Source organism: Ixodes scapularis, unplaced genomic scaffold, assembly GCF_016920785.2.
Source record: "Ixodes scapularis isolate PalLabHiFi unplaced genomic scaffold, ASM1692078v2 PGA_scaffold1__304_contigs__length_218370807, whole genome shotgun sequence".
NCBI classification, from domain to species: Eukaryota; Metazoa; Arthropoda; class Arachnida; order Ixodida; family Ixodidae; genus Ixodes; species Ixodes scapularis.
Genome location: NW_024609846.1, coordinates 11,260,066 through 11,393,440, shown reverse-complemented (window position 1 = coordinate 11,393,440; position 133,375 = coordinate 11,260,066). Strand labels below are relative to the sequence as shown.

At 43.8% G+C, this 133,375-nt stretch overlaps 2 protein-coding genes and 1 pseudogene across 2 annotated transcripts; 1 reads left to right on the top strand and 2 right to left on the bottom strand.

Annotated features, from left to right (window-relative positions):
* Positions 1-28,994: 28,994 nt before the first annotated feature.
* Positions 28,995-29,582, bottom strand: LOC120842801 (annotated as a pseudogene).
* A 1,108-nt stretch (positions 29,583-30,690) lies between these two features.
* Positions 30,691-63,945, bottom strand: LOC120842779 (enteropeptidase-like). Its single transcript, XM_040213955.1, has 6 exons — positions 63,897-63,945; positions 58,131-58,356; positions 45,400-45,610; positions 45,199-45,334; positions 34,674-34,933; positions 30,691-30,972 (listed from the first exon to the last, which is right to left on the bottom strand). Exons 1-6 carry the CDS (start codon positions 63,943-63,945, stop codon positions 30,691-30,693), a joined length of 1,164 nt encoding a protein of 387 aa, XP_040069889.1.
* A 10,327-nt stretch (positions 63,946-74,272) lies between these two features.
* On the top strand, positions 74,273-98,636 carry LOC120842778 (enteropeptidase-like). The gene is made up of 6 exons (XM_040213954.1): positions 74,273-74,321; positions 89,388-89,607; positions 90,091-90,319; positions 90,392-90,527; positions 90,792-91,039; positions 98,373-98,636. Exons 1-6 carry the CDS (start codon positions 74,273-74,275, stop codon positions 98,634-98,636), a joined length of 1,146 nt encoding a protein of 381 aa, XP_040069888.1.
* The last annotated feature ends 34,739 nt before the right edge of the window (positions 98,637-133,375 follow it).

Here is a 133,375-nt window from a genome sequence, read left to right as displayed (position 1 = left end):
AAAGGCAAACTTGTGCCCCTCCCCTCCCCCCCCCCCCCCCCCCCCCCAAAAAAAAAAAAGAGAAAGGTGGGAGCGCTGCGTCGTTCTTGGAGGTTCTTTAAGGCCGACCCACATAGGGCGCATTCTCGACGAATTTACACGCGTATCAGCGGGCGTGATCACGGGATTTGGCGGGCGCTTTCTTCACAGCAGGGAAGAGGGGAAGGTCGCCAAACCACACACGACGCTTTTCGTCGATGTCTTCTCGGCGTTTGTTCCAGTGTAGCCCGACTCGCGCCTTTCATGAAAGGAGGCAAAATGTAGATCGGCTGCTATATGATTGCGTTCCGCAAGGGGCAGAAATAACTGAATGTTCATAAGTAACCAAAGCCTAATTTTCTAACACCTGTTTCAAGAATGTTCGTTGCAACCGTCAATTTGCCAAAAACACCCGGCAGGAGGACGGCCGCGATCTCTGTTCAAAGTTCAAACCCCTTCATTTTGTAATTCTTTTCACATCCCCGGCAACCATCGACAATATTTTCTTCTGTCTCAGTCGTTCATCGCTCTGTCCAAAGAGATATAGCAATTTCGTACAGTTCGCCGATAAACCGGCGAACGCGACAAGTGAACTCCCATTTCGGCGGCCGAGTCAAGCAAGCCAGCCGGCCGCATAGCTACGCATCGCAAGGCAAGCCGATTCTCGAGCAACTTCCGGCTCTCAACTCGGGAGCTGATTGGCCGGCAACGCGCCGTACGCTTCCGGATACGCCACGCCGAAAGACGCCGATGCGCCGAGATCTGTTCCGGTAGGATCGCCGAATACGCACACGCCGACCTCGGAAGCGCTCGTCCCGACGCTCGGCGTACGTCGGGATTACGCACGCCAAAACGCCCGCAAATACGTCGCAAATACGCCCTATGTGGTTCGGGCTTTAGTTCGGTTGTCTTCGGCAACGCCACCTCCAGGCGTTACCGCACTTAGTTTTCCTTACCAGATAGGGAAGACAGGCTGTCCCGACGAGATTGGCGGAAGGGCGAGAACCCTCATCGCGGCGAAGGCGAACGGGAACCTCTAAAGTGACTGGGCACTGGGGTCGTCGGAGGTACTCTGATGTTTCTTGGTCACTCCCCAAGGCGGGGTCGCGGGCCGCTCTGCGAAAAACCTCACAAGCGCATTTGTCGGTACGGGCACCTCCGGTAGACGTTGTCCACCTCGCCGCAGTGATAACAAAGCGGTCGTCGATCGGCCGTGCGCCATTCTTCCGTCTTCCTAGGCGCCGGTTGTTCAGTACGGACGAGCTGAGGCTGCCCTTCCCGAAGTCAGAAGGTCTGCGGCTCTGGCTCACGTCGAGGCGGCGTGGAATACTACCGGGCAGCTGACGCCGGTCGCCGAGCCACTGCGGCGTAGGTCAGGGAGGGCTCTTCGGGTATTATCACGCTCTCAGGAACCTCCGGATGGAATGCCCGTTGAACATCCTCGCGGACAACTTCGGCAATTGACAGCGAAGCCGGTTTGCTGTGAGCAGGCAAGAGCTTCCTCAGCTCATTCCGGACGGCGTCGCGAATGATTTGGTGGATGTCCGGGATGTCGCAGCAGGAAGGCGAGAGGGCACCGATGCCTGGGAGTCGCTGGTAGTGCGAGGCCCGTGCTTGAATGTCACGTTCTATGTTTGTGGCCTGAGTGATGAATCCTTCAACGGTGGTACGAAGGGTTCGAACTAGTTCTCCGAAGATGCTTTCCTTCACTCCCCGCAGTATGACCCACAGCTTCTTCTCTTCGGAAATTTTTGGGCCACCGCGGTTCATCAGGCGGAGAACGTCTTCGACGAAGCTTGTAACGCTCTCGTTCGGCTTTTGGCTTCTTGTTTGCAGAAGTTCATCGGCCCGCTGTCGCCGCTGCTGGCTGACAAAGGTTCGTCGTTGCTTGGCCTGAAATTCTTCCCACGATGAAAACGACGCTTTGTGGTTTTCGTGCATGGTTCGGGTCGTGCCTTCCAAAGCAGAGTAGACGTTCCGCAGGCTCTGCTCAGCTCACATTCGTTGAACCGGGCGACGCGCTCGTTCTAGCTTAACCAGTCGTCCACTCCTTCGTAAATGTCGCCATTAAAAGTCGCCAACATCCGTGGCGGGGTCCGCACCTAAACGATGGACGTCGCTGGCGTTACGTCTTGCTGCGATGTGGTATTCAGCGTCGGCGTCTTCTTCTTCCTCGACTGCTCTGGTAGTTGACCCGACTCCGGAGTCTGGCCTTGGTTACGGCGGCCGGCTCGGGTCTCCGCTTCGTCGACGGGGATTAGTTTTCTGGGACTGGAAAGTGGATCGGGCCTACAGGTCTTGTAAATGGTACGTTTCACGGGCATGGAATGTGGTGCCCCGCATCTCCACCAAAATGTCACGAGTGACAAATGATGAGGCGGCGCATAACTCAAGAAACCGTTTAATGGGGCGAACGTGTGCCCAAAACAAAATAGAGAAAGGGTTGCGTCGCAAGCGTCGATGTCGGCGAAACAGCAGGACCGAGCGCTAAAGCGAGACTGACTCCGCTCGGCCATGCGGAGTTTCTTTTGTACACGCGTGGGTTTCGGGAACATTCGGCGTAGAACTTTTGACGCGTAGAACATTCGGAACTTGATCAGACGAGAATGTTCTCGAACTTACGAGAACGCCAACTTGAAAGAATAAATAAAAGGACATTCAACTGACAGGAATAAACCGATAAATTCCAACTGCTTTGATCGTTAAGCGATTTTTCTTTCGAAGCATAGACAGTATGCGGGTGCCGCGAAAAACAGTTCAAAGGTGGAAGACGTACGCCCGTCGTTCGCCGCCATCTTATAGTCAGCTTCGCTCAGCCGTCAAGCCCGTGACTCCAGCGATACGACGCCATGTTAAATGCACAGAGTGCTTCCGGTTCCTTGTGCAACTTTTTTAGAGCGCAGCTCTTAGGAGCCCATTTTTAGGTTGAGTGGCGTCGCCGTCGGCGTCACTGTATGCATTGCATTGTGGGAATAATGCAACCGAAAATAAGCATGCGTTGCACTATGGGAAAATCACCCCTCTAGGTTCAGCGGGGAAACTTCGAATGTGGACAAAATAATACATAATAAATAAACAATTAATATTCATATTAAATTAATTTCAACATTGTTTCAAGTACAGCCTCTTTTTCCTAGGGGTCTTAAAATTTAAACATAACACTACTGCGTTTCTCTCAAATATTTTCTAGCATGCTGTCTCTTTTGAGCAGCTTAAAAAAAATAAACTAATTATCAGTCCCAATTTTAAATGAAGGTCGGATTCACATAAAATGCTTTGTCTAATTTCCAAATAGTTCGCGCCTGGTGCAATTTAATATATGAATCGCATTCCACATTCCCCTTACGAGGCCGGTTTTCTACGTTTTTCTTTTACAGCCAGAGATTTGTATTCAAAATTGCTAGGGTGCGGATTCTTTCCTTACTGTTAAAACTTAAATCGTAACTTTTGTTTCGCCAACAAAATATCTGAGCACAACGCGAAGATGCGCCAAACTCCTCTTCGCGCTAACAGTGTCTCCCAGTGTACACGCCAATGAATAAGGGAGACACGGTTAAGACAATACTTCTGTTTAGACGTTTAAGAGGTAAAACTATAATATGTTCTCAAAGAAACAAATTTACATCTTCAGCTCGTATAATTTTCATATTACAATACAATATAATTACAAGCCTTGGTAAGGCAAAAGCTAGACGAAAAAAGTCATGCGAGACAACTGAAAAAAAAAAATAGAAACTAAATGTACAATCCAGTGTAAAATAATATTAAGAACTCACCTACTAGCCCTAGCTATCAGTGGCGTAATATTGAAATCATGTTCTGGCAACCTCATTTCACAAGCGAAGTACATAAAACATAAAATAGTGGGTCGACGGGCTAGTATGTTTTTAACATACATGATAAAACAGTAGCGCAATGAAGACGCGACACGGAAGAAGTGGAACACAGGAAATTCTCAAAATCAGAAATGGAGTGCAGAGCGCCAACTGAACCTGAAAGCTCGTTCCACAGATCTATGGCCTGTGCATAGCAGGTCTCTAGTAATATTTTATAGATAATTCGAGCGAATTTCTGATGCATGAAACAATATTTTACTCAATAATGGTGCACGCCTACTACCACGCGGCCCGTAGGAAAGCGCCGAAGTTGTTATTGCGCTGGTCATATTCAATGGTTTCAAATCACTTTTTATCAATTTTGTACCCCAAAAACATCGTACTAATTTTTCGGTTTCTCCTCTTGAAACAAGATGCGCAAAGGTTTGTGACCGACAGAGTGTCATGGAAAGTAGACCACAAGAACAGTTTCAGAAATGACTGGACTTTATTGAAGGGAAGTAACGTTCAGTGCCGTTTGAAATGAGTAAGGTCATGTAATATACCATTTGTTGTTCCATAATATATTATTCATTACATAAACACCGAGACTGCAGGCGCTTTTACCTGCAGCCTCGAGGTTTATGTTATGTTTAATCTAAACCAGCTCGTTTGCGCCCTTATATTCATATACTACACGCCGTTGTAAGTTAAGTATGATGTGAAAGAGCACAATGATCATTACATTTTGGCAGCTTTTACTTATCTACAATCATCTTCAATATAAGAGTAAACACGCCAGATTCAGCTGGTCGGCACTGCATGCCAGCGTCTTAAACCTGTAACTTGCAAATTTAGCAGACTAGCGTAGGCCCATGCTGAGACATAAGCCAACTATGGACTCCGTTCTTGAATGATGATGAACTAAAACGTAGGAAATGCCGAGTCACGCCTGTTGGCGTGTTCGCCCTTGTATGGATTGGGCTAGTGTAACAACTACGCGAGTGCGTAAAGGGCCCCACTAACGTATGTATCAAGCACCAGTGCTGTCTTTTGTCTGTTGCTATACCATGCCACGACAAACAGCGTATCTCAAGCTATTTTGCAGTCACCTTTAAGTTACAAGACTCCCTCGGCAAGGGTCTAGTGCTGGCTGATATAAAGACAGGAACCGAACCGAATAGCGAGCGTCGTCTGCTGGGACTCCTTCCGCGCAGAGCTGGAGCAAGCACCCGTCCCCACATCGGGTGGTGATCCGGAAACGCACGAACTGGCCCACCTCCTACGGACAATACACGAAGCCAAACCGTCATGTACCCAGCAATTTCATGGAGCGGAGGACAAGACGTCCATACGCTTTCTACCGACGGATGGTGGGATTTTTACTCCAGCTTCAACGGTAACATGAGCGGATCACTGATAAGGCACAAATTTCGCAATTGGCAGAGCAAAGCCAAGAGAAGCACCGCATCACAGCCCGCGGCTCTATGCATGCAAAACTCGGTGGAGCAGCTGGCCCTCCAAGCTGGAGGAGCAGTGTTCTTCCTGCAGCCTGCGGTTTCGCCGAATCCCACCATGTACTCTCGAGACTCCGCGACACCGACCCAAATAATCGGAGATTTTCAGGCATTGGATCTCCAACCACCGGAGCAGGTCGACATGGACCAACCATTTCAAATGGCCGAACTTCACGCAGCTTTAGCAAGGATGAACTCCCGCAGCGCACCTGGCACAGACCTGTTAACCAATTCAGAACTGCGCAACCTCCATGAACTCCACCTCCAGCTTCTCCTTGACGCGATCAACGAGATTTGAACGACGGGCAACTTCCCGAGCTCTTGGCGCGAATCCCTGGTGATACCGATCCCAAAACCGGGCTAGCCACCGAATGAGCGCAATAACCTCCGGCCGGTTTTCCTTACCAGCAACCTGTGTAAACTCACTGAACGTATGGTCCTCGAGCGACTCTTGTGACACCGTGGGAGGAACTCTCGCTCGACTCACATCAACTCGGATTCAGCCACGGGATTAGCACGCAAGACATTCTCCTTATGTTACGCCAACAAGTCCTTGACGCCTACTCGAAACTGCAGACGAGAACGGTGGTGGCGGTGGACGTTTGCAAGACCTTCAACACCGTCCCTCACGAGGCGGTCATCCAGAGCTCAGAGCTTGCAGGAGTGTGCGGCCACCTTCTCAATTTCGTTAAGAGTTTCCTGAACGACCCAGCGTACAAGATCAAAGCCGGTGACTTCATCGGACCCGCTCAACCGAACAGAACCGCGGTACTGCAGGACGCGGTACTCTCGCCCATCCTCTTCAACCTGGTTATGGCAAGACTCCCCCACTCCTTGAAGCGGCTCCGTCGCTGCGCTTCGCCGTATACGCCGATGATGTCACCATCTGGGTAACGACGGGATCGGCGGGCGAACAAGAGCACACGATTCAGCTTGGCCTTGAAGTCATACAGGGCTTTCTTCGGAATGTGGGCCTGACGGCGTCGGCCGAGAAGACCGAATACGTCGTGGTTCTCAACGGGCCCCACAGAAAGACCGAAGCGGTCCGCAACCAAATCGCCCTCAGCATGGCTGGCCAGGGGGTACGACGAAAACCCTCCATTCGGACTGACAAGGAAACAGCGCACCACTTACACAGTGCTGACTGCCAACTCTAGGTTATATTTACAGCTTTCGTTTTCGTCTTTCTTTGTGGACTAAGGTTTCTATGGCAAAAAAATTGCCCTTTTCTTCTCCCTTATTCTTCCTGTGTTTTTATAATAGGAAGCTAAACCACAAAATTATTGTAAGGCTAAGTACTCTAATTCTGTTTGTTTGGCAATGTTCTCTGCTTCCATCATTTATCTTGTTCGCTTGTCGTAGTTCCTGCCTAACACTGTGCATTTCTCCAGCTGCGCTGAGCAGCCACCCCCTCTAAGAAAAAAAGGAGGAGAAAGGTAGCAACAGCGACCGTTCCTCCTTGTTGCGTACAAGTTGCCCAGAGAAGGGAGGAAAGGCAGTTCAGATGAAAGGAGGAGGGCGAGTTCCTCCTTGTTCAGTTGGCGCAGGGGTAAAACATCGCACTACTGACCAAGTGGTGAAAGGCTCGATCCCTACAGGAGCGGTTTTCGTTTTTCTTCGTAAAGTTTTTTTTTTACCTTTCTTTACCCAAACACGCATAAACTAATCCAGACTCATGAGAGGAAAATTAAACTCCTTATTATCCACCGACGCCAAGGAAAACTATACAAATATCATTTCTACAAGCTTCATCAGCACGCTGTTTGATAAACAAGGTTTGGGCACCCAGGTTCGATCTAAGCCGTTTACGCAGGGGCCAAGACGACCAGGTCGGTCCTTCAACCGTTTCTTTTGCTGTGGCGTTGTTAACATTCATAAAGAAAGAAGTTTAAACATCCGTCATAAACCGCTAAGCTTCGAAACGATGCCGACACTGCTGCTACGTACACTGGGCGGCTGCGATCAGCTGCGATGGCGGCGGGCTTCGGCCACTTCGGCCACATATCGTAACTCGGCTGCCTCGACCGCCTCGACTGCCGGGCCCTGACCCTGGTTGCGACCACTGCAACCAACGGTGCAAAAACTACATTGCTGTGACGCTACGAGGACTGCAAGCGAGTTGTGGCCATTTGAGGTCCCGTGTTCTCGCGACCGCTGTGCAGCTACTGTGATGTGTGGTTTATCTGTGCGTCTTCTGTGCAACGTTTTGTGTTGCCAACCCTTACCGTTTGCCTACCGACCATCACCCTAAATCTGTGTTTCCGGAGCTGCAGATGGCCGTGCTGCTGTTGTGTACGAAGACGCGAACTGTCGCCGACATTCTGTGTGCATAGGCGCCCATTCGTTCTTGTTACCCGTTATCGTGTCAACCGACGATCACATTAATTTTGTGTTTCTGGAGCTGGAGATAGCAGTGCTGCTGTTGCGAACGAAGGCGCGATCGGTCGCCGACGTCGCAAGTGTGCAGGGGCGCCCGGAGGTGTTGGTGCAAGGAGGGGTGTGTGGAAGTTGCAGCTTTCTGCTTCTGGAAAAGACGCAAGAAAACGAGATGGTTTTCATTTCTACTCCGGCCTTTCTCCTCCCTCCGGGAATATTTCTGCGGGCGCTCATACCTGTGTGTCGTGGCATCCGGCCAACTTGCTGAAAGCCAGTTGGTAAAAAGCCAATTTGTCGATAGACAACTTGTAAAATAGGCCACTCCATCATAGGCCAATTTGCAGATGCTAACTCGTCGAAAACCAGTTTGTTTGGTAGGCTTCAGAGGATATAAGAGGAACCCTCCTATTGTCGTTTCTTGCTCTGCATTTTATGCCCTTAATTATTTTGGTCCCTTTGCATATCCAAGTACACGGTACTATAGGGAGAATGATGAAATGCGAACGGCGGAATATGTGGTTTTTGATAGACACTGCGTCACCTGGCGGCTCCCTGAGAACTCGTGGAAATGTGCGTTAGGAGTGAGGGTACGACTCCTACCAACCCTACTATCTATTGGGAAGTACTAGACCTAGGGTGCACAACTAAAAAATTAGGCAGGCCAAAATGATATTTATTGAAAACTGTGCAGGCCTCACCTAGTGCGACGTGTTCCACAATTTGGTAGCGGTCAGGCTTCCGATATTAGGTGTTATCGCACTCGTTTCCGTCTTTAGCACATCTCGCAATGTAATGTCCGTCAGGACAGATCCAAGGTAGTTCTTGTTCAGAGTCGTCAGTCATTAGTAGCGTGCGAGTGGTTTAAGGCAGTTGTAAGCCTGATGATACGAGTACATTCAAGACTCGAGAGCTGCTGACTGCCTGTGACAAATGAGACTGCGAAATCTGCATAGCTGTGACTCTCATGCCGATTATTTGTCTGTGCGCCTAATGTACTACATTCTTGCCGAGTGCGGCAACCTTTGATCGCCCTGTTTTTGTTTCCTGCGCATAACCAACATGCTCAGGCACTGCTGTCTGTTGTGAAACAACAGACAGCAGTGCCTGAACGGTCATGAACGACTATGCGATTGGTCGCCGGTGTTGCCATGTGTCCGAGTGTCAACCGACGATCATCTGATGATCATCTTGGTTTGTGTCTCTGTGCATCAACAGTATCGCTAAAACAGTGCTGTCTATCCTGGAATTGGTTGTGAACGAAGACGCGATTGGTCGCTCAAATCTCCCTGTGTTTCACGGCAAGATGACATATGCTCTCTGGTTGCCAATCTACTTAAGATTTCAGTGTTTTAGGGAACCGTTTGTGTGACTATGGTATAATTGATCAACCTGCAGATAGTCATGTTCTGACGCTGATCTAGACCGTGACTTCGATCATACTATGGCAAATATTGCTGTCGTCTGTATGCAATGTCATGCTAGCCGCACTTTGGGTAGTCTCGGAAAAAGAAGGCTGTACAGCATTGAAATATTGCAGAAAGGAGACGTGTTCTTTTCTTCAAACAATGGCGTTTCTTAGTGGTCGAGACTCCTACGGCATGGTGCGCCGGCCTTGTTAGGGCTCCCAAAGCAGCGGGAGGCTATCGACTGTGTGTCTGCTTAATCAAGCTCAACCAGGTCAATGTCCACGAGCAGCATATAATGCCGACTGTCGACCAGGTGTTCGGGTTGCCGGGAAGTGCTACCATTTTTTCGAAACTGGGCGCAATCTCTGGGTTTCACCAGGTGCGCCTCTTCGAAAGCTGCCAGGTGTACATGACGTTCATTACACCCTTCGGGCGATTCTATTATTGCTGCCTGCCCTTCCCAATTAAGTAAACCCCAGAGGTGTTCCTGAGCCCGATGTCACTGATTCTCAAGGGAATTAAAAGATGCGTCAACATAGTAGACACCATCCTGGTGTTTGGCAGAGACCGGTCTAAACCCGACAGCGGACTACAAGTGGCCCTCGAGAGACTGCAGCAAGCATAAGTTATACTGAATGCCTCCAAGTGCCGCCTCAGGGTGCCTCCCTCAAGTTCTTCAGTGTTGTGTTGAGCACCAACGGCATAGCACCAAACCCCGACAAGGCACCCCGCCATCACGGGTATGCGATTTCCGACGGACGTGCAGGGCATGCAGCGCCTGCTGGAAATGCTGAACCACATTGGATATTCCTTGCTGTGCCTGTCCACCGCCACTGTGCCAATCACGCTCGTCCTAAACAAGGGCACGGTCTAAACCCGGGGGGGGGACTGGCTAAGCTTCAGCCTTCGACACACTAAAGATGGTGGCATCCAGCACCAGCGTGGCTTAAAAGAGCCCAGGATATTCAGCAGCCGTTTCTGGAGGCCCCAGCTCGTACGGCCTGGGTACCGTCCTTCTGTGGGAGCAACATCTGGTGAGCGACAAGCGGCTGCCTTTGTGTCGCGCTCACTGACTACTGCCGAACAGCGGTACAACAAAATCGAGAAGGAAGCGCTGGGAGTCCTGTGGGCCATCCAGAGGTTCATAAAGCTGCACAATCTGAGCTCTTTGGTCTAAACCGACCACCACCCGCTTGTCCGGTTTCTGGGCTCCACCGACCTCGACCTCATGCCTCGTCATGTCCAGCGGTTCCGCACCCAGCTGCTGCGCTACCGGTTCATGGTGCAGTATGTTCTTGGCAAGTGCCTCGCCACTGCCAACATGTCATCTAGAGACGCCGAGGTCCTCGCTCCAGCTGCGTCTTCGTCGTACATCATTGAGCTCTTCGCGTCACAGGTTGTGACTGCACACTCTAAGACAAAAGGGAGGAGAAAGATAGCAACCGCGTGTCGAGATTCGAGAAGCAGGAAGGAGCAAGACGTCTTGCTTCTTTTTGAGGCTGACCGGAGGAAAGTTATTCCCCTTATCTTCGTGAGCTGCTCTAGGCTTTGTAGCTTCTTTATTATTTTCTTTTAGACACGCCGAATGCGCAGTTCGATAAGCAGTATTTGTGCACCCACGCATGCCCACGCAGCACGATAAGTTACCTGAGATTGTGAACCTTTGTATGTCAACCACAGGGCGTCCATAGTATATTCTGCCAAGAACGCAGAGCAGTATGCTGGTTTCTGCCATTCATTTCGTCAAATAAGTAAACGAAGCCGTCATGAACCGCCAAGTTCTAAAATGGTGCTACATACACCGGTCACGGTGGATTCGCAAGGGTTGCCCGAGTCTGCTTGAGCCTATTTAAGCGTCACGATGGTGAGCCCGTGACTATGGTGACCGCGAAATCCACCCTTGCAGCGACTCTGCCTGTTATTAGTCTGTGGGTCTACCATACCACATTCTTACCGAGTGTGTCAACCGCTGATCGCCTTGTGTTCTGTTTCTGCACGCATAACCAACATCGCTATGGCAGTACTGCCGGTTGTGAAAGTGGTCATGACCCAAGACGCAAACCGTCGCCGATGGCACCGTGTGTCCTATTGCCAACCGATGATAATCTGTCTTCTTGGTGGTTCGGCTCCGTGCGTCACCAGTATCGCTATGGCAGTGCTCTCTACTGTGAAAGTGTTTGTGCGCGAAGGGGCCAACAGTCGCCGAGCTCACCTTCTGTTATGCTGGAAGTTGACGTATGCTCTTTGCTTGCACTCTTCTATTTCAGGTTGTAATATAATACCTTCTGTAATATAAAAATACGGGCTGTCCTGTTCCTTCTACTGCATCGAACCACTGAGATGTAGGAGCCTTTGAGCGACCGGTCCAAGGTGCAGCAATTGGAGGGCAACAGGAGTCGCAGTGTAGCGGTGCTTTTCCGTCTGCCACTTCCAATGCTGCAACCACGTTTTGTATGATAGAAGCGTATTATGTCAGCGGTCGAGACAAGTGAACAGTGTCCAAATGGCATGGCGTTGCACATCCTCCAGCTGGTAAGTCAAGTGGATTCGGTATCAGTGCCACACATACGTGCAGTGCTCCAACTTTGGTAGAACAAGTGCCGTGTAAAGCAAGTTTTGAAAAACCGCAGAATTTCGACAACCATGTCACAAAGCCCAAAGTGCACAAAACTTTAGCCACTATGTTTGAAATGTGGAGAGATAAGTCCATTGCTGGTGTACAAACATCACAAGCGTTGCCCCAAGAATTGATGCGCTTTGTACCTTCCATAAGGGGGATTTTGAGATAGTGTATAGGGGAATACTGGTAGTCTTGGTGTTGTAAAAGCGCATCACTATGCTCTTACCCTCACTCATGGCCAGGCAGTTTGCATGCGCCCACTCTGAAAAGCAATTGATGTAGCCTTGAAGGCAGATGGACAAGTCGGGAGAAGAGATGCGGGGGACAATGGACCTGTCGTCTGCATACTGTTTAAGTAGGGTGTTATTGTTTTGCGGCATGTCGTTAACATAGAACAAGGAAAAAGTTGGGCCAAGTACGGAGCCTTGTGAAACTCCAGAAAGAGCTGGATAGCGTTGGGACATTGACCGATGGTAGCACGCGTTGGGTATGACCCACCATAAAGCGAGTCAACCAAAGTAGTAGTGAGCCTCGGACACCAACCCAAGCGGCTTTTCTGACCAGGACGGTGTGATCGAGCATGTCAAGCCCATTACTCAGCAGGAATGCGACTGTCGATACTGTAAAAGTTGAGAAAATATGTTCAGTAAAATATAAAATAATTAAAGAAAGGAGAATGCATAGTATATCATGGGACCCGTCCAACATCACGAGACAGACATGTTTGTTCGGTCTCGTGCTGGCATCAGATGCTCTTCTAAAAACACCATGATGATGATTGTTGGCACACACTATACGCCACACGACAACAATCGGCCAAATTTGAGTTGCTGGATGTCCTCAGTAAGTTAGAGTTTGTCACGTCTTGGAAACGCTTTGGCTGTTTTCTTGCTTTTCTTCTTGTTTTCTTTTTGACTATGATTTTTTCTTCTGCTTCGTTTTTAACTAGGATCACTGAACTGCTGTACTCCGACTTGCTGTCCCTTACGAGTTCATTGGTCTTAAGCTCGTGGGTGATTTGCCAAAGTAAGTTGCCACTCTGGTGATGATGCGCGGTAAGGATCGGTCAACCCACGGCTGAACTCCCTGGTTTCTCCTGTATAGTTATGGCCGCAACAGTGATGCATCCCAGTTTTTTGGTGCTCTTTGCAAAGCATTTACACTTTTTGTTCAACATCTCACAGATTTCTTTCTTGTGTCCCTTTGTCACAGACGGTCCAACCTTGTTCTTTTCCATGTTGATTGTAGACAGGCCCTCCTTTCCACACTAAAACGTAGTGGACTACACGTTGTGAAAGCATTAGCTCATCGGTATGCTGAAGTTCGACCAGGTCTCCACACTTAACTGTCTGGCCCTTCTTGAGGATGATGTCAGAGTTGGTGACGTTCACGATAGGAAGACTTGTATCCCCGTCCTTTAACTCGCACAGGTAGTCCATCTCGTCCTCCCCAGCTATAAGGCATTATGACTGTTTTGTTTGTCATAATCTGAAAGAAGTGTGACCCATTGTACAGTGTTTTTGTCATGCTTGACCCTATGGTGGACAACGCAACTCGCATATCATCATGGACAACCTTGATTTTTTTGAGAAATGGAGTCTCGTTCATCTAGCAGCATAATCGTTCCCTCTTTCTGAAGTAGCACAACGTTTGCTGTGTCAATGACGTCTGTTCCCACGATGATGTCAGGGCCCGTGAAAATGTTGTCTAAAACCACCTGCATTCTCACAGCCTTGAAAAATGTTCTGTCTACTTCAAGGTCGGCTTGGATCTCCCCTAATGTTTTGCATGTTCCGCTTACGCCACATACTTGTTCCTTTCGGCTAGGAACTGCTACTTTTTTTGCCTAGCTGGGTGGCAAGTTTCGTCTTGATCAGGTTGATGTGCGCACCGGTGTCCAGAAGAGCAGCTGTTGGTTCTCCATCAATGTTCACTGATTTGAACACTTGTGACGACCTACAAATTTTGTGCCGGTCTTTATCCTTGACCACTTGTAGTGCATTTTCTCTTTACTCATGACAGTTATTTGTACTGTGTCCTTGATCCCCACAGCGAGTGCACATTTTCTCCCGTTCTGAATCCGGGCAATATCGTGCAATGTGGCCAAATTTCTGACAATTGAAACATTTCGGCCCCTTATTCCGGGCATGGTTGGAATCGTCATCCTCAGCTGATGACGACAACTTGGCTTTCGAAGTTTGTTGTGGCCTCGTTCGTCTTGTTGTGTATGGTCCGTCAGGAATCTTGCGTCGCGATTCTTCTGGAAACGCTCGTAGCTGTTAATATCACGTAAAAGGTCGTTAATAGAAAGGTGACATCGATTTCGCATGGCATAGCTGAGTTCACTCAATGGTAGTCCCGTTATAATCTCCGCCTTCGTCTCCTCTAAATTTAGTCCCGGGCAAATGCAAAGCTTTTCTTTGTCGTGAACATAGGTTTCGTGGTGTTCTCCCTTCTGTTGCACTCGGCGTTCTATGATTGTGCACTGTTCAGTTTTCGATAGTAGGCAGACGTAAGCGTCTCGAAAAGCGGCTTCCCAGGACGGTCGTCTTGCAAGCTTCGCCCAAGGATTGCAGCCAGTGACACCGGTCCTGTTAGCTTCAATTTGGCCCCGGTTATCTTTTTTTCCTCGTCCCACCTTACTAACTCAGTGATGTGGATAAACTCGGTAATCCACTCGTTTTGTGGCGATGTCACCATCACTTGCGGTGAACTTGAGAATCGCATTTAACGCATCCGGAGTTACCCGCATGGAGATATCCGAGTTACCCGGAGTTACCCGCATGGAGATCTTGATTTCGTCGTAGCACTCGGGCCATATCATCTTTATCACGCCTGCATTGACCTCGCGAGTCACTTTTTGTTTTTGCTTCCCATTGCATGATCACAGATCACAGTCAGTAAGATCACGGGTATCAAAGTGAGGTCAACTCCCCTTGTCGCAATATCTGGATCTTGTTCCGATGTCAGGCCTCGCACCACTGATTTGACGAATTGCAAAGTCTCGCTCACTCACCGTAAGGTAGGAATGAGGAGCAGCTCATCCCACTTTTGAATTGTTAAAAGATGGGAAACTATGTTTAATAAAATAGGAAATTATTCAAGAAAGGAGAATACATACTATTACATCATGGGACCCGGCCAACACCACGAGACACACATGTTCGTTCGGCCTCAATCTGGCTTTACGTGTTCTTCTAAAAACACCGTGATGATGACTGGTGGCGCACAGTATACAACACAGGACAACAATACTGCCACTGATGTAATGCATAAACGTGGCAAGGGCAGTCTCGTATAGCTGCAATTTGGCAGTAAGCCGTGATGGGACTGCAAGAGTATGTCATTCTGCTCCATAAAATTTAAGGGCCCTTGCAATCATATTTAATCGTCTAACTTTATTCCGGTTTCCACGTCTCTTGGGGTTCGGGCAAGCCAGCAGGCACGAAGAGAGTAACTAAATATCAGTGCGTCACATTTTAACCGGACGATGCGGAAACCACCTCAACTGACGAGGGCGACCCGCGGTGCCGAAAGCGCGCGATATGTGAGGTCTTTGGTCCTGGCCTAACTACTGGTCAGAGCCACGCAAAGCTTTTTTTATAGTTGAAATACAAATTATAAGTGGCGCAAACCGTTCAATTGTTCATGAAAGTAGTTTTTGTTCAGTATTTTAGACCAGAAAATAAGCAAATGCGGTTTATAAAGTACGGAAACAAGAAATGATCCGTTGACATACCTGCCACCAAGCGGTAAAAAAGGCGGCGCATACTAGAAAGGGGTAGTGCATGGGATCAGGGCATCAGGCACCGACGAGCGGCGAGCGTAGAAAGGTCCCGGATATATGCGGCGGCACTGCGGTGGTATACCGGTGCGAGTATCCGACCGGTTCCGAGCGTTCCGAAGGCCTTCGGCGCAGGTTTGGTTTGCGATTTGGCTTTTGGCAGTATGGCAGCGCGAAGTGGCTCCCGTTCTGAACTGATCTTTACCCTGTGTTTGCTGTCATTTGTGGCCAATGAAGTGTCATGCTGAATTAGCGTTTAATCGCGCAGCAAATGCAATGCGAGCCGCCCTGGCTACCCGCTTCATACAGCCTATCCAGAACATGCTTTAGCGGCGCCCTCTCGAGCCGTCGGCTCGGAGTGCGGCAGCCGTGAGCGGTCGCTGAGCTCACTACCCCTCCTCTATTTCACGGCCACTCAGGCGACCAAGGACATCATGAAGGAGGTTATTTTTTAGTTGTTTTCGTAATTTTAATTTGCCTATAACTTTTAAAAGAAAGCGAATTTCGAGAAAAGAAAAGTTTCATTAAGTTACTACGTTCAGTGCGCTCAGGTTCGGTGCAGATTAAAAAGAAGTCAAAAAGTAGTTGCAGGGGTCTTTAATACAGCACGGTTAAGGAGTATTTTTAAGGTTCTACAGAGGATTGATGTGATTGAGACGGGGTGATAAGTTAAGATTGACTTAGCATAAGATGTTTGGGGAAGTACTCAGTTGTGTACTGAGTGTAAACATGAACACCCCGCTTGGTAAACAAGACAAAACTAAGACGCTAAACTGTAGCACTGCATGACTACATCTTGACTGTTCCTTCCTGCATTGCGACCAGGCTTTGGTACCTTTGAGAGGTTGCACAAGCAGAGTTTAAAAGGGAAGGTCAAAACTGCCTGACCCCCGCCAATAAATCGACACAGGAATATTTAGCGGGCATTTATAAATGTAGTGCCAGAGCCGTAGCTGGAGGACTGCTAATTGTATTGCGCCCATTAAGCTCAATTAATTTTCACTCCCAGTGATATATCTTTTATGCCAAAAGTGTTAATAATGTGTCGATGTTGAAAATATAAATATCGACTGTATCAGAACTCAATGCATCAAATGGAAATAAGAAACAGTAAATCTATTTCGGGTTATTGTTTCCGGTCAGCGCTTACTTTTATCAACATGGTCCTACACAAATTTTTAACATTATATTCTTTTTCGACCGTTGTGAGTTGTAGGCTTTTTGCCTTGTATGGCTGCCTTCACTAAAACAAAAATCCACAGCAACCTTTTCGCGTTGACACAGTGATTTCAAAATAATTGCAATATGTTACATTGAAACTTTTGGTGAGCAATTCTTCTTAGAATGTTTTGCCAATGGGAGATGCACAACGGAGCATTCGCGTCGGTTCTCCTGAAAGAACGACGGTTGCTTCCCACAGTGCTCGGATAAAAAATGGTGTACCATTGCGATTCACACGATTACCAGCGACATCCACGCTTCCCCATGCCCCGTTGTTCGGCAGCGCCATGAGTTGCAAAGTGAATTTTACTACAGTATGAAATGCGGGACATTTTGAAGATTTGAGACTTTCTCGCGGGACGCGGGACACGAGCGCTCAATGCGGGACAGTCCCGCGAGTCGCGGGACGGGTGGTCACCCTAACGCCAGGCTGCCAGGACTGTCACGCAGTGCAGCAGACCTTGAGCTGGGGGTTCGCTGTCTTGTTTGGGTTTTCGCTAGCTCCCAGAAGCATTATGAAAACGTAATGGCACATTTCGAATACTTCTGCCTCTAGTTTCCTTACCTCAATCTTCCTTCAGAAATGCCATAATCAGAAACCTTGAAAACAATTACGACGTGAGAACCTGCGGTACCCATTTTGCCTGGTGCTACACCTGAGCTTCACGCGAAAGTATTGCAGCGATCGTCGACGCGTCACCGTAACGCCCCACAGCTTTTTAAAGGTAAAGAAACTCGAGCTCTCACGCACGATGAGCACCGATGAAAGCTATTCGCGCGCTTGCACTTCATTTCTCAACCGCATGTAAGCGATTTTGCGAGTGACGGCACAAGCGACGAGAGTCGTCGACGAGCGACGGTGATGTCTCAAGTATAAACCGCATGAAAGCGATTCGGCGAGCAACAGGACAGGCGACGTACGGCGACCCGCTTCGCTGGCGCTCGGTCAGTAGCGCGGTGGGGCAAACCGCATGAAAGCGACGGGAGCGAGCGACCAAGGCGATGAGTGACGACTTTTAGAAATCCAAAACCGAGCGGTACGCGACGAGCGACCGCGTGGCGAGCGACCGTGGGAGATCTCCGTCGCTCGTCGCCGACTCTCGTCGCTGTCACCGTCATTCGCTTAATCGCTTACATACGGTTCAGCCTTTATTCTTGTTTTTCTCTCGACTAGCAACAGAAAACAAGACTGTCTCGCGTCGTTCTGAACTTTCTGGACGCATATCTGGGCGGTCGGAGCTGCTACGCGGGGAAGTGGACACACCAGCGCGCACCAGCGCTCACCCATATGCGTGTATTCTTCTTTTTTTTTTTTTGTGCCGGCGGTTGGGGTTGTTTTATCGACTACACCAAATAATTACTATGTTTAAGCTTACATTCCACTTGGAGATATATGCCTTCGAACGATTAAAACATTCTTATCGGCAGATATTCGTGCGAGAGCTGTAATGTTTTTGCAATATTATTCCTTCTTGGGCAGTCATTCCGGAAGTAGGTGCCTTAAATTTGCCCGGTATATATACCACTGGTGCAACCGTTGGTGTCAGTGATGAGGGGTTGTGTTGTGCGTTATATATGTATGTGCTGTTATAATGTTGCCATGTATGTGTCCATGTTGTTCAGTGCATTGTGTGCGTAATGTATATGTACTAAGAGACTTCCCGTGCGAAGCAATGGGGAGCGTGGAAGTGGATTTGGGCGTCACTAGAGTAAGACATTGTTTTTCTTATAAATATTGAATTGGGCGGTAACAGCGCCACCTGGAGTAGTTTGCTTTAAACGTTTATATATAATTTATATATCCAGTGCTTATGATGATGTTGATGATACTGCGGCTGCTCCCTTTATAACGGGCGGGCTCGAATAATCGTGCCCAAGCCTGGGGGTGAATTCAGCGCCCCCTGTGTTGTGTATGATGCCACCAATCCTCCAGTCGTCTTTTCGTCTGCTGGATGGTCTTCGAAAAGGCTTCAGTAGTATTGGCTGTCTCGCGTGTTGACGAGAAGCCCAACGCTGTCGCTAGAGGCGGAGTTTGCTTGGGCGCGCCATCTGGCCGTGGACGGTGCAACTGTCTTCGTATTTCCTTTCGCCTGAGGTACCCGAGGTTCGCATCAGCCGGTAGCATACTTTTGGCGAGTTGTAAAGAATCCTTCGGTGCACCGTATCGGTTACGTAGGATTACGATCGGTCCTAGAGCTCCTATCCGTTGTTTGGGAATTTTGACGGAGTAATTGCGATATGAGAACGAGCACGGGTAAGTGACGCGAAATTGACTGACCATTGTGGCGATGCGTTTCGGCAAATTTGTGTGCCTTTTTTTTTTTTGTTCACGACGCGAAATATGATTCGGGGCGCGGATTTCCTCACCTGCACGGGCAGTCGGATTTACCAATAAATATACCACGTGCAAAGCTCGTGTTTTGTGGTGATTCGGTGCTCATCACGCCCTGGAACTGTCGGCTCGACTTGGGTGGGTTTGGTCGCTGTTAGGCGGTGAACACGGTGCTTTTCTGTCTAGTGTTGCCGACCAAGCAGTGGCAGACCGCCAGTCGGCGGGAGGCATTTGCCTCTCCGGTGACTATCGGAACACTTTGCGTTGCGGTGGAACTGGTGGATCGTCGATAGCGTGCCGAAAGGACCTACAATAGGCGCTGGATTTGGAGCCGCCATTTTGAAATGAGCCTCCGATTCGACGGAGGAACAACTTTCCTCCCTTGTTGAAGGCGGCAAAGTTGCTCCATTTCTGAAGGAACATATGTATCAGACTCGTTCCTCCATTTAAGGAGGACTATGCTGACCTTTTTTTTTAAGAGTGCAGTCTCGACAGTGAATTCCCAGGTGTCCGGAGTTTTTGTTGGTGATAGTGCAGTTGTGCTCACGAAGACCATCGTTGACGCACCGTCCGGTCTGTTTTATGTATTACCGTCCACAGGATAGAGTTAGGAGTAGACCGCCTTTTCGGTACACTGTACGAAGCTGTTTTTATGTTTCTTCGTGCACCTGACCACGCTGGAAGAAATACATTTAGGTGATGACTCTGGCCGCTCTTCCCGCGGGGAGCGAGCGACCAGATCGTGTTCGGAGCTAGCCTCGAACCAGGAGTAGTTAGGTCCGCGCCGCCGCGGAGGGCGCTGAACTATGAGCACCGTGTTTATGAGGTCCCTTTTCGGCGGCCACGGTGTCGGCGGCGTAGCGTGCTCGCCTTTTTCGCGGTGTGTTGGTGTGGCGGTGGTGTGCAGCCGGTGGCTGGCCTCGTGTTTTGCTTTGGTGCTGTGTCGATCACAGGTGCCACCATCGCGCACAAAGGTGAGCTTTAACCCGAAGAAGAAAAGAGTTAGGCTATAAAGGGGTCATGAAACGATTTTCCTACTTCTTCCTCCTTAGCTTTAATCCTCAACTAAAACGCGAATTGTGAAATCCCGTCGTCGTGACATTCTTCGGCACCGGTGCGATGACTCCTAGCTTCCACCGTGATTTTTATGGACACCATAGAACTTGTCATTCGCCAGTGACGATAAGTTCCGTCAGGGCACTCACTGGTCACGAACGCGAATCCAAATATTCGTCGACAGATTGATTGTTGACGAGCGCACACGTCCGAGTGACGCAGTTTTCGTGTCCAATACCTGAGCTATGCTCGGCTGACGTCAGGCTGGCACCGCTGACGCGCTTTGGGAATTGCGGATATATCATAGTGAAAAGGCGGAGAGCTTTCGAAGGAAAGAAGGTACGAAATAGTCCGCTATGTTTTCAGATGTTCGTAGCGAAAAGCTGGCTTTTGACTTTTTACCCTTTTCTTTTGGCCAACTAAACGATATGCGATTAGTAAAGTCCCAATTTAAAATCATTTATCCCAGCCCGAAATTCGTTTCATGGCCCCTTGCTACAAGGATGGGAAATACCTGCTTTGTTACCAACTGCAATTCGGGGTACCGGAACTGTGCACAGCGAGTGGCCTTGTTTAAAGCTCCATGAAATGACGTTCGCCTGGACCAGTGGCGTCGTGCACTCCCGAGGGCCGATCGCAAGTTCCTGCCTAGTTATCATGCTTGTGCTAAGCATATCCCCGACGAACTGATATCGAAATGGTGCCATGCTGAGGTCAGTGGGAGAGTTCTCCTCCAAGCTGCAAAGAAGGCCCTGCTGTCTGTAGACGCTGTTCCGAGCATTTTCCTGCTCGAAGTACCTTACACGTTACATGCAATACATGTAAGACCTGTAAAACGGGGTGACCCCATATTGGGAGTGTCTAGATGAAAAATGATTTATATCATATAAACGCTACTGCTGTTTGACTTTCAGTCACTGTGTTATCATTTCAGTCAATATGTCATAATAAAAAAATGTTCTGCTCACATGGTTTGTAGCTACCTCAGTACCAGTTGACATCGTATGTATAAACCATTTGTAATGCTAATACCTTTCTGCGCATGTAAAGAATTGCTTTGGCCCCACTATGTAACAATATTAGAATTTATTTTTTTCAATAAGAAGGGAGGAGCAGGGTGGCGAAAAATCCCCGGACCTCCTATAAAACCACGCAATGTGTGTAAACAATTTACGGAACTGTTAAAAAAAACATGCTGTCGGAAAAAACATGCGTGCACGACCCAGCTGTATAACGGGATTATTTTAAATCACTCTAAATTATTGAAAGCCCAGTAGATTGAGTCTTGAAGTATTGTATTTATACGAAATTTTTTGTCACGTTGAGTCATCCTCCCAATGTTCTCGTTTAAAGTAAAACAGCAACCGCACAGGGGAAAAGGCAATCAGTGCCAGTGCGCAAACAAAGATTCATCATTTCACCACACCGCACACAGGGACAAAGTAAAGAATGCATAATTTCCTTCACAAGCCCTCTATACAAGCCTTCACAAGCCCCTCTATACTTGGGCGCCATCGATCCCCGTGCGAGTGAAGCGCGCTCAGTGCGCCGAACATAATGTGGTCGCCGAGTCGGACAGAGAGTCATCACCTAAATGTGTTTCTTGCACCGTCCAGCTGACTGTGGGACTTGTGGGTGTGTTTACTCTCTTGCACAGGCTATGAAGTTTGTTGGGGGCTGAGTTTGTTAGGGTACTGTATACGAGTACAAATGTTGCCTCCTGAGGTCAAGGCCCTATTTGGAGATTTCGTGCCATCCGTAGGCCATGGAAAAAGGATCTGCAAAATACTTCAAGCCGAAGGGCATCGGCAGACACGGCACTAGCGAAACTGCCTGTTCTTACAACTGCGTGAGAACAGGAACCATCCCTTCGGAAGAGGAATATTGATCGATTACGTCTCCTTAACAGAAAACATGACTGTACATCTGTGGAGACTCACTCTATGGCACCTCCGCATCAACACGCCGAAGAAAGAAACTGTTTCGAGTAACCCAGTGCGCACAATAGGCGACATTCATTTAGCGGACTCTGTGCAGCATGTTCTCAGTCTAGGCCCGAAGTTCGCGGTGGAACCTAAGAAGACGAAACCAGAGCTACTTTCCATCGTCAGGCAAGTGTCAAGACGAGCGCCAGAGGCCGAGACTGATCGGCGCACCTCTGAAGGAGTGGACATACTTCTCCGGAAAAAGCCATCAGTTACTCCGCTACCCATCAAGAAGGTATAAACATACCCCAAAAAAGCACTCACTATATCTGAGTCCCGCTGACAAGGAAGGAGGCTTTGCCCTCATGCGGGAGAACACATTTCGAGAAAAGGCATTAACAGCAATTGTATCTGTTTTCTGCAGCCGCAACGAGACTTCTCTGAAAAAAGTGAAAAGGGAAGCAAAACAATTTTGCCAATTGCAAGATTTAAAACAGCTCTGCTCCTATATTGATCGCAGTAAAAAGTTGGGCCTAGAATTATTCTTCAGCGCAAAAACTCATAAAACAGAGTGCCCCCTTAGAATTATCATTTCTGAAAGAGGAACGTAGCAAACGTCTGTGGCCTTATATTTACAAGAAAGATTGAATATGCTAACCGTTGACTATCCGTACCTGATCAGAAGCTCCTACGACGTCTTAACCTTCTTCCATTAGCATCAGTCCCGGAAAATCTACAAGTGTTCTCCATCGATGTTAAGGACCTCTACTATGCCATTCCCCAAGACCGTCTTCTACAGTGCATCGAGGAGCGCATAGACACCTATGGGACTATTGCATTCCAGAATGCATCAGGCATACCCCAAGGTGAATTTTTGAACTTGATTAACCTCTATCTCAAATCCACGTTCGCTACCTGGGATGGTCACACATACCTACAAAAGCAGGGAGTTTGCATAGGATCATGCATTGCCCCTGTCCTTAGCGACCTCTATCTTGTCCACCAAGACAGGCAGTTACAGCACCACCTTGGAAACTTCCAAAGTTATCAAAGTCTTCCGGTATATTGACCATTATTTAATCGTGCTAGAAACCGATGATCACGACTTTACAACCATAGTTGCCGAAGTTCTAGACAGCTTTAAAGGCTGCATGAACCCTTTAGACATTACGCACGAACTTCCAGTTGAACACTCGTTAAGATTCCTGGATCTGCGACTTTTTATTTTACCTTATCATATCTGCTGGTCCTATGAGCCCAGGGGGGAAAAGCCGCTCCTATTTTTGAACTCGGCGCACTCGAAACTTGTTAAGCGGAGCATTGCGCGGTTAAGTCTCAACAACGCACTTACAAAATCATGCTGCCATTCCATGCAAACAAGCTTCAACGGCCAAGTCTCTCGATTAAAATGTGCAGGATATCCAAACTCCTTACTAACAACAGTGGCCGAAAGACTCATCAAGGACATCAAGCAAGGGGACCACATTAAACAAAAAGAAAAAGACAGGAAAAAAAAAAGATCATTGTGCCATATATGCACAACATTTCCCACGGTCTAAAGAAAATAGCTGATAGAGTTAACCTGGAAATCGTCTTCTCAGCCCCTTACAAACGTCATAGCCTGTGCAAGAGAGTAAACACACCCACAAGTCCCACAATCAGGTGCACGAAGAAACATAAAAACAACTTCGTACAGTGTACCGAAAAGGTGGTCTACACCTTCCCTCTATCCTGTGGACGACAATACATAGGACAGACCGGACGGTGCGTCAACGATCACCTTCGTGAGCACAACTGCACTATCACCAACAAGAACTCCGGACTCCTGGGAATTCTCTGTCGAGACTTTGGCTCCTCAGCGCAGCTGGAGAAATGCACAGTGTTAGGCAGGAACTGCGACAAGCTAACAAGAGAAATCATGGAAGCAGAGAACATTGCCAGACAAGAGGAGAGATGTGTCAGCACTTCTTCCATGATGTTATCTAAAATAGAACTAGAGTACTTAGCCGCACAGTAATTTCATGGTTTATCTTCGTATTATAAAAACACAGAAAGAAGAAGGAAGAGGAAAAGGGCAATTTTTCGCCATAGAAACCTTAGTCCACAAAGAAAGACGAAAACGAAAATTGTAAATATAACCTAGAGTTGTCAGTCAGCGCTGTGTAAGTGGCTCTTTCTTTTGGGTGCATGAAATCTTTAGAGTGCTTGTTTTGAAGGTGCGCTGTTTCCTTGTCAGTCATGAACAACCAACTCGCCCGAACCTCCGTTCCTTCATTCGGATCCTGGAGCCTACATAGATCAAGATCAAGACACTTGGAAGCAGCGGCGGCATGAAATATCGACGCTATAGCCTGACCATCTTTGCAGTTTGCCTTTCTGCTGGCGCAACACGATCCCCGTCCCCGGTGCTGCATCTCGTCTCGCTGCTCTGCAGACACGTGGCTCAGCTGTCAGCGTGACCACGCACTTCATCAACCCAGCAGGCCATTGGACGGATCTACACACATCAGCGACTTGGCCCTGTAAAAGGAGGACGCAACCGGTCTTCCAGACACTTGGCTGCAGCGGCGGCACGAAATATCGACGCTATGGCCTGACCATCCTTGCAGTTTGCCTTTCTGCTTGCGCAACACGATCCCCGTCCCCGGTGCTGCATCTCGTCTCGCTGCTCTACAGACACGTGGCTCAGCTGTCAGCGTGACCACGCACTTCATCAACCCAGCAGGCCATTGGACGGATCTACACACATCAGCGACTCGGCCCTGTAAAAGGAGGACGCACCCGGTCTTCCAGACACTTGGCAGCAGCGGCGGCACAAAATATCGACGCTATAGCCTGACCATCTTTGCAGGTTTGCTCGACTTCTTGTTGCTTCCTCCTTAGAAAGTGTACCGTCGCTGCTGCCACAGCTGTTGTCTGTGTTTGTTTGTTTTCTGGCTGTTGTGAGCCAAGACGTAATGTCTAAAGATATTTCTAAAATTTTAAATGAGCTTAAAGACGAACTTCGCAATGAATGGAAAACTTTCAGGGTTACTCTGGAACGGGATATTCGCAGTGATATCCGTGACATGCGAACGGACTTTAAGGGAGTAAAAGATAGCATGGACTTTATGAACCTTAAGTTCGAGGACATAAAAAAGAAGCTTGAAACGGTCTTGAAAGAAAATTCCTAACTAAAAAGAGAAAATGGAGCTCTTTCAAGGAAATGTGAAGAAATGGAAAAACGCCTAAGTGACTGCCAGGATCGGCTTACAGAAGCCGAACAATACTCCAGGAATATAAATCTTGAAACTAAAGGCGTCATAAGGAGCGAGCACGAAGAGCTCACTGACGTAATTGCTAAGTTGGGGGAATCGATTGGAGAACCTATTGTACGGGCTGATGTTGCCATTTGCCATCGTGTACCAACCCGGGACTCTGGCAAATCGAACATAATTGTACAGTTCGTGAGCCGCAGCAAACGGGATGCTGTTCTCGTAAAAGCAAAGAAAATGCGTCTTACAAACACAACCTTAGGGCTTGGCTCGGAGGAACCCGTGTTCGTAAATGAGCATCTTTGCCAGGCCCTGAAGCGAACTCTTGGTAAAGCGATCGCAAAAAAACGCCAATGTAACTGGAAGTTCGTATGGGTGCGGAACGGCAAGATGTTTGCCCGTAAGAACGAAAGCGCTTCAGTAATCACATTTGATAATGAAGCTGCAGTTGATAAGATTTGTTAGTCCAGCTTCCTGCTTATGTCATTCTTTTCATCTTTTTGCATGTCGTCTCAAATGGAGTACTTTGAACTTGTCTTGCCTGAAGACCTTAGTCAGTGTCTGCTAGCTGGAAATTTTACCCGTATTTTTCACTTGAATGCGCGATCTGTAAAAAATAAACATGACGCTATAACATCCTTTTTGAACCGATGCCGCGTGTCATTTGAGATAATAATGTTCTCAGAAACCTGGTATCAGCAGGATGCTGACATGTTGGTTTTACCCGGTTACAAGCACTATTTCTTAAACCGTCAGGATAAGAGAGGGGGAGGCGTGTCAATTTACGTAAATACTTCCCTTGAATGCGAGCTGTTGAACACTTTTTCAGGACTAACAAGTGACTAAGAGGTTTTAAGCCTAAAAATAGGAAACTACATCATAACTGTTTTGTATCGCCCACCATCGGGAGACTTTCGAAAATTTATCGCTTTTCTCGATCGCTTTTTTGAACATGTTTCGATTAACAAGTTTAGCGTAGTTATGGGAGGAGACTTCAACGTTAACGTTCTAGATGATTCTTTTCAAACTATTGAGCTCAAAAATGTGCTCAGCTCAAGTGGGTTTGTTAATATAATCACGTCAGCTACTAGGATCACCCAGACCACATCTAATGCAATTGATCTTTTCATCACGAATTGCATTACAAAACTACACGCTTCTGGAACCATGTGTGCTGATATTAGCGATCATCTTCCAATTTTTTGTCTCTGTTTAATCATGACCTGAAAAGAAAGGTTGCAAAGGCTACGGTCACCTTCAGGAACATGTCAGATAGTTGCCTGCTGGCCTTCAGAAATGCAGTTTTGGACCATAATTGGAGCTCAGTTCATTCTAAGCTGTATGTGGATGATGCGTACATCGAGTTTTTAAATGGTCCTCAAAGACTTTACAATTTACATTTTCCATTTAAAACTATAACTGTGACCAACAAAATAAGAAAACCTTGGGTGACACCCATACATATTAAAACGATGCAAAAAAAAAAAGCCCGCCTATACAAATCGTTTCTCACATCGAGAGATAACAACAAGCTGTTAACTTTTAAAAAAGTTCGGAACGTCCTTACGTCTGAACTCCGGAAAGCGAAGACGTTGTACTATAAGCGCAAGTTCGAGGATGCTACTAAAAAACGCCCTGATATTATATGGAAAATGATTAACAAAGTCCTGAATCGTAGTAAGATTCCTCCTCGCATAGGCGAATTAAAACTTGATGGCCAAGTTATGTTTGGTGGGCCTTTGGCGGAATATTTCAACACGGGTTTTCTAAATCTGCAACCCAAACCTTATAATGACGATGCCCTTTTGAAGCTCACGCGTAGTAGCCATACCTTTTTTCTAGCCCCAACTGACGACAAATATTCGTGATGGATATCATTGTACCCTGCCTAACACACATATATAATCTGTCTTTATCGTCAGGTAAATTTCCCACTAATATGAAATTGGCTAAAGTTTCAGTAATATATAAAGGTGGTGACTCAAACGTTGTCACCAACTACAGGCCTATATCGGTGCTACCTGTGTTTTCTAAGGCACTTGAGAAAATTATCTTTATGCGCCTCAATGACTTTTTTCTTAAACAGTCTGTATTAACAGAATTTCAATTTGGATTTAGGAAAGGTAAATCCACCGAGACAGCTTTACTGCTGCAAAAAGAAATTATATTACAAGGTATAGAAAAAAGGTTGCTTACATTAGGCGTGTTCATCGACTTTTCTAAAGCTTTCGACGTGTTAAATCATAAAACATTGCTGGCAAAACTAGACTACTATGGTGTCCGTGGCGTACCCCATAAGCTACTTGAGTCATACTTAAAAGATCGTAAACAGTCTGTTGTCATTAATAATCATGCTTCCTCTTTTCAAGACGTTCCTTGTGGGGTACCTCAAGGAAGTGTACTTGGGCCCTTTCTGTTTAATGTTTACATCAACGACATTGTAAACGTTGATAACCAAGCACAGTTCATCATTTATGCCGATGATACAAGCCTTTTTTTTCTGCGGATAGTGCCGATGAATTAATATGTCGCGCTAATTCTGTTCTTCAGAACTTCTTTTTATGGTCAGAGGCTAACGCGCTCAGGATTAATGCGAAGAAATGCAAAGCAATTATTTTTAGATCTGTAAATGAGTCTATCTTAACTCATAGCCCAATTCTACTTGGCAATTCGGAAATAGAAATCGTTAACCAGCACAAAATATTAGGTGTATACTTTTCCGAACATGTGACCTGGGACGCTCATGTAAACTTTTTGATTTCGAAACTGTCTCGTATTGTCGGTGTATTTGCTCGTTGTCGCGGTATTTTGCCACTTCATGTTAAGTTAAAAATATTTCTCGATTTATTTCAGTCTCATTTGAATTACTGTCATCTCATCTGGGCTACTACAACTAAAACAAATATAAATAAATTATTTTTGCTCCAGAAAAAGGTCTTACGACACATTGCGTAAGTACATTATCTTGATCACACTGAACCTCTGTTTACTAAGTATAATATCCTTCCTATTAAGCATTTGTATGAATACCGCCTGATGTGTTCCATTCGTTTCGCACCGCCATCAGTTATTGAATTCTTATATTGTATTTCGCAATTAACTGAAAGCCTCAGCATCGTCAGCACACGTCGTACATAGTTTTGGGCTATCCCTCGGTCACGTACAAACTATAATCTGCAATCCCTGCGGCATATTCTTCCATCTTTGTTAAATACATATCTCACCAAGAACATAGATATATATTCGGCTAGCAAGAAAGACATCTTGTCGTATTTTATTTAGTTGTTTTTTATTGTATTTTCATTTTTTGAATGAATTGTAGCATTTATTTTCATGTATCTATATGTGTGCGTACTGTGTATTCATTCTTTGTTTTCTCTATTGAATGCTGCTGCCTGTAAACGGGGGAGCCTGAGCCCAGTCAAGCTGTTCTTGAACAGCTTTTTGCCTAGGCTCCCCTCCAGAATTTCTGGAGAATAAAAAGATTTGATTTGATTTGATTTGAAGATGGGAAAGGCACCACGTGGGTGACGAAAGTCGCCTTGCAGTGCAGATCCTTCCTCCGCCTCATCCGTACAATCAGACACCTCCAGTGGGGCACGCGGGAGAGAGAAACGCGCCAGCTCGTCACGGCGCTCCTTGAATCCAGTATCCTCTACTGCTATACCTGTCACGTCATCGCGCCCAGGCAGGCGGAGCAACTCGAGAAACTCAATCGCGATGCCATCCGCATTCTCACCGGACTGCCTAAGCTCAAGCCCCTCTGGGAGCTGCACGCACACTGCGGCATGAACCTCCTTTTGGAACTCGCCGAACAGGCGCTCCTCCCTTAGAGAGACCGCCTCAGCAGCTCGACAGCTGGGCTTTCCATATTCGAAGAGCTCCGCGTGTCTCCCAGTCTGGACGTCCGCCCGGCAGACACCCACTCACCTCCTCCGTTGGGCGCCTCGGTCACGCTTACCGACGGAAAACCCCTCCCCCGTAACATGGGACCTGGACCGACTAACTTGGAGCGACGCAAACTGTTTGCCAAAGCGCACACACGTAGCGTCCCGCAAAAATCACCGCCTACGCACGCCATCATCTACACTGGCATGGCGGAAACCTTGGTGTCGACTGCCGGCGACGACGGCGAAGGAGAGGACATAACCCCCAAGCACGTTCAGGCGGTCGCGTGGGTCGACACTATCCATAGCATTCCAAACGCGGCTGCAGTTTCGACCACTGAAGACGTCGACACTACGCAAGCGGAACTCATGGCACTCCTCCGAGCATCCCAGTGGGTTCTTTAAACTTTTGCACCAACAGACATCCCACACAGGCTCCTACTGTTCACCGACTCGACCCGCGCGTACGAAACTTGCACACGAGCGTGCGGGAGCCCCTCAACATACACGAAAATAGTCGGCGAGTTGCTCGCCGCGTTCCTAGATTTTCGAAACAAGCTCGACATCCAAGCTACTATTTTCTGGATGCCTGGACATGCGAGCATCGATGGCAACGAGTGGGCCCACAGCGAGGCGCGAGCAGCAGTTCGCCAGATGGCATCCGCGCCGAACGTATTCCACAACTCAGCCGGCGGGGCAGGCGGCCCGGCCGACCCGTTTGCCGTCAAGAAATGTGCTAAACAGCGAAGGCGGAGAACCCTGCGGCACCTACGTGAGGAACAGGAGGAGCGCCCAAACGAGCAGTTGCGTCCCGTTCCTCCGATGCCGAAGGACCCTACTGAGGAGCACTCAGACCCTCGTCCGTCGCATCGCGACCAACATTCTCCTATCCCCGGCGCTGCGCCGTAACTTCTTCAACGACGACCCCCACGAGGGGGCGTGCCGCCGGTGCCGCAGGACCGCGACAACTGCCCTTATTTTCTGGGGGCGCAAGCGCCACGCTCGCCTTCGGGAAACCAAACTGGAGGAACTCCCGGACGAGATCCGTCCGGCGACGTATGTCGATTGGATTCTGCCCACCAGTCGTGACAAGGCGATTGTCTCCCTGCTGTCGACAAAGCTGGCGGAGTCCGTCTACGAAGACGACGGCCCCGGGGGACGACTTAGCAGCAGCCAAATGCGCTGGGACAACAGCCACTCAGACCGTCGTGACAGCAATAGCGGATCGTTAGGCTCGCACCATGGAGACGACAACGGTGCATTATATGTGTGTATGGTATACATATACATATATTATATATAACAGGGGAATAAAGAACGTTCCAACAATATCAACACAAACCTTTGAGTAAACTCTGATGTTTAGTTTGTTAATTTTCACTGTTGTCAATTAGTTCCAAAAAGCTTGCTTGAAAGGTTCTTTATTAGAGGTGAATTAAAGATATATGACAAGAGTATATGATAACCTGTTAACGTTAGTTAGGTAGTTTCGTCGTCTACTGCTGAATCATCTATTGAGATGTTGTAAGAATTATAAAATGCAGTTACACATTCCTTTCGAGCCTCGTCCTCGATACAAAAGTTATGTTTCGTTGATTGCGAATCCTGCATGACGGGTAAAATAAACCTGTCAACAAGGTGTGACACCCTAACATGTAGTGATGGCAGAGAAGGGTGGTAGCAACTACCGCCTACAGAATGAATAGCAGCAAGAAACCATTGTCCTCCTTTTTCGTACATCAAAGGTCCTCCGCTGTCTCCCTGAAAACAATAAAAAAACGATTCATTGTTGGATTATTTTCGGAAAACTTAGATAAATAAAGCGGAGATATCATCGGAATAAATTCCTCCAGCTGATTCAGGGCAGCAAATTGGTGTCTCAAGCCATACTAACTGCCTTCACTTTTTCGTAACATTTTTTTTTGCAATATATGTATACGTTTTTGGCCACTACGTTCTGGTAAATAAGAAAAAAAAAAGAACAATTGCTGAAGTAAAAACGGTTGCCGCCCTGGGTCAACATTTTCGCTTGGGGACACCAATTTGCAATCTGCATGCGGAAAAGATTGTACGTCATTTGTATCTTTTTCTAGAAGAGTGGTCATACCGAGATAGCATGCTTTCTGGGGTATACGGCAATATTACTTAAAACTTTCCGAACGTACTCTCTATCGTTTTATCAAATTCAAAAAGAAGTATAATAAATTATTTCTAAGACGTGAATAAACGAAACCTGTTTATGTCGCGTCACGTAGACAGGCCAACGAGGAGACCGATGACGTTGAACTTAACGGGATGAGTACAGACAAACGTACAAGAGAGAAATCATTCAACTTCTCCGCAATTCTGGTTCATAGTGGACGCCATTGACAACAGGGTAGGTGCAATTTGGTGTCCGTTTAAGGTGAGCCTGATGACCAAGGGCTTTTTCTGGGAAAATTCAAAGTGCCTGACTTGAAAATCATGTGCTAAACACTACATTTTGGAGCCCGTTGGGCACGCTGCATAAAGCCATTTGGAGAATCATGCGCTAAACACTACATTTAGGAGCCCGTTGGGCACGCTGCATGGAGACATTGCGAATAAGAGACGCTCCACGGCTCTCTTATGGTATTTTTTTGTTACACAATAACGCTGGTCATTATGTTGCGACCATTGTACTGGATGCATTAGCCCAGGTATTGTGCGAGGTTTCCCCTATCCAGATTACATTCCGGACAAGTCACCATGTGACTTTCAGTTTCCCGAACCCCGTAGGTGAGGCTAGAAGTACCACAACTCTACTCCAAAGCACACGTCATTGCTGTTTTTACCAATGGTTTAAAAATACAACAGAATTCTTTTTCGCGAGTGCTGTCCGACAACCTCTCCAAGCAGGGGGAAGCACGTGAGAATGCGTGCAGTGGCTCCTCTGACTGAACTCTGGTGAATTCCTGTTTTCTTTCACAGGGTGTTTAAGTTTTACTTGAACAGATTTTTTTTAAAGGCGAGAGTTACACGGCTGTTGTCTTCAGCTTTAACTTGTCAAGCTGAGTGGACATAGGGTGAAATAAACGTCACAATAAGGCGGCGAATACTAGTATAGTTCAATATTTTAGGAATCGGTTTTACAAAGCATGTAACGATTGCAATCTTTACTAGAATACCTCTCAGAGTCATTACCAATTTAATGCATTTAAAAAGACAGGGTTTTTGAGAAATCTATTGATCGTTTTTCAGTTTCTTTTTTTGCCAGATTTTAATATTGCGCTTTTATAGAGCGCCGAAGCCCTGCTCGCAATGCTGCCTAGAAGGGTGACGCAGTCTTTTCAGTCATGTCACTCTTACGCCACAGTGTCGACGGCGCATTCATCGTGGATGTGCTGCTGAACTAGTAATCACGTGACTGAATTGAACACGTGCATTCTCCTAAGCGTCATTGCGGACGTTTGCGGCGTAATTTCTTCGCGCACGTTCAAATCTGCCCTTCCATTTCCCCTCCCCCCTTCCCCACAGAAAAAAAAAGAAAAACAGGAAGCGATAAGGAAGATTGATCGACGCCTAAAAAGCCATTATCTTTTTGCAATTTCTTTTAAATTTGTGTGGCCTCCTATATTGCTTGCCACCGATGCTGCGATTGCAACATTCATAAAACAATTACTTAAAGTGAAATATTAGATTTTAGTGAATTAGCTAACTTGCCGTGACGGTTTCTGCCTTATTTGATGCCCGCCAAGCCTTGTTATTAAATGGGGAAGACAGCACTCGTTCCACTCTCGTTCTATTTCTAAGACAAGTATATTTGTATCCAAATCAACCAACATGTATAATGCTCTATCTGCTTCTACCCCATCTGCTGATGCACAGTAAATTTTCGTTCGCCTTCAGAAAGGCACTCGGAAGGGTCTCAATGGATAACGCTTTATATTTGAAAAGTTTCAAAAGAAATATATTCGTTTCTTTTTTCGATGTTCACAATTATAAGCTTTGGCCAGCTCTAATGGTTGCAACACCGGATCGTGAATACTTCACTGAGACGTTGTCGAAAGCTGAATTCAGAGGCACAGCCTTGCTTACATTTATCATTTCCGTCCGCATCCATCATGTTGTAAGTTTCTGCTTTGTTTCTTCTTGCCAAAATGTTCAGGAAACAATCGACAGCTAAGGCCACTGATCCTCGCTCTATAGGGCTCGTGTCACTATTGTACCGCGTTCAATTTAGAAAATGCGGCACCTGGTTTTAAGGGTTGTGCAAATAAACTACGCATCGCCGAAAGTTGAAACTTCATGAGGATGCAACGCTAGTGCTAATGAGAGAACGCCGAAGTTTGAGATCGCATTACCTTCAACAAAAGGAACGAGAGAAAAATTACATTTGTTTGTGAGCCGACGCCCACCTAAGACAAATATTTGTAAATTCAAGGAAATGGCAGTGTGGGCATTTGTTGAATTTATTTAACAATTGTCAACAAGTAGTAAAACAATTTTAAGGTGGGAAATTCGGCCAGTTGGTTGACGTTATACATGATGGGGAAAAAGCTTAGAAAACACAGACCACCAACATACAGCATTGACCTTTCGTTTATGTTCCTCTTCGTGGTCTGTGTTTTCTGAACTGTTTTCTCTATCAAATAAGGCAATGTTTGCTGTGTTTTTTCTTTGCTGACAAGTTAATTCATTTAATACTAAAACTAATGCTACAGGCCTTTGAGATGTTAATTTTTGCTTTTATAAATATTAAGCTTACCTGGACGTCATCCCCTATTTGTTGTTCATTTCCTGCAACTATTTTATGCAAGTAACATCCTGCTTTTAACATTATGCATTAGCGCACTACTACCGTCATGTTCTCACTGAGTTCCGGCTTTCTACGATGCAGAGTCCATTTATCTGGGCCAATAGCCCGTGTTTTTTCTTATTTTTTTTCATGGGACGTTTTTTTTATCGTTTCATACTAGTCTTCAATAAGGACTGCAACTGTTTTGGTCAGCAGCTGTAACGCAAGATGAGCTCTGTGCAATTCTTTAGATTTCTTTACACTTCAAACATTCTCGAAGTCTGGTGCCAGGAATGTCGCAATGTTAACTTGCCAATTGGGAGAACATCTACTGGATAAAAGTACGAAAACAAACATAGCGTTTTCAGGTTGTTTTAGAAGGGATCAGTCCAATACATTTTTAAAGAGTTTTAGCTCAAATTCCTATGCCTCTTGTTTAATCCGAAGTTCCCATTAACAAACTTTCTTTCAGCGGGAAACTGAACCAATATGTCAGATTTTCCGAGTTGAGTCGGGTTCTTCAAATATTGTACATCCAAAAATGCAGTGAATTTTTTGTAGATTTTTTCAGGCGAAAAAGCCGTAGTTCAAATTAGTTTCAAATGCATGCGCGTGTCTCTCGGTACGAGGAGTCATTTAGTTTTTCCCGCAGTTGTCGACCAAATAAATTTTATTTTTCGGAAATGATATAATAATTCATACTTACAGAACATGTTCCCCCTTTGGAGCATAGGATGCAATTTGGAACAGTTGTGGCAAGTTGTCGTTCGCACTGTTCGTTAGTAATTAAGGATATATTTCTTTCCATCAAGGTTTCTGGGTGAAAAAATCCCAAAAAGCCAACCTGTTCCGATGATGACGTATCGTTCGTTTCTTCTGCTGAGCTCTCGGAATCCACGGAACCTTTGAGGTCTTCATTTGGTTCGTTTAATGATTCATCCGTCTCAACGGAAAAAAAATCATACTCTGAAAAAAATTGTAAAACTTAAGATTCTTATTAGGAATGTGCACCGATAAATAATTTTTCACCGTTCTTTGGGTGGCCTATATCCGATTTGTAATCGTTTAATATTTGTAACGTGGAGGTTAATATAACTGAACATGTGTACGCAAAGTAAAAATATAAAACTATACATTTGCAAAAACAATTGGGATTGATATATAGGTTTAGCCACACAAAAAAAATACATTGTTTACGAAAGAGTTACAAGTTCGTAAATAAAGTTTAATATATAAACGGGCTTTAAAAAAAATAGTAAAAAGAATACGTTTAGGCTTTTAGTTTTCCGAATAATACGTTTGCTCAAAAACAGAATTAAACTTGCTTTGATAATTCTGAGAAAACCCGGTGAACAGAGAATTTGTCTAACGAGAGTCATGCGTGCGTCATGAATTTTTCTGTTGGTTGTGGGGAGCTTTGGCTGGTTTCGGATGCACTGCACACTCAACATACACCTGTGATCTTCGGATTGTTCAGAATTATTAAGACAAGTTTAAACTTCTTTAAAAGTAGAGCTCTTTACATGCACGGTTTGATGACAAGTTTTTCTTTGCTTCTGATTTTTAATGAGCCGGTGTAGGGCCTTGAATCTTTAGTACTCTTAAATTATAAGTATCCGCTTGTGGCGACTCAAGTTAATCACGAGGGAGAAAGTTTATAGCGCCATTTACTCTATCAATTCCTATTTCCTGAAATTATGACACGATCGCAAGCTCTGCCATCTCTTGACACGTTACGTTTCATAACTGTTTAATTAACCGAGGCTGCGGTGAAGGCAGAAAACAGGGCAGGAAGAAGAAACGATACCTCAAACAAAGCTGAAATTTTATTGCCATAGACTTAATTTGTATATGGCCCCCCTGAAGAAGAAGCGGGCAAAGAGAAGCCACGGAAAGGAAACCAAACCCGCCAATGGCACACTCTCAAGGACAAAACACAGGGTACGAACGTGATATGTATCAGGCAGATTGAGCTCAAAAGATGGTGAAGCTGGATTGTCCAACCCATAGTTCACAGTCCGAACAAAAACATACACAAGACGTATCCTCACAACAATGCAGGCGACGGCAAAACCAATCCCTTCCTTCACACCAGCTGCCATTCAAGAACTACCAAGTCGGGTCTGGTTCGCAATCTGATAAGTAACGCAGTCCAAAAATCCTGTGCTCCCGCTATAGCGGAGTCTATGGAATATCTGTTCAGCCGTCTCCACGAAGTAAACTACCCTCAAAAGATTCTTTCCAAGCAGTTTTGCTACATAGGTTTCTCCAAAAAAGAAAAAAAAAGGCTAAAAAAATTTCTGGGCAGGAAAAACGTCCTGGTCTTCCCGTTTTTTTTTTTTTTTTTTTTTTTTTGAGTGCCCCATAACCTAAAATCTCGCTGAATTTTGGCCCCCTACGGCATTTAGCCTAGATTATAACTTAAAAGATTGACTCTGTTCACTTCTGACCATTATGGCTGCCTTAAAAAGAAGACAAAGAAAAATTTTTCGCGCGTGTTTCAGGAATTGTCCTCAAAATCGCATCCGAATGTCGTTTGTGCTATATTAGTCGGACCAAGCGCAGCGTAAATGACCGTTTGACCGAACGGTGTGTCCACAATAAGGATCCGTATTTACAGGTTTCGAAGCACGCCCAAGAAAATTAACAATTCTGTACCGTTGTGAAATTTGAATGACTACCGTCTCTGGGGGACACGCGGAAGACAAAAAACCGGTCCCCCTCCGCTGTTACACTCGCCGTCAGCCCCGTGGCGAACTTTCCTTTGTGTCGACTGTTCGCCGCGACCTTCGACGATGCTAATCCTTTAAAAGTCGATAATCGCGGAGGAAGCGGCTGGTCTCTGAAGAGAGGACCCAAGGGGAAACTACGTGAACCCCCAGAGTACGTTACTCGAAAGTCGACGTGGAGAGTAGAGACTGCAGGGTTGGACAGAAATACTCGAAAATGTATTTGGAAATACAAATATTGGGATACATTAAACCAGCAGCTAAACTACTGATACGGAAATATATCTGTAAAAGTGTATCGCGATACGTATCGGAAATACATTTCAAATACAGGCAAAAAGTATTTGGAAATACAAATACAGGAATACATTTTAGGGAGGGCAGAAATACAAATACAGAAATACTGATACTGCAATACATTTTTCAAATTTGTTTGAGACGCCAAATGAGATGAAGCTTGAAGTTCGAAGTGGAAGTTTTTGATTCTGAAATTACTTTCCCTTGGGCTTGGCACTTTGCCTTGAAGATATTGATTTCGGACGGCGAGTACTCTGGGCTCAAAAAAAAAACGTTCCATCAAAGATTGACCGCGGTCCCTTCCCCGACATTCTGTCTGTCTGACGAGGGATGCGAAAAGACTTCGACAACTGTAAAATTCTACGTCATCCTAAATTTCATCAAAATGTCACCATGCCCCTGTCCAATAAGGACGCCCCTGTCAACATTTATCACATGAAGTCACGGTAGAATGAACTGGTATTCTTTGTCTGTAGGTGTGGCCTTGAACATGAAACTTTACCGCGCTGTTGTATGAAAGGACAATACGTGCTTTCGTTGAAGGTTACCTCGTTGAAGATCATGCTGGCAGTGTCATTTAGAATTTTCGAGAATAGTGGACCACCTGAAGCATCCTCGAACACATGTCTTCTGTTACGGTTGATAAAACAATAAGGTGGCATCCCTGTTGTGAAGGTCCCTCCTACCGAACCTCCGCCACCGACGCATGGATTGCAGTCCTCAAGTTTCGTCTTGCATACTCCCGATAGAGACCTCGTGGATTGCGACCTGATATTTCCGGCACAGGTGTGGGCTCTCCGAGAAAGTGCTCGAGACGAGTCGCAGGTGTACGAAGTCTGGGTCGGCACAGCGAGGCCACGTCTGACCTCCGTCCCCATTTCGGATCACGAGAGCAGCGGGTCACTTTCACGTCGGCTGACCTTAAACCGTACAATATTACGGGCGCAGCCGCAGACGCATTCGAATATGTGTTCAACTTCACTGCCTGTGTCATCCTACTATTTCAAGTCAACCACCGCCAGGCTGGTGCTGCAATGGACTGTGAATCAGCTTTGCCGGCTGGGTAAACTGTGTACGCTAAGGCAAAAGAGACGGTTAGCAGCGGGCTTTAGATGCGAGCAAACAATGACTCAAGAAACCCCTACCTAAGGACCTGCGGCACAAGATACTCTGACTCCACTCCTGGCACGCCACCTGGTTCGAGTCCTCGACTACGCAACACTTCTCAGAAGAGAGAAGAGGACGCATAGAAAAACAGTTTGGAGAATCGGAAGGAACCATGGTCAGCATGGAAACAATGCTCCAGCATCTCCTTGACCCTAATGCCCTCAGAAGTAAAAAAAAAAAAAAAATTCTTTCGGATTTGTTTTTTCTTTTTTTTTTCCTTTTTTTTTTTTTGGGGGGGGGGGGGGGTATTTTTCAAGAAATGTAACGAAATACATTTCACCCTGATTGTATCGCGATACAAAGAAACATTCAAAATGTATTTCGATACAGGAATACAGATACTGGTGAAAAAAAAGGTATCGCGATACAGAAATATACTGATACAAAATGTATTTCTGAAATACTATCGCGATACATTTGTATCGCGATACTGCCCAACCATAGAGAGACACTTTGACCTTCGACTTGTTTCATTTTTATTTTTATTAGAACTAGCGCTCGCAAGCAAATACGGTTTTCTGCTTTTCGTTCCATAGATGACGCAGAATAATACCGCCGTCAATTGGCCAAAGTCTGAAACCTTTCGCACAGCCCCTTTAAATGAATTCTGTGGCAATAAAATGTGAGCTGTGTGCTAGACTTCTTTCCATATTCCTGTAGTTTTGTGTCATCACCGCGGTCTCAGGTACTTCTACAACTATAAACTTGCAGCAGCTATCTTGCGCCCTCACCTTTCATCTTTCATTCTTGGTGCCGTAATTACACATAAGGAGGCATAGGATTTATAGAGGAACCATCTACAGGCGCCGACTGTCACCCAGGGACTAAGCATGGCGGACTCAGTATCACTCGCCGCCAAAGGTGGCCTTTGGACTCCGTTTCACTTTAAGCCCCACCACAGCCACCGACAGAGCCAATCAAGCAGCACCAAAAGTGCATTGTCAAAGCGCCAATCGCCTTTACAGGTATGGTATCACAGACTGAACCAATCACGTACAAATAAGGGTGAGCCTGCGCTTCTTTTCTTGCGCATCGCCAAACTTATTGGCATCAACGACTTGCGAATGTCCGAAAATAAGTGAACAACAACAGACATTGAAATGTTTCCTGAGAATATTTCAGATGATAGTCATAAGATATCAAAGGGCAGTAATTAATATTTTGGACGCGTACAGTTTTTATTTCGCGGCTCTACAGGCTCTTTGCATCGAATTCTGAAGGCTAGATCCACAAAATTGTTAATTTCTGCTTTTGTTGACAAAATATCTCAATCTTCTCAGTTGCGGTAATTGCCTTGTATCGTATATCGAAACAAAAGGTGAATTGCATTACGGTTACGGTTATTTTCAAGTCTTAGCATAAAAACAACCAACTAAATTACAGGCCCCTTCCTGTGCTGAATGTGTTTTCAAAATTACTACAGAAAAATATACCCGCCAGATGATGCACTTTGTTAAAAAGAACTCTGTCCTAACAACCTGCCAATTAGTTTTAGGAAAGAGAATTCAAAAGAAATCTCGCTAATGAAACAAAAATATCGAGTTTTAGACTATGTCAAAAAGAAATTGATTACTTCGGGGTATTCATTATTTTCAAAGTCTTTCGAGTACCTAAACCATTCGAATCTGCTTCTAAAATAAAATGCATGCGGAATGCAAGGAGTAGCCTCAACGATGATCGAGAGTATTTTTTTAGAGTAGCGGCATTAGTGATGTGATAGATAGTCAGTAATCTAACTTAAGGAAACTCACGTCAGTGGTGCCGCGGGTGAGTTTCCTTGGACTCCTTCTGTTTAACTTGTACATAAATAACTCAGTTCATATTGACGACAGTCTAGGTTTTATAATTTACACAGACGACACCAGTTTATTCATTTCGGGTGAATTTGTCCACCAGGTTTTATGTGCGCCAAATAGCTTTCTGTAGAAATAAGTTACTGGAAAATCTCAAACTGTCTAGTAATTAATACAAATAAGACGAATAAAATACTTTTTCTACCCATAAATTATGTGTTCATATACTCAAGGGCTTTCTCTTTAAGGGAAAAATATTTACTTTGTAGAAATGTGAAGGTTGTCGGTGTAATATTTAACGAGTACGTGGGGAGGGACGCCAAAGTGCAAACTAAAGATCGCAGACTTTGAAAAGGCGTTTGCCATTATTTATAAATGGCGACATATATATTCCCCCTATCGGTCTTAGTCCTTCTTTTTAACTCCCTGTTTTAGTCTTGCTATAATTACTGCTTTATTGTTTAGTTTAGCACAACAACTACAAATATGCATCACAGCATGCGATCTAGAAGAGTATTATCCGAACTATGTGCAATGCGGAGTTCAACGCTCCCACATTACAACACTTCAAAAAGCTTCAAATAGTCCCAATTACAGAGCATTACAATTACAAACTTTTTCTAACATATCAAACGTCTGTAACGCAAATACTTTTTTGTTATCAATCACCAATATCAAGTGGAGGGTGCGTGCAAATGCAAGCCGTTGCGTTGACACACGCTCAACGCCTCAGTCAAGAGGAGACTACGGCCTCCAGATGCTGCAGTTCTCGTTGTCTAATGTCACGAATATGTACGCATAGATTTGGCACGGATTTCATGATATTGAGCAGAAGTGATATTCGTTTTTTGATTTTCTAATCTAGTGGCCCGCGCTAGCGTGACTCAAAATTTTCTTTTAAATTTAGGTTTACTTTTCGTTTTGAGCGCGAGTACCGCGCCGCGTGCTCACGCTCTGGTGAGCGCGTAATGCGGAGGGCAAGTTCGTCTGCTTCTTGCGCAGGGGGTAGCGGTGACGTCAGAACGCCGAGCCCTGATTGGCTGATCGCAACCCCCTATCTGAGCGTCGTCTGCTCCCTTGCAACGTCGTCTGCTCGCAGCATCGTCTGCGTCTGTCTTACCTTTCCGGCGACTTTCGGAAGTGCAGAGACCAGATTCACGAAACGACCTTACGCCAAAAATGTGCGTAAGACATAACTTAAGAACAAATTCGTATTCACGAAACGAAACTTTCGTACGTTTTGCGCAGGTTACGACGAAATCCTACGACAGCTCCGAAGCTGTCTTTTCTTACGATCAAATCAGCATGGCCGACAGCGTCGCGGTCGCGACGACCCGCGGACGTTTATTTTTCTACGTGCGCTTCTCACGCGTCCCGACTTCAAGCAGCAAGGAAAAAGTAAAAAGCACTTGAAACAGACCACGACGAGCAAGAACGCTGGATCCACAAACACCCCAGAAAAGCACCAACGGCCACGATTCCACCGAACGCGACAAAGCGAGCACGGCAGTTAGGCCTAGCAGGCACTCCGCGACTCGGCGACCGTCTGCCCACGACCGGCTGGCGTGCTAAATGGAATATGCCCGCGCGACCCTTGTGAACCCTTCCCGTATTATACTTTGATCGCTGACCTCCATTTTAGATTAAGAGGTCAATTTCTTCCTCTTGTTATCTCCTTCTTTCCCGAGGCAACGGTGGCTCTCGCCGGTGAAAAAGCGGTGAATCTCCGACAGACGCAGGAAAGGTAAAGCAGCCATCGCTTTGACTAGCAGACGTAAAGCAGACGACGTTAACTGCGCCAACCCGCCGACGCCGTTAAAGAATGAGGGGTCTCGCCGCACACGAAAGGAGGGAAAAAGTATTTGGGAGGGAACTTGCGGGCACTAACATGTTTACCTCTCGGTTCTTAGCAAACAAACCTCGGCGCCTCGGGACACATCGCCAGTGATTCCTTTGACTTCCCTCCTTGATGCGCGTCTGCTAGTTGTTAGACAAAAACAACGTACCGCTCGGGTTATTTCGTCTGCCCTCTCTGAAAGGCGAAGTCGAGCTCGCTCGTAAAGAGTTCCGAAAGTCGCAGGAAAGGTAAGACAGACGCAGACGACGTTGCGAGCAGACGACGTTGCAAAGGAGCAGACGACGCTGAGATAGGGGTCGCGATCAGCCAATCAGGGCCCGGCGTTCTGACGTCACCGCTTCTTCCTTTCTCATACGCAGAAGACGAAAATGAGCCCACTTGCGAGGCGTATTAAAGAGTTCGATTCCCGATGCCGTAGTGGTCTGAAGTTCCTAAACCTACCTTTATCTGTGCCTATTATGATTGGACCTTTGACCTTCAAGAAATGCTTGTAATGCATCTCAGGTATTTTTTGGATTAATGTTGCGTTTCGCTTCTATGTAAACTTTGCTGTACGGATCACGAGTCGGTAAAATAGTTCATCTTCTTGTTTGCTGGTGGGGCTGAGAAACTCTGTCGAGCGACAACAGACTGTTTCTCGCTCCTTCCCCCTCTCTTTTGGGGAGAAACAAGAAAGTCGTAAGTTGAAAGGTGAAATTAGATTTGTGGTATTTTTTTTTAACTTTTCATACCACGGAATGTCCCAGAATGTTGGCCTTGGTATTAGCTTAGCCAATGATAGCAAACTCACAAAGAAAATGATCGCCGTGATTTCGCACTGTTTATACTGCTTGACTGGCTTCAGCTGGATCGTAGTGTCGGCTACTATATAATTTAAGTATAATTAGGTTGGAATAAGTCTGACTGGCTGCAGACGACCATCTGCGGAGTAGGGTAAGCATAATGAACTAACCATGGCGTCACAAACTGTCACGATTTGAGTATGCTGGGCTAAGCATGACTCGCCTCCGACGGTTGCCTGCGAACTAATCTTGCTTTACTAAACATGCGTCACCGCCGACGATCGCCCGTATACTCAGTATGCTGGAGTACGTATAACGTACCGGCGACTTTAGGTTACGGACTAAGTATGATGGACAAGATATGAATCGCCACCAACGGTCGTCTGCGGCTACCATGCTGGACCAAGTTAACTCGCCTCCGACGGCTGCTCACATACTAACTTCGCTAAACTAAGTTTGAGTGGCAACAAAAGGTTGCCTAGAGACTAAGAATGCTGGACAAAGTATGAATTTCCGCCGACAGTCACCTGTGGAATAAGTATTATGGACTTAGTATATTTCGCTGTCGACTGTCGCCGTTGAACGAAGTACTCTGGACTAGGTATAACCTAACTCCGACTGTCGCCCGCGGACTAAGTACAACGGTCGCTTGCGGGCTAAGAATGCTGGGTTAAGTATAACCTGCAGCCGAAGGTCGTCTGTGAACGAAGTATTTTTTACTTAATGTGACTCGCCGGCGATGGCCTGGCAGCCAAGTATGCTAGATGAAGTATAACCCACAAGGGACTGCATACTGCGGAATAAGTATGCTGGACAAGGTGTGACTTTGCCGACGGTTGAATGCGGACTGTGTATGTTTGACTGGGTAAAACTCGCCTCGCATATCTCCTGAAGCCAAAGTATACATAACCAAGTATGCTTAACTAAGCATCCCTCGCCGCGGACCATCCCGCGCTACCGTTGACGAGGGTTAGCGGCAAGTCATACAGTTCACTTGCTTGTGCTTTTTTCATCTCCTACTTGCGGCGCCGAAAAAAAGACGTCGGATTAAAGGTCGCATGGCTTGAGGTTAGCTCTATGGTGACTATTCGTTTGAAAGGGTTGAAAGAGTTACACAATTTCATGAAATCTAGCCCATAAAAACATTCTGTGTTTAAAAAATGGATGCAGCTTTTTTCATTCTACCAAACGCGATGAAATGTGGCAGCTTTCCAGGAACATTATTAGTGAAAACAATTTAGAAAATACATTGTACGGGAATGAAATCGAGGTTTCAATATCCCGTACATGCACTGAGCACGACGTCAAGAGAGGACGTTTAGGACGACGTCCTAGTAAAGACGACGTTAAGAACGACATCTAAGACAACTTCTATGACTGCCTCAAGGGCGACCTCAAGGACAACCTCTAAGATAACGTCGAGGACATCAGGTCACGTCAGCTTAGGCGACCGGCACTTACGAAAACACGCGACCGAAGTTAGCGTGACCGGAGCTTAGCCGAGCAGAGCTGAAGCTTCAGCCACCATCGCCTCAGCCACGAGGACTTCAGCGTCACGCGTTACGAGGCGTCAAGATGTACTGGGCCTATAAGGCTGCCGCTTTAAAACAATTTATGTTTTGCGAATGTCCGGCTACCACCTACTTCGGATACAAAAAAAATCATTAAAAACTTCAGCTACGGAATGAGGTTTCAAACACAACATTGATACCAGTGTACATTTCTAAAAGTAATCTGCGCATGCGTACACTCCCTCCCCTGGCCTTGCTTCCAGCTGTCGTAATTTTTGCAGGGCAAAGTTCCGTTCGACCAAAACAGCCAGCAGCGATTTTCGAGCTTATCTTGTTTTGTTTTTAAATTTTTGCTTAAATATACGCTACTATGGGGCACAAACGCCAACGAAGATCAATCCAACGGCACGATGCCAAAGTAATTTGACGGGCAGAGGCAAGTTGGGCTCCCCTTCATTTGGAGTTTGAAGAGTACCCCTTACACGGCGCTCGTTACTGCGAAAAAAGGTCCATTGTCACAATTAATTGTGCATCACTAATTCTTTCTCAAGATTATACTAAATAACACGAACATTTGATATTAAGTTGTTTTGGTGATTTGCGTTGATTTGATTGCTCTAGCTGCAAAATAAATAATTTATTTACGTATCAAACATGGTAATAAAACTCGATTCTCGGGTTTTATTACCATGAATCATCACCAGCTCGCTTGTTTTTTAAGTATTATTTCAGTATCAAACACGCGGCGAACAGCTTTGAACCTTCGAGTTGTGCTGTGATAAACAGCCTGTACTCGGAGAACCAGACTCGCGACAATGTTAACTTTTTTGATGCTGATTTTCGCAGTGACTATGTGATCATGCACGTAAATTTCATACAAAAAGGTTAAATTCTGGTCAATTATCAGTTTAAAAACTTTGTCAGCGACATCTGTGTTAAGAGTTAGGTTAGTCGATGACAGGAATCTGTCGCGTACTGCAGGAAACTCTTATTGAGAGGCTTGACATTTATATTTTTATAAATATGTGTCTTTCTTTCTGATTTGCTTACGATAATTGACATGTAGAACAAAATGAGGCGAGAATACCATTTACCATAAACTGTGCCCCAGCCCACAACGTAGATGCTGGCATTTGCAGGCGGTTCTTCGCAGTATTCAGGAAGGCAGATTGGCCGAATATACCTTGTAAAATTGACCGGTTCTTTTAATTTCAGTAGTGCAAGGTCTTTCTGTAAAATAAATAGGTTAGTTTTAACAAATACAAATTCAGCTTTTTTTTAACAAGAATACATACCATAAAAAGGGTACAGTTGTCCTGAAAGGGTACACAGACGTAATCCACTTCCATGCAAATGACCTGATCTTCCAGATCATCATGGATGACTGTTGTGTCACTTCTTTCTAGATGGACATTTTTGCCTGAGTTTCGTTGACAATGTACGGTAGAATTGGATTTTTTCGTACTTCCCAGGCGAACTGAAAGATAGCCCGTAGTGTTCTTGTTCCTTGAAGCATTAAGGGAAATGGAAAAAGAATGGCAAAAATATGTATTTGATGATGCACTGCTGAAGTCAATTTCAAAACACAAAATGCCTCCACCATTTCAAATGACGTATAAAAAAAAGAAACGGTTAGTGAGTTCAAGACGACATATCTTTCAGTCCTGATAACTACAGAATAGAAGAAACATGTACTATACTAATGTACCGAGCGTTCCTTCTAAGACGGAGGAAAAAAAACTGCCGAAGTACGTTGATAACAACTAAACTCCTCACACGTAGAAGATGCATTTTTTGGGGTCAGTTACACTCGGAGGAATCATTAATCAATAGAGATTAATACAGCAACTTCCAACAAAACGGCAATGATCGCTAATACAAGTCACGGTCACATCATATATTTAAACTTTTATTGTTTTTAGTATTCAGAGTTTTGCTTAAAGCAAGCAGTGAAAACCACACTGAGGCAGTTTTTGCACGTGAGTCGCACGACCAGGGAGACACATATATCAGACTACTCGTCACGATATGTAAAAAATAATAATTTAAATACAATTTGTGAATGAACTTAATAAATAGCGAAAAGAAACATATGGTTTCATTTATAAAATTGCTGAGCGTCATCGGGAACCATTTCTTCATCGAATTTCAGAAGGATTTGGAGTCCGTGGAAAGCGCGGGTGTGAATTAGGTGCGCGACGTTGTCGTTATATATTCCCTTGTTTTCGCGCTACTATTCGCGACTTTAACTGAACAAATGGCGCCTAGCGCTCCATATTTGAGCCTGCCCAGTGACGGTCTCGCGCTAATTAAAGTTTATGCAACGGGATTGTTGGTCGCGTGGTGGTGAAAGCACGACGCTGTTCCGTGAGGGCCTGAAAGCACGTGCTTTGTGTCGCGGATAGGGTTGCGCCTGTTACACGGGCTGTAACTTTAGCGAACCACCGCGTTTCTCAAGTGCTCTAAATCTTCCTCACATTTAATGACTTGATGTTTTTGATTACGCTCAGCAAGCTTCTCATTCGAACTATATATATGTTTCTTTTTACTAATTACAAATTTATTTGATATATTTTAGTTAATTACTCAACTTTCCGTGTGGCTTAGCCCCGAACATTATGTTCCCCTGGTTGCGTAACTCACCTACATCGAACAAGTTACTCTAGTTTTAATTTTTTTAACAAATATGTAAAGACTTCTTCCACCCCACCCTCCCCCAAAAAAGCTTTTGCGTTTAGCCTTTGCGTCTGAAAAAATCGTCTGGCTTTGACGCTCATTTTTGCGTCTTACATTTTTACCTTATCACCGTCGCCACAAAAGTATTCTACAAAATGTGCAAAATCTAGTATGATGTGTTAACGTTCTCCACTGCGGTATTGATTTTCACGCATATGTCGAGGCCTCTATTATTCAAATGTAGCTTCCTCTGGGTCCGTGCCCAGAGCTCAAGCCTTTGATGTTATCCAGAACAAAATTCGAAGCACTTTATGAAACCGTGATTTATATATATATTAAAAAACAAAGCTTTCGCAAACAACATTGGAGGCAGATTAGCAATGCGTTCAACACGCCTCTGGCGGTCCTTCAAGTTGGCTTGTGCCGTGCTTTGGATCGAGTGGACCATGAATTTTGTACGAGATCCTAAAACGCATCAACGTAGGCAACGTTCTTTTCGATTGGGTATGCTTTTGCTACAATAACATATCTGCCAAAATATTTGTAAAAAATAAAGCGAAAAAAGAATGTGTGGCAATTGTCTGTCAGAAAGGGGTGCCCGTTGTACCCACTGCTATTTGCGATGAAGGAATCAGAGGGCTTCAACTGCTAACTAAACACCCGTAACTCCAAGCGTTACCGGATAATGTTTCCGTTATATTTTCTGAAGAGAAGGAGCTTTTGAGGGCAATGGACATAATTCAAGAGTTTTTTGCCGTATCGGAGCTCCTCTTAATCTAGAGAAATTTACAAGTACGTGGATGGGTAAGTGGGCCTGCACGCCTTCAAGCGTGTTAGGGATGAAGTTGCCACCCCCGCCGTAAAAGCACCTTGGCATACCGCTCCCGTTGACGCACCCGAGACGTACAACATGGTCGATCAAACTTCAGAAGATGAGAGCGTCGCTCCTACCATGGCGCACAAGACGAATTCTTCTTATCCAGCGAAGCTTTGTGTGTAACGCTGTTCCCTTTCCTGGTTTGATGTACGCGGCTAAGGGTATCCCAAACGACGCCAGCACAGCGTTGAAGGCACATCGGCTCTTCGCAACGTTTGTTTGGCAGTCACCAAGGGAAAAAAACGAGGAGCACAATTTTCTCTCTTAACCTCAAGGTTTTGGGATTCGATTGTGGCCTGTTGACCTTAAAGTGAAAATAAGTCTGTTCTTTTTGTTCAGAGACTCTGAACTAAAGAAATAATAAAATTACGCGGTGGCCATTCTAGAGCCAGTGAGTGGTTGGCATATCGGAGACCGAAAGCAGCTAAGTGCCTACGAATATATAAGGAAATTACCAGAGCGATCGAATGCTTCGAATCAAGATACTCGTGGGAGTACCTCCAGCAAGTGAAACAGGAAAAACTCTAGGGACACAGTCAGCAACAGATGTCCAGCTCTTTTTACAGGAACGGTTCCGAATCATCCAGAGAAAAAGATGTCCTTATGCGATTGTGCAGCCTCCCTGTCTCCTCAAAAACCAAAATCTTCTTTATCAGGTTTCACACAGAAACCCGGCCAGTAAACACTTGGTTGGAAAACAGCAAATGCGGTTTCTGTAGTGAGCAAGAGACCCTCCCGTGTGTATTTCTGGACTGGAACGGTGCCTTCTGTTTCTGGGCTGATTTTCGCTACATTTTTTGATGTAACGTTGGGCCAAGCTGGGAATCTCTCAAGTTTTAGTATTTTGCTGAGGAACTGAGAGCGGAGTTTGAGTCGTTGGTTGCGATGGCTCTCCACGCGCTGTGGCCGGACACTGCATGAGGCGGCAGCGCGTGTGCGGTAAACCGCGTGGCAGCTGTTTCGGGAGAGAGCAGAGTGAACACTGAGCGCAGTTATCACAGCACCATATGATGTCAGCAACGTCTGGATCAATATAAAGCAGCAATTAAACAAAATCGTCGTGGCCCGCAACGAAAAGCTTCTTGGCACAAGATATGTTAGAATACGGGTGGGTCAAGGTGTTTTGATGTTTTTTCTCCTTGTATGCTCGAAAGATTTCGTGGTTTCTTTTATTTGTGCGCATGCCTAAGTAGTGTGTGCGACCAATGACTTGGCCATGTAACTGGTATGTCCCAAAAACAAACTTCTTTCACAAAAAGATAAAAAAAGAATAACGCATAGTGTATATTGCGTCTGGCTCACAACCAACGGGTCGTGGTTTGATCTCTTCTTCGCCTGAAATTATTCAATCTTTTTTTTCTTTGAGGCGATAGAATTACTAATTGACCGTTCCCGATTTTCCGGTCCCAGCAAGTCCGGGTTTTCTGCGACACGAGCTTTTTAAACCTATCGCTCTAAAGCCGAAGCGGGTCGCGAATGGGCCACCGCTCATCTGTTAGCAGGTATTTTGAACAGGTAGAATAACAAAATCAATAACTTTTACTACAAGTCGCGACGCATTGGTTTTTCGCACATGTATGGCAGCCGTCAAAACGGTAGAATCGTAATTCACTCACGTGCGGCAGTAACCCTCTTATACTTTTTTTTATTCAAAAGAGTGATCGCCGTTCGACTTACGTGTGCGTTTATACTGCACCTTTTTTTTTTTTTTTTTTAATGTCACCCTGGTTCAGGATGATCAATTTGAACATTGTTGCGGGAGTCTAAAAATATTTTTTTTGCGTGGTTGTTTTTGTATTGGTTTATACGCAGTTACTTGGTATATCTACTGCGTGTAAACAATTTAAAGGACCTTTACACTGCCCGAAAAAGATTCTCAATATCTCACGCTGCAATTTAATACAAAGGTACAAGCAGGACGAGGATGTTAACAGTAAAACAAAAAATAAAAGAGGTATACAATCTTCTGTAACGCCGAATAAGAGCGCAGCTTTCGAGGCGGAAGAGGAGAAGGTACGGAGAGGCGGTTGTGCCCCTCCTCCTCATTCGTACCCTCCCCTCCTCCTCGCCTGCTCCCCTCCCATTTAGCGGGAAATATTCGCGCTGAATGCCCCGCTAATTTACCGGGGAAACAATTCCCCGCTAAACTTAGCGGGCAATTGTTGTTCGCTAAATTTAGCGGAAAACTATTTCCGCTAAATTTACCGGGGAGTTTTTTTCGTTAAATTTAGTGGGGAATTGTTTCCGCTAAATATAGCGGGTAAAGTTTTCCGCTAAAGCTAATGGGGGAATTTAGCCATAATACAACGCGCGGTGACGCCCCGACTTTGGTCACACGTGACCCTCCTAAAGTCGCACCTGACGTCACGTCTGATGTCATTACGGGAAGCGTCCCATAATGCAACGCGCGTTACGCCGACGTTGACGCGGACGCCGACGGTGACGCCGCTATACCCGGAAAAGGTTGCCTAAGAACTGCGCTCTAAAACTAAAGGAATGCACTCATCTCGTTCAAAAGAAGAAAAAAATATAGATGCCTGTTCTGGGCAATCTACGCCATACTTCGAAGACGATGCAGATCTAGGGATAAGTGCTGCCAAAATATGGCTTACGCCACGTCGAGAGAGCGTCGGCCGATTCCTGTTCTTTTGCGGGCTGGTCTACTATCCTAACACGAATCGTCCGGCCGTCCCTGAAGCAGCGTGCGCCATCTGTCGGCAGCACCTATTCCGACGCGCGCATCGCCTCCGAAGTAGCGGCGTAGATTGCACAAAAAAGGTACCTGTTTTGATTTCTTCTTTTCAACCAGATAAGTTTTTTTTTTTTCAACCGTAAACTGTTAGAACGTAGAACATAAAACGTAGTTTTATTTAAAAAAAAATACATTTTTGAAAATACAATAGCGAGCCGGTGATAGCTTCAAGGGCCATGTGGACCTGGCTCGCAAGGTGGCGATACAAAAGAGAGACATTGTAGTAAGGTACGTTCTAAAAAAAATAAGTGTCAAAAGTTATTTAAGAATTAAAAAATTTACAGGTTCTCGGAAACACAAGGTCAACTTGTAGGCCTAAAAAAAAACTATTTGATAACCATAAAACCTCACAGCTGTAAATTCCGTAATGCCTTCCTGAGCTTTTGCCTAGAAGTTATAAATAGAAAGGATTCCGGTAGGCTATTTTTTGCCCCTCTGTAATCAATTGGAGTGCGATATGTTTGAGGAACCGATTTTTTTCGGGCCGCCTAAACTCTCTCAAAATAGTTAGTTAACATACCATAGCACCCCTGCTTCAGAAAAATTACGTCAATTTTATTTCTTTGTTTCTTGGAAAAATGTAATTACTTTAAATTTAAGCCTTTATTTTGAGGTATTTTAATTTCTGACGTATCCGGACCTGGTATTCTTCTTGTTGCCTTTCTCTCATATATCTATCATTTCCAACACGCTCTAATTGCCCAACTTTACTCGTTTCTACCTCAAGAACCGTAGTAAAAAAAGTCCGACTCTTCGCAGAGCATTACTAATGTCCCCATTTATGTGGAGAAGTAACATATATGAAGGTGCACTTTAGATGATATATCTGTTATCTTGTTTCAAACGCCAAAAACGTCGTTTTTTTCTCAAACAGCAAAATATTGTAAGAACTAATTCGCGCGGCATATTATCAACACCCAAATATTACCTTTTGCTTTGGATAGAAACAAGTATAGGGCCTAATTGAGTTCCTCGGAAAGTAATTATCTCAGATGTAGGTCAACTACGTCATTTTAATAACATAAAAAAAGACTACGGCTAGCCATAAATGTCAATTTCTTTCCCAAAATATTCGATCAAATTAATGCGCAATACGGACTACGATTATGGGACTCATTCTACCTCCTGCGTCTTTTGTCGCTTACTCGCTTTCTCATATAAGCATCAGGCATTCCAATTAAATTCGGAAGTAAGCAAAGAGAGATTGGTTCTCAATGTTTAAGTTCTTTAAAAACGGTAATTGCACATTCGCATTTCTTTTGTCCACAGCCACGGCGAACAATCGTAGTGGCACTACTGAAGCAGGCGACAATGTAGGTAAACAATAATCAACCCTGCCGTCCGCTCAGCCCGCGATCCATGCTTCTGGCGATCTTCCTTGAATCGCTTCCCAGGAAACGAATCACAGTTTTCGGCGGATAGATATTTATGCTTAATACGATGCTGTGGCATAAGACTGCACGCAACAATACCCAGTACACCCCTGCCCTTTTGCCTTCGGTACACATTACGAAGCGCGAGGCCAGCACGAGAAGAGCACCAGATTCCCGTATCGTCTGCTCCGCGTGCCCTTAATTAACTTGTTTCGGCGCGCTTCGCCAGGGGGAGGAGTCGCGCTGCGAATGCGCGGCGAAACTACAGGGTATCACAAAAAAAAATGTGCGCATTCTTTTTTACCGCAAAAATGAACTAGGCATCGCCGAACGCTCAATCCCCGCCCAGAGGTAGCGCTAGAGCTCACAAACAGATGCCAACGTTGCAGCCCGATCCGATACCTTATTCAAAAGTTATAAGTGATTTTCTGAAAATTTCAATGGGAAAATGAAGCCCATTTTCTCCCGTTTTCGGTTTCTGGTGCCCATGGAGCCCCATGTATTCGAAAACTCCGTCGGCCGCCATTTTCCCATTAAAATGTTCAGAAAATCGCTTATAACATTTGATTAAGATATCGGATTGCGCTGAAATTTTTGCATCTGGTTGCGACCTCTTGCGTTTCTTTTGGGCGGAGAATGAGCGTTCGGCGATGCCTAGTTCATTTTTGCGGTAAAAAAATGTGTACTTTTATTTATTTTTTCTGAGACACCCTGTAGAGGCGAACAGTCCTATCGTAACTGGCGTAATGAAAACAGTTGGGTGTTTTCTTACAAACACCCGACCTCCGCCCTGCTTTGGCACACGTGGTCGAGGTGCACGCGACGCCTAAGCGCATCGAGGCTAGGAAGCTGGAGGTGGGACAACTGAAGCTCCTCCCTGCCGTTCTTAGCATGTCCATGACCATCGAGTCAGATGTAGAAAGGAGACGACGATATCAGGTAGCAATGCTGCCGTCTGCGTTTCTTATGTACCATTTCACACACTCTTCGTTATTTTGTGTTAATGGGGTTTTCAGGTAACTTTCCTCCCTCCTTGTAAAAGGGTACTGTCTTTCCCAGGAGTCTCAAGTAATGTTTTAGGCCATTTTGGTTATAACTTTGTACGTTTAATAAGCATAATAACAGAGCCAACCCTGAAGGGGATGGGGCTTCTCTAGACGCATTTTACCTTATCCTCCTGTACTTTTATCAAAATTAAATAGTTATTTTTATTTTAACATTTGATTCATTTGAAAGCGGACAAAGGAAAAGCTCTCGAACATTAGTGTTGCATTTTGCTTCCAGAAAGAACATATTTTTTGTTCCAGAAGACTATCTTGAGTTGTGCTCCCTATGACTAAAGGCCTTTGAGAGCCTAGGCGCAATGGGGTTGCATTGGGGCAATGTTAAAAAAATATATATATTTAAATATATTTTTATAGCTTTTAGAAGATATTTTATTCAAACTTTGCTCGTTTGTTCTCCGAGTTTCAAGCTACATTGGGCTCAAATAAACATTTAGACGAACCGTTTTTGTTTTTTGTTTTCGTTTTGAAAACTGACGATTTTCAATATTATCAATTCTGGCAATAGACCACATTAAAAAAAAATCGTGCTTCAATTTTTTTTTCTATATTTGTTCGTTTTTTGCGTGAATTCTTGGCTATTTATAGACGCTTTGCAACAGCTGTTCATAAGCACCGCCATTACCTATTTTCAATTGAAGAACGCAGCTCATAGGCGCCCGTTTCCGCGTTCCCTCTTCTATTTCTAATATTCATTAATGATCTTCCGCAGTCGCTAACATCCTGTGTACGTCTTTTTGCCGACGATTGTGTACCGTACAGAAAGATCAACAATCCTGACGACCACTTACATCTCCAAACTGATATTGATCCGGTAGTTACCTGGTGCCACAAATGGCAAATGACCCTTAACACAGCGAAATGTAAACTTGTTTCTTTCCCCCGTAAACGCACAAATTCAGACATCACATATTTACTCAAAAATTTCAGTGACGCGGTATCTCGTTAAGACAAGGAAAGGTCAGCAATGGCGGCTGTAATCTGGGGGGGTGTATAAAGCGTCTGTTACCCTTGAGGATAAATCTTCAGACCCACCTTATGATCTCTATTTTTTTTATATTTTTTTCTATATGTTCACTATTTGGCATTTATTTAGAAACAACAGTAAGAAGTAATGTATGAAAATACTTTTTAAATTATGCTTTGCTTCCCTTACTACTAACACACATCAGTTTTGTTTTGATATATTGGCGTGTTGTTTAATATAAGAGGTGAATATAAACCTTTTGGGCCATTTTTAACAAATTTGCTTCATTAAAAACACTTGCAAATGCGTGACAAAACACGTGAGAAAATTCAGTAGAATATATAGACCTACAAAAGCGGTATTTATTTTGCACTCTCGTTTCAAAGCTTTCTGTATACAAATAGGGCTTTTACTCCGTTTGGGCCTGTTTTTCATAAAATTCAAGATGTCATAAAATGAAACGTGGCAAAATATCTTGGAAAAGGTATGTTTACATCATTAATATTAACTAGAGTTCTGAGTTTTAGGATAAATTGGAAAAATTACGAAAGACTCCCGTCGGTAAATTTTAGGTCAATTCGGATTTTTTTCCCGTAAGCACCAAATTTCTGTATGCCAGTGCCCTCACCCAAAATAAAGACGTATTTTACTATTAAGCTTGATCAGCACACATGGTCAATGGTTCTGGGAAAAGGCCGCCACAGTCCACTTTCTAATCTCTGACCATTGTAAGAAGCAGTCGTAAGGATTACATTGTCAAGGTTCATTCCGGATAACATGTCATTGTACTTTTAGGTCGCCACAAAAGCCACTGTTTTGGTTTTTAGTTTGGGGCATTATATCGTTGTTTTAGATCAAGGAGAGGTGGGTGCTTTTGGAACATTGAAAGTGGTGCACCATAGAGATGGCCCACAAAAGGCAAAAAGGGCAGTTGGAACTTCTCGTTTACATACTTTACCACTTTACCTCGGTCGGCCACGGGGTAGGTTGATGGAATAAGGTGGGATAAACAAGAGGTTCTCAGCAACGACTTCCAGGAGTTTTTTGCCTTTAAAATATCGACGTTTATCAAAGCAACACTTCAGTGGAACTCTTGTCGTTGGAGGAATTAGTAAGAGCGATGGCACGAGCGCGAAATTCAGCTGAGAATATATTAGGTTGCAGATGACTTCCGGTATGTAGATGATTTTCTAGTTTTGTTAGATGCCGATGCCTTGTCCGTTCTTTCGGCAATGACTCAGGCTTTAGGCATTTCTAGTGATTGCCTTTCGCCCCTTGTTTTGATTCATGAGGTGCCTGAGGCAGGATGCTTTCGATTCTTGGATATGATTTTAAGTATTTATCCAGGCCATGTTTGTGAGGGCTATGAACCGCGTGCTGGAAAGCCGCTGTTTCGCTTCGAGTCCGCTCCCTCCAACATTGTTAAGCGGGCAATCGCGAGGACCTGCTGTACACATGCGCTGCGGGGGTCTTGTTATCACAAATCCAACATAGCTGTGACAGGAAAACTGAACACCTCGCAGATGCTGGATTCCCCTTCCACGTGTTAACTGCGGTCGCTGAGTCTCTGCTCAAAGTTATCAATGGGAGTGACAAATGAAGAAGAGGTCAACAATGAGAGGGAAAGAAGAAAGTTCTCTCTCAATCCCTATATTCACGGATTGGCCCACAACCTAAAACGCATTGCGGGCTGGTGTCACGCCGACGTTTTATTCTCTATTCCGGTCAAGTTTTCCAGGTTGTGCGGAACTGTTAACCCCCCTTCGAAAGAGGCTTGCAACATGAGTCATGGGAATCGCTTCGTCGCCTGTTCTGAGGGAGTGGTTTATTAGAGAGTTTTAGTAATACGTATAGGGGCAAACGCAAACCCCCTACGTTAGCGTTAACGTTGCGTCGACGGAACGTTACGGAGCGCGTCGAACACGCACTTTTCGTACAGCGGAAGAAGAACGCATACGTAAAGACTTGCAGCGCCATCTAGATATGCTCTTGTAAACTGCTTCAAACAATCCAAGGCGGGTATTCGGTCAAGCCAATCCAAAGCCCCGATTCTCCTCGCTTTGTTACGGAAGTGCGTGTTTCCGTGTGCCTGTTGTGTACGTGTTTTGTCTTTTGTTTTTTGCACCGACCGCACGGTAAACACCTTTTTGGGTTCGACGGCGTCGCCAACGTTCTTGGCTATCGACACCCATCTTGGTGGGTGCTCAAAGGGATCGTCGCGTTGACTTCTTTGAGGAGGTTGATGTCATCTTCAATGGTTTGCCTCACCACCGCCATTTTTCGCTGGTTTGCCTCACCGCCGCCATTTTTCAAACTGGACTAGTCTCGCGCTCTCCCGTGCGCGACGAGAGCAACGAGATGGCACGCAGAGTACCGCTACGTACGTTCGCAAAAATCGATAGCGAGCGTACATACGCAAGGCTCGCCGCAGTACGTACGTATGGCGCATGCGCAGTGTGGAGGACGCAACGTTAACCTTAACGTATGGGTCTGCGTTTGCTCCTATACGTATTACTAAAACTTTCTATTTTCTCCCTCTAACGTGGGGTAAGCGTTACGATTGCCAGACGAGCCTCTGTCTCAACGACCGGTTAAGAGAGCACGCTTACACTGTCTCCACAACCGTGTCTGGTCATGTGGGTATTCATTGCCGCGACTGTGGTTGCCTACCCGACTTCGAATGGTGTGAGGAAGCGTCACAGGGACCAGCTTACTCGTGAAAATCTCGAGGCTGTTGACTAAGCAAGGTTGGACGCTGCATGTGTAAGCAGTCCATCTGTGGCCCTATCTGGCAAAGAGATTAATTTTCTAGATCGCTGGCGGCTTGCTTTTTTTTTTTTTTAACACGTGCTCTGTACGGCTGTGAAAGAGCGCCTTTTTCTTTATTTATTTTTTGTTGGTGGCGTATCCGGCGGGCAGAATTCTTACTTTAGTTTCTTCTCTTTTGTTCGTGAAAACGCAAATATATATTGCAAATATATATTTTTACCACTTGAATTTAAAAAAAAAAGAGCGACCACTTATCCCGTTATATATTGGCTTAACAGTGCAGTTACGAAAGCGGGTTATTTTTAGTTTTTACAGACATTAAAATTGAGAAGTGTTCCGTAAAGGATTACGTAATCGCAGCCCCAAAACTTGTCTGTCTCGTCTGTGTACGGTCGTAATCGCAGTTTCCGGGAACAGGGGAACGCTTGGCATCAGACGCTATCAAAGCATTCGGCATGGCAAGGCTGCAGTATAGTGATTCGGACGGTCTGGAGTTGTGCGCTGGTAAGTTACTTTTAAAAAGTAAATCGTTACAGTTACAGTTACTTTTAGAAAAAAGTAGCGAAGTTACCGTTACGGTTACCGCAACAAAAGAGTAACTCGTTACAGTTACAGTTTTCTTTTAAAAAGTAACGACGTTACTTTTCAGTTACTTCTCTAGAACACAAAAACATTCAGGAAAAACTAGAAAACACCCGTTACCAGGTTTTGTTGCGTAACATTAAAAAGTATGCTTTTTACTTCATATTGTAGCCTAGCAGAGTTGCTTCTGTTTCCCTCATTTGATGGCGAACACGAAACATGCGCAGTGCGGAGTAATGGCGCTAATCAAAATAAGAAAAAATATGCGCAGTACCCTCTGCTTGTATTGTTGTCTCACAATTAATACACCCGATTAACAAGGGTTTGCACACACACAAAAAAAAAAAAAGAAAACCGCACCATGGATAGTGCTTGAAGTTACTATGATGCAGGTGTTCAGTCACAAAGTACAATCGCGTGCGTAAAGATAACTACCGTAGATTTTTTTTTCATCAAATCTACACGTGGCTATATTCGGGTTGTCACTCGCGAGAATGAACGTATTCACAAGTTTGTGAAAAAGCCAACTTTACATTCAAAATGTCGGAACAGACAATTTGGAAAGTGCAAGGAATACCTAGATTGTACGCGTTCAATTATATATTATAAAAAAAAACTATAAAGTAACGACAAAAGTAACGTCGTTACTTTCATTGTGACCTTAGAAAAAGTAATAGAACTACAGTCACAAGTTACATTTTGAAAAACTAACTATTTACAGTTACAAGTTAGCAAAAAAGTAATGAAATTACAGTAACGCGTTACTACTTATGACTGGTGTTCTGATAGTACCCGAGAACACGCGCACTTATAATCCGCTAGCGGTTATTGACATAGAATACTTCGTGAACAGCTAGACTTTTATAACAACACGTAAAATGATGTCAAATCCCGGAACTCAACGGGGGCTCTCGAAACATAATCCTTGTTTTGGAGAAAAATAAGATGTTGTAATTGTATACATACCTATAGCAATGAGCAGCAGTTAAAACAAACTGGTTGCTAATTAAAACGCCGCCACAAGTGAATTGGTCTTCTGCATTATACAGCCCCACCATCCACGACCAGTGGCCCGGAGTCGCCTCGGTACCATTAATAATTCGCTCAGAAACGGTATCCTGGACTCCTCGTCGTCCACATATCTTCATTAAATCATCTTTCTCTTCGTTTGTGTATCTTGAGCATACCCCTGCTGCAAATGGCAAGTAGGAGATAACCGTGTTTATATGACGAGATCTAGGCGGTTTTAATTATTATTAATAACTACTTAAAAATAGTTAGGGTAAAGTTTGTTGGGCTGAGGTGGATCAGTTCACTTACACTGCTTTCATAGAAATTCAGCTGTGCAGGAATAATCAAATGATTCCACGTCTGACTAAAGGAAATAATTCCGAACAATATCACGAGGCTCACCGAGAAGGTTGGCATCGCTTTCTTGACAACTATAGTCACATTTTCATTAAATTTGATTACGTATCTTAGTGCGGTTTGTAGAAATATAATAAATAAACAACGATAATGGCAATAAACCATAAAAGTTAATATTTTCTTCAGCCAAATCTTAAGCAAGTTCTATTTTTAATAAACGAAGAACACATCACAGTAGAGGAAAATTTCTGTCGCGGCGTCGCCTTTAATTAACTTCTCGTGGCGGATTATTTTAAAAAGCCCCTGAAAAAATCAACAGTTTGGATGGGACACGAGTGTTAAAAAAAAATATTTTACGCGAAAAAAAAAAAACGAAAAAAAACATTTAAGAGCAATTTTGACGGCGCTAGTTGCGGTCGGGTCGGCAGTCACCTCCTTTCCACTTGTTTTTTTCTCTCGGCATTTCGGGCATGTGGAGGAGAGGTGGATCGGCTTCGCCTTCACGACCGAGATGGTCATTCCGGAATTACCCGTGACGTCATGGACTTCGCGCGCAGAAGTCCAAATAAATCTCTCGCCGTCAATATTGCTCTGAAATATCTTTCTTGCATAAAATATTTCTGTCGACCCACGTGTCCCAACCAGACTATTAAACATTTTTTTTTATTTTCAAAGGCCCTTTAAGGAAGTGTAGATGTGAACAAAAGGAGGTTGGTCACACTGTGTTATCAAGTGCACATTCTATAACTGAGATCTTTCTAAGTACGCTATTTTCTTCGTGGAAACATTACTTTGTAATACACGCGCATCTAAGCACTCTCAATATTTTTTCTTTATTTTAAAATTTTGCTTTTAGGAGCCCATAACAAAGGCCGCAATAAATAAATGTGGTACAAATGAGCGCACTTTAAGAGCTGTGATTGTGTTCAAATGAACGTAAGAGCGTTGTATGAGTCTATTATGCCCGAGTCCCACTAGAGCGACAAACAGAAACAAAAGAGAGCGACAAGCCTCAAACACAGGTAGCGTGCTCACGATGGTACTTTTGGCAGGCGTTTAGTCGTGCGGTGCTCGCGAAGTAAGCTCGAGTGATTGCAAGCCTGCCAAAGACACCCTCACGTGCATGGTGCTCGTGTTTGAGCATAGCCACATTTATTCGACTAAGCCTGTCAAATCGCGAAAGACTCTGGATTGAGGCCTGTCGCTGTTTTTTTGTTTGTTGCTCTAGTGCAATCGCAACGCATTTTGAGCAGCACTCAAATTACTTTCAATATGCATGGTCTCGAATAGAACACAAACAAAGTTCGAGATGTAAACTAACTATTTTCGCAAATAGTTGACAAGCTGAGAAGCAAGTGATGAAGTTATATATATATTTTTTTAATATTAACGAAAATGTAGTCCCCTCGCTTAGATCTTTCTCAGTAAAAATCTAATTCTGCGGTGATCCCTCTAAGGGCCCTTCACCACCTACACAAATGACTTCCCCTGGGAACCTAGTTTCCATAAGTTTAATTAACTTCACACGGATCTCGATTATAAAACAGAATTGGAGAATGTAGGCGAAGTAGTCCTAGAATAATTAGGGCGTAGATGGGATTCAACTTAATTTAGGCCTGGTACCTGCTGTTCCATTGTCTGTCCGCAGGCCCGCTTCATAAACCGTTCGGATATGAGAGCACAGAGGTGTGGCTTCCATAACCAGAGAAACGCGCATATTATTCTCAGGGTCGCCCCTCCCTTTAATTGTTTACGTGATCAGTCGAGCTGCGTGCTATTGCCAGAAAAAAAAAATGCTTGATTTATCTTGATACTACGGGTAAAGCCATAAAAGCAGAATGTGTTTACGCGCAATTCTTCGGTGTTCGTGATGAACATTTCAGTTTCTCATTTCTTTGGTTAATTCATGCTATGTTATTCTAGCTGTCGTTTTCATGTGGTTGTGGGCACGTCTTTTATTTATCGTTTATTTGAAATTTCAATGAACTGTTTGAATGTGGACGAAATACTGCCGAAAGCCGGTGCTCGCGTTGAAACAGTTAGTACACACCATCGTAGTAGAGACAAAGTCACCTAGCTTTGCGTTTATAGGCTACATGCAAAATTCTTGCCAACTATCATCATCATGCTATTGGCATATGGCATATTGTTCCCTTTCACATCTTCCAGTTGGTGACAAGGCGCATCTCCATTTAACTAGGTTTTGCATGATATTAAGAGCATTTATTTGTGCACCCAATGAGTTCCTGTTTAGTTTCGATTTAAGAAGAAAAGAAAAACAGTAGCGATATTTGTAAAAGAAACAGGATACTTCCGAAATTTCCTGCATGCAACACAGCGTGTATGGCATTATAGGGCATCGTTTGACATGGTGGGGTGTAACACACTAGCCTTGAAAAGGAATTACGTGGTTTCGGTTTCGATAGCCGCGTCTTCTCAGCACTGTAGGAAAATCAATTCAACGCTTGCTTATTGCACCAATTCACCCTCGTGACCGCCTTCGTTTAAACACAAACCCACAGCGGGCGTATGGATATGCCGAGAGTTAGCGAGGAGTAGGAAGTACGGCGGGCCGCGTCCCATCCTTGTTGAAAAATTCAGCAAGAGCTTCCAGTGACATCCGGTGAAAGCTGGTCAAGTTTCACCCGCTTTCATCAAAAGCCAGCTCAGTTTACCAGTATTTAATGGAAGAATTGCCGGCAGCTACTATCGGTTACCAGATTTTGCTGGAATTTTACCGGCAGCCACTTTCGTTTACCAGACGACCCGGCTTTGCTGGAAGTTTCACCGGCTGTCATTCGTTTCCCCATGCACCCCCTCTCCCTTCCATTGGGTGCGTGGAAAAAAATGTGAGGGAGGCTTTTAGCTGTCTCTTTCGAAGAAAACCGGTTTCTTTGTCTGTCAACGAGCAACGGCAACAAACGGACGCTCAGTGTCGGGTTCCCGTACCATGCGCGCGACCTGCATTGTCCTTAGCAGATGGGCCTGCGGATAAACAAAATCTTTCAGTGACCTTTTTTGCGCCTCTTCGGCCGTCTGACTTCAGAAGCATCCAGCGAGGGAAAACGACGCCGGAGACGCCACTGTGTCAGCATAATTAAACGACACCTTGACTGTGCCCTTGATTTCCCAACGGCGGGGTATGCTGGTTGCGCGTTAGTTGTTTTCGCTAAACGTGCTTCTGACAGTGTGTGTGTGGGTGTGTGTCCGTGTGGTTCACCTGCTCGGTTTTATTAGTTGAACTAGCGTACATCTAGGAATTTACCCAGCTGCATTTTTTTTTGCGACAAGCAACATGGTTGTTCCTATTTGTTCTGATTTCTTTTGTCTACAGCTTTGCAAATTATTTCACTGGTATCGACCCTGTGAAATAAAGACATGTAACATTCAGGTCTATAAGAACTAACCGTTTTAATTATTACCGAATCGTCCAGCGTCTGGTAAACTTGTAAAACCCACAATTCACAGGATTCTTCCTAAGTGACTTCCGTTGACGTCCAAAAAAAAAAACAAAAAAAAAAAACACAGTACGCTCTGGTGAATTCCAGAAAATCCAGTGATTTGCGATAAATTCTGGTGAATTCAGAAAAATTCGATGACTTTCGGTAAGTTCCTGTTTTACCGGAAGTATAAAGAGACCCATAATTGAGTAAAATAGATTTTTTTTCCTGGAAATGAAATGCCGGCAAAAAATCCGGTGACCTTCGGCAAATTCTGGCGTCACCGGTAATGAAAAGAGGCCCATAATTCAGTAAAATAATTTGTTACTGGCAGTGAAATTCCGATAAAAAATCATTTTCAATAGAGATACTTTCCTGGCGGCCTGGCTACAACTCAAGAGTGCAGTATGACGGCCCCCGAGTGACGGATGTTTTTTTAGGAAGTCTAGGGCAGTGGTGAATATACACAAGCTCACCTGCCCTCTCATAGTAATTCCGTTGAAATTAGTTTTTATACTTTTAGATATACGCATGGACGTCAATGCAACAGCGTAACCATATAATTAGCGATAAAATGATGACGATTAATTGCGTTAAAATTTTAATTAATGCCTGGTCCCACTTAAAACATAAAGCAGGTTTTCCCAAAGTCTCTGAATTTAAGAATACTTAATGATTCAAATAATAACGCTGCACACCATTCCAGGATTTTAGCGCCTAACTGTACTGATGAGGGAAACAGTACAAGTATATTTTTTTTATATCTGACATTCCTGACTAATTTTCCATGTATGTATCAATTCAGTCGTTTTGTTCAACGCAGTATCTGTATACGACAAGGAACTTCGCATTAAAATAAACGCTAACGGTTATCCGAGAACTTGATGTCAGATTTTCAACACTCAATTTTTTACGCTTGGCAACTAATACTTAAACTGCATATTCACTTAATGAGGTACGTGCAGAATATACCAATTAAAGCGAAGAAGGGAAACTCATAACGAAGATACGTTTAGAATTATGTTTTTCTGCGTTTGTATATGAATGCTGAAAGCATTTTTTTTTTTACACTTCTGCGAATTTTCTTTTACTCTGCACTGCAAGTGCAGCATTGTGTGTCCTGTTGTTTCGCAGCTAAGCATTTCCTATGTAGCGAACTTCAGGTTTCAGCGTAAACAATTTATTGAACAACACGGAAGTTTGTTGCGAACTCAAATGTCGAAGGGCGAGCACAAATATGAAAGGATCAACCCTTAGACCTTTTCCCTTTAATCTTAGCTTTGCGCTAAAACTACGCGTAACGTTTGTTTGTTTGTTTTTCTTTTCTTTTCAATACGGCGCATTTGCCGCAAACCTTGTCTTCCAGAACATCCGTTCTGCTCGAAGCAGATTTCTCATTCCGTAACGCATCGCTTCCATCATCAGCGTCTAAATAAATCACGCACGGTGAATGGGGCGCGCCATGCGCTTACGTTTTTGCGTGATTTGGTTGGGCCGGTGATTTCAAACGCACTTAAACGACGAGAGCCATGACCATGCACATTTTGCGGTGTACGCCTGGCTCCATCGAATCGTATAGCGTTGGCTTGGTTGGGGCTAAATGTAAAATTTAGCAAAAGGCAATATTACCAGCCTTGCGACTTAGGGATTAGCGGATAGCGATTGCACTTTGCATTTTGTAGATATTAGCTGGTGACTTATCGAAAGAGACCCGTGAATTATTGGCAGAACATTCTGAATCTTACTGGCATTTGGGGGAGGTTTAAGCAGTCAAAAAATTATTCTAGTTACATTTTGCTCACATTTTACGCACTAAGGCCCCCGGGTAAGCTTTTTTTATTTTTTCTCAATCCCAGATTAAGTTTAGATTTTTAAGGATTTAGAGTGTTTTGGTCATTGATCGTGAAAGGGAATGTTTACTTACCGAAAAATGTGCTGACAATAAGCATGAAACTGAGTTGTTGTGAGCTCATATTTCCTACCTACAAGACGATAACACGCAGCTTTCGTTTTTGAGCGTTTAAACCAGGTTATTTCTTATATCTAAGCTATCGATGAATGAAAGAAACCTCTGGGTACGGTTACGTACAGTTATGCAGATACTAATAAGCCTCTCGCAAGTGGGCGTCTGTTTTTGTATAAGAAGCTCTCGACGTCTATCTTACGTCCGAACTAGCGCTGACGTCAGGACTCGCCCATCCTGAGCAGATGGCAGGCAGCCTATCAATGCAAACTACCACTATCATCTGGGAATGAGTCACCGCGACCCGGAGCCGTATATGTAGAGAGTTTGGCCATTCGTTGGGAAGTATAGGAGATAGATGAGGAAGCGTCATCGGCCGAAAGCGGGCAGGGCGTGTTCCAGGGCGTCTTGAGAAATTCGAATGTGACCAACCAGAAGCCGGAAATATTACCCTGGTGGTGGTCGCGAGAAGCAAACCTGATAACTGCGTCGGAGTAACTCTCGGTGACTGAAAGTATGGTGCACGTGATGTCTCAATCACGTTCATCCGAACTGATCGTGGAACAGTGGGACTAGTGGAACGATCGAAGCGCCGAAGGCCGGGAATCTGCCGTCCGAGCGGTAACACTCTGTCTGAGCAAGACAGACTTCAGGGGCGCATTCGTTTGTTACATTTTTCTGCATGATCATGATCGAAACATTCCGCGCACGCTATTTTCAACCACGAAGAGTTACTACACTTCACTCTTACGCCCTTATTAACACCATTTACGAACATATACCTTTGGATCAGAACTGTGTCTCGCTACCACCACTAGGGGATTGTTTTCGGCTTCGCGTTGGTCAAGAGAGCATGCCAAGCCCTCTTCCGAGTCTGGTGAAAGCCCTGGCTCTGCCCGCGCCTCTTATTGACCAAACTCTCTCTGTACACGGCTCTGCCGCGACACACTGATCTCTATGTCTAATTGCTAGATGGCGTTTAACCAGCTCCGCCTATGGACGAGAATGCCCCCACGCTCGGTCATCTTTTTGGTAGAGTTACATTCTATCTAGACATTATAGTAATTTCGCGCACAGCGTTGTGGCGGCAGGGTGCCATACAAATAGTCGTGAGTCTAGTACACTATACCGTGGTTGATATTCCGTGATTGATTGAAGTTGTTCGACGAAGCAGAATATTGAAACCCAGCTTCAACGGTAGCCTTATCTTTGAGGACCCGGCGAAAGTTTTACGAAAGCGCAGCACCGGGGGAAAACAGCGGAGCTAGCATCGAAAGCAGGCGCCTTGCGGGGAATTGGCCCCTCCGCGGTTCGACATTGTTGAGAGGTGGTGGTGTTATTTCGTTGGTGGTGAAGTCTTATGCTCCCGAACGCTTGAATACGAATGAAGAGACGCCGTGGATGTACTCGCGATCATTCGGGGAAGTCTCGCGAATGTATATATTCACTGGGGTCTCTCCACAAACTTGTGTGCCGATGTGCCCGTGAGTGATTTATATATTTTCATACCATACATTCGCCTGCGACGTTCTAAACAAAATTTATTTAAACGGAGTGAATTCTTCACAGCCTATTGATGATGGGGGCCTTTTTGCCGAAGGAGCACTATTGCCATAGCACATAAGAGGAGCCGAAGATACGCAAAACCGTGTGTGCGCCCCACCACCGCCCAAAGCAGCTTTCGTTCTGGGCTGTGCTACTTTTCCCCGGTGCAGTGACTTCGTGAAGCTTTCGCCAGGTCCTCAAAGATCAGGCTACCGTTCACGCCGGGTTTCAACGATATGTTTCGTTGAGCGATTTCAATCAAGCACGAAATATCACACTAGAGCACTGCACGGGCCGGAATTTCTAGGCCCGGCCCGACCCGGCCCGGTAGAGACACGACCCGGGCCCGGCCCGAGCCCGACAGAATTTTTAATTTCTAGGCCCGGCCCGACCCGGCCCGGAAGAGACACGGCCCGGGCCCGCCCCGAGCCCGACAGAATTTTTAATTTCTAGGCCCCGCCCGACCCGGCCCGATGGCTGTAGCCCGAAACAACCCATTCCCGTTTGAACCCGTCCCGTTTCGACCCGTTCCCGAAACGAGCTCCCCATTTGAACCTCGTCCTGTTTCGACCCATTCTTTAAACGCCCTTCCCATATGAACCCGTCCCGTTTCGACCAGTTCCCTAAACGCCCTTCTCGTTTGAATTTGTCCTGTTTCGACCCATTCCCTAAATGTCCTTCTTATTTGAACCAGTTTCCGAAACACCCTTTGCGTTTCAACGCGTCCCGTTTCAACCTACTTTTATAAGGCCCTGCACATCGCAACCTCTTCGCAAAAAGTCTCCATCGTTCTAAGCCTGGTCTGCGCACCTTTTCTGTTTACGAATATGTTCTGAAGTAGCTTTACATATCAACGCGTTCTTAAAATATACAACCCTTTCAGGCAAGCTTAAGTTTAATATATTCCTACTTAACCCCTTAAAACTTTTTTTTTTTTTTTCAATATGGTTCTCAAAACGTGCAAGCGCGGAACGGACTATGTACACTGCGCGACACTGATACCGCGAACACGACGTTGGCTCTTTTTTCGAATTTTACTTCGAAATGGTGCTAGTAGGCACCAAAGTATACCGCTTAGGTCTGTGGCCCAGATGAGCACTTCTAAAGACACTAATAGTTTTGAAAACAGCGTTTTGATTCTATGAGATAAACATAAAAACACGACGATCGCTTGTTCGCGCTAATATAGTGTCGCGCTCTGTGCAATAAGGGAGTCTTAGAATAACGTACTCAAGCACTTTGGGCAAGCTAAAATTAGCATCGCCATAGGTTTTCCATCGCAACGCTATTTTTACGGTACCCAAAGCGCTTGCGTACGTTTTCTAAACCTTCCTAATAGGGAACTAGATATTTTTGAGAGCGATGAATCAGACAGGTTGACAAGTATATGACTGGGACTTTATTTTGTTTACAATTTATAACACTGAACCCTCGCTCACACGGCTTGAAGGCTTTCTAGCTTCAAGACGTCTTTTAGTTATTATTTTTAACGACGCTGTAGTGAATTTGCACTTCGCTTTTTTTTGTATTCAATGAACCTAAAAGATTAATGAGCAAACTTCTTGCTATCAACAACAATTTATAATTTACGGCACAAGATCGCCCAGGCACGGCCAGGGCCGGCGCGGCCCGAGAACTTTTTTGTTCAAGCCCGAGCCCGGCCCGGGCCCGAGAAAATACGTGCTACCCGGCCCGAGCCCGGCCCACGGGCCGGGCCGGGCTCGGGCTTTCGGGCTGGCCCGGGCCCGTGCAGTGCTCTATATCACACACGGCTATTTTTATGTCAGCCTGCCACCACAACTGCCTCAACGCTGTCAGCCATAGATAGATGATAGTGGCTGTACCAGCTGTACCCTATCCAACGGGCGGTAGATTGCGCCATCGTATTGTTTGTTTCATCGCCTGTTCCATCGGGACTATATAAAACATACATTGTCATACATTCACTTTATGAAAACGAAAAGAAAACTTATAGTGTTTTCTACGGGCATCTCATGCGTGGCGTCGAACATGGTACCAAAGCGAAGACGATGTTCTTATCTTATCTGGCTACAATCATTTTTTCTTAAACCGGAGTGGCAAACGAGGGGGCGGGGTTTGCATTTATGTCAAAGAAGATATTCAGTGTGAAATACTTGACCCATTTAATGAAATCACAGATGACTATGAGATTCTAAGTCCGAAACATAGGCGCCAGCTACTATCTGTATTGTATCGCCCTCCAGCTGGCAATCTGAATAATTGCTTGCATTTTCTTGAAAAGTATTTGGATTTTGTTAGTGCTAATAACTATTTGCTTGTTCTTGGTGGTGATTTAAATGTGAATATTTTGGAGAACTCGCCTGTTTCGTCGCGACTTAAGGACACTCTCAGTAGTAGCGGGTTTTACAATGTCATTTCGTCTCCTACTAGAATTACCGATTCTACATCAACTGCTATTGATGTTTTTATTACAAATATAAACACTGTTGTTCCCAGCGCAGGTACGATAAGTAGTGATCTAAGCGATCATTTACCTATATTTTTTATGTTTTAAAACTCACCAATTATCCAGCGGCGCTAGTAAACATTTTACCTTTCAACCTGTTACAGACCGCCAACTGCGGTGTTTTCGAAGCACAGTCATGGAAACTAACTGGAGCCCTGTATTCTTGAGAACGTGCGTGAACAGCGCGTATGATGAGTTCATAAGTACATTCACGTCAATTTTCGTCGCATCATTTCCATACAAGACTGTCACGACTAAAAAGCGAATAAGAAAACCATGGGTTACCCCGTTTATTTTAGCAATGATACGGAAAAAAAATCGATTGTATCAGACGTACCTCTCGTCAAGAGATAACGATGATAATACTGCGTTCAAGAAATATCGCAATCAACTTACATCTACACTAAAAAAGGCAAAGTCAGATTCTCACAAACGTCTCTTTCACGCCGCGCACAAAAAGAGCCCCGCCATTGTATGGCAGTCCATAAACACACTACTTCAACGTAACAATAAAAAACAATCAATAGATACGCTTTCGATATCTGGTGAAAACGTATCGGGAATAGCGCTCTCTGATTATTTTAATCGCCATTTTACAAACTTACCTACCCACACTCACAATGCGTGTGCTTCCTCGTCTATCTCGAGTCGAGTAGACGAATCTGTTTTCCTGGCCCCTACTGACGAGTCAGAAGTGTTTAATCTATTTATGAAACTTAATAATAGCAGAAGTCACGACATTGATGACATACAAATAAAGCCCGTCAAATTTGTGATTGATTTAATTGCCCCAATGTTAGTATATATATTTAACTTGGCCTTGTCAACTGGCAAGTTCCCAGATAACATGAAACTCGCGAAAGTTTCCGTTTTACATAAGGGAGGCGATAAAAATGTAATTACAAATTATAGGCCAATATCTGTTTTACCCATATTTTCCAAAGGGCTAGAAAAAATTATTTTGCGTCGTTTAGATAACTTTTTTGATAAACATTCAGTGCTGACTGACTTCCAGTTTGGCTTCCGTAAGGGAAAGTCTACGGAATGCGCCTTGTTAACGCAGAAGGAACTAATATTAAAAAATATAGAGCAACGACAGATGACACTGGGACTTTTTATTGACTTTAGCAAAGCTTTCGACTCTCTTAACCATGCAACGCTTCTTGATAAACTTTCCTGTTATGGTGTACGGGGCACGTCTTTGGCACTCATTCAGTCATATCTACAACATCGCAAACAGTGTGTCTCAATAAATCGTAATACGTCATCTTTGCAACTATTGAAGTCTGGTGATCCGCAGGGCAGCATACTTGGCCCACTTCTGTTCAATGCGTACATAAATGACATCGTCAACATTTGTCAACACTCACGTTTTATAATGTATGCAGATGATTCTAGTATTTTTATTTCTGCGACGAATATCGATGAACTGATTATTAAAGGTAATGTTATCTTAGAAAAGTTTCTCTTATGGTCAGAAAAAAATGGCCTCGAAATAAATACAACCAAAACAAAAGCGATTGATTTTAGACCTGTAAATAAACATATTGATGCTAGTTATGCTCTTAAGATTGGAAGCAAGGAAATTGAAATAGTAAGTCATCATAAAACGCTAGGCATAATTTTTTCAGAGTTTATGCAATGGATCATCATATAGAATTTCTAACTCACAAACTGGCAAAGGTAGCTGGCATCATCGGTCACTGTCGCTCTCTTTTGCCTACAAAAGTTAAGATTCAAATTTATCATGCTCTGTTCGGCTCACAAATCAACTACTGCCATTTAGTTTGGGGCACAACGACCAAAAGTAACGTCAACAAACTAATAACTCTTCAGAAAAAAATTATTCGTTTCATTGCTAATGTTCCGTACGACACACATGCTGAACCATTATATTTGAGCTACAATATCATGAAAGTTTCTTGTATTTATGACTATCGCTTGCTCTTTTCTTACGCCTTTTCAACTTTGGAGTTTATTGCTTTTTTGTCACAGCTAGCAAACCTGACTGAGCGTGAATCAGTCTTCGACGTTTGTCGTAGAGAATTCTGGAAGGTTCCCCATTTCCGTACAAATTATGCACTGCAGTCGCTTGCTCATAATCTACCTACATTGCTTAACAACATTGTAATGAACCGCATCGATATTCATTGTATAACTAAGAAAACATTACGTACTTTTTTGTGTTGTTAAATTAAGAAACAAAATGTTCTCTAATGTCGGTGATTTAAAAATTTGTATTGGAACATTTTAAATTGTTTGATTTGAATATTGTAAGAAATATTTAGGATTGTTTAAATATGATTGTGTTCCCCGTACATGCAAGGGCACCGGACCCAGTCAAGCTAGCTTCTGTTAGCTTTTTGTCCGGTGTCCTCGGCATAATGTTGGTGAAATAAAGTTCAAAGTTCAAAGTTCACGTTCAGAGGCATTACTTATAAGTGTACTAGTTTTCGCAGTCTCTGCTTCAAAAGCGTTGGTATCGGAAGCAGTAACAACTACGAAATCATCTACGTATCTAAAACTTCCTTTACTTTGGACCCCTGAAACCGGCTGCTCAGAGTGCTATCAAGTTGTGCTAAAATATATCGCTGAAGACTGGCGCGATGCACTACCCGATACATATGCCCTGTGTTTGGAAGTAATGCTTGCCATCATAGTGAATAAAAGTTTCCAAAGATAACAAACTGAAGAATTCTAAAAAGCCACTTCTAGAAATCATCGATTTATTTTGAAAGGCTACAACTCAGTGCATTGACAAGTTTGGCGTGGTAGCCTTTCAAAATATGTGGGGTTTTTTTAGCAGTGGTTTTCCAGAAGTACTCAAATATATTGTATAATTGAGTTTTTACGACTCCTTGCTCCTTTAAGCAACCGAAAAATGGTGGCCCAGACGCACGGTGTAAGATACATTTAGGTGATGTCTCCCTGCCCGCCGCAGCGACCACATTATGCTCGACGCACAAAGCGTTTCACTCGCGCTGAGATAACTGGCGCCCAAGTATGAAAGCTCTCCCAAACCGACCGCTCCGGTTGTTGCTACTAGCGGCGGTCCCGCCCCGCCCCCGCCCCCGCCCCCGCCCCAGTCCCTCGCTTACCACTTCTTGTTGTACTTCACCGCCGCCACGCCGCCACCAAGTCGCAAGAGCCCGTAAATCTGTGTTCTCTTCCTTCTTTGTTTTCTTCGGGTTAAGGCTCACCTTTGTGCGCGATGGTGGCACCTGTTATCGACACAGCACCAAAGCAAAACGCAAGGCCAGCCACTGGCAGCACACCACCAGCACACAATGAAAAAGGTGAGCACTCTACGCCGCCGACACCGTAGTCCCCGAGGAGGGACCTCATACCCACGATGATTATACCCCAGCGCTCTCCGCGGCGGCGCGGAATTAACTACTCCTTGTTCGACGCTAGCACCAAATACGATCGGGTCACTCCCTCTTCGGGAGAAGACCGGCAAGAGTCATCGCTTAAATGTATTTCTTCCACCGTGCCCGGACGTGATATGAACACGCCAGCTTCTTTTTGATGAAACATTTTTATGTACGCTCTCGAGAACCTCTCGCAAGATTCAAGCGCAAGAACGAACTAACTTGGACAGAACCAGCCATTGCAGAATTTTCGGCCATCAAAAAGGCACTCTCAACAGCAACGCTGTTCACTCACTCTGACATTTATCATGGCTAGCGCATTCGAGACCGCAGCAGGTGAAGTTTTACTAGAGTTAGAAGACGAACAAGGGCGTCCAGTGTCGTTCTTCTAAAAACTATTTTTGCCAGCAGAAACAAGATATAGTACATTCGGTAGAGAGCTACTTGGACTGCTTCTTGCTCTAGAACACTTCTGCCAGTTCCAGGCAGGTTGACAATTTTGTATTTGGACGAATTACATGCTTTTTAAGATACGGGTTTCAATCTAACAACTTCAACCATACCTCATGAGAGTTACGTCATATTTCCTACGTGTCCGAAGTTACAACAAACATAAAATTCGTATCAGGCAAAGACAACCCCGTCACCGATGCGTTAGCTCGAATGCACATAAACGAGATCTCTTCAACTTGACAAGTAGTAGACTTTGCAGTTCTCGCTCGAGCCAAAGAGGCGAACTGTGCATATCTAAAACATCCCTCACCCTTTAAGACGGCAACGTTCCTGACAGCAACAGAACCATCGTTTGCGACGTTTCTGCGGGCACACGGCGACCGTACATTCTACGGAAATCTCACAGACTATGTTTCACGCACTGCATACGCGGACACATGCTTGTACACGCGCTACCCAGCGTTTAGTCACACTACGCTGTGTGTGACCGGGCATCAACGCAGGTGTGAGGCGTCGGTCACAATCGTGCCCTCAGTGTGAAAAATTGAAGGTTCATCAAAACAAGATCACACCTCCCAGCATTTTTCATCAACCTTACAATCGCTTGAGCTATGCACATCAGGACATCGTGGGACCATAACCATCATTGCAGGGTTTCCAGCAGTGGCGTAGCTAGGAATGTTTTACGGGGGGAGCGTCCAGTGAGCGAAAAAGACGCCGGAGACGTCGCCTCTGTGCCCCTGCTTTCTCAACGGCGGTGGAGGTTCATTCCGCACGTTCGTGGTTTTTTTCGCTAAGCGTGCTACTGACAATGTGTATGTGTCCGCGGGGTGCACCCGCGGCGACTGCATCAGAGACGATATCGCGACTGCGCCCATGATTTATTCTCAACGGCGGCGGATGTTGGTGCGCGTTCGTCGTTTTCGCTAAACGTGCTACTGACAGTGTGTGTGTGTGTCCTTCTGGTGCACCTGCTCGGTTTTATTTGTTGAACTACCGTACATCTAGGAATATAAGCAGCGACATCGTGAGTACTTAGAGAGAATTTTTTTGCGGCAAAGAACTCAGTTGTTCCAATTTGGTCTGATGGTTTTTGTCTGCAGCTGTGCAAATTGTTTCACTGGTATCGACCCTGTGAAATAAAGACATGGATCTTTTAAGCCTATATGAACTAGCCGCAGTTTATTTTGTTACCGAATCGTCCAGCATCTGGTGAACGTACACCACCCACAGTTCACAGGCTTCTTCCTGTATGCCTTCCATTGGCGTACGCAAAAAAAAAAAAAAAAAAAAACACGGTAAGTTACGGGTAATCACAGCAAATCCAGTGATTTTCTGGTAAATTCTGGCTTTACTAGAAGGGAAGAGAGCCCCATTATAATTTTTTACTTGAAATAAAATTCCTTTAAAAATCTCTTTCATTAGGGAGTTCTGACATTATACCATATTTCTTAGCCTGAAAAATTCACCACGCGTAGATCAAGACGAATATGAACTCGGGCCTATTCGCACAAAGCAGAAAACTAATGAGGATGATAAGACTGGTATTGGTAATACAGAATACATGTCATACAAAGAGTCAAGCGCAATACATATGAGAAAGCAAAATACTTTTAACGCCTTGCTGAATCAACGTGACACTGGGGTAGAGAAGACACATCAAACGTAGATGACACAGAAAATTTGAGACGTCGTCCTGTCTATTTTCTGTCTCGTCTCCGTTTTTCTCTTTGTCCTCAACCCTACACCTGCACCCCCTGCATCCTTACCATATTTTCTCTTTTAACGCAGTTCCGCAGATATGAAAGAGTGAACTAAGAAGTGTGATGCCGGTGGTGACAATGTGCAATACATATTGGTCTCAACTTTCAGCGAAAATTGACACGGATTGAAAATGTTTGGTAAGCGTCGTGACGCCATTACTTTGCATGCTCTTATTTTTGTGCCAGTCACCCCGGGTCGGCTGAAAACGGGCAGCAGTCCCGGTGTTTCTGAAAGGACCACGGCCAGCCGTGGGCAGGTGAGAAAGCCTCCGCAAGCCGGATGTGGCCAGCGGACCGTGTTTTCAAAACCCCTGAATTAAACCGTTATACCAAAGAAGGCGTGAGTATACGTCAACTTTGGGTTCAAAGCAATGGTAACATAATTCCTAAACCCCTCTGACATTTCAAGACGGAAAAGTTTGATGCCGGGATTAAAATAACACAATACATTTACAAAGGTGACTTTCAGTTGTTTACAAGTGGGCGGTAATACCAGAATCTGAAAACGGATTTGCGCTGCATCAAAACAACTTCATAGTTCAAATGTCATCACACGAGCGCTTTGTATCTGAGGATGAACGGAAGAAACTCTTGCCTCAGCATAAGGGCATTTAGCTCACATTTAAGCGCATTTAACACGTACACGCAGCACTTGTGTTTTTTCCCAGTTTGGAAGAAAACAAACAGCCTAGGAGATCCTTGCAGATATTGGGAGCAATGAATTCACTCTTTCTCGTCTTCGTATATACCGTTGCCTTGCTATACGGTAAGTGAGCAAAACGCCATTAATTAGCGAAGTAATATATGTTTACCATTCAAGCAGAAACCATTGGCGACAAGACATGTATTTATGACCTTTGCGCTGTCTCTCTCAGCATGTGCGTAGAGATCGCGCACATGTCTTTTATTCCTTGATTACATAGTCTAATGCGCAGTCACTCAGTTACAACTAAGCTTAGTATTTCTCATGTTGGTGCCTTCGTTGCTTGTCGCGGGGCGTCTATTCACTTTAACTTGTTCAAAAAGTAAGTCGCGATTAAAGCTTGATCAAATATATCTTTGTTTCTGTTCATTGTCCCCTTCAAAAAGTTGTCTTGCAACTGAGCCGAGTGATATTGATTTCTACAACAATATATGTGAGAAATGGTCGTATAAAAGTAAAGAAATACAAGTTTATAAGCGTGTGTGAGAAAACTCTTGCAAGACAACTGCATTTCGAAAAGGACAGTCAGCCATTAAAAAGGATCATGAACATCCCTGTCTTTTTACCAATAAAACAATCCTCCTCAGAGGCTCCGATACAAATTGACGTGCCTAGGAATATCTAGTTGCCTTTGGCCACCCTTTAGAATTACTTATAGCCCCTTCCACTGGCAAATAGCGAGCGCTCGGCGCGCGCTCGCCGAGCGGATTCTTGTTTCCCACGCGAGATGAGAGCAATCTCTCCGTGTGTCGCTTGTAGATCTGAAGCCAGTGGGGCGCTCGCCGAGCGGCTCCAACCGCTCCGTGGAAAAGTGTAGGAGCGCGTCGAGCGGTCCGGAGTAGTTCTCCGCGCAGCCTTTTTCGGAGGAGCACGATCTGCAGTCGTCTGTTGCAACCTTTCAGTTTCGTTATCGACATTCTCGCGGGGGAGTGAAGGAGTTTCGCGACTTTTTTGTTTCGACTGCTAGGTGGGCTCTCTTGGTGTGTTTGCTTTCGTTCCCCTCCTCATGACCGACTGGCCCGAGCATACTGCGACGATGACATCATTGCAGTTAATTTCAGGAGGTCTAATAAAACGCAGTAGCAGCGACGAAGATACCAGCTTAGCTCCAGCTCGAGTGACGACGAGGCAGCCGTTCTCGGCGAAGTGTTTGCAAAGTCATTTGGATGGTCAGGGAAGAGGCCCAAGATAACGCGTTACGTCGAAGGCGTTGTGCGCGCCTATTCGGATGAAGAGCTACGTATGTCGTTTGCTTGTTTTGTGGGCTCTGTAATGTATTTGGAATAATTAGAAGACAATACCCCAAATACTCCGCAGATGGAAGTCGCCTTCGGAGATGACGATCGCTTTACGGCATACGTGTTTGGTATCGCTTAATAGCATCCTACGGCTCGTACAAGTACTTCTAGTTGTCTTCATCGGGCTTATATAACTGTAAGGAAACATAAATTGTGTCTTAACGTCGAGGTCACCATTAATCAAGTAGTAAACAAACAATTTTTTGTTAAAGCATAGAGTTCCGGTCAGAACTTCATGCTTTCAGCAAGATAGCAATGGGAACCGCAACTGTTCAAAAGCGAGAGCAGACGCTCTGGAAGCGGTGGCGCTGGGATCGTTACGCTCGATTTCCTCCGCAGCCCGTGCCACTGGGACGGATCACGTGACCGATCGCTCACGGAGGCCGACCGCTCGACGACCGCTAGCGCGGAGCGCTCGGCATTTGCCAGGGGAAGGGGATATTAGACTTGAAATAAACAAATATTTATATTTTTGATAGAACGTTGAACGGCGCTGTAAATATCCCTGTGTTTTAAATTAAGCCTCATCAGCATATATTTTCACTGAAGAGCGCCGGGACTTTTTATACCACTTTAAAAACGTAATTTCTACGTTTAGCCTGGAATAGTGTTTTGCACAAAACAGCAGATTATTAGTTTGTGCATAAAAATTTAGGCTTGATATTTTTGGTACACGTGAAAACTAGCAGAGTACATTCCTTTAATACAAAAGAGTTTTGGTTGTTTCAGTCGTTCATGTCCAGGTCTAGTAGTCACTTTCGTGGTGTTAGAACTAAAAGTTCCCTCACTCCCGTGGAGATTATGGTTTGCTAGTAAGTAAGGCTCATGGCTTTCCGTTGCCTTATCTCCGTCCGTACAGATCTTCAGTGAGCATAGTGAATGTATATTGAAGATGACGCTATAATCATTCGGTTCGACAGTTGGTTAGACTACATTGGTTGGAGGTGAATGCTAACATTTGAACTGTTAGATTCGCTCCTAACTATCTGCCGTTAACCCTTAATAATAGTCCTTCTTACCCACATCAGTATATTAAAATCTCGCCCCTTGCACTGGTCGAGCCAATAAAACGCGACACGGCAGAAATTTCTTCATCTTTATTTCTCGTACAGCTGTATTGCACTCATCAGAAATATGTGTTTGGGGAATCTTTTCCTTCCCGGTACCGCCTTGACGAGTGTTACGTACTACCCAACGTCCGCAAAATTCTCTGATGCATTTTATTATAGATTTGGCCAGGTTAATTAGAGGGTACTCTTAGAAAAAAGGTCGTACTATTTACTAACTTGGTTAGTTACTCTTGTCGCATATTTTGCTAACTTCTTACCAACTACAGCGTGTAACAGGTGTGTTCTTAACAGTTAACACTTAAAACTTTCATAAAGGTGTCGTATTATTTACTAACTTTTGGTTAGTTACTCTTGTCGCATATGTTACTAACTTCTTACCAACTAGAGCATGTAACAGGTGTGTTCTTAACAGTTAATACTTAGACATTTAACAAAGGTAACTAGTCTCATCAGCAAGATCGTGCAGAAACCACTACATTGGTTTAGAGGTGAATGCTAACTGCTGTAAGAGATCTAGTTCCCATTTAGCAGAAGAAGCTAGGGGGAGCTAGCTATAGCTACATTCAGAGGCTACAAGAATTATTTGCATTGCTCGCGCGGATATAATTGCACCGTCTACAGTTTATTTGCACAAACATTACGCACGCCATAAATCGGCTGAACGCACCACATACAGGGATCACGTAAACAAACGCAGCACGCGACAACACGTATCTAAACCCACGCTACACCGATCACTTGCTGCGTCGTTTGCTATTCTTCTTTTATACCCGTCTTTCTCAAAGCACGCCTTTTCTCCGGTGACAACCTTGCCAATAAATAATTTACATACAACCTGCCTTTTTGTCGCTAATATCGTATCTCGACATTGAATATTAATGGTATAAGGGATTAATCTCTTAGTAAACATACCGTTCACGCTGTAAATATTTGCTCCACTCGATATTACTACCTGCTCCTCTGAGGCTGACAGCCCATGTTTCCGCCTCTATGTATATTTGTTTCTACAGCGACCTATAGGAGATTCAAATATCGGACAAATATAGCGGTTTAGAACAGATCATGCAGTACCATGTGCCAGCTCAACGCGCAACGCTGCGGTATCATCAAGCACCCATTTGACTCAAAATGGCTAGCCGCGATTGTTATCTTCAAAGTTACGAATCTGCTGCGATGTGCTGGCGTAACCGAGTTTTCAGAGGCTTGACTTTCTTCGAAAAAGCAAAGGAAAGATAAGAGATGGCCAAATTACTTTAGTAAATTCGTTTGTGAAACTGCGAAAAGTAAATGAATTACATCGTAAATTACCGCAGACTAAAAGTAATTACATTACAATTACTTCAAAAAAGTAATAAAATTACTTTCACATTTATTTTCAATGCATCGAGTCAGTCATTTGTGCTCTTTTTATTTATAGTATATGTACCAAAAGTCAGGTCTTCCTGTTTTCACCGCAAAAAGCCCCATGCACCACGAACCGAACGATACTGAACGGTCGTTCTGCTGGCCGACACGACATAGGCCTTTAAAATTATAAATAGCTTCTTCTTCAGATGTGACTAAAAAGAGTCGGCTGACCGGTTTTCAGATTCATTCAACAGGGAACGTTGTCAGTTAAAAGGTGGTGTTTCCCTCTAACTCATCGAGAGTGACCAAAAACCTGTGTAAGTACCTTAAGTAGGGCAATGGGAGATCGATCTTACAGTAAATCGTTACATGAAATATTTACCTTACGTAATCTAATCCTATTTTCACAAAAGCACTAGTTAACGTATTCCCGGTCATACCTCTCAAGGAGTATTGTTCCCAAAAACCCGAAAAGGCTAAATTGTTGCGCGTTATCACACAAAGGGGTTGAATATTCACTGGGCGGAAGCGTCGCTACCTAAAGAAATTAATGCCGCGAGCTTACTAAAAACGTGTACTTTCCAATCAAACGGGTAGCGATATCTGCTCGCAGGCTTATTTGCGTATAAAGGTCTCAAAGGAAGGCAGTGAGGCATACTGCGAGCGGTAGCTGTTTTGCTCGATTCCAGTTTTTTCCGGCAGCGAAAATCGCCTTTACTTAACAAGGCCAAGGATACGCATGAAACGTCCGGGGCCTTGACAAGGCGTTTGTTGTTAACTATTTATTCCGGTCGTTACTTCTTCACAATGATCGAAGCTTAGGGTTTGACCTTGCTTGACGCTCTCGAAAGAAGGCTGGAGATCTATTTGTCCTGTCCTCTCAAGTTTTAAAATGTGCTGACCTCACTTGTGATGTACCCTTCGCATTTTGGACCCTAAGCCGTTCATCCCTGAGCGGACAGTGGGGTGGAAGCTACGTGCTCGTTGGAACAGTCATGCGCCTATCTTTCGCAACATAACCGGGCTCTCGTTCATACCTGCGAGCAGAGAAAGGGACGGGTCAGGCGATCAAAGGAAGATGGTTGATTGTTTCTTGTGAGCTGGTATAGGTCCCACCCCAATGTCAGATTACGTATGAAAGAAGTATAGTGTCGTCGTGGTGACGTGACGGCAGCGAATCTGCTTGCGTGGGATTCTTGAGCCGTGGTCTTCCAGTCATGTCATTGCACGTAAGCTTTTCTCTTTCGCCTTTCCAGCCGCCTTTGTGCGTCTGTCGAGCTCTTCGTACGAGGATTTGCGTTCAGATGGCTGTCGTTTATTTGCTCTATTGTATGTTTCACGAAATTTCTGTATAAAAAGTATCTGTTATCTTTTCTTTTATAAAGTTGGCAACTGGGCTTTCACTTTTGGGATAAAAGTAACTTCAAAATTAACGAATATTGTTTTCTAATTTACTGAATGAATGTAATTCATTGCACTGCTGAATCGCCAGCCTATAAAAGTAATCTATTACATTACTCATTCGCAAAAAAGTAATTTCATTACCATAATTTTGTTACTGCAATTTCATTAAAATAATGTTATTACTGCCATCACTCGAAAGGACTGCCTACTGTCCTTCCACGGCGCTGATGAGCGATCAAAAACGCGGAATGGCTAGTTCACGTTGTGGCGTAGGTTGCGTTAAGAGCAACACAGGTAAAAAGCTGATACTACAGTTGCTACAGAGTCACCGGGACAACTGTTTCATCGTGCAAACCATCGACAACAGGGAATCACGGAAGCCATAAGAGACAAGCAGAAACCGCGAAAAAACCTGTTCCGTCTTGTTCAGCAATTTCCGACTAAGTGACATCCGTTTCGTTGGAGTCGCGAATACTCCAGCACAACCTAATGTAGCAATGAAACCAAAGCTACAGAGCCGCAGCACGCCGTGACTGAAAATGATAATCAACTTTCCTTTCTTTTTATAAATAAACAATTCCCCTTAGAATTATAATGCAATTAAATGCAAAGGTGCAAGCGAGCCGGACAAGAATGACGAAATGAATCCCTGGAGAAGGGGAACAAGAGGGACAAAGGACCAACATAAATCTCCAAACACAGCTAGGTGACCGGTGAGCGTCTGAAAAAATCCGCCTGGTCGGGGTAAATCCGCCTGGTCCGGCTACTGACGACTAACCCCTGGTTAGCTCAGTTGGTAGAGCGCTCCACCTGTAACGGAGAGGTCCCGGGTCCGATACCCGGTCCAGCCGGATTTTTTCAGACGCTCACCAGTCACCTAGCTGTGTTTGGAGATTTATGTTTGTCCTTTGTCCCTCTTGTTCCCCTTCTCCAGGGATTATTTTCGTCCCCTTAGAAGTTCTAATACAGATTGACGTTCCTATTGATATGCAGTTGTGTTTTGCCACCCTCCGAAATGACTCAGCCTTGAAAGAAAAATTTGTTTTATAGAACATCGAGAACGTTGTATCTGTTTTACTTCAATTTAAGAGTGCCTTCACTTCGGCGTAATATACTTTTTTTTTTCGCTCTTTTCATTGTATGTAGACCATAAGAATTTTTATTACAAATTTAAAAGCAATTTTTGTGTTAAACCTGGAATCAGGTTTCATTCGGAATAGCTGGCTCATCCTTGTGAATAAACCTGGAGACAAGAAACGAAAAATGAGGACAACCACAACACTCTCTCTAATTTAGGGACGGTGTTGTGGTTGTTCCATTCTTTTGTTTCTTGTCTCGAGGTTTTTTTCTCTATTATCGTGCAACAGCTCGCCTGGGCAGTAAATCTCATCTTAGCAGACTCTTAGTTAACGCGTCAAAATGCTGGCTTTATAAGTTTGGTACATGTGATAACTAATGCCAAACATTTCTTTAATTTTTAAGATTTTTTTTTGTTCACGTTCATGTTTAAAAATCCCTTCTGTAGTTTTTTTGGGAATACCGCTTTTCGCGCTCCCATTGAGAATATGATTTGCTAATCAGCGAAGTGCATGCTTTCCCTTGCCTCATCTCTGACTTCACACATCTGCACCGATCGTGGTTTACGTTCGTTGAAGGAGACGCTACAATTATTCGATTCAACCGTCGGCGTAGTTTGTGCCGTTAAGCCGGTGTCATACTGCTTATACATGACACAAAACGCAGTCTGCATTCCTATTCTAACGCGAGTCACAGCGAGATTCGTGCTTTAAATGCCACATGGCAATGCGTTCGAGAAAACATTTGGCACGCAGCATTCGAAACAAGGGTGTTGCGGTAACTCGTGTTTGCCAACTGTTTTTTTTATAATGCATGAGCAGTGTCACTCTGGCTTTAGAGTTGTTCTTAAGTTTCCGCCGTTGTCACTTATTAAAGCCCTTTATGCTGATTTCAGTATATGAAGGCCTCATCATTTGCATGCGTCAAGCTTATAAAACGAAACACTGCGCGAGTTATTTCCTCTTTGTTGGTCGTAAAACTGCGATGTTCTCAAAATAAACATTTACTTGGTCAAAGGTTTCATCCGGGGTTCGAACTTGTCGATTAAACATGCGTGCTGCTTAATGCCCTGCGTCAGCGAAAAACGCTGATTCTGTTTTCGTTTTCCTTTTTGCCAGCGTAATTAAAAGGTACTCATAGAAATAAGGTCGTAGTACCTTCTAACTTTCGGTTCGTAACTGCTTGTCAGGTACGTTACTAACCTTTAACTACAGCTAGTAACAGGTGTTTTCTTAGCAGTCACTAACCGAGGAACTTAGTAAAGGCAAATAGTCTCATCCGGAAGACGAAGTAGAAATTACTGCATTCTTTTAGAATCAAAATGGAACTCCTGTAAAATATATAGCTGCCACTTAGCTCAAGATTCTAGAGTGTGCAAGGTATTGCCCAATTTAAAGGACGCAAAAATATTTGCATTGCTCGCGAAGTTAGCTTTATATCTCCTTCACTTTATATTGCACAAATACTACACACGTCATCAGTCGTCTGAACGCATCACACGCATGCAGACTTGTACACGCCATTAAAAATATGTCAGCAATGACATATACATTTACCCAAAGCAAAATTGTAACTAACTGCTCTTGTAACTATACTCTTACATAGAAGTAAGTGACCGTTACTTCAAGGAGTAATCTGTTAGTCTCGCAGAGTTACTTTAACTTTACGTCGTAGGGTGAACAAAAAATAGAATATCAATACGAAGCCCAAAATGAGTGTAGCACGGGTCGGCCGTCCCACAGCGCAGGGTTCTTTAGCTAGATGTCTGGTGAGGAAACGGCAGCGCAGCGTCCCTCCATTGCGTGAATCAACGACTCCCAATTCGTGAATCTACTCTTTAACATTCTTACTAAAGGATTAAGAAGACTGACGGCAGCTATTGTTTTTTTTTTTATCAGTTGGATTAAGGAGACTAAAAATAACTCGAAAGATTCCTGTAAAAATACGCATTCTACCGACGATGTGCCCGAAATTGTAAAGAAAGCAGCAACAAAAAAGAGATTACCATTTTATTTAGGACACAAACAGCGGATGCACGGCAAGGGCGACAGGAATGTGGGCAACTTGAAGCTTCTAGAAGAATAGGTAAAAATATAGAACAAAATGAAATAAACATTTGCATTTCCAAAATATGAAAGCTGCTCTTTCATCATTTTCAGCAACCTGCCAGTTACGGCCGTTTTCAGTCAATTTCGGTGTTGAACTGTGTTTCAGCGAAATACGGCACTTCCACTCTTGTTGTGACATTATGCTAACTCTCGTAGTTACTATACCCGAAGAGGTCATTGTTAATTGTCTCGAGCTTTTGGAAGGCGCGCAATCGTTAGATATCCGCCTCTCTCTATGCTCGAAAGCAAAGAAAGAGTGAAGTGACTAATATAACAGACGCGCAGAGACCTTCTATACAAACTCGCCTAAACTTAGACAGTTTTTTTTTTGTTTTTTGTTTTTTTTTTTCTTAGAAGGAAATTTTTCGATATTGGGAGATTTTGGAGTATTGTTGGAACCGAGAGCCAAGGTTTTATATAACTGCGCTTTCCTCTTTTCTTGTGGGCGAGCAAGCTGCAGCTTGCAAACAAAATAGCAAAACAAAAAATGAATCTAGGTGTTAGGCGACCTGACGAAAGGCTTTGAGCCTCTGAAGACTGCCAGGCCCTGCGCTTTATAAGTGCAAGTGATAACGTGATTTAGGTAATGCTCATCTTACAAAATAAAATGAACAAATTTGTTTGGTGTTTATATTCCCACTTTTTTCTTACGTGAATAAAAACGAAAATGTGACGGATTAAACCATCCGCTTACCTAAATATCTAATGGGATTACTTTACAATTGCTCTGTAAAATATGTAAATATTGCATTACAAAATTACTAATAAATATAATGAAATAGATTTAATTTCGTTACTTGTAACGGATTACGTAAAAGTTCACATACAGGGATGGCATGCACAAACCGAGCTCACAAAAACAAGTACATGAATGCTCGCTACACAAGTCACTGCCTCTCTCGATAGATATTTTTTTTTTTTAATTTTACACCCTTCTTTTTGAAAGCAGATTTACCTCAGTGATAATCGCAGCAATCAATAATTTTACAAAAAAAAACTATTTTTAATTTAATGCTTCCTTTTCTCGACATTGATTTTAAATGGTAGAAGGGATACATATCTTAGTAAATATAACATTCCCGCTGTAATAATTCGCGACGGCCAATGTGACTACCTGATCATCTGAACTTCACAGCCCTGTTTTCGCCTTTCTGAATGAAAAGCTCTATGTAGCAATGAATCAAAAGCTACAGAGCAGCAGCACGCCGTTTTACTCATAGAGTTATTATAATGTACGCCAGAGGTTCAACTGGCGCTAGTGTCTATGCGACTTCCGGGAGGCAAATTGAAGCAGACAGCAACCAGTCTACTTTTGCAGTGCTCCTGTGCATTCCTATGCGAAAACACGCGCACATTTGGTCACTTCACCGGAAAATAACATAAATAACTTGTGTTATTTCGGTTGTACTGTATAGTGTGTACCTTTATTAACATTATGAAAGTGTAATTGCTTTAGCAACGGCATCTTTCTTTACCACTGAACGGTGTCAAAATTCGGTGTATTTCAGGCCCAAACCTCCGTACCATCCATTTCGTCGTTTACCCTGAGACTGGGGTTTTTTTTGAAGAGCAGAAGTAACAGAAAAAACAGACAGGTCTCAGAAGAGCAGCAGTAACAGACAGGTCTCTGTTACTTCTGCTCTTCAAAAAAAAAAAACCCAGTCTCAGGGTAAACGACGAAATGGTTGACTTCCACCAGCTAGCCTGTACTTTGACTCTTTTCTCCGTACCATGACAGCTATGTAAAAACGAGCGGCGATTCCAAGCAAAATAGCGATCGAAAGGAATGAAAAATGTGTTCAAGGTTAGCTAGCGTACCGGTGCCGCTCATATATTGCTACTATGCCCGTCGTGTCATTATATGAAAATGACTCCGTCGTGCGCATCTTTACGATCGGTTAAAAAAAACTTTCGAACGTAAAAAAATAAATTACGTGGGCTTCAAAAGGTGTGTATTTTCATTATTTTCTATGTCGGGCAGTTTTTATCGGGCACCTGTTTTCTGGCTTCTCCCTTCTGCAAAGATTTGGAGCGTGCGGGTGATGATTGGAACCCAGAACAAGCATCTTCGCACATATTCATGAGCAGAAAGAATAAAACTAGCAGTACTTATTTATTGGAAATCAAACTATATTACGTGGCTTTCAATTTATTTTGATCGTCTGCATGCACAAGCAGTCACTTATTCAGTGTTACTGCGTAGTTCTTACCGTCTCTCATAGTTTCCCAGATGTCTTTCGTTCGTTTGACACATGTATCCCCCAAGCTAGAAATCGCCGACGCCGTGTTCCACCTAACAGTGTCCGACAGTGCACAAAATTACATGTACGAAGCAGTTTTAGCACCGTTTTTCATGCCGCAAATTTAAAAAAAAAATGCCGTAACTGACCAAATATTCCGTCTGCGTGACTCACAAATGTTCTAATGCGCCCAGTGCGTACGAATTATTCGTGATTTTTGCTCTTATAATCGAGCGCAGAGAGAAAATGCACTCACTTTTTCCCATAGAAATGCATTACCGAAAGTCAATTTCGGACTGGTTGCTGTCTGCTTCAATTTGCAGCAGCACACTAGCGCCAGTTGAACCTCTAGCGTAATTTATATTAACTCTATGGTTTTAATACACGACTGAATATAGTTATAAGGAAATATTTTTGTTGGGCGTAACTTAACAAAATAATATATACATATATATTTCTATATATATATATATATATATATAGAGAGAGAGAGAGAGAGAAAGAGAGGGAGAGAGAGAGAAAGAGAATTGTCATTTTTGCACTAATTCTCATATGTAACAATAACATTGTTCAGGAAGAGCCAAGGGTATAATATTTATTTTTTAGCTTTTTCGGGTTTTCTTAGTTTTAAGTTCACCGGAGGTCTCCTAGTTCCATGCAAAGCAAACACGGTGTCTTTTTCGTGTTCTTCGATCGTTGGGTGCCATCGGTATGGTGTCTCGTCGGTGCCTTCTGAGAGCTCGCCCTTTGTTCTTCACAATGTTTGGCCACCAGACGTCGTCACAGCAAACAAGGAAATGTATGTGCAATGTGTACGCATAAGTGAGCCAGAGGGAAACGGGACCCTTCATTACATCCGTATACCGGCAGCGAGATCACCGGCCTAAATGAGCAGGAGTGCGTATTGCGCCCGCGATCCCTGGGATCTGCTGGTAGAGCATGAAGCTCTGGAGCACTCAGATGCTTTGTCCGTGACCCTTTCTCCGTGACAATGGCCCTAAGAGGCGTGCAAGGTTTATGGGTCTTTGCCGAAAAGAACACCTCCAAGTAACCTGTCTTACGCCTCTTCGGGCCATTGTCACGTAGACAGGATCTTGGCAAAAAATGGTCAGCTGCTACCTGCATAGGCATCTGAGTGCTCAAAAGCTCATGATCCCTTCCTTGTCAAAACTTCGCAGTCCCTCATTGAGTCCTTTAGTAAGGATGTTCCCGACCACTCGATGGCGTTTTCAGTCGATGTGGAAGAACTCTTTTACTCTGTGCCCCACAAAGACTTGTTCCTGGCGGTGCGCGAGTGCATTGAAGAAAAGGGTGTTGTTGCCTTCCAGAATTCCAGTGGAGTGGGCATTGACGGTTTTTTGGAACTCCTAATGTTTTACTTGCAGTCCACCTTAGTTCCCTTCGACGGAAGCTACTATGTACAGAGAGATGGCATTTTCATTGGCTCGAGCGTTGCTCCGGTGCTATGCGACATTTACCTAGCGAAGTTTGATAGGTCTACTCTATGGAAACGGCATTGTGTCAACAGGTGTCCAAGGTATACAGATATCTTGACGATTATCTGGTGTTCTTAAGGGCTGTCGGCAAATTGTCATTGCAAAAGGTTGTAGATGATGTAATGACCGTTTTTAAGCGCTGCTCTGCAGGCCTAAAGTTCACCTACGAACTGCAAGACGGTCAGAATTTGCGGTTTTTGGATTTACGGTGGCAATTCACTGGGCAACGTGCGTGTTGGCGTTACAACCCGCGAATCAATAAGGAAATCGTGCCATACGATTCAGCCGATTCTAAACTTGTGAAATGAAACATCGCCACGTCATGCCTCCAAGCTTCACTGTACAGGTCTTGTCACCATGCCATGCTTGACAACTATGAAGCTCAGGTCAAGCGGCTTTTAGGAGCAGGATTTCCTCTGTCTGTTTTGCTTGGTGTCTCTCAGAAACTCTTGAAAAAAGTCAAGAATGGTTCTCAGAAACCAAAAGTAAAGCCTAAACAAAGGCCTCAGGTTATCCCATTTGTACGTAAGGTTCCACATAATTTAGAAAAAGTGGATAACCGGTTCAATGCGAATGATTTTTTCGGCGCCTCGCAAATTAGCACAACTTTCCCCACGCGTAAACCAGGCAAACAATAACAAGAGGTCATGTACGGTCAAACATGTCAACATGTACGTGGGTTGCGTGGTGGGTGTCATCTACAAAATCCCATTGTCATGCGGCCGAGTTTATATACGACAATCGGGACGCTGGGTGAATGAGAGAATGCGTGACAATGCCCTTTTCCTGCGCTCAATGACAGGAGGACACGTATACGTACACTGCAGAGACTGCTTCTGTCACCCCGTCTTCAAAGATACCATAATCATTGGCAGGGGGTGAACAAAAGTGCAAAGAGAGGTGCTGGAGGCGCATGCAATAGAAAAAGCTGACTCGGGGCACTGCGTCAGCCAGCCTTTGGTTTACCCTCACAAAAAAGAGATCGATTTTAGAGATGCATGGTGAGCGACACGGCTTTGGTTATTTAGGCGTTGGTTGGTTTTGTGGTGTTTTTTTTGTTTGAGCCTTTTTGAATAAAATTTCAGTTGATAATCAGCGCTTGTCCTGTGTTCTACTCTCGTTGTCCTTGTCTTTTTTGCGCGCTGCTCCCAATTTCTCAAGTCATGAACCAACTCGCCTGCATCGCCACCTTAACCCAAAATGAAACCAAAACCAAGGAAGTCGGGTCCTACTTGGCGCGGTTATACAAACGTTAGTTCTGCCCCCGCCCCTCTGATAGCTTTCTCTCATTGCCACGGAGAGACGTCCCCGAGTATAGCCCATCATTTTCGTGGTGTTTTAGAACTGAAGAGTTTTCGTGCGCCGCTTCGATCGGCGTTCAAGTAGCTTGCGGAACCACGCTCTTGCAAAGAGTCTGCGTCCTCCCCATTTTGCGACCCGGACGAAACCTGTCAGCCAGAAATTTCTCTGAACCTGCTAAGCTGCTGAAACCCGGTCAGCGCGACTACCCACCGGTATTGTTTTTTAGGAGTTTGCCGGACGTTTTTGAAAGCTTTGATTTATTTGTCTGTTCAGGATGCTTACCCTTTTTGTATTATATTCCTCTGTGAGAACCAGAAAATACCAGTTCTCGTCGACGGCTCGGACTTCGCAGCATGCCGACGAAGAAAGCGAGCATCAAGCAGTTCGCGACGCTGGCCATTCGATGTTCTTGGATGATTGATTCAGTAGAGATAATCTTCGGAAAGTCTTCCTACCTATGTTCCCTTTCTTCGCAAAAAATAGCTGTTGGGTATAGGGTAAATGGCGGAACAAACAAATTCGTTTTTTTTAATGTCGTAAAAAATAAGCAGCACTTTTCCTAACATTCCCTAGAATAAACGGATTTCCTTCGCACGTCGTGAAGGGACTCTTCGTCGACACTATATATTGCATATGCTGTGTTAGCTGACATATTTCTCGAATAAACCTTTTTTGCGGATCACGCAGCACCGTACGGTACGTGCAATATGTTAATTGATCGATGAGACTTGATCGATTTCATGTTGTGAGCGAGGAATGCCCATGCCTTTCAGCTTTCTTGAGTGTACCAATATTTTCGACAGTTAATAGCCTTGAAGTTTGACACGGCTGAGTGCAGGTTTTCGGAAAAATCTGCATAAAATGCAACAAACATTCCACCTGTCTTTGATTTTGTTCTGTCGACTACGGGGCCACCAAAAATAGCTTTCATTTGTTTTGTTTTTTTTCAAGAACTTGTACATTGCTTTTTTTTTAAGCATGGAGAAATTGTATTCGCTACAAGAATCAAAAGATTAAATAGCATTGATCAATTTAGCCACGACCAGTGTTCGGAATTGCGTTTACGCAGGCCGCTACTGCTTTTTGAAGAACTCAAAGCCTAGCGCAGTCGGCCCACAAACGCGTACTTTCTCCAACCCAAAAACACGCGGTGTAAACCACTTCATTCGAGAATGTCGCTGGAAAGGTCTATAGAATTGACTGCGTAGGCACATAAAGTTGTAATAGAGAGCTTTCGATGATCGATCCCATACCTCCAATACCCCTGATATCGATAAGATGCTTGGGGAAAAACGGCGACGGTTTATCGGGCATAGCTGTCGAAGTCATTGGAATGATCTACTAAAACTATCTAATGTTCACTTTCTCGATCTGCTTAACTTGTATGGCAACCGCATTTACTGCCCGTGGAATATCTGAGGTGAAACAGCTAGTGGAAAGGCAGTAATGGCAATAGATGCAGCTACAACTAGCTTTTTGTTAGACTGTAGAAATAGAATTCTCTCGGTCCCCAAAGAACAACAGTCCCTGTTTCGCGATGAGTTTGAGTCCATTACAGGAAATGACTCCCTGCTTCTTCATCCTGACACTTTGCGACCGTAAACCCAAAACAATATCAGCTACATCTCAGGTAGGATAGACTCTGCAACGATGTTGCTTATTTGTAGAAAACAAAATTGTGGATTCCAAAATCGAATATAGAAGTCGTGCATATATTCACTTTTTGCAATAACAAATTCCAACGCAACTTGTGTTTGAATATCCACTCGCTAACTGAATGATTACAGAATCTGCAAGTCTAGCACGCGAAGACGAAAAGGATACGCAGTATGAGTGCGGAAAACGCCAGAAATCGGAACATATTTCTGCAAGAATCATTAATGGTACCGAGGCTCCCCCGCATCACTGGCCCTGGATGGTCGCAATCTATAATTCAAACGATACCTTACTCTGCGGAGGGGTCTTAATTGCCGAGGAATATGTGGTAACGGCAGCACATTGTTTTCGGTAAGTGATTTTTGTTTTCCGATTTAATGTAAATATGTATTTTGATTTGTTTTCATATAACACTTAGTTGCTATCTCGGATATTCCCAGTCCGTTCTTTGTTAGTTGGAAGGGTTATTCAGCCAGTCCCGGTGCAGTGCGGTTTGAGGCACGAAGCAGCACACGCGTTTTTTCTTTTTGCACCGTAAAATTCGCATTCGATGGCGGCACATAATTAGACAAGACACCCAATAATCCAATTTTCTTTAAAGTTTAAACAATTAGCGTGTGTTAGGCATTCAGATTACACGCGGTGAGAAAAGTAGCCTTTAAACTCCAATATGAATTTCTAACTTGAGGCCAATAAACGATATTATGCCTGTTAAAGGGGTAGGACGCAAGTTGTATCTCAAGTATATTAATGATATTTGAATATTATTTCTAAATATAAAATTTACTGAATTCGGTAACTGTAACTGTCTCTGCTTTTCCTTCCTAATTGAAGAAATCAAGACGCTGATGAGTTTTCACTTCGTCTTGGAACCACACTCAGAACCAATGTTTCACAATGTAACACTCCACAAGATTCTAATATACGAGAAACGAAAACCAGAAATCCGGAAGTATCTCCAAAATTAGATGAAGAATACCATGAGAATCCTGAAAGCCAGGTGATCTGTGTTGAAGTTGAAAGCATCTGCACCCCTATTCAAGACAACTGTTGCCTTTTCATGGTACGTAAAGAGCAACGGTCCCAACATCTTCAAATGTTGTGCATCATGGTTTTTTCTATATTACCTTTACAGAAAGACATTGCTGTTGTAAAATTAAAAACGAAAGTCAAATATACGGACTATATTCAGCCAATCTGCCTTCCGAAAACCTGTGTCGATCCCCCTCCAAGAAGTACACCCTATGCTGCTGGCTGGGGAGGAATATATGGTAAATGGCCTGATTTTAATATTTTCTACAGACGCGAATCATTATAAAACACAACTCCGCAACTTTGAATGATTTCATAATTTATATATTAAACTGGTAATTAAAAAAAACTTTCATGATGCGGTTTGTGACATAGAGCTTGTACGTCGATCAGACGGCGGTTGGTGTTTCACACATGCTGGCATGACCAATAATGTCCTGGAATGTACAAAACTTCGTCTGGTCTTTATTAATATTTCAAATAAATATTTGTTTTACTCCCAGAGTATTATGAATATTATGAAGACGAAGAAGAAATAGACGACCTTGACATTCGGAAACCAATAAACAAAACATCAAGTGAAGTAACTAGCGTCGAACCACAAACGGAAGAAACAAACTTGCTCATATCTCGAGACGCAAACACACTGATGGAACGAAAATTGGATTTCATGGATCAGGAGCAATGCTCTGTCCAAATGAAAAGCCAAGTTCCTGGCTACATCATTTGCACGACTGGAGGAGTATGTAATGTAAGTAAAGAAAACCCTGAATTGTGCTTCCTATAACACTCAAACATCATATAATAGATCTTATTTCTTCTTGCATCTAAGTTCATAAAGCATGCAATTCATTTTAGTGTAACCCTTTAATCCTAAATGTTTGTCCAGCCGATTATCCGTCCGTCCGTGTCATTATTTCACCGCTGTTTAACGAGGAAATTGACGTTGCCTGCCCTCTCACGTTAGAAAATCGGTTCCCGGACTAAATTGAGCAGGACAATCAGAATCACGTTACCTGAGCACCAATTTAGTTTTTTCGTTAAATATGGCGACAAAATTGATGTCCCTTGATTTAAAAACCGATTTAAAGTAATTCCAAATTTAAAGAAACTTACATCACGTGACCTGTCAGGTGGTCTTTACGGTGATTTAGCTTTCCCGCTAAATCTAGAAGGAAAAAATTTGTTTCCCCGATAAATTTAGCACTGAAATATTTGTCACAAGACTTATACACCAATTCCTTTTTTCTCTAACTTTAGGGAGGAAATGATTCAACCTTGATTCTCTTTTTCTCACGAAAGGCTTTAAAGTTTCCTTATCAAATTGCGACGAGTGTATCTTAAATATTGTATCCCATGCATTGCATGACTTTGGAGATAAATGCCGCTCTGTTCATCTGGTAAAAAACTAAGTTTGTCTCAAGCATCTCGATTTGTCTAGAAGTTTTGAATGATACGTATACTAATCTGAGGTGTCTCCAATTTGCTTGTGTTACTAAACTACGTTCTCAACATGATATAGCACCTTGGTTGCACATTAATGCTTTCTACTCAACGAAAGGACACGTTCGGGGCAATATTCGGCGCCGCGTTTCTTAACGAGATCTAAAGATCGAAAAGACATATCTCCTCCTTGCGCACGTGAAACCCGCCACGATCACCTATATTCCTGCACGTATATTCAATCCGCCGGCGAGGGACAAATACTTTTTACTATAGATATAATTAATCACCGGCAGTGAGGAATATCGTCCAGTCGTGATATTCAGACCGCAGAACAAACAAACGCCGTGTAGACGGATATTCCGGCTCAGGAAAACACGGCGGAGTATTGTTCGCGACACGCGATTGAGCCCGAGCTTTGAGAACTGCTGCGGGTCGACTGACATGAGAATACACGCAGAGCAACGCTGGACGCGGGTACGCCAGAGCGAAATCGAAAACGATAACCATGGGAGGGTGCAGACGGGGCCTCGCCTGGGGAGCATTAAATGAGGCCTGGGTGGGTAGCGGTTCACTATACGATGCAACGCGGACGCTGTCGTTAGTGGCGCTGTCAATCAGCTTCAAAAGCAAAGATGCACTCTACATTTAGGTAATAATAATAATATCACCTTATACACAGATCCAAATCAAGGAACAAAAAAAAAAGTCTCACAGATGCACTTCTCCGTTTGTGCGTGAAAACGGGTAGTCCATTCAAACTATGTTTTACGCGGGTACTCCGTTATCACAATCCTGCAAACAGTTTCTTCAAACATATATTCAGTGTTGAGCCACAAAAGAAACGAAAAATATCGACAAAATATATTCGTTACAATTTAGATATCACGTACACACAACTAGGGAAGTTGCAGTGTGACCAATCTGCCAAATACTCACAAACAACAGAAGAACAGTCATGATTCCAACAGACGACAAAAGCGAGGATGATGTGTACAGGGGAAGACACACATTGGCAACTAATAAACCAACGCGCTTTGTCAAGGTATCTGGTGGAATTCTACAAGTAATTGTAATACTGTACTCAGGGAATTGGAGAACACATGAAGCTTCCTCCTCATTGTTAATCTTGTACTCGGCCAAGGTACGCAGGAGAAAATTTAAAAAAAAAAAGCTCGGCAGGACGACTAGTTAACCTTCAGTTTTCTGTATACACGATTTCCTCGTTTCCTTTTTTTACAGATTTTAAGAAGTGGAGGGTGTGAAATTTTTAAGGAAGCTGGTTGACATATGCAGGCACATAAACTTTGTGGAGCCTAGTTCCATAGTTAGTCTATATTGTTTGTATCTGAAACTTTTCCGTGTTTCTTAGTTGCCTTTTTTGATGGTGTTCATTTTGAACTCGGATGTGAAGCAATGATTCGTTAGAATGACAAATTTGCGCAGTTCATTTACTGTCAATAGGTCAAGTTCTTACAGGTGATCTTAAAACACTATATTTTCAGGTTTGGCTCCATACGCGATGTTCCGCACCATCCTTTTCCTAACTTATTTATCTTCGTTTTTCGAAGTCAGGATGCATAGATCGGAATTTCATATCTTAGTTTTGACTCTGCTAACATTTGCTAAATTAGTCGTCTCAGCCAGATGTCCGCGGGCTTCCGCAGTCTGCATAATTAGAATGATATTGTTCGTAAGCGATTTATTAGATGATCTTCATGGGAATTCAACGACAGATGCTTGTCGAAATACATCCTATATATTTTGTGTTTGTGGTATATGAAATTGGCGTACAACTGCACTGAGTGCATTGAGTTGTATGTAAAAAGATGAGATTTGTAAGGATAATACACCTTTGGGGCGTTCGAAAGCACATTAGTGGTGTTTTGTCATTGTTGTCAAATATAGAGTTTTCAGAAAGCTAGTTCATTATATATTAAAGTCACTTTGCATGCTTTTGACTGCATCATCATAATTTTTATTAGCTAGGACTAATGCTGTATCGTCAGCGTATTCATAGAGGTTAGATTTTAGAGGGAGTTAAGTAAAACCGTTCATGTAGATGTTAAAAGCATAGGGTCAAAAACAGATCCCTGAGCCACACCGGAATTTGTGTGCACAGTGTCACTGAAGCATTTTTCTTTTCTAACTCGTTGCGTCCGGTTGAAAAAGTAATATTTAAACAAATCTAGGAAGTTCCACTGAAAGCCAAGGTTTTCTATGTTATGTAGTAATATGGAATGGTCAATTGTCAAATGCCGTTGTCGGGTCAAGTACTACATTATTTGATGGAAGTACTACATTATTAGAATCTATTTGTTTAGTTCACGTAATATGTCATGGCTTCAGTTAAAAGCGTAGTACAAAATTGTTGCCGAAAGCCTTACGTGGTGGGGTGTTGCTAATAAGTGAATATGGCTCACAAAAGTGGGTCATAATTTTTAAAACAACCCTTTCCTTTATCTGCGAGGTGAAGGACATTAGTGCGGTGGGCCTGTAGCTGCCTAATTCATTTTCCCCTCCTTTTTTATAAACAGGTCGGACTATCGCAACCTTAAGGTTATCGGGTATAATTCTGTCTTCTATGTTCCATCTATTACCGCCAGCAAAACATATTTTAAGTAGTTATAGTTCACTTTGATGTCTCCTGATCTTAGTTGATCATATCCCGCCATGTTTTAAGATTGTCATACTGTTAATTATCTTTTCTCTGTCGGTATTTGTCGTTTGTGGTATAGCTATGCCGTAATGTACATTCGACAGTGGCTTTCCAGTGTCTGTGTATTGTTTGCTGGCTCGCACAAATCTTGTAAAGCTTTAGTGAAGTTGTTATTGAAATTGTCACTGAGAGTATAGTGATCGGTGACTCCAACGTTTTTTTTTATACATTCCTCACTCCTGTCTTAAAGTGGTTTTCCCATTATTTGATTCACAATTTTCCGCGTTTTCCTTGGGCTTTTCCTACAATTCTGGAGTTGTGTCACATTGGATACCTCTTTTGGTAGTCGAATCTTCTCCATCACTCTATACCGTACCTGCCTGGACTCTTCGTTTAGTGTTGCATCTTTGGAGTTTTGCTTACTTCTATTCCAAGATCAATTTTTTTTTTATAACTTACTTCTAGTATTTCGTCGTTAATCCAGACAGCTCCCGGCTTCCGCTGTTCAAGTCTGATTGTTTTAATAGAGCTCTCATATATTCCTTTGAATATGGCTGTCACTCTTTTGAAAAGGTTTAGGTGGTCTAGGTGCAGCAAAGCGCTCCAGTTATATATTTTATTATTGCTGTCTATTTTCTATGATCTAGAATTTCCTTGAATCGTTTTCCCGGCGAGCTTTTAGTTTCGGCCTGACGCATAATTTTAGAGCGACAAAGTAGTGATCTGCTATTTTTTGTTTCATTATTGCCACTATAAATTTTTCGGTACAAATACGCAATATTACATGCTCGATACAAATTTTGGTCACTTTGACACCTAGGTATTCTTTACGTGTGTAACCGTCAATCATATTTTCCAATTCGAAGTTTTACAATATATCAAGATTTTCTTTTACTCCGGGTTTGCTGCGGCACATAACATCGATGTTGAAATCGCCTGCTAGTACGACATGGTCATCGTTATTAAAAGTGTTCAAGAGTTTTATGAACTCATCGTAGAATAAGTTTCATTTACGACTGGGTGCTCCATAGAATGCAGCTATCGTAAATGACGCTTCAGGCCTACGAACAGTGAAGACAAGAACTTCTGCATGATTTATAAACACCTCCGCACGATCCGAAAACCAATCATTTTTATGTGAGCTACTATTCTTCCTTCTTCCTGTCATCTAGACGTAGTGAAATTGAATAGAATCTATCTATCTATATGAAACGGCAACGGTTCTTTTGCCCCAATGTTTACTTCAGTCAGTATTATTACATCGATATCTTCGAGCTAACTACGCTAGATTCATCCCAATGTTTTAAATGCATCTGATGTTAATTTGAACAACATGCAGGAGCTGTTCTTCCTCCTTTCCTCTTCTGCTACAGTACTTTTTACATATGTATTCCAGTCGTTAAGTGTGCTACACGTGGCCATTTTATCGAATTTTGTTCTGGTCATCTTCCTTGTCGATACGTATCACTGCCGATCCTTCGCTTTGCCTCACCAGTATCTTTCCATTTCTCATGCAGACAAAGCTGTATCCCCTTTTCCTTGCACATTCCTTTGCGTTCCAGAACAACCATTTCTTTCGCTTTGTCAACTTCTCATTGATGAAGATATGATTCGCCTTTAGCGCTTTGCGCTTGCTGAGTTACCGGTCTTTTTCCGATCTATTGTTGAATCGGACAATGATCGAAGCATTCTTACCGTGTCTCGCTCTTAGCCTGTGCATTGCCTCGACCTCATCTGGCTCTGGAAAGGTAGGTCTAGCCTCGTTGCTAGATTTTCAGAATTGTTGGCAGGTCTTCGTGTACGTTTGGGACAATCTCATGGATGGCAATGTTTCTCCTTCCTTCATATTGGTTCATATTTTTAACTGCCCACTCTAGGTCTTTTTTTCGCGCATCATTGTCAAATGTAAGCAGTTAAATCTCCTTTGTTATTTTGCTTAGATCGCTCGTGACAGTTGTTAGTGAGTCGATCTTTTTTAGCAGATGGTCGTACTATTTAGATAGAAAGTTCGCTGATTTTTAATATATTCAATGGTTTTCTCCTGATAATTAAGTTTTTGGATCTAAGTGTCGTGTTGCACATACTGCAGATTCAGCTTCTTTTCGATGTTTTCAATCGTAGTTAAAACCGCGGTCATCTTTTTGTTTTCTTCCCTTTCTGCGCCAATATAGCCGCTTGTACGTGATCTGAAGTTCCGGCAATGTCCTTGGCAATCTGGTCATCTCCCTGCTGTTTTGACGTTGGGTGTTCAGTTTACAGGTTGCACAGAGCGAAGTCAGCGGATTTACCGCTTTATCGGCTTTTTATGTGACACCCGAGCACTTCCCAATATGGTACAGGCTCTTGCATTTTGTGCATTTTATCACTTGACTATCATCCGTCATTTCTTTCATACATGCTAAGCAAACATTTTCCTAGATAAGAGAAGTGACTCAGTACGGGAGAGCGCAGTCCAGCGAAGTTTGCAGGGCGAGAAGAAAGAAAAAAGAAGAAGCATCCACCTGAGGAGCAGAAAGAAAATGTTACGTTCTGCTCAGTCACTCCGCCTGACTGCGCTGGTTCCCAGTTTGCTGTTTGCTTATATGGGATATATCCCGCGTTGTCTGGTACGTCTTGCGGGTTATCTTCCTCTTGTCTACCTGGTCGTGCGGTGTGTCGTACGGCTGTGGTGATGTTGCAGCCGTAGCCAATCGCCTGGCCCGCTTTGTTTGTTTTCCTGAGCAGAAGAAAGAGAAACACGGCTCCTATAATTATCATACGCCCTCTCCGATACTGCTGTGAGATTACAGACCCACAAGGCACATGCACCCCAAAACTAAATTTTTTATCTAGTCGTGTCACATCAGCGGTTGGACATAAACCTCAACCCAAACCTCTGCTAAGGTTTCGATGGTAACCGGTCCCATGTTCAAGTGATCATGCTGTGCTCCTGTCTATTCGATGAACTCTATTTAACAAACGTCGGCCATGGGTGGTCTTCGCGCGTTCCTTTTGACAACGTCAACCAGCTCTGTGAAGGAAAGTTTAAAAGAAATAGTTCCTCAGATTACACCGGGATAAACATACTTCTGCCTCTGTAGAATTCTTCGTGAGTTCGGCTGCGCTTCATTTGGGAAACATGTTTGTGTTAAATTCTCGATATTTTAACTCAATATAGTTTTGTGACCACAATATTCAGCCCGCACTCTCATTGTGTCACTAAGAGAAACTTGTAGTTATGTACTGAAACCACGCGCTAAGGATTAGTTGTAGCCTTTTTTTCACTCGCACTTGTCATAAAACGAAGTACGATAACGTCTTGTATGTCCAGAAGTGCGCGTTGCTTGCCTTCTAAATGGTAATGTTCTTGTACGTTCAGTTAGATTCTACACTGTTCTACACGAATAAAATTACGAGCTCCTTTTCTAGAACTCTGTAGAACAGCTCTCAATTGGAAATAACAGAAACATGCCTACCTGAAAAAAAAAATCTTTCTTCCTCTTGTTTACGTTTAATTGCTATCAAGGGAAATATCTGGAGAGCCAACATTTGTGCAGCTTAGTATGCATTAACTTCGTAAAGGTTGAGTTGCAGTGCTCGGGCTACAAATATGAAGGCTGGACAATATTTTTAAAGTTTACGTGAATAACGGCGGATTTATGTACTGCTCTTACAATAGAAGCATTGGGAGATATAACCTTGTTGGAACTTTGTGGTCAACAAGAATATTTCTCAAATATATGCTTTCAATTTACAAGCAACACCTTGATGTCTGTTCTTTTGTTCGTTCTGGGCGTTTTTGTCTCTTGCAGCAGAACGTTGGAGTCATTAACGCTTATGCGCTACACCCTGAAAACCTGCAAAACGCAGTAACATTAGCAGTAGTAGTTCTAGTAAATCAAGCTGAGAAATTTGTTTTGTTTCATAAACACATATTTCAAAACGTTCTGTTTAGTACAAAAAATCGCATTGAGTCTAATAATTTCTTATGCTTTATCTTCAGGGAGACAGCGGAGGACCCTTGATGTACGAAGATAACGGTCGGTGGACTCTTATTGGTGTGGTTTCTGACGGGCCAGATGACTGCTTTTTCCCGGAGAGACCTTTGCTCTTTGTGAAGGTCTCGCACTTTGTGGACTCGCTTATTTCGAAATTTATGCAAGCTGAAAGTAACAATGACAAAAATGCCACGTGTGCTACCGAGGATGCCCGTAAAGAGTGTGTAACGAAGTTCTATCAGTTCTACAACCGGTCTGTAGAACTATAAGACATTTTGAAGGACAACCTTCGAGGTAATAAAAATTTAAGAAACAATTTTATGCCTGTGTACAGTTTTGTTTGTCTACATTTGTGATCTTACTTGCTTCGTGCAAATATGCGGGATTCCTCTCGTTGGAAACTGCTAATGTAAATACGGTGAGTGAGCAGGGCAGCTGGTGGAAGTGGCCTCTTCTGTCACCTTTTCTGCCACTGTAAACTGGCTGTAAACTGGATTCCCTTCATCTGGCGCAGGCACCGGTTTAATTCATAATGTAAACTGTCTTTCCTCCTGCAATGCTCGTGCGCAAAATGCAATAAAATAAAATTCTTTTTTTTTTTTAGCAAGAACCTTTTATTCGTAGTTTCGAGATGATATCTCTGGTCACTGAAGTGATATTCCCTTTCCGAGCAGGGTTATTCCGAACGATGCTTGGAAATACCATTCGAAAATTGATAAAAGTAAAATGTTCAAAAATGCTTATCTTGAAAATTCTAATTTGCGGGATGCAGCCGTTAACGGAGCTATCGAATAAATTTGTTTAGAAGGCAGTAAACGTCACATTACATTATGTTGTCAGGTCGGTCTGCCTAGTGATACCATAAAGTCAAATGTCTTTGCGTCACGCGACGTGGTCACGAGACGCCGTGACGTCACGTGACCTTACGTCATGCGACGTGAACATGTGACCTGACATCACTCAACGCCGTCACGTTTCGCGAAGTTCAGACATCAAGTCGTGGTCTTACGTAACGCCTTAACATCACGTGGCCTGGTATAAGTAACTAAGAACGTGCAGGCCAGCTGGTGAACTTTTAAAGGCGATAGGAGGGCTCAACAGCGGCAAAGCGCGGGCGTGACCAGTTGGGCTACCCATGTAAAACCGCAGTGGCTCACACCTGGACTCTGCAGGACCAAATTTACGAAAATTCCGCTGCAGCAAAGCGTTGGCATGCACAACTTAGGCTCTCCTTGTAAAACCCCCGAAGACCCCACCTCGCCCCCGTGGGAGCGAAGTTCCGATGATGCTGCCTCGACGGCGGCAAAACGTGGGCGTTCCTGAGTTGGGCTACGCATGTGAAATCCCCGTGGGTCAATCCTCGGCTTTGCGATCCTAAGTTAGCAATGCAGTGTGCTTCACGGCGGCCAGTCCTGGGCCTGCCGAAATTAGAGTGTCCATATAAAAACCCCGTGGGACACAACTCGGCTAAACGTGGTCATGATGCAATGATGTGTGCTCATGGCTGCTGAGCTTGGGCGTCCCCGAGTTGGGCTAGCGTGTAAAACCCCTTTGGGTCCCACCTCGGCATTGCGGCAGCCAAATTAGCGACGGTGTGGGCTCCAGGGCGGCAAAGCGTTGGCGTGCCCGACTTAGGCTGCCCATGTAAAACCGCCGCGGGTCCCGCCTAGACTGTCCGTGGACCATGTTAGAAATGGTGCGGGCTCCACGGTGGCAAAGCATATGGGTATTATCGACCTGAGCTGCATAACTAAATGCCCCGTGCGTCCCACCTAGGCTCTGCGCGAGCCATGTTTGCAATGGTGGGGGCTCCGTAGTGGCAAAGTTTGGGCATATCTGACTTATGCTACCAGTGTAAAAACTCCGTGGGTCGCACGCGGACCGTGCATAGCCCACGTTAGCAATGGTGCGGGCTCTACTGGAGAAAAGTGCAGCAAGCCGAACTTGGACGGTCTTAGTAAATCCCCCGTGGGTCCCACCACGGCTCCTCAGTGGCCAAGTTAGCAATGATGTGGGCGCCACTGTGGCAAGGCGTGGACATATGCCCAACTTAAACCGCCCGTGCAATACCACCGTGGGTCCCACCTCGGTTATCCGGAGGCAGAGTTAGCAGAAACGTGGCCTTCTAAATGCACATCATGGACATACCCAACTTGGGCTACCCATAAAATACCCCCATGGGTCCCGCATCGGAATCGCAGGTGCAGATTTAGCTTAGAGGCGGGCTTCAGGGAGGCACCGCTTGGGCATGCCCAATCTAGACTGCCAATGCAGTGCACCCGTGGGATCCACTTCGGATATGAAAAGGGGGAGGGGGATGGAGGGCAGAAATATATCAAAAGTGGGCTCCACGGGAGCATGCGCAAATTGAGCTGCCCATGCAATTCCCCCTGGGTCCTACCTGGAGTATAAGGGGGCAAGGTTAGCATAGATGTGAGCTTCAAGGAAGCAAAGCGTGGGCATGCTCAACTTGGAGTACTTGTGCAACTCCCGAAACGGCACTTATTGCTAATATTCAGAATATTTGCTGAGCATTGTATATATTCATCATAGCAGATCGGCTTACTATTATACCAAATCATTCAGGATTGTAATTTCAAGCCTGAGTGAGTAATTTTATGCTTGCTAAACGTTAGTACTAACTTACTACTCAGCCTGTATAGACCAGTGTCCGAAATCCTAGCCCCCGACTGCAAATCTGTGGATATAATAATCTTAAACGCAGGCCCTTGTAAAAAAAGGGCCACGCATTAAACAACTTTTCTGATCGTTACAGCACCATCTGCATCGATGTGGTTCTTGGAGCTTCATGACTATGCTTGCTCTGACGTTCTTGAACTACGATATGTGTGAAGGTTTCTGGAAAAACGGAGTCTTCCAAAACCGCAGCCCCCTACTTTTTCATTGCATGGGCATAAACAAACGTGCCGGCGCCCACGAAACAGAGCAGACACTAGTTTGTTTTGAGAAGGCCATTATACGTGGGTGGAGTTTTTTACGCAGAGTATTGTATTTGAGAGTGAATTCAAAACACGCCCGTCAGAATGTAGTATCTGTTCTGAATTTCGGTGCCTGTAGATGGATCAAGCTGACTATCTATCTGGAGTGCCTTTCTGAAAGCATTTTAAATGAAAACATACACGGAAGGTTTTTTTTTCTATTTTGTGCACTTGAATTGCCCAATTTTTATGAGCTTGCTCCAAGGCGTTCATGGATCTGCAAAAAAAATGTATACTTTCGGTAAGCACACGTACCCGCAGGGGGCACACGTGAAAGTACGTGCTTGGCGACTAGCGTCACCGCGGACCTCAGCCACGTAGGCCACTATACCCACACGTAGGGAGCACCTGCTTTAGTAGGTGCTTGGTGAGGGGCGTCACTACGAACCCCGAGCCATGGTGGTTTCGCCCACCCACGCCTGGCTGAGCGTGACTTAACCCGTGTCCGGGAAAAAAGGGGACCTTGGTGGTAGAGATGAGCTCGGGGTACCTTTGGACCCTTTGGGGATCACCGGGTACGGGTTAAGTCACGCTCAGCCAGGCGTGGGTGGGTGAAACCACCATGGCGCGGGGTTCGTAGCGACGCCACTTCTCGTAGACGGGCTTCCTGGCTTGGCACGACAAGGATTATCCAGTCAATCGCTTCTTCTAGTCCCTTCTTCGTTCTTTCACTTTTCATTCAACGTCTTTCTATTTTATTCTACACTCTTTTCCTTCCTTTTTCACATTCTTAGGCAGCAAGGACCAACCTTGGGTGGAAACAGGTCTTGTACCTGCAGCTACACTTGGGTATAGTACCCGAACAGCACTGGTAGAGTTATTGTCCCAGCGAAGCATTTCATGCTATGACACATTTTCTACCCCCTTGTTGGGCTCCATGGTAGGCGGTGCACCCGGGCACTGACTTTTACTCATATGTATGGGTTCCAAATCTAAAACACAGGATCGGGCCTTTAAAAGCACCCACACTCTAAAAAATGACCGTTCGTCCGCTTTCCCGCACAACACTCGGAAAACCAATCACCGCAACTTACGGAGGCGTCTCAGCGAATGACGATGCCGAAACATATGTTTAGACCAAAAAACGCAGTCTGATATATGACATTAAGCAATGCAAGCCTGACGTTTTGCATTGCTTAGTGTCACAACTCAGACTGCGTTTTTGGTCTAAACATATGTTTCGGCATCGCCATTCGATGAGCTGCCTCCGTAAGTTGCGGTGATTGGCTCTCCGAGTGTTGTGCGGGAAAGCAGACGCACGGACATTTTTTTAGACTACGCACCGAAGTACTACCCCATTTCTCTCCGCGAACAATGTATACGACCATTTTACAAGATCTTGTGTTCTCCGCTCTTACGATCTATCAAAACTACTCTCAAAACTTTCTTCATTTCTAGTTGCCAAAGTGCTTCAAGGCAAACTAGAAGCGAAATATGAAGCAAAAAAGCCCAAAAAGCTCTTCTGAGGCGGCCTTCATGTGGAGCTTTATGAGAAGTACCAAGCTACGGCTTTGATGAATCTAGCGCCAAACGATCTATGACCTCAAGTTGGCAATGTGTGCTCATCGAACACGGAACATCATCGGCGGCGTGATCTCGGAAGTTGATTTGATAGGCAGTACCGAGAAAAAAATCCCAAGAGGTGGTACCTTCAAATCGCATCACAATCAGACGAGATGGTGAGGAACGAACCACCAAACAGGTTGTTTTGACCTACGAGAGGCACACTTTGCCCCCCTCTATTAAGGCAGGCTTCATTAATTGCAAGGAGCGATCTTGCGTCCCGAATCCGCCGACACATTCGTACACTTTCACTCCTCGTGACACAGGGTTCGCTGCTCGTTGAACTGTCACGGGCCGTCCTATCTGCACAACGAGCGCGAAAGGTCGTGGTCATCTGCTGGTTCAGAAAGGGTGGGCATTCACATAGGCCAATGAGGGCCCCGAATCAATACGACGTTTGCCGATTTCTACACATTAAAAATTTACGACGCCTGTGGTCTGTTAAGAAGTGTTGCTTTCTCTTTTGAACTCCTCCAATGTAACTTGCCGCCTATTATAAAATTTAAATGAGCAGTAAATATAACAGGATGGGACTACTTAATTTTTATGTAGGAATGTTGAAAAAACGCAAGCATATTTCAAGTTGTGAAGACGCGAAATTCGCAAGTCCATTTTGAGCCGTAAAAACAGGTTTTTCTACGATATTGATGCTTAAATATCGAACATACAAACAAAATACACACTTTTTTGATTTGCTTTTCAGGTAGACAACTTTCATATCTACAGTGTAACAAAAAAAATATAAAAATGGGTTTTTCGAGAAATCGATTTCAAAATCGGTACTTTTTGGTTTTCGCATGACATTAACGTAAACGTACCGCAAAAAAAAATTATGCAACTAAGTTTTTTTTACAATATCTAAAAGAGCGTGTTTTGGACTCTCTACAGACATAAGAAATATCGACGTAACCCAAGTAGACCACCAGTATTTAATTGAAAAAAGTGTCATGAACAATCAACCGAGGGTGCGTTTTTGACAGTTTCACAGAAAAAAGCAAAGTGCCTAAAATTATTTCATGGCATTAGAGCCTTTTTAAATTTACTCAAAGATTGCTTGAAAAAATTAGGTATAATGTTTACTGAAAAGCCACTGCGGTAGATCGAGCGAAACATCTGACCCACGACGGATGTGAAAACCACTGCTTTCCGCCGCGGCCACTTATAAAATTCGTAAGTCGAGAACGAAAAAGCCTACGAACTCGCGGTTTGTGGCTACTACGTTTTTAGAGACGGCGCTATAACTAATATTTTTTGAACGAAATTAAAGATTCGACCTTTTTTGCCTGCACGATTTGAGATTAAATGACCCATATATGTATATATATATATATATATATATATATATATATATATATAGGCCATCCGGTGGCTCAGACGTCACGCCGCTGGGTGGCGCTGCTGTCCACAGAGCGCATGCGCGGACAATTTCACCCCGCAAGGCGGACGAGTGCCATGGCAGTACTCTTTTTTATCTGATTCATCTCATCGTAGTGTTGACGGCAGTCGGTATTCATGTGAAACTCGTATATTGTTTTCAAGAACCAAAGTCCGAATACCCTTATACCCTACCAGCATCACGGGGTGTAGGCCCTGTACTCAACCCCCCACCCCCCTGCACCTTCCTAAAACCCGTATTACACTCCTTCATGTTGGTGGAAAAAGGGTGCTTTAGCCCTGTCGGGCACCGTTCGAACATCTCTCATAATGAACAGGAGGGTGTCAGAAGGGTGTCTTGAATACCATTGCACCCTTAAGGCTTTAAAATGTTTTCTGTGCACCCACTTTTAAGGGGGTTGCCGGAATGGCACCGGCTTTATCGTGGTTGTTTTAGCTACAATCTCTAATAATTCTCGCCTCTACCAGTGCCTTTTACTTTGAGATACATTCCTTGAACTTAGACAAACAATGCATTGCGCGAAATATTTACGAGAAGAAAGCGACATGCGTGCAATCTTTGCAACTGCACTGCACGTGCGGCTGTGGATGAGCATCTTTGAATTGTTGAGTTTGTTCATCTTTGAATTGTTGAATTGTTGAGTCACCAGGTCCAGGATTCCTCTCCCGTGCGTAATTCACTCCCTTTCTATTTTCTGTTTCTGTGCATGTTTGTACTGTATCTGGCTCTTATTTTCTTATAGTCTTGATGCTCGTAAACATATATCCCTAGAATTCTGCCAAAATTGTCAGCATCCTATACCTAGGCAATCACCAGCATCAGAGGGGTGTTGGTCTTACACCCGGACAAGCTGACTTACGCCCTAACGGGGCACTGACACCGCAAATATCGTATTTGTTTTTGTTGTCAAAAACGATGCAAGTTTTTGAGATAGACACTAAAAAAATACCAAAAAGCAAAAAAAAAACAAAAAAAAAACATTCGCACGCGTGTGCGCGTTTTTTCATTCTTTTTTTTTTTTACTTGCTCTCATCACCTCCTCGCTTCCTTTTATTTGTGACGTAATCGATTATAAACTTTAGAAGCTTTGTCAGCGATATTTTTATAATATTTATAACGGAATTCCTAAAACATGTTTTTTAAAGCAATTGAGAACGCATTACGGCCCGTCTTTCTGAAATACCGGAAATCGGAGTCCGGAGTGATTTCGACTCCTGGCTTTCTATCCTCCCATGAAATACATGGCGGCGCTAGACGCATGTAGCACTGAGGATGATCGGGGAATCGGACGAAGTCCTCTTTTTTGTGTGCCCGACAATCTTTCAGACTTCAAAGAGGAAATTTTAAAGGGTAAAAAAACAATTGGGTTTGGTGTCTGTGTCCCGTAGTTTCGATTCTGCCTCGGCTCGGACAGCCTTTCACGCAGAACCGGCGCAACGTGGCCCCTCACGTCACTCACAAAAGTCCACCGCGCATTCTCTTTGACCTCACGCGGTTTCAAAGAACTCGAGATCGCTGAAAAAGCCCTAAAAGAACTTCAAACTCGTGTAAGTAAAGCGTCGTCGGCTCACATTGATTGGCGGCATGCGCACGGAGTTGTTGATCGGGGGACGCGGGCGAACAGGACACGGAGGTGTGATAGAAACTAGAATCGCAGGACGACTTAACCTGTGACGTCACTGCACAGGCGCGGATTGCGCGGGAACTTCAAATTCGGCATTTGGAAAATGTTTTACTTCACAAATATTGAGTTTCCAAGTTTCGAATTTCGAGATAGTTGTCCTGGCATCCTTTTCAATCGTTTCGTTTAACCTGTCACTGCTTCTGTACGCGTGGTATACGTTTTCCGTGCGCGATAGGAAAAGATTATCACCGCCTCTCTTTCAGTCCATAGATCCTTGTGTCCGCAAGAACATGTGGGATTACTGGGTAAGTTCTTCGACACGTTCCTTGGCCAGATTGCAAAATGACACAAAGGTTTCAGTTAGTTGGACTATGTTGCTAGCCCTAGCTTAACAAATGGTTCATAATTTTTATATATTAAGAATTGATCATGCCTTGCGGTATTCAGAGTACGCGTATGCATTCCATAATGTGTAGATCAAGTTTCAACTGTGAACAAAGGTAGCAGGAAGATACAAGATATGTTATCTTGTGTAGCCCGGCTTAACTGTTTCACACTGCCGGACACAGCGCCAACGTGAAACCGACGTTTTTCTTTTTCTTTTTTTTTTTTTTTAATGTGTCTCAAAACAGTAAGAAAAGTCAGTCATTTTATTTTTGCTTACTTGCCATTTGTCCAAACCCGTAGTTTGTCAGCATTAAGTTGTCCGTTAGAGCTTCCACCAAAAATATGCAAAATACAAAAGAAAAAAAAAAAACAAAAAAACGCGATCGGCTGCGAAACAGACAATGCAGAAAATAAAATATGTCGTTAACGAGGGTATCTAATTTGTGCAGGAATATTTACCGTCCTCGCTTATATCTTTCTGTGAAAGATATAGCACCTGCTCCACTAAACGCTCGCTCAAACCCTGGTCGACACTGGTGGCGCTACCTCTAAATAATGTTAAGAAACATGGCGGTAGATCGATCTCTTCCGGACACCCGTCGCGCTGACCTTGAAAATATAATTTATTTTTAGAGCGGAGCTCTTAGGCGCCCGTTCCAGGGTTGAGCGGCGGCGCGCCGTCAGCGGCGGCGCGCCGTCAGCGTCGGCGTCGGCGTCGGCGTAACCGCGCTGACGAGCCGAGGGATCAAAAGTTCTGCGCGGTCTGTCCCAGTCTGCCCTTCCCGTGTCGTCACAGATGGTGATGATGACAGCTAGGAACGTCACTAGATTACTTTAGTTGCGTACCTCAAGCAAAGGGGAGGGGGGGTACCCCCCCTCCTCCCCTTCCAGTCACTTCAGTCCGACTCCCGTCGTTTAAAGCGCCATCTAGATTTTCGCTTTATACGCCTCGCAAGTGGGTTCATTTTCGTCTTCTGCGCATGAGAAAGGAAGTAGCGGTGACGTCAGAACGCCGAGCCCTGATTGGCTGATCGCGACCCCCTATCTCAGCGTCGTCTGCTCCCAACGAGGTAGAGGGGCTTAGAGCGATAAACCGGGGTTCCGGTCTGCACTCGAAAGTGACCCCCATAAGGCGGCTGCTATTGTACGCAAATTTGACCACTCGTCACATGACCGACCCAAATGCGTGACGTCACAAGAAAGATGGCAGCGCCCATGCAGCGGCTGGCCCCAGCTGAGCCGGAGCTTGTCGTATGCTTTGTTGGTTGTCGTTCGTCTCGGCGAGTTGATTTCAGACGCAGAAGCCGTCATATGAGGCCGGTCGACACCGACTTCAGAGTTCAGCGTGGTGTCTGACGTAGGTACAAGGTGAAAATACGGAGGAACGGTGTGCATTTCGCTGGTGACCGACGGCGATATTGCCACGGAAGAGACAATCTGCCCTACGTTGCTCGCACCTCAGATTGATTCGGATACCGCTAGGATAAAATTTAAGGCGACGTTTTTGTGCTCTCGTTGACCGTCGGAACCTTCGAGATCTGCAGTAAAGCGTGTGCAGTATATTTGGATACACAGTTTAGCGACGGAAATTGCGTGAGTCGTGCTTGGCAGTGTGCAATCGTGGTGCCGCTTCGTTCAAATGCCCGACGGCTCACTTTGGTTGTGCGGTGCACCGGAGAGCTGCCTTGCCGCTTGTAGTTCCCGTGCCGTGCTAAATGATACTGTGCTGCTTCCCAAATTGTTCCGGCGTAGACGTGCACTTTCACGGAGCACAGGTGTGCGGCGCGCCGAAGAGCTGCCTCCAAGCTGGTAGTTCCTGTGCCGTGCTTTAGGTGATGCTGTGCTGCCTACTGAATTGTTGTGGCGTAGACGTGCACCTTCACGGAGCACAGGTGTTGCAGTTGGTATTGATTCCGCTGGTGTGTCGCACGTTTCGTCGACACCAAAGTTTCAACACTTGTTACGCGAATTGCTAGCTGTATGGACATTTCATCGCGCGTGTTACCTACCCAGTCCACCCATTCACGCCGCTTTGCGACGGCAGTCTGTAGCGGCTCATTACCAGAATGGTGGTCACACATCGATTTCAGTTCAGCTCGTCCACGGCAGTCGCCAGACCCAGAAGGAGAGGATTTATTAGGACAGAATGTCACTAAAGCAGTGCAACTTCTTTAGTGGTCAGGATAGACTCTTTTCTGTCTGTTTTGTTATATTGTCTCGGATGCTTGCTCCAGTCCTGTTTGCTATCAATATTTACTATTCTGGAAAGTTCAAGGCCATGCTCAGCTGTCATTTTATGTTCTGGTGGAGGTGCTGCGCACTTTACCCATAGCCCTTCACTCTGTGTCTGCCCTGGCGGCTCCTCAGCCGAGTTGCCCGATAACAAGACACGGGTGGCACATTATCCCGAGTCTTAAACCCCCGGTGAGCCGTGAACCAAGTCCTATCCCGAGCCCGACAGCAAAATTGCAGGACGAGCGAGTACCACAAGGGCGAAACTCGGAAACACACCACGAAGAACTTGAAATCCAAACCAGTCGCTGCTACCAGCAAGAACCACCGGAATTAGGTCTTTTGCTAGAAAAACCGAAGCTGACTAAGCCGACAATGACAACCCTGTAGCAGCAAACCACGTCCGCTCCCACCATCGTTTGGATGCCCGTCGCACCTCGAACTTTGATGCCCTTTAACGCAAGGTGCACAAGACGTCGAGGGCTGGATTGAACAATATGACCGTGTCGCCCGCCGCAGTGGGTATATGGACAACCAGCTCCTGCAGAACCTATACTTCTCATGGAAGAAACTGTGAGGCACTGGTTTGAGAACCAAGAATCCTCCTTAACGTCGTGGGAAGTTTGCAAGATCAAGCTGAAGTGCATGTTCATCAGCCAACATTGACGAGAGAGAGCCGAATTCCTGATTCTGTCCAGGACACGGCCCCAACGAGAGCATCACCACCTTCGTGGAGGATGTTTTGCTTCTGATCGAGCACCCACGCCAACCCTGATGCTACAGAAGACAAGAAGCTAAGATTCCCATGTTCCTCATGTGAGGGACAACACCTTCAGCAGCCTTGTCCGCAGCCCCACGACAACAGTCAAAGGGTTCATATCAATGAAGCTTCCAACAATGAATGTACACTGCAGGCCCGAGCACGTCACTATTAAAAACTCCCCAGCGTTGCGACACTCAAGCCGTCCAGCTGCAACGTCGACGCCAGCCCCCAGGCATCCGTGACATCTGTGACAACGGTGTCCGGGAGGAGATTAGGAAGCTAGTCCCTGCCATCAGTTGCCCGGCTTTAATTTTGATCGCCGAGATTTTTTCAGAAGAAGTTCGACAGGCATTTCAACTGGAGACTTCTTCAAGCGAAGCGGCATCTGACGAAACGAGGGCGACTTAAGCCACAGAGTCACAACGACCACCAATTCAGCAAAACACCCCAACGCCGAAGCATTCCTGACATCGAGAAGAACCAGTGTAGGTCCGCGCTGAACAAAGTACACCAAGAAAAACGGAGGTACTGCGAATGGCCGATCGAAAACCACTCTGCTACCACTGCATGAGGCCGACCATGTCTACTGGAGGTGCCCGTACCAATGAATTGGCCTGCAAGGGTTCGTGCCGAACGACCCTCGACCACGTCTTGACGAGCGTCCGGGGAAGATTGAGGATTATCTTCGGTTGTCTTTGTTTCTGGTGCCGACATTACCCCGAAGCTCGTGATCTACTTCATCTGGACGGGAGGTAAGCACGACAAGGCAGGTGAGCGGCAATGCAAGGAGAGTTGATCTGGTGTCGGTTGTCGTCCAAGGACAATACCTAATAATTTGCTGACACTAATTATCTGTGTCCACGCCACAAAGCACACAATTTCCAACTTTGAGGGGGAATGCCGCTGAGTGACCTCAACAAATAGAATGATTGGTTGCTCTCAAAAGTGGACCGCAAGCATCACGAGACTTCACTTTGCCACACAAGACTTGCACAAGTTGCAGTGGTCGTGGGATGCACAATACATCTCCACTACGAAATGGAAGTGAAATGGCTTGGATAGCAAACAAACATTGTTGCCAACTATCAAGTCAACGGTACAGCAAAAGGCACAGCCACATATCCAATACATGCCCGAGCTTGCTGCATTGATGCAGAAAACTACCAGGAAAATTTTGCGGAGTAGAAGCCAGCCCTGCAGCTTCAGTGCATCAGATGTCAGTGGGCGCACATGACGTATGATTACAAGATGGCATCAGTTGGTTAAAGTTGCTACTCGACCAAACTGAACACCGACGTGCCAGGAGCGTCATCTCACAACAAGGTCCACAGGTATTACGACCGAACGCCTGACAGGAGACTGTCGCAGAAGGAACTCGATCCGGAACAATTAGCTAAGAATCAATAATTATGTAATACAGTGGAAATAAACATATTTAAGACACTAACCAGATAAACCTATTTCTGCTTGCTTTTACGCCTTGAGAGTTTATACACCAAGAATTGTGATCACCGCACGCGCAGGTCCTTTTGAGGACACTCGCATCTCTGACCCTTCAATATTAATTAATGGGACATGCCAGACTGGCAGACTTGTTGCATTGGGCTGCACTCATTCCACTTTTCCTGAACACACCTCTGAGCATATACTTTAATCATATGTGTCGATGCATTGTTATATAGCAGGACACTTCCTATACGTAGACCCTTTGCAGAACCCCATCAAGCAACACAACTGTTACCATTTTTTTTTCGGCATAAAGCAAAAAAATGGGCCCCAGTTCACGTCAAATGCTAATGCAGCATTCGAGTCCAATAGGCGCTGAGCCGAGTTCACAGTGATGGCGGACGTAACATTCTTGTCGAACAAATGACCAAAGTATGAAAGCCTGGGGTAATTAGAGTAGTAGCTACTGTAAATTGTTTCATCATAATTTGCAAACAGCAAAGGCTACAGTCTCGGTGAGCCAATATGCAAGTTGGAGAGAGGCACATGACAACATGTCATTCAGAGTGCTCGTCTGCACAGATTTGTCACACACCTTCGCTCTGTCTCTCTGATTGGCTCGAGGGGGCTGTGGCGGTTGTCCTTTTCCGGGTTACAATGATACAAAGTATAGGCAACCCACACTTTTCAAAAAAGGCTATTGAAAACACCGAAAGGGATGGTCAACATTTTTCAACAAGACTGCTCTTCAGGCCATCTTACCTGCGACGTCACGGCTCTTGTAAGGTCACGTGACGAGTGGTCACATTTGCGTAAAACATGGCGGCGACCGGGGGGGTGCCACTTCGGAACTTCCGGTTTATCACTCTAAGCCCCTCTACCTCGTTGTCTGCTCCTTTGCAACGTCGTCTGCTCGCAACGTCGTCTGCTCCTTTGCAACGTCGTCTGCGTCTGTCTTACCTTTCTTGCGACTTTCGGAAGTGCAGCTCTTTACGAGCGAGCTCGACTTCGCCTTTCAGAGAGGGCAGACGTAATAACTCGAGCGGTACGTTGTTTTTCGCATCAAGGAGGGAAGTCAAAGGACTCACTGGCAAGGTGTCCCGAGGCGCCGAGGTTTGTTTGCTAAGAACCGAGAGTGAGCGTGTTAGTGTCCGCAAGTTCCCTCCCAAATACTTTTTCCCTCCTTTCGTGTGCGGCGAGACCCCTCATTCTTCAACGGCTTCGGCGGGTTGGCGCAGTTAACGTCGTCTGCTTTACGTCTGCTAGTCAAAGCGATGGCTGCTTTACCTTTTCTGCGTCTGTCGGAGATTCACCGCTTTTTCACCGGCGAGAGTCACCGTTGCGTCGGGAAATAAGGAGATAACAAGAGGAAAAAATTGACCTCTTAATCTAAAACTGAGGTCAGCGATCAAAGTATAATACGGGAAGGGTTCACAAGGGTCGCGCGGGCATATTCTATTCAGCACACCAGCCGGTCGTGTGCAGACGGTCGCCGAGGCGCGGAGTGCCTGCTAGGCCTAACTGCCGTGGTCGGTTGGTCGCGTTCGGTGGAATCGTGGCCGTCGGAGCTTTTCCCGAGTATTTGTGGATCCAGCATTCTTGTTCGTCGTCGTCTGTTTCAAGTATTTTTTACTTTTTTCTTGCTGCTTGAAGTCGGGAAGCGTGAGACGCTGTCGGCCATGCAGACTTGATCGTAAGTGGTAAGACAGCTTCGGAGCTGTCGTAGGATTTCGTCGTAACCTGCGCAAAACTTACGAAAATTTCGTTTCGTGAATACGAATTTGTTCTAAAAATTGAATATATATTGTAGTTTCCTTCAGTTATTCAAATTGGGCATAGCTGACGCGCAGTTGCTATAGAGTAGCATAAAAAAATGTTGGGTGTTTTTCGGGGTATACACAAGAATTGTTTTCGGGGAAAGAGCTTGAGGGGTGGGTAAGCTTGATTTTTGCGATCTTTGCGTTTAGAAAATGCAGCACATTGCAAGCGTCACTCTTTTTTTTTAAGGGAGGAGGGGGGGGGAGGGATCAAGTGGGCATTGAACCTGGCTGCTATTCGTGTCTGCAGCTCGTTGCTAAGCCTCGCGGCGGAAACAGGAAGCGCTCTAGCGAAATTCTCCCGGTTCTCCTGCTCAACGTGCGCGACGAAACTGCTCGCGATCACCAGTCGCGAACAGCCATTTCTGAATGCAAACAATGCTTTTCTTTCTTTTAATGCAGTGCTGCAGGACGTATCAGGTTGTACCTCAGTGCTTCACCGGTTATCCAACGCCAATGAAGCTGGCTCGAGTGAACAGACATGCAACCGGGTTGGCCAAAGATTGGCCAAACGACGGCGTATAAAAGTAAAAAAGAAATAGATCTTGTGGGACATTTTAAAAAGTCAAGTCGTGCATTTCCAAGCAAAAGGACATACCCTTTAGAAACTGTAGCGGCGTGTCGTTAGAAGACTTGGAACTACCGCAATCCTCTCTGAACTCTATGATTGTTTGGTGGGAAAATTATGATTTTTACGGCGGTCAGGTGTGTATGTAGAATCGAATGGCACCCGTGCTCAGTGATATTTTTCTAGCAAGTGTCAATCGTGCAATTGATGGCGTCCTCAGCAGATCACAAGTGTAAATACGTTTCGAAGTGTTAATGATTATTTTTTTGCGTATCCTAAATCGGCTAAAGGTGAATATGTTGATACGGTCATGAACGTATTTTCTAGGTGTGGATTTGGTCTTAAGTTCACAGTTAAACAACCCTCGGACTAGAAGTTATAATTTTAGACCTTTCGTCGAAAATACCTGGCTCACTATAGGCGCCGTTGACGGACTCGATGCATTCTATAGGACTATTAAAATAATATCAAGAACGTTCCCTACTTTGTTTGTTAGCTTATTGTACTGACAAATTCCGTTAAACTGGATAAAATCATGTAAAAAGTCGCTTTCTTAGTCGTTAGCGAGTTTCCACTGTTAGTGTTAGATGACCAGTCTATACCAGGTAGGTGAAAATCACCGTAAATTTGAACGAAGTTATTGCTTCAAAAAGTTATGTTCTTTTCAAGGTTTCGAAAGCGGTCAATAATAATGTTATGGTTAAAAAGAGGAGCAAGATAGTAGTTTCCAATAAGAAAGAAAAAGATAACAGTGCTCATTCACTGCACGTGATTAGTGGCTGATAAAAATCATAAAAAGACGAAGAGCGACGGAACGATGTTATTTTTGGTCTTACTTTATTCTGTCCATCGGATGGTGGCATTGCCTGAGGTCGGTTTTAAAGCGAAACCGAGTATAGAGATGACGCGATCGTAATTAGAGATATATATAGTATCCTTGCGTGTATGTCTGCGTTAACAAATGTCCAGTTTGTGATTCTGGGAGGTTATGTTGTTGGCTTCGTGCAGTCTCACACTCCCGTGCCAGCAAGTGACAACGCATGCTCGAAAAACGTGCTAGCGCAAACAGCGATGCACTCAAAAGAAGGTACGACTTTGTTGTGTGTCCTCTGCGTCGGGTCTCTTTCAAAACGCCAAAAATAAATCAAGAGGCCGAATTACGAAAAGGAACGAACGCCAAGACGCCGGAAAATTCAAACGCCGAAGCATTTAATTTCCAAAAAGTCGAAATGCCGGAAAGTCATCAGGTTCAAAACTACGAAAGGCGAAAAAATAAATTACGCGCTTTGTCACTACCACTTCGTTTGTTTTCCGCCAATTCACATTTTATCGACACGAGCCTTTTTAGCACGTTCTACAAAGGCACCAGCAGTATCAATGAATGTTAAACTGATGTAGAATTTTGTGTTTTACTATCCGTTTTACTATCAGTTGGACATGACAGATTTAATTGGTCCGCAAAAGAAAGCAGCACTGCCCAGCGTTTAGAGTACAAGAGCAGCAGCCATGTGTCGCAGTAATTATTTTGTTGATTCGGAGGGAAATGGAAAAATACGGACCTGTGGTGTGTTCCCAGAAGGGAAAAGGAAACCTTGGCTGCAAAGACGGTTATGCTTGCGTGCTTGACAAGAAAGCGGATTCCAGAAACTATTGGACCCTCGACAAGAGAAGCGGATGGAAGGGTAGCCTGATTACCAACCTTCCTGTACATGCTATTTACAGTATCTTCTCGAAGGCGGTGACCCACGGAGGCCATGCTCCGAATATCTTGTAGGGTTACAGTTCTTCGTGCTCAAAAAATAATCAAAGCTCTGGTGGAGGCCTCGGGCGAGGATCCTGTGAAGACTGTGCAGCAGGTCACACCAGATGTAGCAGCGTCTTCGAGGCAACACCTTCAGAGCAGTGAAGCCTTGCGCCAGATTATGAGAGGAAGGAGGAAAAGGTATTGCTCACACGAGTCGTCTACTGCACGCATACCTTTGAGGGCGAGCTCAGGCGCCCTAAACTCGTCAAACACAAAGTTTGAGCCGCCGACGATAAAACCGCGAAGCCATCGTCGGGGCAGCCCAATCGGTGCGCTCCGTCAACTTCGGCCCATGCTTTGTGTTTGACAAGTTTAGAGCTGCAGAACACCTTTAGGTGGCCGGGAGTTTCTGACTTGTAAATGCACCAGAGAAGATGGAGCTCGACTCCTAACCTTTTTCACGGGCAAAAACTTCAGGAAACTGAATGGCGATGCGGTGTGGCACATGGACGGAACATTTAACACTGTGTCGCCGCTCTTCAACAGTTATGCACAATTCCTGGTTAAATTCTTGGTCATGTTTTCCCGTTCGCTTGCCACCTAATGACTCGACGAACGCGGATGGCGTACGAGGTGCTCATCGAAGAAGGGCTTAGAGGGATGGTGAATCGAAATTTGGATTTCAGAAAACAATGCCGGAGCTGTAGGCGGGACGCTACAATCCCTACAACACTACTCGTAATGCGATATCTCGAATTGATTAACGTATTTTTGGAAAACAAAAAGGCCGAGATTGAACGACGCCGACGAGGCGCGTGACGTCAATATACCTCGTTTCCTACTCTCTTCGCATCACCAACTCAAGGCGGCGAGGCGGAGAAGAGGCGAGGCCGTTCCCTCTCCTTCTCAGACAAGCAAGAGGTGAACGTACCTGTCAAATGTGCCTCCTTTTTTGAATAAATATCGTCACCCGTTCGATATATCGTTGTAAGAATAATGATTTGATGTTTGTAGTATCCCGTTGCACGCTTGCGCCGCCGTATTATGTGGAATCCAGATTTCGGTTCAGCATATCTTTAACTTCGCCGCAGATCTTCGGCTTGCACTAAACCCGAAAAATGTGAGTACAGACTTTGAATATGCAGCGATCAACGCTATTCCTTCGTTGCTCCCGTCGTCTGATGTGCTTGATTGTCAATTTGTGTCGATCAGTATGGAGGAGAGTGCAGCACTTAGGACTGGCAGTGCTCTACAAACATTTTGTAGATTGCTTCATCATCAGTGTGAGGCAGCTTGCTGTCCTTTCGTTCTTGCCAACCAGAAAATTGCGATATTTCTACGCGTTTTGGAAACCACTCTTCCCACCAGAAGCGTCCGATCTGCTCCGATGGTGGGCGAACAACTACCTCCTTGAAAAATAACGCCTCCCTTTTGGTCATGTCGCCAGAGGCGACATTGCCAACATGGCGGCGGGATTTCAACGGTGTGATTTCTCCAGAGTAATTATACTAAGTCCGCCGGTATTGCCAACATCCCTCTGGAATGTGCTTGCTTTCGCTGAGAACGCGTTTTCAAGGGGCAACAACTCCGTTGAGGCATGGCGCTGATGATAGGAGATATTGGTTGGTGGACACCACGTAAGGGTTTTCCGGCTCATCACCACCCCAAATCGTTTGGTAGCTGCTTTGAACAACCGGGAGAATGTGGACGTTCTAACCTACCTTCTAGGAATTGCACACAACTTATCCATCTGAAATGCAATAAACAAGGAATTCGCTCTGCTATGCAACAAGACACGGAGAAAGATATATATATATATTTGCTTTTTTCTGAAACTCGAAACATGCAAAGGGATGCTATATTCGGGGATAACCTCTCCCATAACTTTGATTGCATTACGACGAAAACGTATCTTCTAGTACGGCTAGGTGATACCAGCGTAGTATCAGCGTTTTGATGTTTCGGCATTGCGATATTCCGGTGTCTTGACTTTTCGACTATTAGAATTTTCGGCTTTTTGATTCTCCCGTGTTTTAAATTTCGGCAATCCGATAATTTGGCCTTATGATTTTCGGCATTCAGAATGTATCCCGTATGCTTTGTGTGGTCTTATTGTGTACGTTGCTTTCTGCACTTACAGGTATTCTGAGCGTCATGCTCTAACTAACCCAACAACAAGCCTTGTTTAACTGCATAATATACGTAAAGATAGTTGTATGAATGTATATATCTATTATACTTTCATGCAACACCCTTTTACACAATATAGCAAGAACGGGGAGAAATATATATATATACTTCGCGCCAAACCGATAGCGGCTCGCACCTCATGTGCATTATAAAAGAAAATTGAAGGAAAAGGCAGAGAAAAATATCGCTTGCGCTGGACGGGCGGAATAGAAGTGCCAAACAAATCTGCTCAGAATCGTTCTTTTTATAGTATTGGCTAGCGAATGATTTCCTTCGGTTCTTTCATTCATAATGCATATCAGTTGTCAGTCAGCACTTGATGGCCGTGCGTGAATTTTTCTTATTTTTGTTATGTTGAATGTTTTTTTTTTTCATCTTTTTTTCCCCTTTTAAAGGTGATTCCAGCTCACCGACGTAATACAAGTCCCTGAATAGTCACCAACAGACTTTCTTCGACATCTAAAAATAACGCACTCATATTTGCTTAATACATGAGAGAGAATAAACAAAGGGAGGTACAAGACGAGACATTCTCGTCTTGTCCGTCCTTTTGTTTATTCTTCCGGATGTATTAATCGTTAACAACGCGCTCTACATAACTTTAGTTATTTTCTTAAATGACGGTTTGGGAGAAGATTGAATGAAGTTAATAATAAGCGTCTTCTCCAGCGTATTTCTATGATTAGGGATGCTCGCTAAACTTTCAGTATAGAGGGGGGCAACGAGGGCTGTTGAAAGGACATGAAACTGACATTGTAACCTGATCACACTGAACATGTCACGTTAAACTGCGCAAAAGGAGGTTGAAATGAACTATCGTGTCCTTTCTCGTCGCCGTTTTGCAGAAGAATATATAAGCCATAACATTCTGGGTGCACCCTATATGGCAGTTTTCCACCTTCGGCTTGAAGTCGGCTGTATAAGCTTGAATTGCTTCCGACTGAACCTGGTTTGATTGCGCACAATTCTCACGCGACGTGGTTCTGCATTTCAGCTTCTCAGGTACGTTTTCGTGCAGTTAGCAATAAAAAAGGTGTGCCTCGTGATATTTCTACGATACCTTAAACGCTAAGTATAAAAACTGAAGTATGCACGACGAACAAACAGATGGTGTACAGTTCTGGTAATCTGCGTGATGAGACAAGGTGTTAGCTTTTTGCCAGACAAGAAGATCTGACAAGATGACTGTGTTCACTAACCTTTTCCTCTCTACTGCTCTTTTTTATTTAAATCTCCGTCGCTCTTCTTTAGAACAGTAAATACAAGACATCCCGTTCATCTCCTGATGTCCTTTGCTTCTGCAGCCGCAGAAAAAATTTACAAATTGAAAAAAAAAAAGATTATTGCACTTAAGCGTCAATAAAAGACACCTGACGTTGCAATTGTAAAAATATATAATTAATAGCTTGCATTGCCCTAAAGACACTATGCAAAAAAGCTTCGAACCACAGGTTTCCTTTTTTCTATTGTTTTGCTATGTCGTCAATGACGAAACGTGTGTCAAGCCTCATCTGAATTATGACGCTTCAGCGACCAGAAAAATGCAAACGAAAACAAGCAATTTTAAAGATGAATTATTTTCCCCTTATTAAAACTATATGAAAACTCTCGATGACAGAGTTAATGCTAAAGTTCTATACCAATTTTTAAAACTTCAGCGGTAGGAGGCAGCAGTGCTGCCTCCTACAAAGATAAATGCATACAAAGAAGTAAGGCAGACGATAATACTTTCTCCACGAAATATTTAGCTCAGAACGAATCTGATTAGCTGGTTAAATAAATAATCGCAATTAAATGGCCCCTGAAAAGAAAAAAATATATTTATGAACAGTCTGGTTGGGAGACGTGTGCCAAAAGTAATTTTATAAAAAAAAAACTTTTTGAGCAATAACGACGGCCTGAGATTTATATTAAATCCTGGGCGCAAAGTCCATGACGTCACGGGATGGTCATTGCTCTTTACACCTCAACGAAATGGTTATACACTTTCTCCACCTCAACGTGATGGCCAAGCCGATCCACCTCTCTTCCCCGGGCCCGAAATGCCGAGAGAGAAAACAAGAGGAGAGGAGGTAACTACCGACTGAATCGCGTCTCGCGACGTCAATATTGCTCTAAAAAATGTGTTTCGCACAAAAATATTTTTGTTGACACGCGTGTCCCAACCAATCTTTTTAAAGAAAACATTTTATTTTCTTTCAGCGGCCCTCTAAGGCAATTCTCGACTAACCCTAATGTTTGTAGATCAATCGCTCCAGATATTAGCGATATGAGACTTTGGTTAGCAAACGTCATGCGGTCTCGCTCTTCATGGATGCATTGTGCATTTGTACCTTCAAACAAAACACGTCTCCACAAACGTTCTTAACATTTGCAGATATACCTTCTTGTTGTTGTTCTTTTGCCTTTTCTTTTTTGCAATAATGTCATTTATTTGAACGAACGCATTTAACATTTACAAAACTAGTCATCACCGCACGAAGTCAAATTTTGTTAGATACGAGTTAGCAAACTAAGACACTCGTTAGACAGTTTGGCATCTTACACGTTGAATTTCATCTGGTTTGCTGAAAGGTCGGGTAGTTATGGTAATGAATTAAATCCGCAAACTTTAAAGAGAAGAATAAATGTCGGGATGTACGATTCATCGCTATTGCGAAGCAATGTGTCGCCGGTTAAAATCCTCATCAGATGCATTCCTAAGAGACCTTTTAGTGGGTCATGTTTACACATTATTCATTTACACCAGTAAACAGAGCGTGTTCAAAAAGACAAAAAAAAAAAAGACGTTCTCGTCGTTCGGGCTTTTTTTTAGGCTTCAGACAGTAAAGAAGGCCGAATGCCTTGAGTGTTTGTCTAATTGTTGTTGCTGTAGATCTCACCTCCATACTTTCTTTTTCTTTTAGTTTGTCACACTTTCGACCGTTCAAGAAAAGCACGTGCCGCAGAACTCTGGCAGCTGGTGACTAATCAGTGAACTTGCTGGAATTTATATGAACCATCAAGTATATAGTTCGACTCTCCCGGACAAAGTGCCAGGCTGCAGAATGAAGTCTACTGCCGCCCGCAGGGCCGAGGAAGCAACGCCCGTTCATGGACTTCTAGAAGATTCGCGTTTATTCTTGGTCCGTTGTAACTTTCGGCCTACTTTCTTGTTCTAGAAAGTTCCTATTCATTCTCGCTCAGAGTGCACGAAGCTCGAACCTTCTTCGCCGAATTTCGTAGATAGTGACACACACTAAATAAGAAGCCGCCCGCTACCTTGTCGTGTCAGGCCTGCTCTCGCTTGCACTTACGCCGCCAAATCGCCGCCCGCGTATTTTGCTTTCTCGACACTCGTTCTTCATTTTTTTGGCACAAGTTCGCCCATTAAATCTTTTATTTTCAGTTCAATATTTATAGTATCGTCGCCTTTATTAGTGAGAATATTATCTACTTACTTCTGAACTCAAACTAAACGAAAGTTTACTCGAAGAATAAAAAGGTCCTTCAGATATGAAGCCATACTTTTGAGTACTTACTACTGCAATAGACTAAGTTAGAATACCAACTACCTTTCTTGGGACGAGCTTGCAGATTTAGAAGTTTTAGCTGGCTTGTGACTTTGTAGTGCTTCTTTTGCGGGCCGTCAGCATCTTTCAAGTAGACATTTGAAAATTGTTCTAAAAAGTGTGAACTTTTTTTTTTTGCTCAATTTTTGAAAACGTACACTGATAATACACCAAAGTACTATTTATTTATTTCAAATTTTATTGTAATGCTCCCATCGGTATCAGATATTTTCAAACAACAATAAAACCAAATCTACGTTTTCGGCAAAAACAATAACGAGAAGCAAGGTATTTCCTTTTTGTTATGTTTGTCACAAAAATAATTTGCATCGTCACGCTTTCTTTCAGAGCTCGCCTATTCTACGATTGTGAACTTTTTTATTTTGGTTTGTAATTAAGGAGGTAAAAAGTAGATATTTGTTACGGCAACTAAGTTTGCACCACATGCAATAAACAATTTGATGGAAATTATTTAATCGATACGCACGTGAATGCCACGCCTATTCTGTCGCATCACAAAGACTTGCGTAACCATCGTACAGTACAGCCCAAAAAGTATCAGTACCGTTTCTTTGAAGACTCCTGATAGTAGTTCCTGCCCAAACAGGAAGATGCCTTTCCAATTTAATGCCAGCTGATCAACACAGCTACCATAATACAGTATTGCTTTGCATGTGAAATTGAAATAAATCTGAAACTCGAAGGATTTTGCTACAAACTTTCTCAATATCTAATGTGAATGAAATGTATTTACACCGTGTGTTTTGTTGTTTTGCAAGTTAATAGACCTTTAAGAGCTGCATATTAGTTTTGGAATATTGATGATATTAACACACCACGAGCTCAAGAAGATGGCGCTTTACGGGCACTTGCAAATAAAAAATTACTGAATAAAACCCTCAAAAGGGCTCGGTAGCATCGCTTCCATTACGATTTTTTTTCATCAAAACGCACTTTTTATGCAACCAAAAAAAACATTTGCCAAATTCTTTTTTAGTTTTTTGGCATTATGATCAGTAAAGTGACTAGACTTGTGTAAGTAGAACTACAAGATATTTACTCATAACAAGATATCACAAGTGTCTCATTGTCCCCCAACCCCCGGGGTTATAGTAATAGTTATAAAAAAAACAAAATAAACCGTCAAAAAAAAAAAGACAACACAGTTTTTGCATTCGTATCATTTGCAGGTGCCCCCCCCCTTCCCGCAATTTTTGTGGGCTTCTGTTCGCGCGCCGTGCATTGGATACGCGCAAGACGGGATGCTCCTTTGCTTCATATTTCTATGCACACCAGGCTGGCACGGCCAACCACATTGGCGCTCGTCGCGCGGTTCGCTGAACACTTGCCGGCTTCTTCAGTAAAAAACGTGTCTGAAGATTATTTCCTTTACCCTGAATAATATTCTTCTCTGGTTTTATTTGTTTCACTGTAGGTGAGATCCCTTTTATTTGAATACAAAAAGGGACGACCTCTCCATATATAAAATTCCATCGACGAGCTCTTTTTTTTTTTCTCTTCTTACTGGTCGTAGGGAATATGTCGTTCGGTTGGAAATTTACATCTACAAAGCCCTTGCTTTTTACATTCCTTGAATATAATTGCACGCCTTTGGAGTGTATGCTTAGGTACCCAGAAATCTTTGGCTGCAGCAGGAATAGACTGACGTTGTTGAAGCACATTTTGAACTGCTCTCTTCTTGTAAATGTTGCACCGTAAAGCCGTAGCTGTTTCTTTTTTTTTGTATGTCCGGATCATTCTAGACACAAAGACAAAAGGATATAGCATGAAAACACAAACTGAACCGGCCACAAAATCAGTTTACGCCTTTTAATGGCGAAATCGTCGCAGTTTGGCACCTTGCATGAGCACTTAATTAGATAATTTTATAGTTGTAACCTTAAGGACCTAGATCAATAAAATTTTATCTACAGTTAGCTTATAAAGCAGACGAATAAACGAATAAATTACATTTTCACATTAGCTATTTTAAACCCAACTTCATGCTTTCACACAAATGCAAGTGCAGAATTTCACCACATTTTTGGATGTTCGTCAGCTTAAGAACAAAAACTACGCAATTTGTTTTTGTTCGCTTGTTTGTACCAATGACAGCAGATAGTTTATCAAGTAAAGCGGACAGGAGTCGAAATATGTCGGCGGACCATTAAATAATCACATAGCAAGATTTGAACACAGACAGCGCTATAAGCTCAAAATGTCTCACTTCGCCCCAAGTCTCGTACTGCCCCGACTTACCATATTACCTAAGTGTTGTCGGGGTTTGAGAGAAAAGAAATGTATTTCCGAATGTTGTACAGCCAGCTCAACAGCTCCTGCAGCGATCGATGAGAGTGCCCATCTTTCAGAGTTTCAAACTGCTCGATTGGGGCCAGGCGTTTTATGGACCGCGTTTGAGATACGAGCTGCGTGAAGACGACGAAAGCGTTCACCGTCTGCAAGCACCAAAACCTTTCCACCAGATTCCTCCGCGCCCCTTGACAGGGCACAGCGCATGTGCACTAGCGACCAATCAACGCAGGAGGCTTCCGCCGTTAAATTGAAAACCCTCGCCCTGGATGGATGGATGGATGGATGTTAGTGCATGACTATACAATTTATAACGGACAGTAACTTGCGCCACCTAGCCTAAGTCTTAGAAGACAACATAGGATTTCTTCCGCGCTTCTAAAACGATTCCACCCCCTCCACCCTCCCTAACGATCACCCTGCTTTATATCGCAACCCCGTCTTACATCTAGGCTTTCTAGGCTCACATAAATCATCTTGACCGTTCCCCGGGTAGTTGGCAGGCGGTGAAGCTGTCCTTGTATCTGCTGCGCACTACCTGGACGAACGCGCGGAACGTTCAGCGTGTTTGCTGAATCTCAAATTTCGATCTGAAACGAATGAAACAAAAACACCGCTTAGTTTTATTTGTTGAATTGAAATACGCTCGTATTATACCCATCGTAATTGACGTCCTGCAAGGAACTACTATTTCTGCGACACCATAGCGCAGACTACTTTTTGTTGCGAAAGCATTAACTCTCTCATTAGGCGAGCTTAAGTCATCACTTTGTAGCGCGAAAACGGCTCCTAGTTTCCGCCGCGATCCCAGTAGGAGCGATTCTCCTTCGGTTCCTTTGGCTATCGCGCGTCGATGGGGCTCCCATTGGGCGCTGCGCCATGGCCTCCGAGATCCCGAAGTGTGCGCGCGCTAGTACGCAGCAGACGACAAAGGGAGCGGACGAGCGGCTTGCATGCTCGAAGGTGTACTTCGAGCTTTTTGTTTAAAGGTCTGAATGCACGTTCAGTTTTTCCCTTCGGCGAGCTCCGTTCGTTGGCTGCACTAACTGATTATCCCGAATGCTTTGCGCTAACGAAAGCACAGCAGATTTGTTAGAATGATAAAGCGCTCTGTTCTATATTGCTCTAAAAATTATTTTTTCGCATAATAGTAATTTTTTGACACGCGCCTCCCAACTAAATTGTTTAAACAAAAACTATTTTTTTTCGTTTCATGGATTCTGTAAGGCGATTGTCGACTACTCTCAAGGTTTATCGATCAATCGCTCCTTGATATTAGTGATATGAGACTTTTGTATGCAAACGCCACGCGGTCACACTCTTCTACCAATGCATATTGTATTTTTTTGCTTCAAACTAAACACATTTCTACAAACTCTATTAACACGGGCAGACATATGTACTGGTTATTTTAGAATAACCTCATTTATCTGAACGAACGCAATTAACATTCACAAATCTACCCATCACCGCACAACGTCAGATTTGCTTTAGATTTCAGTTAGCAACGTAAGACACGCGCTAGACAGCTTCACATCTTAGACGTTGAATTTCATATGGTTACTGAAACGTCGGGAAGTCGTGGTAATGAATTAAATGTCCAAACTTTAGAGAAAATAAAAAGTTCAAGAGTTTTACGATTCATCGTTCTTCCGAAGCAATGTGTCGCCGGTTGAAATGCTCATCAAGGCGCATTCCTAAGTCACCATTTAGTTTTTCACGTTCACGCATCATTCACTTGCACTAGTAGATATAGCGCGTTCACAAAGAACAATAAGAAAAAAAAGACGCTCTTGTCGTTCGGGGTTTTCTTTAGGCTTTTGAAAGTAAAAATATTACCGAATGCCGTTAGTGTTTGTTTTATGGATGTTGCTGTACGTCGCATCACCGTGTTTTTTTTTTTTTTTTTAGTTTGACACAATTTTGGCCTTGCAACATACGCACGTGCTGCAGAACTCTGCGAGCTGGTGTTTAATCAGTGAACTTGCTGGAATTTCCATGAATAAAATTGTCCTTCAATTATGAAGCCTATCTTTTGAGTACTCACTACTTCATAAGACCAAATTTGAATACCCAATATTTTTCTTAGGATGATCTTGTATATTTCAAAGTTTTAGCTGACTTGGGACTTCGTTGTGCTTCTTTTGCTGGCCGTCAGCATCATTCAAGTAGAGATTTGAGAAGTTGTTTCTATAATTATGCAGTTTATTTTTTTGCTTATTTTTTGAAAACGTACGCTGATAATATACAAAATACGATTTAAATCTATTAGATTCTATAGTGATGCTCCTATCGGAATCAGTCGTTTTCAGACTGCCGTAAAAACAAACCTACGTTTTCGTCAAAAACAACATCGGTAAGCAAGAGATAATTTTTTGTAATGTTATTGACAAAAATACCTTGCAAAATCACACTCTTTTTCATAACTGACCTATTCTATAAATATGACCTTTTCATTTTGGTTTGTAATTAGGGAGGCAAAATGTAGTATTTGTTACGGCCACCAAGTTTGTACTCAATACAATAAACATTTTATGCTAATTATTTAATTGCTACCCACATGAATTCAATACTATTTCTGTCGTAGCATGAACACTAGTCTAACCGTCGTACTGTAAGGCCCAGAAGGTAGTACTACAGTTTCTTGAAATGTTGGTGATGATACTTCCTGCCCAAACTGGAAAATAACTTGTCCAATTCAATCCCAGCAAACCAACATACCTACCTTAAAACAGTATTGCATTGCAGGTGAGATTAAAGCATAGTGCACTATCCACCATCCAATAAAGGTTCCAAAAGGAAAAATCTACAAACCAAGCTCTTCTGGACATAAAAGAGAAATTGGTTGCAAATATTGAAGACAAATTAGTTACACTCGGACTGTTTTTACATCTGAGGAAAGTATTCGGCACCGTTCAGCATACCATTTTACTCAGAAAACTAGAACATTAGGCATCCGCGGGGTCGTGCTCGGATTTTCTAAAAAGCTATCTAACAAATTGGCAGCGATATGTAAAAATTGACAGTCTAGAATCAAATAAGAAAAAAACGTGTCATGGTGTCCCGAATGGTTCCAAATTAGGCCCTTCGCTTTTCCTAGTTTATATAAATGATATCGTAAGCATCTCTGGTTCCCCGGAGGTAATAATCTATGCAGATGACACTAATAAGTTGTTTTTTTTTTAATGAAGCAACTCCAGACTGACTGGACGAAAGGGCAAACGCCTTTTTTGTAAAGCTTTAAAAATGGCTGAGTTCCAATGGGTTACAATTATACATAAGCCAAACAAAATATGTGATCTTTAAACCAGCAACAAAACGTCTTACAACCTTCCTTAAGATTACGTTTAAATGTGATTCTTATATTTTTATATGAGGCACAACTGCAGCATCCGATTAGTATAAATTATTAATCCTACAAAAAGAAAAAAAAGGTTCTACACATATTTGAAAACTATGGGGGGAGAATAAGAAAACTGCGGACGTAACCAAATTTTATTAAATACAATATCTTAACGGCAATTCAAGTATACTACTTCATATTATTTTAAGTAATCTATCAAAAAAGGTTATACGCCACCTCATTCGCCACAGAAGAATTGTACCCGTTCGGTCATGTTAAAAGACGGAAACCGTATACAAGCACAAATTACGGAAGGCAGAGTATGCATGATCAAACAATTATTCTATTATATAACATGCCCTCTATGAACAATGAAAAATCGTTCTCTTTATTATAAAAAGAGGATGTAGAGCACTGCTGGTAGGCAGTGATATACAGTTCGTCGAAGCTTCCTAATCACAATAAAGCGTTGTATACATTCAAGGATCATCCTTGTTTTATCTGATGTGCATGACTGGACTTGCGATTTTTTATTCGGTATATATTGTTCAGTTTTCGTAAAGTGAACGATAATGATGCCTGTTATTTGTGTGTTCCTTAGATGACTTTTTTTGTTTTTCTTTTTATGTAAGCTATGAACTGCAATCCCATGTTTCCTTTTTTTTTTCATTCAGTACGCATTTTTATCTTGATATACATGAGTTTTATTGTCGCATTTGTGTTATGTAGGTGCGTCTCGGTTTTGTAAAAGATTTTATCACGTTGCTTTATTTTGTTAAATGAAATGCATTTCCATGTTACTTCTTATCAGTGGACTGTAACGGACCGGTGCCACGTCAGGCTTCTTTTAGCCTTTTGCACTTGCTTTTCTTTTGGGCTCTACAAAATGGAAACCAAATGAAGAAAGAAAGAAAAAAAAGGAAGGAAAGAAAGAAAGAAAGAAAGAAATGAAGAAAGACAGGCAGTAAGCCTCACACTCGAAGGATTGTGTCATACAAGTTTTCAATATGCTCTGTGGGTAAAATATATTTACACCGTCTGCTTTTTTTTATTTTGCAAATCAATAGGTCTTTAAGAGCTGCATATTTGTTTTAGTGTATTGCTCAAATTGGGAACACCATGGGATCCTGAAGTTGGTGCTTTATCGGGCTCTTGTGTATAAAAAATATACTAGGCCTCAAACCCTCGAGAGGGCTTAATAACGTCGCATCCATTACGATTTTTTCTACGTCAGAAAGCACTTATGCCATGCATTTTACAGTAGTTTTTTACGAAAAAAAAAAAGAAAAGCTTTTCGATGAGCGTTTATATATACTAGACGGGGTTGGCCATGATTTGAGCTATGGGATAAATATTCCTATTTAGGTATCATTGGCGATCTCACACGGGGGGAGGAAGATTGAGGAAAGAGCAGTAAGAGAAAAAAAAATTAAACTTGACAACCAGCTTTGTTGTGAGAACAAGAGCCCGATGATCGCTATTCACGCAACAAATATTGTGAGAGGGTTGGGAAGTTTCCTAACATGTTTTTTTTTTTTTTTTTTTGACACACCCGTTTAAGAAGGAGTCGACAATTTTGGTGTTTAGCGAGGCCCTGAAAGCCAAGCATGGAAGGCGCAACCAGCACCACCAAGATAACAATAGTCCTGAACGCTGCTTGCTATGTAATCTATCCCAATTTGGCCAAACGTGTGGTATCGGCGTTTGGTCTACACCGTCTCTTCAATCAGTTCTTCACTAACGGAGCATGAGTCGCAGCTGAACCTTGACGCAGCGCTTTCGCCTTCTTTGTCCGTCACATTCCACCGAGGTAGATATCGTAAAAGAAATCATGCAGAGGCCTGTTTACTTAGGTCGTGTTGACAGAATCTGCGCTGTAGAACAAGTGATTTATAGCTCGGTTCACCTTTGCGACAAGAAATTTATGTCACCAGCTTGTCAGACGCTATGATTAAACTTCGTTATGGTGATGCGATCTGTCACAGCACACGCTAATGCAGTACTATTCAATCAATTTGATTCCCCTCTGACATCAGAACAAGAAGTGACTACCCCTAAGAGACATACGCCTAGTTTCATCAGTGATGTGAAGATCAAATTTCGGATATATACTTGTTCATTTGCGAAGTTTTATTTTAATTAACTTCACGTGATTTTTCGCCATCATCCAAAAATAGAAAGGCATGCCACATACGTAACGTAACACTAAGTGTATGTTAAAAATGATTTCACAGCAGAGGACAACTCACTTTCTTAAAGATTGTAAGGCGAACTCATGGTTTCTCTTGAACACACGCCCTTTGCTTATAAAAAAACTGAAAATGTTATTCTCGGCAATCACAGGAAACACGGTCCTAAGAGACGGCATTCTGGGCTTAGACTCAAAACTTTTATGGGTGGTTGTCTATATAATAAAGCATCGTGCCTTACTTAATCAATTGCTACGAATCCGTATTTTTAATGCGTTCTCGAATTACGTTTTTGTGTAATTATAATAACAAAATAGACGTACTTTTTGACATCGCAGTAAAAGGTATGCACTTAACATATATATTTTATTATTATAGTAATGTGTGTAAAATAATTCTTACTCATAAACTGCGCCATGTTAATTTAACTAAACGTATTAGTAATTTTTGTCATTGGTGAAAGCTATCATATCTAATAACTGATCATATCATATTGCCGACGATTGTGTCACCCATGGTAAAACAAAATGGTGCATAGTCATGCTAACAAGAAGAAGCGACTTTATAAACGCGCAAAATCTGTCAACAATCCAGCCTCGTGCGATACATATGATGCGTGTGCTAGGTCATTCAAAACCGCCATTCCTGACGCTAAAACCAAGTTTCATACTCACGACCTCCCCAACATTTTAACAAATAAACCCAAAACGTTCTGGAAAGTGGTCAACCAAGCTCTGTCTCTTCCGTTGAAGTTCATAAACGATAACGGCATCCCCCTTTCAGACGAGGATAGCACTCTTTACCTTTATCATTTCTTTACATCAATCTTCACTAAAGAAGACTTGCTAAACGTTCCCGACTCATGCCCATTAATTCACCCTCAGATGAATCCTATAATAATTGACCACGCAGGTGTACTGAAAGCAATAGAAAACGTAAAAGTCTCCTCGAGCTCTGGAGACGACCAAATTAATTCGAAGGTATTAATAAACACTAAACACATTTCCTCTGTTTTTTTCTGTGACATATTCTCACAATCTCTCACGCTTTCAATAGCTCCACGTGACTGAAAATAGCTAACGTAGCACCTGTTCACAAAACTGGTGATCGCCAACTAATAAGTAATTACCGTCCCATCTCTCTCACCAGTGTTCCATCTAAGCTCATGGAGCATATACTTTACTCAAAAATAATAAACTTTATTGACTCTCATAACCTTCTTTTTGAACATCAGCACAAATTTCGTAAATCTTACTCTTGTGAAACCCAGCTAACCGCCTTTACTACTGATATTCATTCAATCTTCGATTCGAATAATCAGACCGACGGCATTTTCATTGACTTCGCCAAAGCATTCGACAAAGTAACCCACCAACGTCTTTTAACAAAGCTTAACGATATTAATATTCACGCATTTGTTGTTAAGTGGATTTCTGAGTTCCTAATTCACCGTAAGCAATATTCCTCCGCTAACAACGTAAAATTTCCCACCTCTACCGTAACGTCAGGTTTCCCCAGGGAACTGTACTGGGCCCCCTTCTGTTCCTAATCTATGTTAATGATATCCACCTTAATATCGCTTCTTCTGTGCACCTGTTCGCCGACGATTATGTCATTTACCAACCCATTCTTTCATACCATGATCATCATGCTCTCCAGAATAATACCTAGAGTCTGTAATCCATTGGTGTGAAAAATGGCAGATGACGTTAAACTTAAAAAAATGTAGATCCCTACCATTTTTCCGCAGTTCGCGTGCCACGTCATTTTTGTATTACCTCTCTAACACTCAAGTAATAGCATGCTCATCTTATAAATACCTGGGTCTTCATCTCACCTCTGACCTATCATGAACTACTCACATAAGTTTTGTTATTTATTATACTAAACGTTCTCTCGGATACTTGCGCCGTAACCTCAAACTTGCTGCACCCTCCTTAAGGGGGGACATGGGTCTTTGGAGCCAAAAACTGCCTAAAACTGCAGTCTTTTGAAAATGGCAATGACTGTTGTTCTTCTGAATCTACCAGACTTCTAATTTTGTAGATGAATATTTGAGCTATAAATCAATTTATAATGTCTATGCGGGCTGATTGTGCGTTGAAGTTGACTCTAAAACATTGTTTTCACAAAACACAATTTTTGGAATTGTTGAAAATTTGCAGGAGGGATATCCCAGCATCTAGAGCAGATAGAAATATAACCTCTCCTGAAATGTGTAGCTAAATGTGTGAAGCATACAATGTTGGGAGCAGATTTTTTAATATAAGTCTAGAAAATTTTCTATTTGATCTTTTGTTTATTACTTGTTAGCCATGCATTGAGCACTGAACTTCAATGTGAGGTAAAATCACTAATATTGGGCTTATCTTAAAAGGACTCCCAACATTGTATTCTCTGCACTTCTTAGTATCTAGCCATCTGTTAAAAAGGATATTTTGTTGAGCAGTTTTTTCCCTATCGTTCCTCCAAACAAAGGCAGGCAAGTTTTAATTATCTTGAGGACAATTTTACCGACTGAGAAAATGACCAGATATATGAAATCAGCACAAAAAACTGAACAAGCTTGTGCAATTTCATTCGGTTTAGTCATAAAATAAGAAAAAAAGCTCCAAGACCAGTGTTCCCCCTTAAAACGACTACCTTATACTACTCTTACAAGATCGAAGTTAGAATACGCCTCATCTATATGGTCCCCATGGCAGTCCTACCTTGCAAATAATCTTGAATCCGTCCAAAACAGAGCCCTTAGTTTTATTTATAACAACTACTCACGATATACCAGCATATCAGGATTACGCCAATCAGTTAACCTTCATTCACTTTCCCTTCGCCGCCGAGTACAACGCCTTTTTCTCTTCCATCGAATTTTTACACAATAGCCACCTCAAAGAATCACTGCTACCACCTCCCCATTGTATTTTCCCGCGTCTAGGTAACGTATGTAAATTACGTCCAATTCGATCATCAACTGTTTCCCACCAGACTTCCACATTACCATTGGCCATCGAGGATTGGAATTCACGACCTCATAACATCGTTTCTCTAAGTGACTCTACTAAATTTGTTGAAGCCATTACCCTCTTTTTATACTAACCTGCCTAGCTAGCTTACATTATTATAATATGGTTTAGTGTTCTATTTGTTTTTGCTCTATTGCCACTCCCTTGTATAATGCCCCACGGGCCCTCAAGGAAAATAAATGATGATGATGATATGATACGAAATTTAAAATCCAAATCATTGATGCATTTTATTAGTCATGAATTTTAAACATGATAACGTAAAACTGAAAAAATAATCAGGGTGTCTGACAAAAATCATTGTCCCGAATATACCGATGAACACTTAGGTAAAAATCAATGCACCTTCATTGTTCACTGGAGGACATGAGGAAACGTATTTCTGTTTTACTGTGGGAGATTTTCATGGTACTCTTATTTTGTAAAGGTCTTCTTTATCGCAATCTATCATGTTGTGTTGACAAGATGTGCGTCTGACAACACTCTTGGCGCATGATACGCTTCCGCAAAAATATGAACTGTAGCTTCCAGCTGTGCAAACAAATTGATGATGGATGTCGGGGTAATACCGACACTCCGACATTTTAGAAAAAGTCGTGACGAATTTTTCAGCTACTATAAATGAAGCCCTAGGGGCGTACGGCAACAGCTAAGGTGACAACGCAGCCATGAAAGCAACTCTTGCGCTCCTCCTTTCCCTGTGTCTCGTCCTGGTGGACGTTTCGTTCGGTAAGTGTGGAGTCCCGAAGCCGTAGCCTAATACACTCATCCTAATATCGAAGAACGAAAAAGCAATGTAATAAATCATTCGTCATGAATAGTGTTGATAACATGAGCACCGGCAAATACTGCTTAGCTCATATTTATTTAAATATATCTTCATATATTAGAAAGGAAAACTGGTGGTGATTGCTTTATGGTGCTGCAATGATTCTTTCTGTGTTCAGTACCAAACCAAAACCCTCTAGCGGTCGACAGTGGGAAGTTAAGTTGCGGCAATAGTGGAAAAGAATCCCGAATGAAGCTTCGAAGCTGGGGATTACAAAAATCTGTACAGAGAAAAACGAAAAAAGGAAAGCCACGGTAATATACCGAGTGTCCAAAAAATTATTCTGTAACATTCCTTTCTGAAACTTCCTGAAATTCTGAACGCTTTTTTAGACAATAGAATTCAAATAAGTGGCAGAGATAAATGCGGCTTTCATTTTGCTTCTAAATCTCGCATGGATAAAATAAATAAACAAATTCCTGTCAAATTGCCAGGCAATAGACCACATGTGAAATGTAGAGCGCCATCTACATCCCCCATCTTGGTAGCGGCGGGAAAACGAAACCAGTAACCGGTCCGGCTGAGATACGATGCCAACGATTTCCTGCGTTCTGCAGCGGATGCAGCGATAAACCTTCGATTCGTGCGTGATTTGAACACAAACGTTAACAGGGTTCACAATGTTTTCTTGTTTTATTTGTTACTTGAGACGCAGTTTCTGACATAAACAATCAGGGACAACGCGAAGAAACATGCGGACGTTATCGCGCGGCGTGAAACCATTTACAACTATTAAACTGGGCACTAATCTTTTACGAAATTGTACCAAACTTGTTTCTGAACTTTTTTTTTTTATGCATGTTGTTGAATCGGCCTGCGTTTTTTTTTTTTTTTTTGACGCGCAAGCAGCTCAATGTATGGGTACGAGGCCAAGGCTGTTTAGTGAATAAAAAACGACTACAGTTTTAATAATCTACGCCACCAACCATAATGGAAGACGCGTAGAGTTAACTGTGAACAACAAAAGCTGAAAGCACAACAGAGCCATCATTTTAATGTCATATATTAAAATAAATTAAATACTTCGGTCGGCC

Excerpts from the sequence above, each read along its gene's own strand:
- LOC120842779 (XM_040213955.1), bottom strand. The coding sequence starts at position 63,945 with ATGAGCTCACAACAACTCAGTTTCATGCTTATTGTCAGCACATTTTTC. Across the intron at positions 34,934-45,198 it reads GGGCTGGGGCACAGTTTATG|AGTATGATTTTTTTTCCGTT; the intron begins GTAAATGGTATT and ends AATTTTTTTCAG. Across the intron at positions 30,973-34,673 it reads CCAAAGGGGGAACATGTTCT|GGAGACAGCGGAGGACCTTT; the intron begins GTAAGTATGAAT and ends TATTGTTTTCAG.
- LOC120842778 (XM_040213954.1), top strand. The coding sequence starts at position 74,273 with ATGAATTCACTCTTTCTCGTCTTCGTATATACCGTTGCCTTGCTATAC. Across the intron at positions 74,322-89,387 it reads TACCGTTGCCTTGCTATACG|AATCTGCAAGTCTAGCACGC; the intron begins GTAAGTGAGCAA and ends GAATGATTACAG. Across the intron at positions 89,608-90,090 it reads ACGGCAGCACATTGTTTTCG|AAATCAAGACGCTGATGAGT; the intron begins GTAAGTGATTTT and ends TCCTAATTGAAG.